Source organism: Microcebus murinus, chromosome 8 (genome assembly GCF_040939455.1).
Source record: "Microcebus murinus isolate Inina chromosome 8, M.murinus_Inina_mat1.0, whole genome shotgun sequence".
NCBI classification, from domain to species: domain Eukaryota; kingdom Metazoa; phylum Chordata; class Mammalia; order Primates; family Cheirogaleidae; genus Microcebus; species Microcebus murinus.
In genome coordinates, this window is record NC_134111.1 from 106,857,944 (window position 1) to 106,972,891 (window position 114,948).

Genomic DNA, 114,948 nt, shown 5'->3' on the forward strand with positions numbered 1-114,948 from the left:
AAGTGCCGCTTGAGTTTTTGAGACGCTTACTATGCTGTAAACTGTGGAAGAAAAAAACTCATATTACAATTCAGTTGGTTTGGAAAGGCACCGGGACAGGTGCTTTCCCACCTGATGCTCAGAGCTGGGAACTCACAGTGAAGAAGGCATGGGGCCTGAGCCGGCGGCACCAGCCCAGTCCTGGGGGAACCTGGGTAGGGACTGAGCAGCCAGGATGGTGCCCAGCGGGTTGGGTAGGAGCGGACAGGGTCCTGGGCAGCGCTGGCACGGTGGTGCGCTAGGCGGGAAGCCACTGCTGTCCCTGCCTGGGGCTGTGCGCAGGGCAGAACAATAAAATAGAAAAGTGATAGCGAACCACGTGGGAAAGTCTGTGTGGGAAAGCCTGCATGAGTGAGGAGGGTAAGACCCCACAGGAGGGTAAGATCCCGCAGCATCCTGTCCCGAAGGTCTTGAGCAGACAGTCTGGGGCCACCAGAGCCGCTCTGTCCCCAAGAGTAGCGGGCCAGGAGCCCCTAGGAGTGGACGTCCTCCTAGGACGGCCCTTGGCCGGAGACTGAGCAGAGCAGGAGCACACAGCTACATCAGGCAGGAAGACCCTTCTGAGGGCACCACGGGGTTGGGCTGAGCCCCCATGTTGATGCCACCGCAGGGCCTGCCAGGGCCACACCCTGCTGCCTCCTCTCTCCTTCCTGGTTTCCTCATCTCAGTCCTGGCACAGAACCAACGTCAGGGTCTGTGCAGGTGCAGTGAGATCTCTGGGAAGATGCCCCAGGCCCAGGCACGAGGCCCTGCTGGCCGTGACAGAGGGAACCGGCCTGCCAGGGACCCACCTGCTGTTCCAAGCACAGCGCAGGGAACAGTCGAGGCTCCCTGGGAGGGCCAGGCCTGCGGCTGCTGAGCGAGACTTTGGGGCTGAGAGGACGGCGCCAACCAGGACAAGGGTCCAGCCAGAGGGGTTTCAGCTGGCGGGAGACGGCCCCGGAGGACAGACCGCCGAGCTTGCAGTGCACCAGGGAGCCTTATGGAGGGCATGGCGTGCGGGGAGTGGGCTCCAGGGGACGGGCAGGGCCACACCCCGTCAAGAGGGGCCATGAGCTGGTGGGACATGCCCAAGGTCACACTCCAGGGAGTGGCAGAGCTGGCACTGCCACCTGGGTCTTCTGGTGTCCTGGACCCTGGTGAAACCCTGGCCCGCCACTCAACACATGCCACATAATAACTGCATGGAGCCTCAGTTTCCCTGCATCAAGATGGAGTTTGCTGGGCTTATCTGGCAAGGCTCCAGGCAGAGGTGACGCCTGGGGCTGTCCCTGCCGAATTCCTCCTCCTTCTTACCCTCTAAGGCAGCGGCAGTGACACCTCCAAGGCAATGGCAGTGACAGCGATGCTGCTGCTGAGATCTCTGAGCAAGCGAGGCACCGGGAGGAGGCACCTCTCCTGTAGCTCGGAGCCCCACACCCCTCTTCAGTCAAAGATCTGTTCCAGGAGCTGGGAGGCCTCGCCCTGCCCGCCAGCCATGGGGCCCCTCTCCTGCCTGCTTCGGCCGATTGCTGGGCACCACGAGTGCGTCCGAGGGGACAGGCCCCTCCCGCCCTCTGCCCACATGCCGGCCACAGGCAGAGACCAGGCTGGTGCCGAGAGCTGGCCGTGACCTCCGAGGCCTCTTCCGGAAGCCACTGTGCCAGGCCCACCGTGCTGCGTCGGCCACAGGGAGGGGGTGGGGAGACAGACTCCAGGGGGCTGAGCACACACCCCAGCCCCTCAGGCACCCCGATGCTCTGGGCCTCGGGGTGGCACCGTGGCATCTTCCTTAGGCCCTTGGGCAGCAGAAGGAACAGGTGCTCAGGGTGACTTTGGACAGGGCACCCCCAGCCCCAGGGAGCCTCTGTTTTCCCACCTGTCCAATGGCTCCACCAGAAGGAACAGGTCACTTTGGGGGCCTTGGTGGCCCGACCATCCTGTCACCATCCCCTCTGCAGAGAATGCTGGGAAGTGCCCGCTCCCCGCCTCGGGGACTGGGCAGGGGCAGGGCTGCGGGTGACTCACGACCCCTGGGGACCCACAGTCACGACCCGGGCCTGGCCCTGGATGACAGAGCCAAGCAGGGCCGGTGTCTGGGCTCACGGCTCTGCCTTTCCGGGCCTCGGTTTACAGGAAAAGGGGTCGGGCTAGAAAGCTGTCTCCCCTGCCTTCCCATGGCTCCCGCTTCACACCCTGCAGATGGGGAGGGGGTGCCCAGCTGCCCCCCTGAGAATCCAGCAGTGCTGCCCCCCAAACTCCACCTCCCTCCTGCCCAGGTCTCTCACTCTTTGCGCCATTTTGCCAGCCCGTGAGCGGGAACAGTGGCCTGTCCTCCCACAGAGACGGGGGTCGCCCGCAGGCAATGGGAGAATGGGGTGTCAGCACGCCAAGCCCCTCTCGGGGTGTCGGGGACCCAGGCGCCTCCCAGAGCAGCGGCTCCTGGACACACAGGCCCGGCCAGGCCTCCCGCCGGTGTTTCCTGCCAGGTTCTGATGCAGGTAAGTTACGGTCTTCTCAGAAACACCAGGTTACGCGTCTCTTCAGGTAGGTCTGGCAGGGTTTGCTCTGTGTCCTTAGGTTCTTCATCGCACAGCAGCTTGTGCTGTGACCTGCACATGGACACTCACTCTTCCCGCTTATTCTTTTTCCTTTTGATTCCTTGCCTGGCTTCTGGTGAACGGGTAAAAGCGTTTTGTATTTCTTTTTTTTCTCGTTCTGCTTATTTAGAACTGATGGCATATATTTCTATTATTTTAAGCGTTACCCTTACATTTTTTAAGCATGCATCCTTAACTAGCCATTCCGCTAACAAAGCCTGAAATGCATTTGTCTCCTTTCTGCATGCCTCACGAGGACATAGCGTACCACCTACTAAGCGCCAAGCACTCCATTTTCTTGTTACATGGAGTTTTAGTTTTACATAAAAACACACGGGCCAGGCTGACTTCGCCCAGGCGGGCAACATAAAAACACACGGGCCAGGCTGACTTCGCCCAGGCGGGCAGCGGGGTCCCCACCAGCTCCACACCCTCCCCCCCCCCCCCCCCCGCACCCTCCCCCCCCCAGCTGCTCCGCAGGCACAACGCACAGCTAGGACCCGCCCTGTGCCCGGCAGCCGCAGAGGTTTGCTGCTGGAGCCCATCAGACAACCCGAGCGGAGAGCGGGGGCTTCACCTGCTGCTTCACAAGGACAGTGTCCACCTGGACAGCCGCAGAGCCACAGGGCAGCTGCCACCGCGTGGGGACCGCAGAACAGGAGGCCGCCGGGGGCCACCACTGGCTCCTGCCTAACGTGACTTGGCCGCCAGGAGAACCACACCAAGGATGGGAGCTGCCGGGCCCCACGGGAGCCACGGCAACGAGAACACACGAGTCTCAGCCACTGCATCTGGTTGTGGGTTTTATTTCAGAGTCTATAAAATTCCAGCGCCACCCACAGTCACGAGCCTTTACACACGTTTGCATAGAATCTCCAGGTTCCAAAGTTAAGGCCAGGGGGCGTGCCATGGCTGTGGGGGACACTCAGCCCAGGAAAAGGACACACATGCCCCCTCCCCCCACCAGGGAGCCCCCGACGGCTCCACAGCTTCAGGGAGACAACCTGGCAGGGTCATTCCATAAACTTTATTAACAAAGAAAAATAGTGAGAGAGACCCATGCGGAGACCAGGGAGGAGCTGGCATCCGAGACGGTCAGCGTGGCGGGGAGATGTGCAGATGTCTGCCCAGAGCTCAGAACCTGCCTTTTCGGGGAGGGGGGCAGTCGCTGGAGGACACTAGGGAAGACGGGACAGACGCTGGTGGGAGCTGGGAGAAGGGGGGGCAAGGTGGCCAACAGGAAACGTCCCCTGACTCCTGCAGATGGGAGGGAGGGGACAGTCCTTTCCTGCCCCCCCAGGCTCTCCCCAGAAGGGAGGGGACATTTCCTGGGGAAGGCGAAGGCGTTTTCCTGCCCCCCAGGGCCGCCCCACCCGTGAGGCTGCAGGACACATTCTCTCCCGACCCGACCTCCCACTCCGGCACACAGAGGCTGCCCGGGCCACTGGGGCCTTCCCCAGGCTGCTGGCGGCACACGCGGGCCGAGTGATTCTGGGTCTACGCAGGAGCTCCGGAGCCTGAGGACGACACGGAGAGAGTGACACGGCAGCGGAGCCCCCGGCACCTGTCAGCTCTCTAGGACTCACATACCGGGGACAGGGCAACTCGCCAGTGGCCCTGTCACCCCTGGGGGACAGAGGCAGGGAGGAAGCAGGTGACTCAGAGACCCGGGCCCAGCCTTGGTCCTCCAAATGTGGCGCAGACGCCCGGGTGGGACCGCCTGGGACCACCCTCCTCTCGCAGCAGACCTTCAGCCACGCCCGCTGCGCCACCCCATCACGCCAAGGCCAGCGTCTGCCATGCGGGGTCCCTGCCGCACACGCAGGGCAGACGGGCCCTCGGCTGGGACGCGTGGGCTCTCAGCAACCAGCGTCCAGGTTTCACTCTGCGTCGCCTCCCGGTCCGACCAAGCCACATCCTCTCTCCACCCCAAGGCCAACCCAGGACCTGTCCCCTAGGCTGTGCCTAGCACCCAGGTGGCCTGGGGGAAAGTGCGCGCCCCCCTGGACTGGCCTGGGGGCGCAGGGCGGGCGGCAGCGGGACCCGGTGCAGGGCGCTCGCCTCCAGCTTACGGCAAACCCACAACCGCCGGAAGTGTCAATCAAGAGAAGTGCGGGCGGCGCCAACCACACAGCAGGCCACCCCCACGCAGGCTGAGGTAGAAAGAGGCGGCGGGACGCGGGGTCCAGGCAGGGCGCAGGGGGCAGAAACCCGCCTGGCTGCTGCTGGAGGCCATGCGCCCCTGTCCCCCGCGCGTCCCAGGTGACAGCAGGCACCGTGACACGGGACCAGATGACACAGGACAACCTGCACGACCTCACCCCCCAGGCCCCGCCCACCACACCTGGGCTGGGTGAGGCAGTGGGTTGGGGTGCAGACACCTGGCACTCCCAGAGCCCGAAGCAGGTGAGACCAGGACCATGCGAGAACCCCAGTCTCCCTTGCCTCGGGCCCCCTGCAGGACGGCGACGGCCCCCAGAGCCAGCCTCCTCCCGCAGGGTCTGCGGGCGGGCGACAGGCAGGGGTGGGAGAGGAGGTGGGAAAGGAAGAGGGTAAACGTTTTGGCTTTTACAAAGTCAAGGAAATTTATTTCCTGAGGTCATGACACAGGAAGTCGACTCCTAGCCACAGCGCGGAGCTCTCGCCGTGAAGTCAGAGTGTTGGCTGACATGCTGGGTGGACCGGAAGCTGGAGTCTGTGTTATCTCGTCACGAAACGCTCGGTTACCTTTGCTTAGTGTTAAAACGAGGAGGCCCGGAGCCGCGTGTCGGGGAGAGGCCCGAGCGGAGCCGCCGGCCGGGAAGCCGCGCCGGCCGCGCCGCGAGACCTCGGGGAGGGGAGAGTGTCGGCGACTTGCGGAGGGTCCAGCCGCTGGGTCGGTCGAGGCGAACCCCGCGTGGTCGGGTTCGGGTCAGCAGGCTGGAGGTTCTGCTTCTGGCCATTATCGCTTGGGGCCCCACGGGAGGGTCTTGGGGGCCACCTGCGCTCCAAAGCTGGGAAACTCCTCGGAGCTGCTCATGTCCGGAGCCTGCGGGGAGGACGCGGCTTCAGCGGGGGCCGCCCCCCGGGTCCCGGGGCAGCTGCCAGCCTCGCGCCTGAGCCCCCATCCGCCGCCCCCGTCTGCCGCCCCCCCCAGGCCACCCCCACGCCGCCTGACCTTGTCGCTGCCGCTGGCGGTCCAGGGGGCGTCGCGCACCACGAAGCCTTTGGACGGCGCCTTGGACTCCTCGTGCGCCGGGGGCTTCATGTAGACCTGCAGGGCCTCGCTGTCCACCACGTCCGCCAGCTGCGGGCAGGGGCTGGTCTCAGCGCGCCGGGGCCACGGCGGCGCCGCCCTCCCCCTCGCCCGCGCCCCCACTCACGTATTCCTCCTCCAGGTTGAGCACGTGGTCGATGGCCTCCTCCACGTTCTCGGGGAGCCCCGTCACAGTGACGCAGTTGGGGTCGGGGGCCCCGCTCTGCGGGAAGCGGATGTCCACCTGGAAGGCGCACAGACCGGCTGAGGGGCTCGGCGTGAGGGCTCTGGACCACAGAGCAGGCCCGCCCCGCTCCACTCCTCCAGCGTCAAGGCCCGCCCCGCCAGCACCCGGCCCCGCCCCACTCCTCCAGCGTCAAGGCCCGCCCCGCCAGCACCCGGCCCCGCCCCAGTCCTCCAGCATCAGGGCCTGGCCCCGCCCCACTCCTGCGTCAGGGCCCGCCCCGCCAGCACCCGGCCCCGCCCCAGTCCTCCAGCATCAGGGCCTGGCCCCGCCCCACTCCTCCTGCGTCAGGGCCCGCCCCGCCAGCACCCGGCCCCGCCCCAGTCCTCCAGCATCAGGGCCTGGCCCCGCCCCACTCCTCCTGCGTCAGGGCCCGCCCCGCCAGCACCCGGCCCCGCCCCAGTCCTCCAGCATCAGGGCCTGGCCCCGCCCCACTCCTCCTGCGTCAGGGCCTGGCCCCGCCCCTCCAGCTCCACCCTGGCCCCGCCCTCCAGGGCCAACACCCGGTCCCGCCCCTCCAGTGCCAAGACCCGGCCCCGCCCCCCAGCGCCAGCACCCGGCTCCGCCCCTCCAGGGCCAACACCCGGTCCCGCCCCTCCAGTGCCAGGACCCGGCCCCGCCCCCCAGCGCCAGCGTCCGGCCCCGCCCCCCAGCACCAGCGTCCGGCCCCGCCCCTCCAGCGCCAGCACCCGGCTCCGCCCCTCCAGGGCCAACACCCGGTCCCGCCCCTCCAGTGCCAGGACCCGGCCCCGCCCCCCAGCGCCAGCGTCCGGCCCCGCCCCTCCAGCGCCAGCACCCGGTCCCGCCCTCCAGTGCCAGGACCCGGCCCCGCCCCCCAGCGCCAGCGTCCGGCCCCGCCCCTCCAGCGCCAGCACCCGGCCCCGCCCTCCAGTGCCAGGACCCGGCCCCGCCCCCCAGCGCCAGCGTCCGGCCCCGCCCCTCCAGCGCCAGCACCCGGTCCCGCCCCTCCAGTGCCAGGACCCGGCCCCGCCCCCCAGCGCCAGCACCCGGCTCCGCCCCACCGTCTGCCCGGGGGCCAGCAGCCTGCGCAGGACGGCGGCAGGCCCGTCCAGGCTCACCTTGAACTCGTCCATGATCTTGCGGATGGCTTTGCCGCGGGCGCCGATGATGCGGGCGTGGACGCGGTGGTCCAGCGAGACGTCCTCAGAGACCATCTGCTCGAGCTCGCCCACGATTCTCAGGATGGCGTCCCGGGCGGCCTCCGTGTTCTTCTCGTACCCCGTGATGGTGATCTGGTCCTGGGGCTGAAAGAGGGGCGCAGTCAGAGAGACGGGGTGTCTCGTGGGGCTCAGGACGGGGGCCGGCGGCCAGCTGTGCACGCCGGTGCCCCTCGCAGCGCAGCGCGGGAGAGGGGAGGTGGAACACGGCGGCTGACTTAAAAAGACAGGGTGAGAGCACCCATTCAGCTCCCGCCCGTCCCTAACCCCGCCGACAAGACGGCCACTACAGGGCCAGAAAGGGACCTGCCCGGCAAGACGGGCCGCAGGCGGGTGAGCGCGGGCTCCAGGACGGTGGCGCAGGGTCCGGGCCACAGAGCAAAGGCCCCTCGGCCTCCCGCTTCTCCGCCCCGCGTGGCAGACCCACCAGCTGGCGTCCCGCCGCCCACAAGCCCCCACTCGCTCAGTGCCGCCGCGCCCCAGACGGACAGATTGACAGGGACAGGCTCCCCCACCAGACTAGGAGGGAGCAAACACAGCTCAGGGTGGACGGCGGGAAATGGGACAAGACAGCCGTGACTCAGAACCCCTGGGATGGGAGAGACCCATGCACCCACAACGCGAGAGCAGAAACCCGAGCAGAAACCCGAGACGGGACAAGGACAAACGCCTAGAGGAAACAGACGAGCAGAGAAGACCCCGGGAGCCTGCCTCGCAGACAGAAGCAAAGCGCACAGTGGGGTGGGGGCTCCACCGCAACCAGCCGGAGCAGAGCAGAGCCAAGACCTGCGAGGGCGGTCGCGGCCCGGCACCAAGCCTCACGGATGGAAGCACAGCTCACCCCGGAGAAAGCAAAGCTGCACGCGAAAATCTGCCTGCCCAGCTCTGCCAGGCCCGCGGGACACGGGCTGCGCTAGTGTAGACACCAGACCAGGGCCCGCGGGACACGGGCTGCGCTAGTGTAGACACCAGACCAGGGCCCGGGGGACACGGGCTGCGCTAGTGTAAACACCAGACCAGGGCCCGCGGGACACGGGCTGCGCTAGTGTAGACACCAGACCAGGGCCCGCGGGACACGGGCTGCGCTAGTGTAGACACCAGACCAGGGCCTGGGGGACACGGGCTGCGCTAGTGTAGACACCAGACCAGGGCCCGCGGGACACGGGCTGCGCTAGTGTAGACACCAGACCAGGGGCTGGGGGACACGGGCTGCGCTAGTGTAGACACCAGACCAGGGCCTGGGGGACACGGGCTGCGCTAGTGTAGACACCAGACCAGGGCCTGGGGGACACGGGCTGCGCTAGTGTAGACACCAGACCAGGGCCCGCGGGACACGGGCTGCGCTAGTGTAGACACCAGACCAGGGGCTGGGGGACACGGGCTGCGCTAGTGTAGACACCAGACCAGGGCCTGGGGGACACGGGCTGCGCTAGTGTAGACACCAGACCAGGGCCTGGGGGACACGGGCTGCGCTAGTGTAGACACCAGACCAGGGGCTGGGGGACACGGGCTGCGCTAGTGTAGACACCAGACCAGGGCCTGGGGGACACGGGCTGCGCTAGTGTAAACACCAGACCAGGGCCCGCGGGACACGGGCTGCGCTAGTGTAGACACCAGACCAGGGCCTGGGGGACACGGGCCAGGCGTGCAGGAGGCGTGGTGGGATGGAGGGACCGTGCTCTTTCCCAGGAGGCCGGAGAGACCGCGGCCACCAAGGCTCCCGGGCCCCTCCCCCATGCGAGGCCACAGCGGCTGGGCACAGTGAGCCAACCCTGGGCAGGGCAGCCAGAGCGGGGGAGGCTGTGCCCAGAGGGGCTGCGGGTCCCCACGACACGGGGGCCACCTTGGAGAGGCCACGCCTGCTGGAGGGAGCGCCGCGCACGCTTGGAGCCAGAGGGCAGGGCTGGGCAGGACGGGCCGTGCCAGGCCAGGCCAGGGAGGGCCCGTCACTGAGGGCAGGGCTGCCCTGCACCTCCACCCAGGGGTGCGGCCGAGCCCCGGTGGCGGGTGAGCGGACAACGCTCAGGAGGGGCCCGCCGCAGGACCTGCTCCTGCCAGGAGGCACAGGAGGAAACACCTGAGCCCCGGACGACGCGCGGTTGGGGACGCCGCTCCCACCTGCCAACGCCAGGACGCGGCCGGAGCTGACACCGGCTCTCCGGAGACCTGCTGCGGCCGTCCCCGCACCTGGCGCGTCACCAGAGCCCGCCTGGTCGCCGGTCCCCAGGCGGGCGAAGGCCAGCGGTGGCCCCACCCCGGCCCCACCGGGGGCCACTCTCACCTGGCTGCCGTCGTCCTTGTCAGGGAACTGGATGTTCACGTCATGCTCCAAGCGGATCTGGGTGATCACGGCCCCCTTCCTGCCAATGATCTTGGGATGGTATTTGGGGTCCACAGTGACGCTCAGCTTGAAACTCCGCAAAGCCTGCAAAGGAAACAGGCGGGGATGAGGCAGAGTGCCGGCCACGCCCCACGCCGGCCCGCAACGCAACTGCTACCCCCCAGAAACCGAGGGAGACGCCCGTTTTCCATGGAACTCTGTGCTCCAGAGCAGTGCCGGTTCTCTGGTCTGACCCACCACCCTGGACACCGCCAACAGCGAGAACCAGGGGACCGGCCCCTCCACACTAGGCACAGAAACCCCTAAATCAGGCTCTTGCCGGTCTCTGCTGGTAACTGAGGGGGGCCGGGCGTGAGTCCGCGGCTCGGGGACCTGCTCTGGCATCCGGGAAACAGAATCTGACCAGGAGCGTGAAACAACGTCCCGGGTCCTCTAGGGGCCTGTGGACAGGTGTGGCCCGGCCAGAGGACAGAACCCCAGGGCCACTGGTGTCAGCCTGAGGTCAGGTTTCCAAGCTCCGCCCCTCCCCCAACCACATGCTGACGGAAAGACACAAAGTTGTGCGCGTGGTGACGGCCACACCCGGCACTGGCACCGTCACCTCAGGTTCCCTGCCCAGAGCACAGAGCGGCCCCCATGCCCCGCGCAGCCCTTCCAGCACCAGTCGCACCCCAACTTCCTGGCCCCTCGGCCCGAGCCCGCCCCGTGCTGCCAGGGCCGCAGGGCCCCCCTCCGCTGCACCTCCACTTTCCGCTGGAGAGAGAGCGGCTCATGCCCTCAGCCCGGCCTCCCCCAGCCGCCCTCGTAGCCGGGGCACTGGCGGCAGGGCCGCGCCTCGCTCACCCGGTCCTCCTGCTCGGCCTGCAGCTCCCGCACGCGCTCCAGCAGCCCGGCCTTGGCGCGGTCCAGATTCGCCGCGAGGCCCGTGATGGCGATGACGTCGGACTGCAGCTCGGGCGCGGGCACGTGTATGTTCACCTGCGAGGGGGCGGAGCAGACCTGAGGCCGGGCGAGGGAGCCCACCCTGTGGAGGGAGCCGCCCCGCCAGGCAGACGGGAGGATCCGGCGCCGGCAGAGGACGGGACGAGAGCGCACCCACCTGGGCCGCGGCTGCCAGTGACCTGCCTACCTCAAACTCGTCCATCATCTTGCGGATGCCGCTCCCCTTCTGCCCGATGACGTACCGGTGGAGGTCAAAGGGCACTTCCACTTCGATGGTGACGGGAACCAAGGCCTGCAGGGGGACAGTCAGGGTCGGCTGGGGGAGTGGAGGACAGAGCCCCGCCAGCGGCGGACCAGGACCTTCGGCTCCAGGGTCGGCCACTTCGCCTCTGTGATCTAGCGTCGCGACGCAGGAGGGGCCTGCGTGTGGCCGTCTCCGCGCTGCCCCGCAGACCAGCCCCTGGTGCATGGGCGGCGCTCAGCACTCACTCCGCGAGCCTGAGCCAGGCCTGGTTACAGCCCCCTTTCACGGTGGCAAACCGAGGACGGAGACCACGTTGAGGGCACCACAAACGAGGCCTTGCCCCCGCCCCCGCCCCCCAGAGGGCTGCGCCCACGCCGCCGTCCCAGGAAGCGCCCAGCGGCCGAGCGCGGCCAGGTGACGCTCACGCCCGATGACCGAGACCCGCGCAGCCCCCCGTCCGTCCAGTCCCCCAGCCTGGCCACCCCCACCCGCTGCCGACGGCCCCCGGGGGGAGGGGCGCACACCTCCAGGGCCTCCTTGGCAGCCTCACACTTCTCCTTCCGGCCGGAGATGACGATGATGTCGCACCTCCTGGGCGAGCCAGGCTCGGCCTCCTTGGCCTCTCGCGCCTCCCCGGAGTCTTCCCCGTTCTCCTGGACGGCGGGCTCCGCGCTGTGGGCTGCGGACAGAGGGGGAGGCACAGCTGACGGCAGCCCCCAAACACCCTCGGTTTGCTCGGGGTGCGGGCGTTTGTCAAGCACCTACTGCGTGCCGGGAGAAGGGGAGGGGACCTGTCTGTCCTGTGCGGCCACACCCTGCACCTGCGTCCCCCTCTGAAAGCTGGGCCAGCAGCAACCACAGCAGAAACCCGGGTGCGACTGAACGAGTGATTCACACAGAAACGCACAGCAGGCCCGACCGCAGCGAGGGCACGCAAGTGAGCTGGCCCACGCCCGGCGGCGAGAGCGGGCTGGAGCTCTAACGGGCGGTGAGGGAGCCGCCACGAGAACCCACGCCGGCCCTCGAGCCACACGGGGAGACCAAAGGTATCAAATACACGTCCAAATCGCACCGACCACGGGGTGGCCCTGGGGCGGGGGCGGGGCTCTGAGGACGCTTTAAGAACCGGCAATGCGAACAGCGACTCCGGATTGGATGGTCGTATCATATGACGTTAGATCATCGTGATCCTCGTTCTTAGAAACTACAGCTGACAAAGGGACGCGTCTAGAAATTACAGGCGGAGGACTCGGAGAGAGTGTGCGTGCAGAGGGGGGGGTAGTGACTTTGGGTGACGGGCACACGGGCGGCTACTCCAAGCGACTTTCTTTACTGTGCGATTAGTACGAAGGAAAGTGTACAGTAACTATCGAGTGTGAGACATAAATAACTCGCAGTATGATTTTGTCAGCAGCAGTCTCCTCCTTAAAGGAGCCTGTGTTCTCGGGGACACACAGGGCTCAGCAGGCTGCGCGTGACAAAGCTCGCCGGTGTCACAACAAGGGACATCACGTGAGCTCAGCAGCTGCAGGGTCACCTGCTGGACCAGACAGACCGACTGGGACTCACACACAGAGGGAACACGCCTGTCACTCCACACGCATGAGGCTGGCAGGAGGGGGAGGGGCCGGCCCTGCACCCCACAGGTCAGGTCACCCACCACTGACATCTGTCTTCCCTGTCACACGCAGAACCGGGTCACAGGGGGTCACAGGGAGGGTATCGGTACTAACAGGCAGTTCTAGAAGAGCTGCCACCACCTAGACGGTGCCCTCCGGCCAGTCCAAGGTCACAGCTGCTGACCTCCCAGGGACACCCTGGCAGAGCGGAGCGAGCGTGGAGAGGAGCCGCCCTGGACGGGCTCGTGAGCCCCATCACACACTAGGTGCCAATGACGTCACTGGAACGGACCGTCGGGGCTCCCCGGGTGAGATACTTATGCTCTCTCCCTCATCTTGCCACTGTGTCTCTGGGACACACCAAGGGCACCTTGTCACCCCAAGTCACTGACTCGCCCCAACTTTCAGGGACCAGGGCAGGGACGCTGCCCTTGCAGGGCCATCCCGCCCCTGAGCACGCGGGCGGTGTTCACGCAGAGGGAGGCCAGAGCCCTGCCAGAGAGCACGGCCGCCCCTGGAGTGGGGCGGGACCACCCTCCACGGCGAGCTCAGGCCGGCGGGGACCCACCTGGGTTCTCCTCTCTGTCTGGGAACTTAATCTGAACATTGAAATCCCGGGTAATCTGCTGGATTCTGGAACCTTTGGGGCCCATGACAGACCGATGGAATTTCTGGGGTATAGCACACTCTACTGTCACCTGAGCTTCCTGGAGGGAGAGACGGGGAGAAAGAAACAAGCAAAGATTAAGCTCCTCCGCGTCAACCGGCCTCACGGCGTCTCCCAGTCGGCGCTCTGTGGCCACCGTCGGCAGGCGGGCACCCCTTCCTGCGTGGCCCAGAACTGCAGGTGCAGCTGGGGGGCCCGCGGGGAGGCTTTTTTCCTAAAGGTGTCCCAGGCGATGAGGCGCCGTCCCCGGAGGACGGCACGTCAGCCACGTGGGGGAGCGTCCAGCCACGAGGCAGGCGTGTGGGAGGCTTGGGCCGCTCTCTGGAGGGCTTCACCCTGGGCTGTGTCTCCACAGACCCACGCTGGCACCTGCGCCCCTCAGCCCCGCTCCCTCTCTCCACAGAGCGGGGGAGGAGCTGATCCCTGCGTGGGCCGCGCTGCCACCAAGGACGGTGCTTCTCCCTGACGCCCGGGCAGGCGCCGGGCAGGGGCCGGGGAGGACCGGGAGCCACGAGCCCCTCCCGACCCTGGCGGGCTGCGGGTGGCCGCTGGGGACGACGGCCCCACCCGAGCACCGGGCGCCTACCAGGTCCTCGATGATCTCCTGAATGCGCTTCTTGGCCGCCTCCACGCAGTCCTTGGCGCCCTTGAGGGTGACCTTGTCGCTCTGCGTGCCGGAGCGCGGGAAGCTGACCATCACCCCGCCGTACTCCTCCGCGATCTCCCGCAGGACCTGGCCTCTGCGGATGACGAAGTGGCGGTGGTGCCTGGGGTCCACCAGCATGGTGTCCTCGACCACGTTGTCCTGCGGGGCGGAGAGTGGTGAAGGCCAGGCCCCGCCCCTCGGCGGCTCCTCGCAGGGCACCAGGGCACCTGCCCGCCCGCCGCCCGCGGCCCTACCAGGTTCTGGATCAGCGCCTCCAGCTCCTTCTGTGCCTCCCGCACGGCGTCCTCCTTCCCCACGATGGTGATCAGGTCCTGGTCCTTGTCCTCGGCCGCTGGGAATATGATCCGGGCCCCGGTGCTGTCGCGCACCTTGCGGATTTTGCCGCCCCCTTTGCCGATGAGGAACTTGTGGTACTCGGGCTTGGCACGGATGTCCACGGTGAAGCTCTTGGTTTGCTGCGGAAACCGACCCCAAGCGCGTCAGCCCGACGCCGCCTGCCCGGACCGCGGCGCAGGTGGACGTCAGCCAGGAGGACAGCAGTGTGAGGGGGGTGTCCTCACATTTCACTGCACCCCCGGAACAGGGCTCCTCACACCTCACTAGTGCGATGGACACACGTGTGCCTTTTCTCCACAACCACCAAAAGTGCCAGTAGGGAGGAGCACACGTGCAGGACGAGGTGCCGGCAGCACTCACACCCTGAAGAGGAGAGTGGGCAAGGCAAGTCCAATCCAACAACGTAGTAAAAGACGACCTACAGAAACCCAGTGCCATTTACCCAAGGAATGCAAGGTGGCTAAACATTAAAACAAATTTTATTACAATCTAATTAAAACAGGATCATGTCAGCAGATATAGAAAAAACATCTGACAAAATCCTATACCCATTTCCCCCTGAAAATTTTCAAAAACTTGGCCAGGCGCGGTGGCTCACGCCTGTAATCCCAGCTCTCTGGGAGGCCGAGGCAGGCGGATTGCTCGAGGTCAGGAGTTCCAAACCAGACTGAGCAAGAGTGAGACCCCATCTCTACTATAAATAGAAAGAAATTAACTGGACAACTAAAAATATATAGAAAAAATTAGCCAGGCTTGGTGGCGCATGCCTGTAGTCCTAGCACTCTGGGAGGCTGAGGCAGGAGGAGCACTTGAGCTCAGGAGTCTGAGGTTGCTGTGAGCGAGGCTGATGCCAGGGTGCTCTAGCCCAGGCAACAGAGTGAGACTCTGTCTCAAAAAAAAATTTTTTTCCCACAAACTCAGAACAGAAGGGAATTTGACAGAGTGTCTACAGTAACCCGCAGCCAAGTGAACACTCTCCACCCACGGCCGCGCGGAAGCCGAGCCTGTCCTCCACCACGACCGTTGCATGCCGCAGAGTCTGAGCAACGACGAGATGATAAGCACGAGGCTCACAGAGCAGGAAGAAAAACGCAACTTCCTATTCAGACGATGGACTTTCACATGTAAAACAAGAACCTGCAAAACAGTCACTGGGACTAACAAGTGAGTTTTATTTGACAGTCTCATGAAGTGAGGCCAACACACAAAAATAAAGTGTGTTTGCACGCACTAACTGAAAAGGCATCACTAACAACAGCACTAAAGCAACACACACCAAGTTCTGTGCGCTGCAAACTACAAAACCCTCGGGAAGAGTCGGGACCTGGCACGGGAGGCCCAACTGGGAGACCCACAGCAGCCGCGTGGCGCCTCCTCTCGGCCGGCCCCAGGACACACAGAGAAAGCACAGGGCCCACAGCCAAGAGGGTTTCAGGGAGAGCGCTCGGCTCCAGACTCGCCGCGCCCTGCACCGTCCTGGAGCCCCCGAGCCCGGAAACCTCCGCAGGCAGTCTGAGCAACGCAGCACAGCGGGGTGTCATGGGTGATGGAAGTGACTTTGTGTGGCATGGTGGTCACACACCAAAGTCTGTGCCGGCTCAGGATTACATGCCAGGAACGGTGCGCGTCACTGTGAATCCTACTTACAGATAAAGCCTCCCAAGAAACCAGTGGGCCAAACAGCAAACTGTCTACATCACATACACGGGCGTCTGGACCTGAAAGGCCCGTCAGCGAGAGTAAAGCCAAAACAGCGTGGAGTCATGAAGACATGCTCTGACCCGGCGCACAGCAAGGAACGGCGTTTGGGGTTTCCCACGGTGGGCAGAGGGCCTGGCAAGGACCAGCATCCCGCCGGGACACACGGCGGCCCCCGCCCGAGAGGGGCTCACCTTCTCCTCTGCAAGGTGCAGGAGCTGCTTCTTGGCCTTCTCCACATCAGAGGAAGGGCCCCTGATGACAACAGTGTCGCTTCCAGAACCTTCTACGGGGAAGTGAATGTGGACGCCGCCGCACTCCTCCATGATGGAGCGGATCAGCCGGCCCTTGGTGCCGATGAGCGAGTTGTGCAGCTTGGCGGGGATGGAGACCTCCACCTCGGCGATGTTGGCCTGGAACCAAGCACACGGCGGACAAGGGAGTGGCGTTTCTGCGTGGCGAGCAAAGGCCGGGGGCGCAGAGCTGAGCCGCGGTCCGGGGGGTGCTCGGCACCGCGGGACCTTGTGAATCGCACTGCGCCAGGGAGGGATGGCCGAGGCGCACAGAGCGCAGGACAAAAGCCATGATTTCACACCGAACATGGCGTTTTGGCCAACGGCCCGGCTCCAGGTGGCAGAGTGGGAGGGACACGCCTGCGGAGAGACTCTCCCAGCAAAGCAGAGTCTGCTTCTAGCCAGGACGGAAGAGCGGGGCCGGAGTTCACAGCCTCACGGTGGCTTCCAGGACCCTGGAGACGGGAAGCAGCTGAGCTCTACGCCTGCCCCATTTGTCCCGCGCGCAGGAGAGAAGAAACGGGGCAGCCCAGGGGGCGAGGTAGCTGGAGTCTGAGGTCAGAGCCCCAGGGGAGCAGTGGCCAGAAAGAGCCCGAGAACTGGAGACCACACACACCCCGACAGGTAAGAAAACTGCTGCAGGCCGAGGAAGGAGCCCAGCAGGACTCAGGAGACAGCGCCGGCAGCTCACGGTCTGGGCCTGGTGTGTCCTCAGGAGCCGGACGGGAGAGTCTCACCTTTCTGGGACACCGGGTGTGACACTCAGAAGGATCCTACCTCCGCAGTGGGAAATATTTGGGGCAAACTAAACACTCCTCTGATCCCACCTAACAAACCTTAAAAGCAAGTCCTAAAAGGAGCAAATAGTTTCGGAGCCACTTCACAAAGCTAAAAAATATTCAAAGGAATACAAAAGCACCCAATTAAACAATACCAGGTTAGCCAGGCATGGTGGCCACACCTGTAGGCCCAGCTACTCGGGAGGCTGAGGTGGGAGGGTCACTGGAGCCCAGGGGCTTGAGGCTGCAGAGAACTATGATGACACCACTTCAGCCTGGGCAACTCTGTCTCTTAAACAAAATACACAAAACAAAAAACCAGACATGCAAAGAAACAGGAAAAACAAAAATAAAAACAATCTACAATGAGGAAAGAAAATAGAAAACTATCCACAAATGACACAGATGTTAGAATGCACTGGCCAAGGACACTGAAATATTCCATTGTCTACGATCAGAAGCCAAAGGAAAGACTGAACTTGTCAACCACTGAAAACACAGACGGTATCAACAAAAGATCAAACTGAACATGAAAACAACAATGTCTAAAATGAAAAACACACTAGATGGGATTATAGGCAGATGAGAGCTGTGTAGAACTAACAAACTTTTAAAAACACACAAAGAGAAACAATGTTGCCCCTTCCCAAAGAAGCCAAATGAACAAAGCACCTAGGACCTCAGTACCACTAATACCCAGGTGGCTGGAGTCCCCAAAGGGAGCAGAGCAAGGGTTTAAGAGAAAAAAAAATATTAAGAAATAGTGACCAAAACTTTTCCAGATTTGATGAAAACTCTAAACCCACACACCCAAAAGGGTCACTAAACACCAAGGAGACACAAAAAACTACACAAAGACACATCACAACTTGCACAGAGCTGGCGAGGAAATCTCAGAAGCAGCCGCAGGAAAAGACGCACTGTCCACACCAGGACTGAGCAAGGGCTGTCCGTTGGGTTTCCCACCAGAAACACATCCGGTGAAAGATCTGGCGCAGCCTTCCGTGTTGTAAGGAAAAACCCGCCAACTAGAACTCTATATCCAGTAGTAACATTTTTTAAAGCTGACAGAAGAACTTTAAAAATTTTGGACACACGAAAAGTGAAAGAATTCATCACAGCAGCAGATAAGGACATCCTTCAGACAGAAGGAAAATGAAAACATGGATCTACACAATGGAATAAAGAGCTCCAGAAATGCTAACAACATGGGTAAACATGTAAACTTTTTAATATTTAAACCTCTTAAAAAAATTGAGTGTTCAAACAAAAAGGTTAATGATGTAGTATGGGGTTTATGACATGTAAAAGGCATGACCACAGAGCAAGGCTGGGGCACGAGGGCGGAAACTCAAAGTGGCGTGAAGCCACTCGAAGGTGGACTCCAGGGAGCTGGGGATGTGCAGGAGCCAGCCCTAAAGCAACCACCACGATACAACGAAGAGTCAAAAAAAAAAAAAACAAGAAAGAAAGAAAAGCAATAACGGTAAATGTAATTTAACCCCATTTGCCAAATAGGTGACATGTAATATAAGTAACTACAAAAGTAATTAAAAGCAAACATCACAATTTAAAAGGCAGACACAAATTTAATTTTAAAAGCAACACCGTGAAAAGAAACCCACTTCAGCATCAGATAGAGCAGACTTCACAGCAGAGATGACCAAGGGGATGAAAGGTCGTGGCACGTGGCACATGTGGCACAATCATACGTCACGAACAAGAGGGGACATCAGCACAGACAGCGAAAGAGTGATACAGGCTAAGTCTAAAAAACTCACAGTGATACATCCTACAAATGGATAAAACAGAAAACTCCCAGAAGGCGCTAGTTACAAGCATACACACAGGACACGAATGACCCCCCACAAATAGCAAAGCGTCACCCTGCAACGAGAAGACAGCGAGACACAGGTGACACGACACACGCCAGAACACCACGCACAGCGAAAACAGACCGGCCCACTTAACCCGAAGTACAGAAATCCAAACTCATCCACTGTGGCCAAAAGACGAGGGCTGGCTGGGGTGGGGGTGGGGAAGGAGGGTGGGATGCGGGGGCTTGAGGGACTCAGGGGCACGGAACGTGGCGGCAATGGACATACGATCCTGGCTGTGAGGGGATTCCGAGGATGTGCACGTCCAATCTACGGAGCTGCACCCTGCAAATACGCCCAGTTTACTGCACGTTAATTTTTCAAAATGGGAAAGACTGCAAGCACCTTCAGATAGTAGTATGAAAACTAACAAAAAGGAAATGTCTAAGAAAACAGGAAACCAAGGCAAACGGGCCTGGTAAGCAAGCGCCACGGACGCACGGCAGAAAACTGCAGAGTAACCGAGGCGCACGGCCTAGGCGCCGGCCTGCCGCATCTGTGCCCGCACGCCGCCCCGGCACAACCCCCATTACCAGGTCCTTCTGGATGGACAGGATGCGGCTCCGCGCGGCCTCGCAGTTGGCGCGCTTGCCAGTGATGACGATGGTCTCCGAGTTGCTGTTCTCCGCGGGGAGGTCGATTTTGGTGTTGCTTTCTTCGCGGATCTACGGGAGAGACCGACACCAGGGGCTGACTCGCCTTCCCACGGCTGAGACGAGCCAGCGCGCAGGGCCGGGAAGCGGGATGGGGCCCTCCCGACTCGAGGCAGGGACGGCGCGGGGCCGAGGCGCAGGGCGGACTATCACCTTCTTGATGTTGGCGCCTCCTTTCCCGATGATGTTCTTGTGAAACTGCTTGAAGATCGGAACCGAAATCGAGTAGCTGTTTTCCACCTGGGAGACGGAAGAGATGGCACCACTCGCACCCAGGCCGGAGGGGAGCCTCGGACCCTGCAGCCCGTGGCGGCAGGACGCAGTCTTCACGCGCAGGGTCCACCCACACCCGACTCCCCCCCCTCCAAGGCAAAGGTCCCCAAGGCTAGGAGGGGACCCCGCGCTCTTGGGAATCGGCCGCCTGGTGGTGACGGCACCAGCACACGGTGTTGGGGTCCCAACCGCCCCCCTCAGCAGTCGGCTGCAGCCCCCCGGTGTCCTGAGCACGGGCCCCCCACCAGTCGCCCACTCTTCCACCTGCCAGACCTCTTCCCACGTCAGTGTTTGGGGACAGTAACTCCATGCGTGACTCCCTACGTCCCCCGTCTTACATCTCTCCTCTCACTGGACGGGAGTTTTCCACCCAGGTGTCTGGAGACAGTTCAAGGAAACCCGGCAACCAGGATGGGAAGAGGGGATCCTGTCACTTGCCTCCCACACACCCACGCCTTGACAGTTAACGGCCGGTCTGAGCGCCCAGGAGTTGACAGAGACGCCGTCCCGGCTCTGCCCCAAGTCCCAGGTATGGCCGCCAGCCCCGCGCTTGCGTGCACTCCCCAGATTGGGCTTCCGGGGCCCAGGGGCAGCTCTGATCCCGCGGCCCCACAGCAGCCACGGCCCGGCCCACAGCAAAGAACTAGAACATCCCCGCACCAGATCTGCCACCATCTTCTGCATGTACTTCGTGCATTTCTCCACCTCGTTCTTGGGCCCTCGGAGTTGGACGATGTCACTCTTTTGTGCTGGGTCTGGGAAGTTGATGATAACCTGGAACGAGTAACCAGGAGACCGAGTGCAGTTACTGGGAAGCACTGGGTTCCAAGTCGCCAAACGCTGCCACAGGGAACCAGGTCGCTCCCAGACAAAGGAAGAGCGTCTCTGCGAAACCCTTACCTCTGGAAATTTGTCACGGATTTCACGGATCCGTTCACCCTTCTGCCCAATGATTGTGCGATGAAATCTCTGCTCAATGATTAGATCCTTGGTTCGCTCATTCTCCTGAAAACACAGAGTCGACGATGTCCTCTGTCACCAAGGTGAGCAGGCTGGGCGCACCGAGCGGCACCAGGGAGCCTGGGACGGCCCGCTGTTGCCGAGGAGCAGGCGAGGGCGGAGCCCCGGCCCCTGGAGCCACCGAGTGCCCGCTGCCGCACGCTCAGCCGGGCCCGCACTGTGCACTGCCGCTGCGTTACTTTTGCCGAGCAGGTGCAGGTAAGGAAGTAATCGTAGGGCCCTTCAACCGCAAGTGCCATCGTGGCCGTGACAGTCACCAAAGCAACTCAGCCAGCCCCTGTTCTGACAAGGACTGGACATGAGCCCAGCTCTTCTTGGAGCCAGGGCTCCGCACACGGGCTCGCGCCCTCCGCACAGCACGGCAAGCCCTCCGCACACGGGCTCCCAACCTCCGCACAGCAGGGCAACCCCTCCGCACACGGGCTCGCGCCCCCCGCACAGCAGGGCAACCCCTCCGCACACGGGCTCGCCCCCCGCACAGCAGGGCAACCCCTCCGCACACGGGCTCGCGCCCCCCGCACAGCAGGGCAACCCCTCCCCACACGGGCTCGCGCCCTCCGCACAGCAGGGCAACCCCTCCGCACACGGGCTCGCGCCCCCCGCACAGCAGGGCAACCCCTCCCCACACGGGCTCGCGCCCTCCGCACAGCAGGGCAACCCCTCCCCACACGGGCTCGCGCCCTCCGCACAGCAGGGCAACCCCTCCGCACACGGGCTCGCGCCCCCCGCACAGCAGGGCAACCCCTCCGCACACGGGCTCGCGACCCCCGCACAGCAGGGCAACCCCTCCGCACACGGGCTCGCGCCCCCCGCACAGCAGGGCAACCCCTCTGCACATGGGTTCGCGCCCTCCGCACAGCAGGGCAACCCCTCCGCACACGGGCTCGCAAACTCCGCACAGCAGGGCAACCCCTCCGCACACGGGCTCCCAACCTCCGCACAGCAGGGCAACCCCTCCGCACACGGGCTCGCGCCCCCCGCACAGCAGGGCAACCCCTCCGCACACGGGCTCGCGCCCCCCGCACAGCAGGGCAACCCCTCCCCACACGGGCTCGCGCCCCCCGCACAGCAGGGCAACCCCTCCGCACACGGGCTCGCAAACTCCGCACAGCAGGGCAACCCCTCCGCACACGGGCTCGCTAACTCCGCACACGGGCTCGCCCCCCGCACAGCAGGGCAACCCCTCCCCACACGGGCTCGCGCCCTCCTCACAGCAGAGCAACCCCTCCGCACACGGGCTCGCAAACTCCGCACAGCAGGGCAACCCCTCCGCACACGGGCTCGCGCCCTCCGAACAGCAGGGCAACCCCTCCGCACACGGGCTCGCGCCCTCCGAACTGCAGGGCAACCCCTCCGCACACGGGCTCACGCCCTCCGAACAGCAGGGCAACCCCTCTGCACACGGGCTCGCGCCCTCCGAACAGCAGGGCAACCCCTCTGCATACGGGCTCACGCCCTCCGCGCGGCGACTAGGATGGCTCAACGCAGGGCACCAAGCACAAGCGGCTCCCGACCGCCTCTGCCCGCCCGATGCGACATTTTGAAGATTTCTGGGAGGTTCTGGGTCAGATTGGTCTCAGGCTGACAGAGAATTGAGGGGTCAGCAGTCAGTAGCTCAGTCTGGGCAGAAGACAGGCCAGGGCCAGCGACCCTGGAGGGAACGAGGAGAGCGCAGGGCACGGGGCTGGGGGACTGAGGGGCTGCATGGACAACAGCGGCGGGAAAGGACGGGGTCCTCCCACTTGAGAGCCCAGCGTGGGCACTCGGGGGCACGGGAACAGGGAATGCTGGGACACATGGGCGACAGGACGCCCCGGGCGTGTTCCCCACCCTGCCAGCCACAGGTGCTGCTGCATCCTCACGAAGCCTTGGTCCGGCCTGGACTCTCAGGGGCAGCCAAGGCTGAGAGCCGCTGCGTGTGGCCGTCTGCACATGACCCACGGGAGCCAGAGCACCTGCACCTCGAGGGAGCAGGTGCGCAAGGGCGAGAAGCCCAGGGCGGAGCAGCCCTCTCGCCCAGAGTACTGAGTGCCATCCCCAAACCCCAGGTCCTCGCACAAATGGTGCAGCGGCGACTCTCAAGTCCGGCTACACGCGAGAATCACCTGGGGTGCCTGCAAGAACTGGACTGTGAGCACACGTCCACCAGGCTCTCGAGCGGGCACCCAGGCACCCCCCGGGGCCGAGCCCCCACCCGCAGCCCTGGCGCTCCTCCAGCACGCACGCAGCCGCGGGGGACAAGACGGCTTGTCCCCGGAGTGAGACCCACACCCACCCCAAGGTGGGATCTGTCGGCTTCCGTCCTCCACTTCCGGGTTCTCACCAGCCCCACAGGCGCAGGGCCCCGCCCCGCCTCCGCCCACCCCCGCCCTCCCCCACCCCCAGGCTCACCATGCGCGACGCGAGCTCCAGCAGCTCCCGCTTGGCCTGCTGCACGCCCTGCGGGTCGCCCTCGATGCGGATCAGGTTGCTCTTCTCGCTGTCGGGAGGGATGCGCACGGACACCTTGTACTGGTCTTTGATTCTGTTTACTTGGAGACACAAGCGGGGCACGTCTTGGACACGGCACCGACAGTATTGCACCCGCGACTCCCGGCCAGACCGGACAGGGCTGAAGCCCCAAATGACTGCGTTGGTAATTCCATTCGCCACAAACAATGAGCAAACCCCAAAACGAGATCTTCCCTTGACTAAAATGGGAACCAGTTACGATCCTCGCCCGGGTCGCAAGCTGCTGGAGCCTGGCCCAGCCCCGTCCCGAGCTGACACTGCCCTGAGCCCTTTGAACGACAGGTGCCTGTGACTTCAGACGCAGCAGGCCTGGGGCACAGCTCCGGAGCGTTCAAATTCAGAGCATTCAAGTCATCCACGTTAACTGGAGACAAAAGCTCCCACCAACCCTCTAAGAACCACGGAGCGGCCGGCCGAGCGCTGCCTCGTGAGACTCCGTCTCTAGCTGAGACCCAGACCCAGCGCTTCCCTGTCTTTGCAAGACAGCTGTGGCTGCAGGGGCTCCTGCCGCCGCCTTCCCAGGAGAGGACCCAGGGTCCCCGGTGTCAGATCCAGGCCCCTCACTCTGGAGAAGCCACATCACCGAGACACGAGGCAGGTATCTGCCCACAGTGTAGCAAGGCCAAGCCAAGCTCGAGGGACGGGCCACCGCTCCCAACAGGCACGCGGCAGAGGCAGCAAGGCGGCCGTCTGTCACGGGCTCGCCCTGAGACGCAGACGCTCCCGGCAGTGCGACACAAGACAAGACGGGCGAAGGACACAGGCGCTGGGCTGCAGACTTTAGATTATGAAAGAGAATGAGTGTTAGGAAGTGGATCAAAAGAAAACAGGGCGGAGACAATCCTGTGACTACACTAAGCTAAGTGGTTCTGTAACTTTTAGGGAGCAGAACCAGACATGAACGTCAGAGTAACACTACTGGACCTCCTTGCATTCTTTGCCTAAGTAAACACAACCCTGAACCAAAGAAAAAGTAAAACCACAGAGGCCAGTTCGTGGCGTGCACGTGGCCCCGGCAACGTGCAGCAGGCGAGTGCTGAGTGAGGTCGCCGTGATGCAGATTCCCGGCCCCCGGAGTCGACACGCTCACGATCTCCACGGACACGGCGCACTGCGCCGGCGTCAGCCATGCTCTCACAGGTTGGTTCCCACTACCCAGGACAGGACCCCGTCCTCGGACAGTGCAGGAACGGGGCCAGCCCTCGCACCTGCCACCCGGGACCTCAAAGCAGGGAAGCACTGCGGCATGGGGCGGTCACACAGTCGGACTCGCCACTGAGTGCGCACGTAGCACGTTCTGACATCATCACACACGTGTGCTACCCCGACAGCCTGACACGGTAAGTCAGACACTGAACCCGGCTGACAACAGAACACCCCTGCCAGGCTGTTTTACTTAGGCATGAATCTAGAAGTTTCCCGGTCCTCAGTGAGCGCCAGCTCAGTAGTGAACACGAGAGTCCCACCAGCACTGCGGTCCGGCAGGAACACGCAGCTCGTGGGCCTGGGGCAACCGCAGACAGGTGCCCTGGCGTCACCCGGGGGCTACTCAGCGCCATTTCTGAAAGCAAGGACGGTTGACCGACAGCCCAAGACCTTTAAACCACATGCAGCCCCAAGGAGGAGAAGGAAGGTGTCCTCTTCCTGCAGGTAGAGGAGGGTGTGGGTAAGAGAGTGCCATAAGCGGGAGCTCGGCGGGGCTGCCTGCACCGATGTCCTCGTCCTCCCAGCTGACACCCGCTCGGGCCAGGTACCCGCGCCACGCCACCAGCCAGCCCTACTCACTGTTGGCTCCACTTTTCCCGATGAGGTGTCTGTGGAACTTGTGGTCGATGTTGATCTCCACGTAGTCCATCCGGTTTACCTGTGGGAGGGGCACAGAGACAAGTCAACAGAGACAAGCGCTCTGCTCCACGGACCCGCCTGGTGGTTCAGACAAGGAGCTAGCCCCCAAACCCTGAACCCATCAACTATCTCCTTTCCTTATACTTGAAGGGCAGGAATTGTTGCGAGATTGCTCCTCTGGCCCCCAAGCACGGCCCCTTCTTGAAACTAAGGTTTCCTCTGCCCACGTCTCTCCTAGGCTGTTGGCCAGCTTCTCGCTGCCCCAGGACCCGTGACTCTCCCATCGCGGCCAGCGTGCTGTCTCTGTGCCCAGCCACGTGACCTGCCTGACGAGACCACCACCCACCCCCACCGCCCAGAGCTTCCCCGGCACCAGCACACACGGGAGCACCCACCAGGTCTCTGACCATGCCTTCGATCTGCTCCTGGGCCACGTTGACGTCCTCGGTGGGGCCTTCCAGGGTGATCTTGTCCTCGCCTTCCGTGAACTCAATGTGGACCTGCCACGCCACACAGGGAAAGAGGAGCTGGGACTAAGCAGCACAGCTGGGGCCCCTCGGGTCACAGCGTGCAGTCGCTGATCCTCGGAGAGCCCACAGCTGCTCTCCACCCCAAACTGCTTCACATGACGAGGTGGTCAGACCCAGACACAGGCAAAGCTGAAAGGGGGCCACGTCACGGCACTAGCGCTGTGGCCCCACACCCTCCCCTCTACAGCACGGCTCGCACACCGTTTTCAGCGTTTAGGAGGCCTGCTCCCCTCCAGCTGCACACAGCACACGAGAGTGCAGAGGTGACATTTTAAGAGAAGTGCAGCTGACCCAAGGTGGCCGCACAACTGGCTCTACGTGGACGAGGACCATCCTGGTTTGCCACACTCAAGGTGAGGATTTCGGGAAGGGAGACAGAGCCCCACAGAGCCACTGTGTCTGTGTGCACCAGGAGTGCGACGCTGGAAAAAGTGAAATGACTAAAGTAAGTTGGGGGCCAGGCGTGGTGGCTCACGCCTGTAATCCCAGCACTCTGGGAGGCCGAGGCAGGAGGATTGTTTGAGCTCAGGAGTTCCAGACCAACCTGAGCAAGAGCGAGACCCCGTCTCTACTAAAAAAAATAGAAAGAAATTAATTGGCCAACTAAAAATACATAGAAAAAATTAGCTGGGCATGGTGGTGCATGCCTGTAGTCCCAGCTACTTAGGAGGCTGAGGCAGGAGGATTGCTTGAGCCCAGGAGTCTGAGGTTGCTGTGAGCTAGGCTGACACCACGGCACTCACTCTAGCCTGGGCAACAGAGTGAGACTCTGTCTCAAAAAGATAAATAAAGTAAGTTGGAAACTAAGCGTGAACACGACAGGGACAAAGCGTGACGACGGGGCTTACGCAACGTGGACACAGGCTTTGCTCTTCACACTAGTAGGCTGTCATGCCACAGTCACTGATGAGACTTATTTCTTACAACATCTACTCAGCCCAGGGGCACGCCCCTCCGCTCCGCTCCAGCGGCGCCTGTGCCGAGCAGGACACCTGGGCCTGGGAAACGCGCTGCAGTGCTCACAGACACCCCCGGGACAGATGGCGATAAACAGCACTGGAAACAGGGATGCGGTAAACAAGACGCATCCCACGTGACAGAGTAAAACGCCCCCTACCTTGGGCATCTGCTGAGTGATCTTGGCCAGGTTCTGCCCTTTCTTGCCAATGATGAACCGGTGCAGCCAGGAAGGGGCGGCCACGGAGGAGACCGTGAAGCTGTTGGCCTAGGAAAGACGAGAGGACAGCTGTGGATGTGCGGAGCTCGAGGTCCCATCGAGACAAAGCCAGGCCGCGGCACCTGTGGCTCGAGCGCCTGTGCACAGAGGCCCGGAGCTCGCCGAGGAGCCAGCAGACACCCTGCGCCCTGAGAGGCGGGTACCTTGGCATAGACTTCGGTCAGCGCCTGCCCCAGCTTCTCAGGCTCGCCCCGGAGGATCACGGTCTCGGAGACGCTGTCCGAGGGCGGGATCTCCACAGACACTCCCGTCCTCTCCAGGATCTCCTGAAGCGAGTTGCCCTTGGGCCCGATGACGTACTTGTGCTGCGACTTCTTCACCTCCACCGCGATGGTCGTGGTCTTCTTTTTCTAAGTGAGAGTAGGGCAGACGGAGAGAAAGGCCTGGAGGCGGGCGGGTGCGGGCGGAGCCTCACTGCCGAAAGAGCAGGCAGCGGCGGGCAGGGGGTCCCAGACTGCACACAATGATCCCGACAAGCCAAGACCACAACCAGGAGAACCCAGAACCCGAACTGCTCAAGGACCGATCTTCCCCTCAGCGTAGCCGCCCGAAACTGCTAACTCCACCCCAGAACTCCTGACAGCACCAAGTCTTTACCCCAAATTAAGGAATAAGTTTCAGACCACAAAGTTCCTCAACTGGAGCTGACAGCTTAATCAGAGAAGTGGATAACTCTGAGCCGCACACCCCGCCCTGGGGCAGCCCCAGGCAGGGACCCACGCACAGGGGACATGAGGACACCCTCCCGCAGGGGGAGGCCTGGGCACAACCTCTGCTGGACACTCGCATGGAGAGACAATCCATGCGCATCCCGTCCAAGGATAAAGGGCTACATACGGGGCAAGGCTGGGCCTAACCGAATCCCAGTCGCTGTTGCCGCCCTGCTCACCTTTTCCTCGTAGATCTTCTTGATGCGAGCCACCGCCTGCGCCAGCTGCTCCTTCTCGCCAGTGAAGACGATCTCGGTCCGGTTCACGCTAGGCGGGGGGATGTTGATGCGTGTCCCTGTCTCCTGCATGATCTCGCCAACGAGCCTGTTATAGGGCCCCGCGATGAAGGGGTGGAAAGCCTTCTCCACTTCCAGCCGCTCCACGGCACGCTTGTCCTGGGAAGGAAAGGACGGGCTGGTGAGCACGGGCCCCGCAGACGCCTGGGGCAGGCGGCTCTCCAGGGTCAGAGGTGAGCGCAGGCCGCAGGCTGCTCCCCTGGCTCCTACCTGCTCCGCGGAGATGAGCAGGACCTCGTGGCGAGCCTTCTCGATGCCCTCTTTGGTGCCGGTGATCTTGATCTGATTGCTGGGGTCATCTGGGCGTGGGATCTGGATTTTGGTTGCAGTTTTTAGCTCCAAGTCTTGAAGTTTTTCTCCGTTTTTGCCAATAACAAAGCGATGGTGTTCTTTGGGAATGGCAACAGTTGCCGAGGCCTATAGCAGGAAGAGAACAAAAAAAGAACCCCCCAAATATTTATAGGTTCTCAAAGAACATACTTTGCCACAGCAGTCTCTCCGGTCGGACGTCATACTTGCCTGTTGTCACCCACCAACCCCGACCCATCCACCGGAACCGCGTGAGCCTGGACGCCGCACATGGGAGGACAGGCCCTCGACGCAGGGCCAGGGCACGGTCACGCCTGACACCCCCAGGAGTACATCACACAAGGAGATAAGAGGAAATGAAATGGCCACGAACACTGGAGAGCAAGAAGCACATGACCCAGATCCCCTGAAAAAACTACTGCTTCATTAAATTCTCTTTACAAGAGGAGGATTAGAATCCAGAAGTCAACAGCCTTAACTTGCGCCAACAACAACCAGTTAGGAAACGTAATGAAAACCACAACATTTCACGCTGGGCACAGTGGTGGCACCTGTAGTCCCAGCTACTCAGCAGCCCAGGAGTTCACAAGCCTCTGTCTCAAAAATAAAAAGGAAATTAGAAGATACTACTTAAAGGATCTAAAAGGTTTAAATCATAAAGATGTCAATGATCAAGATTCATTTGAAAATATTAATGCAATTTCAAATAAAAAGTTAATCATTAAAGTTGCATGACAGAACAAACAAGAACACATAAGCCGGCTGTGAAAAAGAATGGCACGGGCTGGACACGGTAACAACTGTACTACACAGTAAGACACAAAACCACCACCATTAAAACAGGACCATATTCCTACACAGAGAGCCTGGGCCAACAGGTCAGAACCGGAAACCCAGAAATAGACCTAAGTTAATGTGAACATTTAGGATAAAAGCAACTCTCAAACTGCTGGGGGAAAACAGTGCCGACAACTCGACAGCCACACGGAAAAGGTGGAACTGGGTCAGGGCCTCCCTCACCCCACTCGCAACACGGTCCAAACAGATCAGGAACCGAAACGTAAGGACACCCTTACAGGCATCAGTAGAAAATATGGGCAAGCTTTCTTATGACTGAGAAGTAACAAAAAACTCCTTAACAATGACTCAAAGTAATAAAAAAGTAATGAGGGCCGGGCGCGGTGGCTCACGCCTGTAATCCTAGCTCTCTGGGAGTCCGAGGCGGGCGGACTGCTCAAGGTCAGGAGTTCAAAACCAGCCTGAGCAAGAGCCAGACCCCATCTCTACTATAAATAGAAAGAAATTAATTGGCCAACTGATATATATATATATAAAAAAAATTAGCCGGGCATGGTGGCACATGCCTGTAGTCCCAGCTACTCGGGAGGCTGAGGCAGAAGGATCGCTCGAGCCCAGGAGTTTGAGGTTGCTGTAAGCTAGGCTGACACCACGGCACTCACTCCAGCCTGGACAACAAAGCGAGACTCTGTCTCAAAAAAAAAAAAAAAAAGTAATGAATCTTACTATGTAAGAATAAAACTTTCACACAGCAAAACACATCAAGATAAAAAAGAAATGACAAACCGGAGAACATTATTTTTAACTTTTATTACTGATGAAGGGGTTTAAAAAGCCCTAGTACACTGAGCTACTGAAAACTGAGCAAGACGAATAACTGGGTGGAAAAATGGGCAAAAGAACAGACATTTCACAGAAAAAAACACAAATTAAAAGCATATTCAGCTACCTCGTAGACTGGCAAAAACCCAAGCGTCTGACAAGCCTGGCTCCCATACGCTGCCGATGGAAGAACAAAACGCACGATTCCCGAGGAAGGGGAATCCAGCTGCAGATGGCCAAGTCACACCCGCAGGCACCTCTCGACCTGGCATCTCACTTCCAGGAATCTACCTCAAGATGCACTGGGTCAAACAGGAACCAGCACGGGCACATGTTTTCTACTGCGACGTAACTCATAACCCCAGGAGGCAGGAAAGCACCCAGATGCCCATCGTGGGTGCCTGCATAAATCACAGCACTCCCACAGAACGCCACCCGGCTGCAAAAGCAAGGAGGAAATCACTGCTTACTGACACGCAGACACCTCCAACAGCCGGTAAGCAGAAACGCAAGATGCAGAACAGGGTTCACGGCAAGCTGTATTTTGCTTCTATTCTCAAAGACAAGCAACGAGGTAAAAACCAAGGGTCAGGATTGGTCACCCCCGAGAGAAGGGAGGAGCAGGGTGAAGATGACAGGCTGGAGAGACGTCTCTAAACAGACCTTACTATAGAGCTTTGACTTGCAAACATGCAGAATGCTGAAATAGCTTCTAAAAATTGAAAATAAACAGAAGGAAACAACTGCACTGAACTACGGAGCAAGACGACAGGATGACCCAGGAAAAAGACTTAGTTGTAGTGACTCTAAAACTCTCCCATATTTTATCTTAGCCAGAAAAATATTAAACTTGTGGCTTCGTTTTTTTAGAAGAAAGCTCCACTTTCCCAGCTCTGTCCTCCCAAGAGGACGAGGAGCTCTGCCAGCCCCGCCGTGACGGGCACCGGCTGCACCTAGCGCGGCGTCTCCCACTGCAGCTTCCTACTCAGAAGGGCTGGAGTTCGTGGAGCAACAGCTGAGTCAAGGTCTGCAGAAAGAAATACACGAGATTAGCCTGAGGCATCTTTCTGTGTTAGAAACTGCGAAGTGATGGAGACCGGCAGGCCGTGACACCGAGCCGCAGGGACAAACCCAGGGTTCCTCCGGCGGAAGATGCGGCAATTTCGGTATCGAGAACGACCATGACAAACACGTCAAGAATTCCCAAGTTCATGATGACACTGCAAAGACTCTCTGATCAACACTGAAGATGCCAGACTGTCGATTTAGTCTAGAAACTGATAAGGGGGAAAAGATCAATCATTCAGCTGGCAAACTCAACTGTTAATGAAGCAAAGTTCTTTACGGAAATATCAACTCATGCCGGGCGCGGTGGCTCACGCCTGTGATCCTAGCACTCTGGGAGGCCGAGGCGGGCAGATCGTTCGAGCTCAGGAGTTTGAGACCAGCCTGCGCAAGAGCAAGGCCCCGTCTCTACTAAAAAAATAGAAAGAAATTACTTGGCCAACTAAAAATATATAGAAAAATTTAGCCGGGCATGGTGGCACATGCCTGTAATCCCAGCTACTTGGGAGGCTGAGGCAAGAGGATTGCTTGAGCCCAGGAGTTTGAGGCTGCTGTGAGCTAGGCTGACGCCACGGCACTCTAGCCCAGGGAACAGAGACTCTGTCTCAAAAACAAAACAAACAAACAAACAAAAAACAAATCAACTCAGGCAAGAGCAAGGACAGAATCAGAAAACCATCATCTGCAACCCTTCGTGAATGCAGGCGGTGATCACCAATGGGTGACAAAACTATCAATCGAAAGACCGATAGGGAACTTAATGCAGGACAGGCGAGCTGAAGACACTTTACTGCCGATCACTCGCCGACCAGAACACGCACAACAAGCAGCTGTACCTCCACACACACAGCACCACCTTCAACGTTCTCTTGCCAAACAAGTCCAGCGCGGAAGTAACCAAGCCCCTAGAGATCTAACAGAAATAGCAGAACAAATCAGACAACCACTTTCCCCAACACACCAATGGCATTAAGAAAGGGGGCAGGGGTCCTGTTAAAGAACGACAGACGTGAGACTGTACAATCAAACGCAGACCTTGCTTGGACGCTGATTTGAACAGACCGCATGGAAAAAACAAGTTAGAGAAAACAGGAAAAGTCTAAACACAGTATCAAAGTCGGATATGCTACTAAGAAACCATTACCAATTTAAGCGAGCTAAGGGCACAATGGTAACAGACATGCACACATAAGGAAGAGAGGCCACGCTGCAGCATCTACAGGCAAATAACGTGCCCGAGATGTGCTTTAAAATCAGAACGTGGGCCGAGACAAAGGCCGTCCAGGGGTCCCTGCAGCCCGTGGAGACTCTCTGCCCCACAGCGCCCATGCACACGGAGCTCGGGTGTCCACGGGCGACAGATAGCAGCCGCAGTTCAGAGCCCACACACGCCAGCCACAACACGCAAGTTACGAGTACCATCTTCACAACAACTATCCACACGAAACCAGCTGGGTCCTGGGACTGTCCTGCCCTGCCACGTGGCCGAGTCGGGTCAGAGTGCGCCTGCGCCCGGCGGCGCTCCTCCCCCTGCCGCGCCCTGGGGTCCCGCACCAGGACCCCTCTCCGAGCAGGCTCCCCCCAACCGCCCACCAGAGCAAGCTCCCACCACGGCCGGCAGAGACTCAGTGCAGTGGGAAGAATCCCCATTTCTAAAGGGACCCGTCTAGCATGATGCTGTCCTGCCACACTTGAGTAAGATTTTCTACTTTTCTTGGTCTTTAAGTGCTGCCACTTAGGGAGAAATCCACCATAGACTCACTTATCCATTATAGCAGCTCTCAAAGTCCAAGTACTGGCATCAGACTGCCAAGGGCTAGGGAACTGGTTTAAAACAAAACTTTGTCTTATCCTAAGCTTGAGGCCTAGAAACGCGTATTTAACAAATGCTCCAGCAAAGCATTAGGGACGCCACCCAACAAGCCCAGTTCTGTCAAGTGTCTCAAACTCTGGGACAAGACTCGTTTCCAGTTCAGTCCTGGCTACTCAAGAGACTGAGGCAGGAGGGCCGCTTGAGGCCAGGAGTTTGGTGCCAGCCTGGGCAACGTGGCGAGACCCGTCTCCAAAACAAACAAAAAATAATTTCAGTTCATTCACACGAATGGCAAAAACAGCAGGTGTACCAGTTCTATTATTTAGTGGTTTTCCCCTAAAAATGCCAAGAGGCTCTGCATGTTGCTGTCCCACTGATAGGAAGAGTCCAGCGAAATTCTACCCCCGGTCAAGAACTGAGGACACAGCGCCAGCGCCCTAAGTCAGGAGAGTGAGGCCGGGGACGCCCACCTGTGTCTGCAGTCTGGCGACAATGTCCTTCCGGGCCTTCATGACAGCGTCCAGCTTCCCCGAGACCATGATGGAAAGACCCTGGTCTTTGGCCAGGGACAGCTCCAGGTGAGCGCCGGTCCTCTGCATGATCTCAAGGCAAATTTTCGCTTGTTCGCCTTCTCCAAACTGGTTCATGTCCTTGTATCTTCTCTCCTCCAGGGGTACGTGGAAAACCTGCTCAGAGAGCAAAGCAGACACAGTCACGAGGTCAAAGAACAGACGGAAGGTCAACGGGCCCTGCCCTCACTAGCGGCCCCCACCTTGCCCAGGCACTGATCCGAGCCCTGGGACAAAGCGGTCAAGGGCAAGGAGAAAGCTTCTTGGCGGGAGGCTGCCGCTCCAGCGGGAGAGCCACACCCGCTGCACAGAGCAGGGCTGGAGAGCAGCAGGGAGAGCTGGTCTGGCGGGAGAGACCTTGCGCTAGGGCGTGTAGGCAGCGTGCCAGCGAGTCGGGGGAAGAGCCCGGGTCTGCAGGCAGGAAAGGCAGGGAGGCAGCAGGTGGGGGTGGAGTCTGGACCCCACACCAGGGACCCCCCTCCCCCGGTGGTGGAAGTCAGCGAAGGGTTCTGAGCAGGACACTTTCTGCCAGCGGCTCAGGGTCCTCCAGCTGCTCTTTGGAGAACGGATGGAGGACGGGCAAGGTGGGAGGAGGAATCTGCTACCCTGGTCTGGGGCCTGAACCACCAAGCAGACAGTGGCACGTTTAACAAGACCATCGACGGGACCAGGCTAAAGGGGAAGGATGGGGTGCGGCTGGCTATGAGTCTAGAGCTGGTGGAGGAAGACCTGCTGGCATGCGGGCGGCACTCGCACAGAAGCTCTGACGTCTGTCAGCATCTCAAATTCAGGTGGCAGACAGAAGGACTAACGAAGTCAAAGAAAAACAAGAAGCTGGTTAACTGCTTTAAGCAAGTGGGATGCGGGGTAGAGGCACACCAGTTCTCAATGGGTTTGCTGACACAGAAAGAGCAGCCTCAGCAATGGGACAGGGAGGGACTGCAGGGAGGGGACAGCAGACAGGACCACGGCTTGGGCAAACGCTGCCAGAGCCGGCCGTGGGCAGCCCTCTGGGTGCTCGGGGAGCAGGGTGTGCACGGCTGAAGCTCTGCCCCAACGAGAGCCTGGGGGAGATCAAATCCGAAGGCCTCCTCCCATCACCAACCTGAAGAGTTCTCATTTTGCATGTGCCAAAACCCTTCCATCAGATCCCACTTGGAGGGACAGGTTGAAGAGGGGTGGCGTTTCTACCTGAGTGATGACAGAGGCCTTGATGGGCCGGATCTTGTTACTCCAGGCTCCCGCAGGCTCCTGGGCACTTTCCAAGCACGCTGCTTTCTCAGGAAGTGGAGGGAAGGCATCTTTGTAGGTTGGAGGGTCGCTCTCCTCTTCTGAATTTAGAGTAGCAACTGGGCCATACATAAGAGGACACACACCACCTTCAATATTGTATGAAAAAACACTTCCCGGACACCAATCGCTCCAGGGACCCCCCACCTGAGACCCCTCGCCACAACCCTCCTCGTTCACAGCAACAGGAAGGGCCTGGGGACCAGGCCCAGCACCCTACGCAGGTGTGACCCGGAGGCGGCCAGGGACTCCCTGTCTCCCTTCTGTCTCCCAGGGACAACCTCTCCCTTCTGCGCCTTCTCCCTCCTCTGTGCACAGGCAGCTCAGACCCCCCCTCCTGCCCTCCTGTGGGTCCCGAGAAGGCACCCCGTCCCAGAGCCATTTTTAAGTCCTCAAGACTCTTCTAATATCGTAGTAAAAAAGATCACAACTCTGACAATGACAGGCACGGAGCAGGCTCTAACATCCGTGAGACAAGACCCAGGTGCTGCCCCCGCCCGCCCCGAGAACCACTGTGGAGGCAAAACGGCCCCAGGGAAGTGCAGGCTCCGCCCCCAGCCCAAGGCAGGGAACAGAGGGACTTGGGGAAACCAGGCTCCCTGACTATTATTCACTTCCATCTTCCATAGTACCCTAATCGTGCCTGTTTCTGTCCCAGAAACACAGTCTCCACGAAAGCAAGGCCGTGACAGCTGGACAGCCCCAGTCCCCAGGGCTGCGCGGCACCTGGCGACAGCACCGGCCAGTGAAGAGCGCCGAGGAGGATTCGTGGAGAACGGGGGATGACCCCTGGGGTCAGACAGCCCAGGCCCGAGGCCAGCGCCCCCACTCCCTGGCTGCACAGCCACGCTGCCCTGACAGCGCAGGCGTGGCAGTTGGCCGGACTCTCTAAGGAAGGGCGACAGCACAGACTTCAGGCGGCAGCTGATCCGGCAGGAAGATCCCAGGGCCCCGCATAGAACAAAGCAACCGCCGGGGCTGCTGACGGCCCCAAGGCCACGCAAGCAGCCGCCAGAAAGGAGTCTTGAAGCGTGGCTGGTGCGACTGAGGAACTGAAATCTACATCTTAGTCAATTCTAATTTAACAGCTGATAACTCAGTTACTGGAAAGCTTCTAAGTATGTCTGGAACAACTTGAAATAGAACAATCTACTCTTTCAAATGAAATCTTTATGAACTCTAAATACAGATCGAGGATTAGCATTCAGATTGAAATGATCTGTAGTTGTAAATATACACCACATTTTGAAGAAAAAAAGAACATGAAATCAGTGTTTTGATTTTCTTTTTTTACATTAAAGAGATGTTAAAAGAACAATGTTTTACATTGGGACTAAGTAAAATACATTGAAATTAATTTCACCTGTTCCTTTTCACTTAAGGCAGCACCAGAACCCGGAAGTGCACGTGTGGCCAGCGCTGTCCCCTACGGCAGCTGCCGCCGGGAGCTCAGGCACCAGGGCCCAGCCGCCCCCTCACGGAGGGCTCAGCAACGCTCTGGACACGCTGCAGCCCGAGTGAAATTTCCTTCACCACGGCCGGGAAACAGCGGTTTTCAGAAGGATCACGTTAATCACCAATGGTCAAATGCATCACCTTTCCAGAAGCCTGCCCACATTCTGGATCTCACCGTATCTGATTCACGCCCGGCCAGTGCCCCCATACGCAGCAGTGCAGGGCGGGGTGTACACCGGCCCGGCAGGGGCGGCCTGAGGTCCTTCCAGGAAAGGCACGAGATACGGCCAGAGCGCGGGGTAGCAGGGCCCCAGAAGTTAACCGGAAGACACACAAAGGAGCCGTCACCTTTGATCTGTTGCGGAACCAGCCCACTTCGATGTTCGGCAAAACTCTCTTGGGTCAAAACTGCGACGGAGCTCATGGTTGGTCTCACGCCTGCACACGACCCGGGGAAGCCACTGAAACAGAAGAGAATGAGGCAACACAACAAAAAGTCAAAGCATCGTCCAAGTACAGCTCTTAATTATCTACAGATTGTTGAGTTTCACCAGCAAACTATACCTTTTTATTCCCCGCTCAACCTGTGATGTAAGCTGACACCCGAACCCCAGTGCGGGAGGCCCCAGCGGAGATGGCCGACTGTGCTCTGGAGAGCGGCCTCGGGCAAGGGGGCAGGGAAGTGCCTCCTCACGATCACGGGCGGCTAAGCGACCAGCGCCGGATGCTCAGGGGACACACCCTGCACCCCCCATTCCCCCCAGTGGCCCCGACACAGCATGCACCCCACCACCACCGTGTGGACCCCTAGAACCGGCCCAGGCGCAGATGAGCACCAGGATCCCTCCTAACAGCCGTCTCAGTTCACGTGTCCACCACACGCCTCTGGATGCTTACAACACGCAGCGCGACAGCTGCCACAGCAGCCAACCGCCTCCACACGGTGCTCACCTGGGCTCCCAACCCCGACTTCAGCAGGAGGCAGGTGTGTATGTGAGGGGAGCAGCCTCACGGCGCCGAGCTGTGCGACCCAGCAGGCCGCCCGAACGTGCCAACTGCCTCGGGCACAGGCTGACCGGCCACTCCCCCCCACGGTCCCCCAGGTGCGGGAGGGACACAGCAGGGGAAACCGACCCCAGGACAGAGTGCCACCGTGTGGGATGAGCGGGTGTGGGCTCTGAAAGCCACGCCCCCTGATGTGGGAACGGGGCGCACCAGGCACTCGGGGTACGAGTGTTGGCTCCCCCCACCCCCGCTGCCCAGCTCCGGCAGTGGGCGGCCCACGCTGCCATCTCCCACACAGTCACGCACCAAGTGTCCCACCTGTACCACGTGGACAAAGAAGGTAAGAGGGCCAAGTGATGTCGTAAAGAGTGGACTTGATGTAATTTTATAACGTAATAAGGCCTCTTCCCAAGTTTGAGAAAATTAATAAGCTCTGCCTTCTTTTTTTTGAGACAGAGTCTTACTCTGTTGTCCGGACTAGAGTGCTATAGCGTCAGCCTAGCTCACAGCAACCTCAAACTCCTGGGCTCAGGCAATCCTCCTGCCTCAGCCTCCCGAGTAGCTGGGACTACAAGCACACGCCACCATGCCAGGCTAATTTTTTTTTCTATGTATTTTTAGTTGGCCAATTAATTTCTTTCTATTTTTAGTAGAGACGGGGTGTCTTGCTTTTGCTCAGGCTGGTTTTCGAACTCCTGACCTCGAGCGATCCACCTGCCTCGGCCTCCCAGAGTGCTAGGATTACAGGCGTGAGCCACCGTGCCCGGCCTGATCTGGCTTCTTAAAGAGAAGCAAGACCCAAATTCAAATAATCCTGAATAAACATAATTCACATGTAAGGAAAAAGATTAAAACAGGCGGAACACAGACGACAGACAGACGACGACCGGAGGGCACAGGTCTGCGACTGCTCGCGGGGAGGTCCCAGAGCCGTCTCTGAAGAACCCCGAGGAACGTGGGGACGCAACGTGGAGAAAGGAGGACACACGGACTGGGGGTGCGGCCAGGCCAGCCGGACACTTACCAGCAAAACGGTCAGTAGCCAGAAAGTCCGTCCTGGTCCTGGGGCCACCTGTCAGCCGCCAGCTTTTGCTAGGGAGGGAAGGGAAGGGACGGGGAGGAGAAACCAGGAGCGAAGTTACTTATCTACGTTTCACAGCCCAGGTCTTTTTACCTCCCAACCAGCACAAGCACATGGGAAAGTCTCTTGTGGAGGGGAGGAGGAATCTCTGCTCTTAAAACACATTACAATAGCCCTGAGCCAGCCACAACTTTCAGAGGACGGCCTTTTCAGGGACCTGAGGGAGTGAGCCTTGAGTGCCAGAACTTTTACATTTAATCATTTGATGTAAAATTCCCCCTAAACTGATGCTATTCTCTCACATGGCTGAATCAGCTCCCCTGTACCCCATGTACCTTCTGGACTGCTTGGCCAGAGGATGGATTGTGAAGCTGGGCTCTGGGGGTTCTTGAGCTTTTCAGGGTGACCAGGAGCTACTGTCTTTAAGGGCCCTCTGTAATTTTAAGGTTACGCTGTTCGTCTTGCTGTTATCCTGTGAAAGTCCTTCAGTTCTTTCTAATCCACTGGGGATTTAGAAACCAGGTCATAAAATCACAGGACTGGAAGGAACCTTCAAAGGCTGTCCGGGGAGGACCAAGAGCTACTCTGTACAGTAAGTGGGTGTGAGTCTCTTTTGCCTTGGGGGACTTCTAGGTAGGTGAGGCCACCAGGCAGGCTACCTGCCACTGTACGCAGCCACATGTGCTCTTAGACTAGGAAAGGCGGACTGGCGGGGTGAGGCCTAGCAGCAGCACCAGGAACGTCCTACCCACTGGAGAACTACTTCCAGCAGTCTTGCCTGTGAGACATGGGGGCAGGGCTGAGAGGGCAGCTCAAGGCAGTGGGGGTGCACCACATCATAAGGGTCTCATCCCCCCAGCAGAGGACACGAGCCAGTGGCAGTTCAGGGTTGCAAACCCGATCAAATTTTTTGAAGACTCTAAATACAGGGCTGAGTCATAGAGGAAACCCGCTCCAAGCCAGAGGCCAGAGCCACTCTGGGGCCCCAGACACACAGATGTACCCCAAAACTGAATGGTGGGGAGGAAGGTAGGACAAACTGATCTAAAATATTCTATCTAAGAAAACGTCTCTATTAAATCAAAGTGTCACAGCAGTACATTCACAAATTGGTAAATGCTCCTTGAAATTCCAAGTGTCTGCCCAGTCTGGGAGCAAGACGGGGGGCCCCAGGCTGAGATGCCCCCACACGCACTTGCCTCTGGATCCCTGTACCCCCTCTTCCCTCCCTCGGCTCCCCACTTTGGCTGCCAGCCCTCCGGCTTGGCTCCATCCCCCATCTGAGGTGGTCCCGGCTCCAGTGTCATTTCCCAAACCCCAGACACCTTCCCCATCATCAAGCCAAGGTTATCCACACGAGCTCAACCACACCCATGTCTCTGCCCTCCACTGACCGGTCCCCCGGCTTCCCAGGACAGGGAAACCTTCAGTGCCCACGGACGGCCACAGCACAAGCCTGAGAAATGCAGCCACTGCCCACACCAGCTCCCACTGACTGCAGGACAGAGCCGTGACGTGCCGATCCCCACTCCGCACCGAGCCTCAGCCTCTTCTGAGACACCCACTAACCCCCCTCAGATGTCAGTTCCAACCAGCCCTCATGTGGAAAGAAGCCTCAGCATAAATGAACCCACTACCACAGGGCAGAGCGGGGCCTCTAGTGCTCCCCAATGTGCACGGGCCCTCGGGCAGCCGGCAGGGGCAGAGAGTGGACCTCCAGAAAGCTCCAGACTGGTCTGACAGGATATACTGGGTCCTCGGCCTCCAGTTGCAGATGGATCACGGCCTCCAGTTGCAGATGGATCACAACGAGACACATTTGACCGTCCAGGGTTTTGGTGTATCAGACAAGACTGTGTTTCTCCTAAACAACTCAAAACCTGTCTTTAAAGAAATCTACTTGAAACACGTACTTCATGACCCACAGGTAAACTCTGACCTAACACCCACCTGAGACTCTGGGGTGAGATAAAAGGCTAGTCTCACCCCTTTCTGTGCCCCCAGTCCAGCGATGTCCAGCCCAGCCGCCCAGCCGCCTGTGGCTTAACAAGGCAGCACCTATGAAGCTGTCCCCAAAGCTCCAAGTCCACCCAAAGCCCCTGGCGCTGCCTTCACAGACAACACCCACGAGGTCCTGGTCCCTCCAGCTCCCTCAACAACCGCACAGCAGCGGTCAGGGCTGTGTGCTCCCCGCCCGGCTCCTGCAGACGCTGCCCCAAGTTCCCAGGAGACTGTAGGCAGGCCCAGTTATCAAAGAACAGAGGCCGCACATGTGGTTTCTCAGAATCTGGCTCCAATAATATTGCTCAAGTCAGGATTGAAAGGGGTCCTTAGACATTACTCTAATTCAGTTTTTGGATACCACCAGGGACAGGAAATTCGTGGCCTCCTGAGGGAGCCCAGGTCCACCTCTGCATGGCTATGAATGTTCTGCCTCAAGCTATGACGAAATCTCCAACTTCTTTTCCCCTTCTGGCCTCAGAGAACATGACCCCTCTCCTACAAGCCTCCTTGGGGCAGGTGCAGTCCTTTCTCTAGCTCCCTCTGCCCACCCCCTCGGCCCCCAGTCCCTTCAACATTTTGGTTGCCCCCAACCACCTTTCCCACTGGAAACTGGATCAATCAGTATTCAGGTCCACCCAATGCAAACCTCCAGCCATTCTGAACCTAAATTTCAGATTTTATTTCCAAGAGTATAAACGTCCACAGCAAAAAAGTCACATCTCAAAACATAACTCTGCAGCAAACAAAACTAGAACTAAAAGTAAAGGAAGAAGGTAGAAGCCCAGACCCTCTTCCACCCCAAGAGGCTGGAGCTCCCGGGACCCACAGGAGGAGACGGACGTCCGACACCTGCGCCCTGCGCCTGAAACCCGCTAACAAGCAGGCAGCAAAGAAAAGGCTTTAAATAAGAGATTCGACTTTCCTGCTTCGAAGCAAGGCAGCACAAGTGGAGTCCCTGGTGGTAAGTTTTGCCAGCCGCCCATGCAGAGGGCCACAGTGCGCGAACAGGGCGCGTGGACAAACTCCAGAGCTCTATTTCGCCGGCGCCGGGGACCCCAAGCGCTTTCCCTGCTAGACAGGCCGGTGCCAGGGTGCCAAAAGGCTCCAGCTGGAATCAGGACTTCTCCTCCCCAAAACTAAAGTCGCTTACTTTCATGCCCAGGGAAGGCCTCGCGAGGGATTTCATCCAAGTCGCTCAAGACCACAAACCAAACTTGAGAGCAGAACCCGGGAGCCCGACGTGCCCGCGGCCTGCGCCCAGCCGAGCCGGACGTCCCGCACGGCCAGATGCCACCTCAGCAGGCCTCCCCTCCCCCGCACGGCCGCGGGCGGGACCGGCTTAAAGGGACAGGGCCGCTCGGCCTGCCGCGCACCGACGCCGGTATTTTCCGTAATGCGGTTGGTTCCCGCGGCCGCGCTCCGGCGCCGGCCCTCCGCGTCCCCTCGGAGCGGAGCGGGCAGGGAGGTGGCGGCGCTGCGTGGCGCCCGCCCGCCCGCCCGCGTGGGCAGACCCCGGCCCGCCGGCCCGGGCGCACCCCCAGCCCCCACCCCGCGGCCGGGCCTCCGCGCTGGGGGAGGGGCGCCCTGGGGGAGGGGCGGCCCCGCCAGCGCCACGACCCGGCCGGCGCCCCTCCCCCACCGCCACGGGGCCGGAGCGGCGACCCGCCCCGCCCGGCGGGAAGCGGCGCCCGCACTCGGGACTCGGGAAAGTTTCTGCACTTCTGGGGCCGGCGCGGCCCATGCGCAGTGGTGACACGTAGCCTCCCCTCCCCCGCGGGACCGGCCGCGCCGGCCCACCCGCCACCGGCCGGCGGGGAGGGGTGCCCGCCCGCAGCCCGCGCGCCCGCCCGCCCCGGTCCCCGCTCACTCGTGGCCGCCGCGCGGGAGGAGACGGACGGCGGAGCGGAGCGGAGGGAGGAGACGCCGCGCGGCCGCCCGGCCTATATAGGGCGGCGGCTCCAATCCCGCCGGGACACGTCAGCCGCCCCGCCCCGGCCCGGCGCGGCCAGCCCGGCCTGCGCCCGCTCGCTCGCTCGCTCCGTGGGGCGGGCTCCGTGGGGCGGGCTCCGTGGGCGCCCGCCGCGGGAAGTCGCACACCCCGCGCCCACCCGACGGCACGGGCCACCGGGACAGCCCGCCCAGGTGTGGCCCGCCCAGGTGTGGCCCCCCAGGGCGGAGCGGAACGGAGCCCCAAAGAACCCGCACCACGCTGCTGGAGGGGCCAGGCAGGAGGCGACCTGCCCTTGCTCCCGGGAGGGGCCGCAGCCGGACGGGACGGTGCGCTCCCTGGCGACACCGAGCGGAGAGCGGAGGCCGACTGGCCGCTCAGCGCACGGCGGCAGTGGTGGGGTGCGCACTGGACAAAAGCAGGCGGAGGATGCCTGGAGGCAGCACCAGGTGCTCCTTGCCAGCTGGAGGACGGGTGACAGGCCCGAAGGGCACAGAGGCTCCTGCCTGCCCCTCACAGACGAGGGGCATTAAGGGAAGACCCACGTGTGCACGCAAGGCCCGGGAGGCCCCCAGCCTTGGGACATCCACGGAAGGCAGAGGACACGTGCGCCTGAAGCAGAGAAGGAGCCAAGGGCCTTGTCGTCCAAGCAGCGCTCTAAGTCGCCGGGACACAACTGCGCAGGTGGGACCTCCTGAGGCTGGGAAGAGCCTCTTGAAGCACCAGGACTCTTCAGAACCCACTTCTGTGTTCCCTGCACTTTGCAGGTAGTCTTTCCGTGGGAACTGGCCAACCAGCAACCACAATAGTGTTTTTTTGCTGTTTTGTTTGCCAGGGTTCAGCACTGAGAGGAAGATGAGAGGAGGGTTTGGGGATTCAGTACTCCCAACAGGCCGACTGTCAAGGACCTGCCCGTGACACTAGGAAGTCAACACAGTTAGGAAGTTGGCACCGTGCCTGGTGCACTGGAGACCCTACAGAGATGGTTAGAAAACATAGTTAGCGAAAAGTACTTATAAAATCGAACGTTAAGTTTGTGCTACAAACCATTCCACAATGTTTCTGTGCTGACAATCATCAGCTGTCCTTTCCAACAAACTTTCGGACTTCCATGACCGGATGACATGTGAGCTCTACAGCTGCCTGCCTCAAAAGGGGAGCATCAGTCTGTGGCATTTAGGTTTTCAGCCCTTGAGGGGACAGGGAGTAGTTATAGTTCAGGCCTGCTCAAGGTAAAAGGTTAGACTAGAGATACCCTCCCACCCTACAAAGTCATGATCCCCAAAAGGGCTATACCCCCAAGAGAAGGTAGGTATCCCCACCACAAAACAAAAGCCCCAACAAAGAAAAGCCCACCAGCATAAAGAGACTACAGGATGCTTTCCCTGACTGCCCCCAGCTGGGCAGGAGGAGGTGGGAGCATCTCTTGACAATGGACTAGTCCCCTACACAAAGGGCTGGGCTCAAATCTCTACAATGCCATTTGTCCAGAAACCCATGGCTGAAGCTGAGAAATTAACAAAACAGAAAGCAAACCCATTCAGGAAAGAATAAATCTCATACCAGGCTAACATGGATACACACAGATCAATCTGCACTGCAGAGGCTAAAAGTCTAAAGTTCAAAAAGACTGAAATAGGAGCAGACTCAAGAACCTCAGATAACACAACTATAACGCTGAGACTAAAAAGCATAATTAATTGGATATAAGATATAAAGGTGGTATAAAAAAATGAAGAGATGGAACAAATGAAAGAGGGTTAAGAACCATGGATCAGAGGATGAGAAATTCCAATATATGTCTCACAGGAGTTCTAAAAAAAGAAAACATAAAGCATAGAAGAAATACTGGAAAAATAGCTGAGAAAATTCTAGGATTTAAAGATACAACATCCCTTACTCTCCATAAAAAGAACAAGTGACTAGCAGGATAATTTTAATTCATCCACAACACACACACTTCAGTAAATCTCAGAACACCAAAGACAAGAGTAGACCTCAAAGGCAACTAGAGAAGAAAGTAAGGTTACCCATAAAGAATACCATGCGACTGAGGGCAGACTGCTTACCAACAATACGCCGGAGGACAGTGGGTTAATACCTATAAATTATGCTGTAGGAAATATCTGTCAATCTAGACCCAGACAGAGCTAAAGCGACTACACTCAATAGGTCACTGCTGAAAGACAGAGGCCTGAAAGAAGGAATATTGATAAAGAAACTAATAATTGAGATAAAGTGAAGCAAGCATTGACCCTATACTAATAACAACAACAAAATTTGGAGGGAATGAAAACATAAGAATTAAAATGCTAGGCGGCAATAATATAAGGCAGGAGGGAGATTAAAGTTACAATATTCCAGGATCTTTATTACGTGGGGAGTGGCCAGAGGTAATTAACTTCAGCCCTTGTTGAAAATGAATAAAAATATAAAGTTTTTAACTTTCAAGCCAAACTCTCATTCAAATGGAAATTACTGGCAATGTTCTAGATCTTAGATTGGGTGATATATTAGGAGGTACTCATTACAATATATATTGTTACTTACTGGTTACGTTATATTGTATTACTAATTACTAAAGAAAAGAGAGGAAATAAGAAAACAGAATAGGAGACATGAGAAATAAAAGCAAAGCAATGAAAAAGGAAAATAAAACACAAAATACAATGAGAGAAATAAATTCAAATGTCTCAGTACTCTAAATAAGTGTTAAGAGACTAAAGTGGCCAATTATGAAATCAGCTACAGGCTACCTAACAGTCCTAAACCACGCAGGTTGGAAATAAAGGGACAGAGAAGTACCCCAGGTAAACGCTAACCACGTGTAAGCCGGCTGGCAGCGTTACTTTCAGGCACCACAGCCTGTATGAGAAGAACCCTAAAAACAAAGGAGGTCAAGAATAAAACATTCCATCAACTCTGATTACACATATCTAATAACACAGCTAAAAAATGTAAAGTAAAAACTGAAGGTTATTAGGAGAAGCTGATAAATATATGTCAAGACTAAAGGGAGAGACCTTTGCAGGACTGAGTCTGAGAGGTAAGAATAAAAAACAAAAATAAAAAATGAAGGGGGCAACCGACCCTTGGCAACACACGCTATGACCCGCCGGGCACAGCAGTGCGCACCTGTGACCCAGCTACTGGGAGGATCACTGGAGACCAGGCTGGCCAAGATAGTAAGACCACATTTAAAAACAAAAAGGACAGGCCGGGCGCGGTGGCTCACCCCTGTAATCCTAGCACTCTGGGAGGCCAAGTCGAGAGGATCGCTCAAGATCCAGGAGTTCCAAATCAGCCTGAGTAAGAGCGAGACCCTGTCTCTACTGAAAATAGAAAGAAATTAATTGGCCAACTAAAAATATATAGAAAAAATTAGCTGGGCATGGTGGTGCATGCCTGTAGTCCCAGGTACTCGGGAGGCTGCGGCAGGAGGATCGCTTGAGCCCAGGAGTTTGAGGTTGCTGTGAGCTAGGCTGACGCCACGGCACTCAAGCCTGGATAACAGTGACACTGTGTCTAAAAAAAAAAAAAAAACAACAAAAAGGACAGATGATTCAAAGAACATAATAAACCCACTTTATTGATTGACATTCTTTTCCCCAACCATACATTTAAAAAACTGACCAGGCCAGGTGCAGTGGCTCACGCCTGTAATCCTAGCACTCTGGGAGGCCGAGATGGGAGGATTGCTCGAGGTCAGGAGTTTGAGACCAGCCTAAGCGAGAGCGAGACCCCATCTCTACTATAAATAGAAAGAAATTAATTGGTTAACTAATATATATATTATTTATTTATTTATATAAATATAAATTTATATATATTTATTTATATATAAATAAATGAATAAATATATAAATAAATAAATTAGCCAGGCATGGTGGCGCATGCCTGTAGTCCCAACTACTAGAGAGGCTGAGGCAGGAAGATCGCTTGAGCCCAGGAGTTTGAGATTGCTGTGAGCTAAGCTAATGCCTCTAGCCCAGGCAACAGAAGTGAGACTCTGTCTCAAAAAATAAAAATAAAAATAAAAAACTGACCAGGAGCTAAGTAAAAAAATAAATAAATAAAAAATAAAAAACACACCTCAATCAATAGTAAAGAATAAAATCATAACAATATTCTCTGACCACAACTCAATTTTAAAATGTGCTTCTAAGGCCGGGCGCTGTGGCTCACGCCTGTAATCCTAGCTCTTGGGAGGCCGAGGCGGGCGGATTGCTCAAGGTCAGGAGTTCAAAACCAGCCTGAGCGAGACCCCGTCTCTACTATAAATAGAAAGAAATTAATTGGCCAACTGATATATATATATATAAAAAATTAGCCGGGCATGGTGGCACATGCCTGTAGTCCCAGCTACCCGGGAGGCTGAGGCAAAAGGATCACTCGAGCCCAGGAGTTTGAGGTTGCTGTGAGCTAGGCTGACGCCACGGCACTCACTCTAGCCCGGGCAACAAAGTGAGACTCTGTCTCAAAAAAAAATAAAAAATAAAAAATAAAAAATAAAAAAAAAAAAATAAAATGTGCTTCTAAATAACTCATGGGACAAAGAAGAAAATTGAAAATATTCAGAACTGAGCAATAAAGCAGTTATATATTTAAACTTATGGAATGAAGCCAGAGTGTATTCGTTAAGAGGAAAAAGTGAAAGTTAATAAGCCAATTATATATTGCTGAAACTAGAAAAACAATAGAATATACCTTTAAAAAACTAGAAGGAAATAAAGAAAGGAAATTAATGACATAAAAGACATGTACTAGAAAGGATAAATAAAACCTACAGCCAAATCTTTAAAAAGACCAGTTAGGTCTCTGGCAACCATGATCAATGAAAAACAGAGAAAAGGTATAACAAGACAATACTAAGAATTAAAAGGGGGTCAAAAACTACACCTACAAGACACTTGGAAAAATATACAATTTCTACTAAGAAAAGTACTGTTGAAAAATTGATAACAGATAAAACGGGCAACTTCTAGAAAAATAAGTTACCCAAATTGAGTTAGAAATGCAAAGTTCAAATAATCAATCCTCTCCAATCTTAAAAAAAAAATGTGTGTGTGTGTGTGTGTGTGTGTGTGTATCACAACAAAAAGGAAAAAGGCAGGCCCACATGCTTCTGTAAGGAAGTCTAGAGACTATCTCCAACACACAAAGCTAGGAAACTTTGACACACTCCAGACAAGGCAAACACAGAAGAAAGGAATGTGTGAATCTTACCTAGGAACATAAAAGCAAACCAATTCAGAAATATACACATAAATATCACGATAAAGTCAAGTTTATGTCAGCCCTATGAGGTGGCACAACATGGGGAAAATAAATAGAAGTAACTTGCCACATCATCAACACCAAGGGCAAAACTAATTTACTCATCTCAAAAGATTCAAATAAAGAATCAGATATAGTTAAGCTATCCCCGACAACTAGGGATTCTAGGACAGTTCCCTGATGATGGGTGCCAACCAGAAACCCTCGGCGGGACATCCCCACGAGAGTTGTGGAGAAGGGGTGGCCCCCTGTGCTGCATCTGCCCGAGCTCACACAAAGAGACCCGAGCCAGGACAGTACAGCAGAAGAAGGTCTAAGGACTGGAAATGAAGCGAAACTGCCAGTTTCACAGCCAACACACCCGTGCAGGTAGAAAACCCACGAGCATCTGCGGACGCACTATTAAAACTGATTACAAAGTTCAGTAAGTTTCCGGGAAACGAGAACAACACAAAAATAATCACGTTCCAAAACACCAGCAGCAAACTGAGAAATAAATCCAAAAAGGAAAAGAATGTGATTTATAGAGAATATTACAAAACCCTCTTGTCAAAATACAGAAATGGCCTAAAAAAATGGAGACAGGCCATGTTCATCTAAAGGAAGACAACCATAAAGGCCGATTCTCCCCTAGACTAGAAATCAAGGTAAATGCAACTTAAATCCCAAAAGGTGTGTGCATGTTAATTTGACAGCCAGATTTTATGCAATTTTTATTCATACAAGATTTCTATGTATTGTAAAACACTGACTTGTAAAACAATATTTATATACACAATTTTTAGAATATTTACATATATAATTATATTTATACAACGAAATTTATATGAAGGATCAAGGATGAAGAACAGCCAAGACAACACTGAGGACAAGACACAGTTGCAAAGATGTGGAATCAACCCCTCTGTCAATTCGTGAGTGCGTCAACAAAGTGCTGTGTGGGTGTATGTGTGTGTGTGCGTGCACACATTGTGGAATACTACTCAATCACGAAGAAGCATGAAGTAATAAGGCCTTTTGCAACGATCTGGATGGAACTGGAGACTACTACCCTAAGTGAAGTATCTAAGGACTGGGAAAACACAACATATACTTGCTGTTAAATCGGAACGAACCATGAGCACACATGTGCACAGAGGGAAGTAAACTCAGTGGAAATCAAGTAGCGGGGAGGGGAGGAGAGGTTGGGCAAAACCTACCTGACAGGTACAATGAACACTATCTGGGTGATGGGCACACTTATAACCCTGACTCAAGCATAACAAAAGTGATTCATGTAACCAAAAACATTTGTACCCCTGTAACATTTTGAAATAAAAACAATCTATAAAATAAATTCAAATATCTTAAAAAAATAAATAAATAAACAAAAACAAAAACCACGGTGGAGGAGGACTTGCCCTCCGTATTGTCAAGATTTTACAGCCCCAGTAATTCAGACAGTGTGGTGCTGGGACAGACATGGAAAACAAGGGGACAGAAAAGAGGGTCCCATGTGGACATCAAGCTACACACATCACCTGCAGAGACAGGGCCTCGAGGACCTGCAGGGAGAGACAGACTATGCAATCAGTGGCTTTGGGAAAACTGGTTATCTACAGAAGAGAAAAACAAGGTCCCCTCTTCATACCACTCACGAGGCCTATTTTTTTTCATTATTATTATTATTTCAGAATATCACAGGGATACAAACGTTTTGGTTATATGATCTGCCTTTGTGCAGTTTGAGTCAAAGTTATATATGTGCCCATCACGAAGATACTGTACCCATTAGGTGCGAATTCACCCATCCTCTCCTCCCCACTACCGTATCACAGGGTCTGTTAAACCTTAAGATGCAAATATTCCATGAGAGACAATCTCAATTCTAGATATACACTTTAGGAAAAATCTCTCCCATGTGAGCAAAACAAAACAGGTACCAGAATGTTTCATGCATCACAATGTTGCTAATAATACCCAACAACAACATAATTGTCAACCGTCAAACCTGGATAACCGAGGTGTACGATTCATGCTACCTAACCTCCCTCTGCGTTAACAGATTACTTGCCAGGAACTCGCTGGTGTGAGGCCATGCTGCCCGGTCAGGAGACGCAGTGTACCAGAGGCCCCACACCTGCTCGGCGCAAGGCAATCCTATAGGAAGTCAGCACTCAGGGACGGAGAACTGAGCACAGTTTGTTCTCCCACACTGAGTGTGGTGGTCAGGTCAGGCCAAAGAAATGTTTTTGTCCCTCTTGATGGCTGAAAATCTTAAATTACATAATATATGTGGCTCATGTTATATTTTTCTAAGTATAACCCCTTTTTAAAATTAAGCTTATTTATACTTGGCCTTGTAGCATATTCTAATAACAAATGTAGCAAAACTAGGTTCTTTTCTTTGGCTCGGATATAATATTTATTACTGTATGCACACTCAACTTGGAGGCCTGAAATAAAGTGGCACAAACTGAGATTGAGAGAGAAACAAATGGCTGCAGCCCAGGGCTTCCTGCATGTTGCCTTGTTCTGTCTCTACTAACTATTTCTGTCAGTTTCACTTCTTTTCAGGAAGTTACAGGAAGGGTAAATTAGTATTTTCTTCAATGACACTGTTACTCTGGCCTATTCCTTAGATTCATGTACTTCTAGGTAATGTGAAAATATGTAACTTATGTTTTAGCTAAGTCATTACAGAGATCTGTAATGACAATAAACTGTATAAAGAATACAAAACTTGTTGCCAGGAAATCTGTGATCAGAATATTGCTTGAAAAAAAAAAATTAAATAAAAAAAAAAAAAAAGAATTGCTTGATACAATTTCAGTCGCCTTGGTTAGTTGTTTAAGCTCTCAACTTTTACATTTCACATTTATAAACTTTGGGGGCCTTTTCCTTAAGTTGTTAAAAAGATAAGGAAGGCCGGGCACGGTGGCTCACGTCTGTAATCCTAGCACTCTGGGAGGCCGAGGCGGGCGGATTGCTCAAGGTCAGGAGTTCCAGACCAGCCTGAGCAAGAGCGAGACCCCGTCTCTACTATAAATAGAAAGAAACTAATTGGCCAACTAATATATATAGAAAAAATTAGCTGGGCATGGTGGCACATGCCTGTAGTCCCAGATACTTGGGAGGCTGAGGCAGCAGGATTGCTTGAGCCCAGGAGTTTGAGGTTGCTGTGAGAGAGGCTGACGCAACGGCACTCACTCTAGCCTGGGCAGCAAAGCAAGACTCTGTCTCAAAAAAAAAAAAGATAAGGAAGAAAACACCTGCCCTATAGTAGGTACCTCACTAGGGACGCTGGCACTAAGTGAACCCATTGAATGGAGTTCTCTATTACATTAAATTTATAAATACTGAAATAATCAACACATATTTATATAGCTGAGTAAAGAATAGTACTTAAAGCCTAGTTCAAGAACATGAGACAAGCCGGGCACAGTGGCTCACACCTGTAATCCTAGCACTCTGGAAGGCCAAGGCAGGAGGATCGCTCAAGGTCAGGAGTCAGAAACCAGCCGGAGCAAGAGCGAGACCCCGTCTCTACTAAAAATAGATAGAAAGTAATTGGCCATCTAAAAATATATAGAAAAAGTTAGCCAGGCATGGTGGCGCATGCCTGTAGTCCCAGCTACTTGGGAGGCTGAGGCAGGAGGAGGATCGCTTGAGCCCAGGGGTTGGAGGTTGCAGTGAGCTAGGCTGACACCACGGAACTCTAGCGGGGGCAACAGAGAGAAGAAAAAAAAAAAGAACATGAGTCAGATGAATATACCATAAAATTTTTTTTAAAAGAGGATGAGCAGCCAGGCACCCCCATAATTCCAGCACTTTAGGAGGCCAAGGCAGGAAAGATGACTTGAGCCCAGGAGTTCAAGGCTGCAGGTAGCTGTGATCATGATACTGCACTCCAGCCTGGGTGGTACAATGAGTGAGACCCTATCTCTTTAAAAAAAAAAAAAAAAAAGGGACAAATGTTAGGTTCAAAAAAGTAAGTGAATGCATTTCCGCAGAAATGAAACAGACAGCACCCTCTTTCAAACTGTGCTGGCCAGTCTGCACTGGCCACATGTAGCTAGTTTGAATTGGTATGTGCAGTAAGTCTAAAACACACACCAGATTTTGAAGACTCAGTACAAAAAAACACAATGTAAAATACCTTAGCAGTATTTTTATACTGATTACATGAGTAAGATGATAACATTTTAGATTGGGCAAAACAAAATATAGTATTAAAATTAATTTTGTTTTTCTTTTTCTATATTGAGGTAGATATTAGAAAATTTTATATCATATATGTGGTTTATATTTTTATGGACTAGCAGTTCTACAAAGTGACCATATTTTCAAACCAAAACTGAACTATAACCTGACAAAGGACTTTTTTCCTTATTAGTAAACTTTATATAGTAGTATTTCTTCTGGGTTTTTTTTTTTTTTTTTTTTGAGACAGAGTCTCACTCTGTTGCCTGGGCTAGAGTGCCGTGGCGTCAGCCTAGCTCACAGCAACCTCAAACTCTTGGGCTCAAGCAATCCTTCTGCCTTAGCCTCCCAAGTAGCTAGGACTACAGGCCACCATGCCTGGCTAATTTTTTTCTACATATTTTTAGCTGGCCAATTAATTTCTTTCTATTTTTAGTAGAGACGAGGTCTCACTCTTGCTCAGACTGGTTTTGAACTCCTGACCATGAGTGATCCTCCCGCCTAGGCCTCCCAGAGTGCTAGGATTACAGGCGTGAGCCACCATGCCCGGCCTATATAGTAGTCTTAAAGGGGAAAAAAAAAATCTCAAAAGCTTTATTACAAATCTTTTATGTATAATCAATAAACTTAGGGGGAAAATACAAAATGGGTATTCATCTCTGTCATGAAAGCCCCTCCTCGACCACAACAAGCACGAGGGTGGCCAGCTCACAGCCCCTGGGAAGAAGGGAGCAAGCTGAGTTTACACTATATTTCATCCATGGACTCTCACCCATCAAAAAAAAAAAAACAAAAAAAAAAATGGGCCAAAGATACAAACATATCTTTCATATAGCAAGGCGGGAAATGTTTATTTAATTTATATAAAAAAATGCAAAAGAAAAGTAGGATGAGATTTTACATTTCTCTCAGTTTGGCAAAAATGAAGTTTGCTGACTGTCAGAAGAGGTGTGGGAAAACTGGTCTGGCTGCAGGAATTGGTGTGATCTCTTTAGAGAACGTATGTATTTGATTACATATTGAAATTTAAAATATATTCTTTGACCTAGCACTTCCTACTGCTAACAATTTCACACATATGTGCCCCAAAAAACAAGCATATGTTGTTTTATTGTGCTTTGCTTTACCACGTTCCACAGATATGGTTTTTTGTTGTTGTTGTTGTTTTTTACATGCTAGAGGTTTTTGACAATCCTGTGTCAAGCAAGGCTACTGGCACCATTTTTCCCACAGTACGTATTCACTTTGTGTGTCTGTGTCACAAAAATGGTGCCAATTTTGGTAATTCCTGCAATCTTTCAACTTTTCATTATTATACCTACTCTGGTGATCTGAGATGAGTGATCTTCAATGTTACTGTTGTTAACTGTCGTGGGGGTGCCCAGCCTGCGTCCACGTAAGACAGAGAGCTCAGTCTACAGAGACCGTGTGTGTCCGGCTGTTCCACCCACCGGCTCTTCCCCATCTCCCTGGCCTCCCTACTCCCCAAGACACAACAACGTAGAAATTAGGCCAATTAATAACCCTACAGTGGCCTCTAAGTACTCAAGTGAAAGGAAGAGTCCCACGTCTCTCACTTTAAATCAAAAGCTAGAAACGATTAAACTTAGTGAGGAAGGCATATGATAAAAGCTGAGACAGGCCGAAAGCTAGGCTTCTTGTGCCAAACGGTTAGCCAAGCTGTGAATGCAAAGGAAAAGTTCTTGGAGGAAATTAAAAGTGCTACTCCAGCGAACACACAAATGATAAGAGAGCAAAACAGCCTTTTTGCTGATGTGGAGAAAGTTTCAGTGGTCTGGATAAAAGATCAAACTAGTTGCAACACTCCCGTAAGCCAAAGCTCAATCCAGAGCCAGGAGGCTCTAACTGTTCAATTCTATGAAGGCTGAGAGACAGAAGGAAGCTGCAGAAGAAACGCTGGAAGCCAGCACAGGTTGGTGCATGAGGTCTAAGGAAAGAAGTCGGCTCCGTAGCACGAAAGTACAGGGTGAGGCAGCCAGTGCGGGTGGAGGAGCTGCAACAGGTTTTCCAGAAGATCTAGCTGAGACCACGGATGAAGGTGGCTATCATGAAAAACATGTTTTCAATGTAGACAAAACAGCCTTCTATTGGAAGAAGATGCCATCTAGGACTTTCACAGCTACAGAGAAGTCCATGGCCTTAAAGCTCCAAAGGAAAGGCTGACTCTTGTTAGAGGCTAATGCAGCTGGGGGACCTTAAGTTGAAGGCAATGCTCATGTACCATTCTGAAAATCCTAGGGCCCGCGATGAATTATGCTCAATTGACTCTGCCTGTGCTCTACACATGGAACAAAGCCTGGATGACAGCATGGGTTAATCAATATTTTAAGCCCACTGATGAGACCTATTGCTCTGGAAGAAAGATTCCTTTCAAAATATTGCTGCTCATTAACAATGTATCCGGTCACCCAAGAGCTCTGATGGAGATGTACAAGGAGATTAATGTTTGTGTTCATGCTAACGCAAGGATCAAGGAATAATTCTCTCAAGTCTTATTTAAGAAATACATACTGTAAAGTTATAGCTGCCTATATACACAGGGATCCCTCTGATGCATCTGAGCAAAGTAAATTAAAAATCTTCTAAAAAGGAGTCACCATTCTAGGTACCATTAAGAACATGACTCACGGGAGGAGGTCCAAACAGCAACATTGACAGGAGTTTGGAAGAAGGTGATTCCAACGCTCGTGGATGACTTTGAGAGGTGCAGCACTGCAATGGAGGAAGTACTAATTAACTGCAGATGTGGTGGAAATACCGAGAACTAGGAGTAGAAGTGGCCCCTTAAAATGGAAACTCAAAGTACTGTAAAAAAGAGTTCTTTTTTTTTTCTTTTTCTTTTTTTTGAGACAGAGTCTTGCTTTGTTGCCCAGGCTAGAGTGAGTGCCGTGGCGTCAGCCTAGCTCACAGTAACCTCAAACTCCTGGGCTGAAGCAATCCTGAAGCAATCCCGAGCAGCTAGGACTACCGGCATGCGCCACCATGCCCGGCTAATTTTTTCTATATATATTTTAGTTGGCCAATTAATTTCTTTCTATTTATAGTAGAGACGGGGTCTCGCTCTTGCTCAGGCTGGTTTCGAACTCCTTATCTCGAGCAATCCGCCCGCCTCGGCCTCCCAGAGTGCTAGGGTTACAGACGTGAGCCACTGCGCCTGGCCAAAAGTTCTTTTTTAATTTAAAAAAATTAAACAAAAAAGTGGATCCTGAAGATGTGACTGAATTGCTGCAATCAAAGATCAAGCTTTAATGGATAAGTAAAGACGGTGATTTCTCGAGATACAGATGACTCCAGGTGAAGATGCTGTAAGATTTAAATGTCACATCAACTGAGCTGACAAACAGTGGCAGGGTCTGCGAGGACTGACTCCAATTGTGAAAGAAGTTCCACGGTGGGCAAAGCTCTATTAGAGAGCACTGCTTGTGGTTTACAGAGAAATCTTTCATTAAAGGAAGAGTCGATCGATGCACCGAACTTCGCTGTTATCTTCAGAAATTGCCACAGCCACCCCAACCTTCAGCAGCCATCAACACCAAGCAAGACCAAGCAAGACCGTTCACCAGCAAAGAGATTACAACTGGCCAAAGGGTCGGATGATTGTCAGCATTTTTTGCTAAAGTATTTTTCAATTAAGACGCACGCATTGTATTTTTTTTAGACCTAATGCTACTGCACATTTAATAGACCACAAGTATAGTGTAGCCATAACTTTTATATGCACTGGCAAACCAAAAATATATTTGCTTTATTCACTTTAATGTAGTGGCATGGTAAACCTACAATATCTCTGAGGTATGCCTGTATATGTATTGCAGCATTTCTGTAGACCCAAAAAATTAACCGTGTGTGGGTTCCAACAGTGGGGGGACTGGGTAAACAAATGATGTCAGAGCACAAAGTGTCATAATCGACCTCCAAAAATGACCTGCGGAACGACCAAACCCCCACCCCCACAGTCAACAGTGATGCCCTGAGTAGACTGAACCCCGGCACCTGCTACCGACACTATATGCTCAGTAAGACCCAGCTTGACTTGCTCTCAAACTTGTGTATGCCAGTTCTGCTTGTTAATGTAACTACATTTAAGAATAACACAAAATAATGAAAGATGAGTAAAGAGAAATGGTTTCTATGAATGTTAAGTTTACCACATTGAAATTCCTAAGAAAATTGGCTGCTTTAAAAAAAATTATGTCAATTAGGGGGAAAAAAAATCTTAAAAATCCTACATTCTAATTGCTTTATAAGTTTCTTAAATTCTTGATCCACTTAAAAGAAAGAGATGATGAAAATCTTTGAAGTATTATGAACTTGGCTTATGTAAGAAGAGAACATGTAGAATTTAATCAGCAGACCCACTTCAAATAGGAGGTCTTAACCCTGTATTGGCTGGCCAGTGAATGAACAAATCCCCGTGCCTCAATACAGGCCAGTTAAGAGAAGTTCAACCAAACTGAGTGTCACCAAACAAGAACGGGGCAGCTCTGTGTTGTACTGATATGCAACAGTGGTGCTCAAGGAAGAGGGATACATGTTTGTATGTGCACAAGATCTCTCTAGAAGGACACCAAGAACAGAAGGAGGAGGATGGGGGCCCAGAACCTAAACAATACCAACAAGAACTACTGGAGGGGCGGATGGTAACCCCGAAAGACAGCAATACAGCTTGGGCAGTGGCTCTCGCCTGTAACCCCAGCACTCTGGGAGGCCAAGGCAAGAGTATCACTTGAGGCCAGGAGTTCTAGCCAAGTCTGGGCAACATAGTTGAGACCTCGTCTCTACAAAAAAATGAGAAAAATTAGCTGGGCCTGGTGGCATGTGCCTGTAGTTCCAGTTACTTGGGAGACTGAGGCAGGAGGATCGCTTGAGCCCAGGAGGTCAAGACTGCAGCGAGCTATGAGCATGCCACTGCACTACAGCCTGGGCAACAGAGTGAGACCCAGTACCCTAAAAAAAAAGAAAGAAAAAAAAAGAAAAAGACAGCAATTCTACTGTTAAGCTACAGAATGTGACATTGGGAGGGAACACATGAACAAACAGCACATTCACATACCACTCACCTCCTAATGGCGTGCTTAACAGGTGCTGAGTGTTCGTGGACGTTAGGTGCGAGAGAGGGAAAAGCACTTTGTTATGTGTTACTCTTCATTTTTTCAACAAAGATGTTTTCATCTGGGGGGAGGGTTAGGCTTACGTAGCACCGGCCACTGCAAAGCAGTGTAAAGCAGAGTCACAAAAACTACTTTCTTTGATGTTTTATTAAAGCGTATTTTCAACAAAAGCCTGAAGTAGGACTTTTTAGCTGTTAATTTCTTTGTGAGGGACTGGTGATTACTAAAAGGATGAGATTCTACATTAACCCATTATAACCTTTGGGAACTGGGAGACAGGTCAGATAAATACCTGAAGAGCAGTGCAGCATGCACAACCAAGAGCAGCTGAGAACAATCTGCCAAGATGCCTCTCACCTGGACAGGCAGAGAAGGGGGCCTGAGCCTGAGCTTGCTCCCCGAACTTGCCCCCAGGGACAAATGGCAGAGCCTGTTCCCCACTGTGCAGTTCCCTCTACCAGGTGACTCACTGATCAGCTGACAGGACTCCTCAGGGTCTTCTCCAACTCAAAACTCTGTGGTCGGCTCACTAACCAATGCTTCCAGGTGAAAACACACCCGTGTGACCCTTGAGTTACTAATGACTACGAATGCCATGGCAACAGGCGCCCGCCACCTCGTGTCTCGCAGCAGCTCTTGTACACACGCCCCTCCCCACAGGCCTGGAGGCCCCGCTGGGGGTCCCTGCCCCAGCTGTGATGGTGTTTCTGGGAAGAGCAGGCCAAGGGCAAGAAGGGAACGGGATGGCTAAAGGGGAGGGCTCTCCTCCTAGTTCTGTAATTTAAAAAATACTTTTAATCTCCCTACTATAAATCCCACTAAACTTCAAGAAACAAAATAATTTGGAATTTGACCAAGGGCAACAATTTAAACTTGAGAAGATTTTTTCCTTCCAACAATTTACATAGAAAAGTTTCATGAGCTAGAATTAACTTAGTTCATGTTTATAAAAAACGTTCTTATGGATACAAAGCCAGCTAACGCCATGGGTGGAAATACTCAAGAATTTGAAAGACTGATCTTGGGACCAGTCTTTATCCAAATAGGAATGTAACGCTTGTCTGCAAAGGAGGAAAAAACATCAAAAGCGCCAAGTCTTCAGGTTCTCTCTTCTCCAGGGTGTAGAGCATGTGGCACTTAAAGGGTACTTACGTACCTGTTTGGTGACACTGAGCACGACACCCTCTTCACCTGGCCTCACCTGTCAGGTGGGGTGGGACTGCATTGTATCCACCAGCACTATCCTCCTATGCGTCTACTGGTAAGAGAGTAAACCTCACTTTCGGATTTAAAGACGTCGCGAAACTCTTCACAATACAGCTGTCTCTGCAGAGAGCTACTGCAACATTAAACTGCACCAATGCAAGGAAAACATCCAGACCAGAGCAGAGGTATCTCCTCTATCCAGAGTTAGACAACAGAGGCACTGGACTCAGATCAGGACGCCACCGTGGAGGAGAAAAACAGACACACATCTGGGCAGCAGGGACTTAGGTGTCTCATCTGTCAAGAGAACAAACTGCGCAGGGCAGGAACAAACTATCGATCCTGCTATTGGAAAACACACATCGCACTGAGGAGGGCAGGAAGATAAAACTTCCCAGTGGCTCCAAAGGGAGCCAAGGACAGAAGCAGGGTGGCACAGAGTGAAGATCAGCAGAGAGGGGAGCAGCATCAGAACGGCTGGTGCCAGAAGTGGGGGGCACCCTGTAACACAAACTTCACCCACACACTGAGCATCCACTGGGGATGAGTCTGGTGGCAGGAAACTCAAGCATTACCCCAGGGGTCCTCAAACTTTTTAAACAGGGGGCCAGTTCACTGTCCCTCAGACCGTTGGAGAGTCTGCACTGTGGGCCCGGGACGAGTCGGCTGCTAAGCAGACAGGCAGCCACGGCAAAAACACCCAGAGGGCCGGATAAATGGGCTAGGTGGCACGTATGTGGCCCGCGGGCCGCAGTTTGAGGACACCTGCATTACAGAAAGGTAACTCTAACTCCTGTGTGAAGAATGGATTTTAGAAGGGCAAGAGCAGGGACAATGAGAATCAAAAGCTAAAAAAAAATCTGGAAACAAACACAACTTTAATAAGCAGACAGGCTGAATAAACCATGCTCCATCCAAACAGCAAACAGCAAACAGCATAAACACAGGAGGAAGCCCGTACGCTATCACGCACAGTCTTTAGGGTACACGTGGTTAATGAGAAGATCAGCGGGCAAGAGCAGGTATAGGGGATGCCGCCTTTCTGTAAGAAAGAGTCAGAAATACAAACATACACATGACTGTTTACATTTTCAAAATGGAACAACAGGAGACAATGGGGAAGGAAAGGATGGAGGGGTGAAACCTAAGCTCATCTGAATATGATTCAAAGCTTTCCTTTTGGAAGCAGGTCAGAAAAGAACTACAAAAATAAATTTAAAAATACATCTTGCTTCTTAATGCTGGTTATGAGACTGGGTTCAGTTAGTGAAAATTCATTGAGCCATATACGTTAAGGATTTGCATAGTTCTCTGAATATTTATTATACTTCAATAAAAAGTTTACTAAAAAAAATGGAAAGAAATGAATCTAACAATGTCACATTGGTGGCATAATCAGAGAGTACTTTAAAACACAATAATCAGACAGTGTATTCCATATTCCAAGTGGAATAGATCCTAATGATGCTAACATTGTTACTCTAGAAACACTGTAAAGTGAGTAGGTAATTAAGTTAATGTCGTTAGGAAGCAAGATTTTCAGCATAAGAAAAACATATTTGTTGGAGTAGAAACCCTGTATGTAATTTATTATTTGAATTGGAAACACCTAAGCTCATGTCTCTTTTTTTTCTTCAAAAAAAAAAGAAAAGAAAAGGCCCTGGCCAGGGCTGTCTGCTGTGGGGAGTGAGGGGGAGGCAGTGAGTGGCCCTGCCACGCAGACGTGGAGCCCAAACACCACCCCTGCTGCACGAACAGGGCTCCGCGGGGACTCAGCTGACTGTGAGCCTGCGCGGGACGCGCTGAGACGGGACATCCTGCTGGGGAACACGGACACACAGACACGGCACAAGACGTCACATGCAAAGAGCCCACAGGCCAACCTGGGTGAAATGACAAGGGCACCAAAAATGGCTCCAGGGGGTTCACATACAATTATTAATATATAAATATTCACAAGTCTATAATACTAGGTGGAAAAAAAGCTACAAAAACGTATTTTGCCCTTGGAAGTTGCTAGTCCCAATGCATTCTAAACACTGATAAAGAAATCATTCATTTCTCCTCTCTTCCCAGTAGGAACTGCATTTCAGGACAACCAAAACTGATAAGAGAAACCTTCTTTAAATAAAAATGCCAACTAATAAATGTAGAAACAGAATAAGAAAAATCTTCACTTTGTAATTGCCGATTGTAGGCTGAACAATGGCCCCCAAAGATATTCAAATCCTAACTTCTGGACTGGGGTAAGTTAAGAATCTCGAGATAGGGAGATTATCTTGGATTATATGGGTGGGACCTAGCTATACTCACAATGTCCTTTAGATCATGTGGTTCAAAATGGATGAAAGGGCCACCAACCAAAACGTGGCCTCTGAAAGTTGGAAGGGCAGACGTTCCCCCCAGGCCTCCAGGAACCAGTCCTGCTGAGCCAGACTCTTGCCCGGCCACTGATCTCAGCCACACTGTGGCCATTTGTTACAGCAGCGACAGGAAACTGATACACCAGTGAAAGAGCAGATACAAGCAAAGTGGCTGTTAAACCCATTAGATAAACAGAATGGAATCAGACCGTCCACACTGAACCCGCTGATCAATCCGGCCATCAGCATCGTGCCTCGTGGCGTAGCGCAGCATTCTTGACACCCCCCATCCCACCCCCACCAAAAAATAAACAAACCTGATTAATTAATCATCCAGACCTAGCTGCCAGTTCACAGGAAATATGAGGATTAGAGAAACACATTAAATAGAGCCACAGACAACGGAATCAACCAAACCCAGGAAGTGGGACACTCCACAGCATAAACAGCCTCACCTTCACAAATATACAGCGTTAAAGACAAAACCAAAAGGGGAAAAGGACTGTCACAGATTTCCTGAGACCTAAGGGGCTTAAACTAAATGCAGTGTGGAGACTTTCTTTGCATTTTGATTCAAACAAACTAAGCGTAAAGATAATTTTTATGACCTTTGGAGAAGACTGAAAACACAACAGATGTCAGATGACATTTAAAAAGCACAGTTAATTTTGTTAGGTATGATAACGGTTATAATTTTTTAAGCCCACATCTAAAAATGCATGGTAAAGTGATTAGAGGTGACATAAAATTCTGACATCTGCTTTAAAATACTCAAACCAAAAATAAAAAATATGAGGGGTGAGCAGAAATAGGTGAAACAAAAATGGTAAAATGCTGACAACTGTTAAAGCGGTAGGTATATGAGGTAGGTATATGAGATATTATTCTCTTCTACTTTGTGTAGGTTTCAAAATCTTCCTAACAAAAAGCTTTAATACAGAAAAAGAGCAAAGAGTACTGCTTATCAAAGCCTGCAGGGATGCTGCCAAAGCTGTGCTCAGAGGATGAATCAAACTTGTAAGTGAACTACGCATTCAAGTCGACATGGAAAGAAAAAATCAAAGAAAGTAAAAGGAACTAATAAACAAAAGAAGAATTGGAGAAATAAAAACAAAAACAAACAAAAAAACCCAGCTGCCTTGGGTCAATCAAAATCAAAATCAGTTTCTCTGAAAATAGTAATTAAAGAACAATTAACTCTCTGGTCTATTCTAAGGGAAAACTCCAGGGTCAAGTCACAGAATTTTTATTTCTTTCTTTCTTTTTTTTTTTTTTTTTTGAGACAGAGTCTCACTCTGTTGCCCAGGCTAGAGTGAGTGCAGTGGCGTCAGCCTAGCTCACAGCAACCTCGAACTCCTGGGGTCAGGCGATCCTCCTGCCTCAGCCTCCCAAGTAGCTGGGACTACAGGCATGTGCCACCATGCCCGGCTAATTTTTTCTATATATATTAGTTGGCCAATTAATTTATTTCTATTGATAGTAGAGACAGGGTCTGGCTCTTGCTCAGGCTGGTTTCGAATTCCTGACCTCGAGCAATCCGCCCGCCTCGGCCTCCCAGAGTGCTAGGATTACAGGCGTGAGCCACCTCGCCCGGCCAGATTTTTTATTTCTTAAAATACCTTGTGAGTCACTTTAAAATATTAAATCATATATTGTGATATTTTACATGAATTTTAAGTGTACTTCATTGATCTCCAGATCTTTGAAAGGTATTTATTTGTTATATGAATAGTACAAGATTGCTTTCCCAATTAACCATACTGTTTATGGAACTGTAGATATGGATTTGATTTCACTGTCTTTACTCTTTATAAATAAAACATTACAGAGTTTTCAGGAGGAAAAAAAAAAGACACACACACACAAGATCACAATGATACAGTATTATCTTTGCCTGAAAATAAGGCAAATTTTGAAATAAGAAGTGTTACAAATGGTAGCAATTAAATCTTCCCATAGCTCCCAAGGAAATTAGAGCTTCTCTGTCCCATGGGGAACCCACACAGTATTTTTATATCTCACTGACATCAATTGGGTTCTGAGCCCATTAAGGGACCAATAACTGCAGTCAAGGGGCCGAGGGGATGTGCTAGGTGCCATTAGCCACAGCCAGCAGGGTCCACCCCTGCAGCTGAGCCACTCTGTCCAAAGCGCTTGGCTATGCACGGCAGAAAGGGTGGTGTGGGTGCTGCACAGAAGAGATTATCAATTACAAATCATTTTACAAACACATAAAGTTTTAAACGAAACACTAGCCCAATAAATCTATCACTAAATATAGAGGACAAGACACCATGACTAAGTAGGGTCTGTTCTAGGGCCTACTTAGATGATTTAATATTAGGAAATGTGGAGTTACAGCTCAAAGGAGGACGCACAAACATACATACGTAACTGTCAGATGATCATTTCAAAGATGCCCAAAAGACTGATGAGATTCAGCATCTATTCCTTGCTTCCTATGGAAATTTAACATTAGCAAATGGCTATGTGAACAATATTTCCCAGAAGTAACACGTCATATTTACTGAAAAGCTAAAATTATCATATTAAAAGCTATAATTATCAATATTAAAATATAATTAAAATTATCATATTAAAATTAAAGCTAACATTATCATATGTCATTTTCCTGAAAAGCTAAAACTATCATGTAGCTAAATTATAAAGATGTTACTACTGTCGAAGACTGTCAAACACGCAATCTGAGGAGACACAATTAAGCAAGGAGACAAACACCACTGTTTGCAGATAGTCCTCTGTCTAGAAGACCCCTCTATTAGCACGGAGCCCTGGCGACACTGAAGGAAAGTTCCGGGAGTGGGCAACACAGAAATTTCCTACACATGCATGAGGAGCACAACTCATGGAGATGACACCAAATCTCAGCCAGGAGACTAGTCACGAAAGGTGTTTGTTCTCCTCCAGGTTCACCCACATTCTCAAGGAAATCCCAAAAAACATTTGCAACAGGCTGAAAAACAGCCACCCAAAGATACCGAGTCCTAATCCCTGAAACTTGAAAATGTTACTTTATTTCGAAAAAGGATCTTTTCAGATGTGATTAAGTGAAAGATAGTGAGATGTAGGAGATGACCCTGGATTACCTGGGTGGGTTCTAACTGCCGTCACAAGCATCCCTACAACAGAGAGGCAAAGAGCCGTAACAGACACGCGGGGACAAAGCCACAGGAAGATGGAAGCGTGATGTGGCTACAATCCAAGGAATTCGGGGACAGTCACTGGAAGATGGTAGCAAACGTCTCTCCTTAAACCCCCAGAGGGAGTGTGGCCCTGCCGGATCATGGATTTCAAGCCTGCAGAACTGTGGGAGAATAAATCTATGCTGTTGTGAGCTACAAAGTTTGTGCTAATTTGTTATGGCAGTGCTAGGAAACTAATGCAATATACCAGTAGGATTTTTTTTTAACTGTAAAAGGATTCTTGAATTCACCTAAAAATAAAACCAGCCTAAGAAATTTTCCAAAAAAAAAAAAAAAAAGAAGAAGACTGGGATTGACCTATAATTAGCAAAGCATACTGCAAAGCAATGGTAATTAGTGCTTGGTGTTACTGGCTAAGAAAGAGGCAACTGATGAATGAAACAGACTTGTTATGCATCTATGAGTTCATTTGATACAACTGCCATTTCAAACCAGCAAGGAAGGATGCCACTAAAGGAATTGGGACAATTTGCTATCCACTTTTAAAAAATATATAACGTTTGATCCCTACCTCACAACATACTCCAAGATAAATTTCAGCTGAATTAGACATCTGGATGTAAACAATCAAGCCTTGATGAGCTGGAAGATTGAGGAGGAAAACCTGCGACTTGGGGTGCAAAAATCCTACAATAATACACACTGCAGTGATTAGAAAAACGAGAAACCTTAACTTTGAAATAAACACATTAATGAGGAAAAAGAAGTGGCAAATAGCATTGACCATTCAAGTTCAAAGTCAAAACCCAAATTTTGATTATGTTTAATCATGTATTCAACTACTAAGAGATCAATACACATTTCACCCACCTTTTATGTAGCATAAAGCTATTGTTATACTAAAGATATTGTGATGATACTGAAGTCTTTCGCTCAATCATGTCTTCAAAGTTCACGAAAGCAGATTTTTGAACCATCAGAAAATGTCAGGGAAGCTACTGACAGCACAACCTAGACATGCACAGCAGCTGATCCCAAACAACGTGGTGGAGGTCCACATGGGGAACCCTGCCCACACTGACTCCCCCTGCAGGAGGCAGGAGTCCTGCTAGAGCCCTGAGTGCTGCATGAGAAGCTCTGGAAGGGAAAGGCGTAGGTTATCTGCTCTGTATCTCAGCCACTCTCGTTGCAGAGCCCCAATCACAGACTGCCCTAAAAGACTAGCAAGAGGCGAAACTCAGACACACTAGCAGACGGAGCAGCCGGCACACGAGAGGGCAGCAATACTTGCGCAGGGTGAGAAGGGAATGCCCGCATCCATCCACAGTGATGGCTTACGAGAGGAAAATACATAGGCACGCACCCGCACGCTCCCACAATTCCAGGACTGGGGAGCCAAACAATAAGACAAGCAAAAGTACATATGGAAACGAAAACATTCTCAGGAGAAAAGACCCCAACACCACCACCCCCGTCTTTCCCATGCCAGGTCCTCCTCCAAGATTCAGCCCCAAAACTAACAGCAAAGCCTGAAACCCAAAGGCCTTCACTGGGAAGACATCAAGGAGCATGGGTGTGTGTTCCGTGGGTCTCTCTCCGGCTCAGCAGCACCCTGGGCAGTTAAGGAGACTCTTGGCCCCAGCTAACCAGTCCCCGAAGGCGGCGCCGCCATGACGGAGTCCACACGCCGCACACGCTGCTCCGAAAGCAACAGCATCTTTCGCAAGGCCAAAGGAAAACCACACCACAACCTAAGAAATTAACTGTTGACTCTCCCCAGTAACACAGCCTTTTTTGTCTGTGTTTGCCCAAACTTTCGGAAAAGAACTGCACTTACCAATCTCACAGGGACACGATGGTGATCACCTTGGACACCTGTGTCCACTAAGAACAGACTGCAACAGGGCACCCTGGCTGTGGCCGGCTCTCACCGGGACGTCCCAGAGACTGCAGGGCTGAGGCTGGGAAGCCGCAGAGGGAGCCCTGCGTCCAAGCAGCCTGGCGGCCCGCCGAGCTCACTGTGCAGGCCACAGCGGCAACGCAGAACTTTGGTCTCAGGGGCTGGTGAGTCAGCTCCATGCGTGAGCACATGTATCAAAATAGAAGCCTCATTTCAAAAGAAAAAAAACTGCAGTGTCCAAATTGATCTCTCACACACACCAATTTAATAAGCCAATGCTGCAAGACCACCTAATTTTCTACTTATCAGAAAAGGTCAAAAAAATAAACATAATCCAGTAGTATCGTTTGAAACACTTATAAGTGAGCTAAGTATTAATAAAATTAGAAGGCATATCATGTAAGAGTGAAATTAAGAGCAACATATACATGCTGCAAAACAAAACACCCGAGGATAAGGCAGTACGTTGCCTTCACTCCCGCCAGCCAGCAAAGGGGGAGATGGACAGCACGCGTGTGCAGTCACCCGGGAAGACGCGCTCAGGAGTCAGCACGCTCTCCCCAACACAGAGAACACAAAGTGAAGGAAAAACAAGTTTAAAAGCTCTACTCACACACACTTCAGGGTCTTCTACTGATAAGCTACAAAGACACCATCAAGTCACAAGGTTCCTAACTGTCAACTAGTTGCACAAGATAGGCAGAAAGATCACACATGGCCATTCTTTCCTTTTTTATTTTTTTTAATTTTTAAAGAAAAAGTTTCCCATTCTACACAACAAGGAGTCCGAAATCATAAATTTTACACTGAAAAGGGAACCCTGAGGGGCAGAACCACTTCTCAGCAAGACACTCACCTCAACCTCAAAGTCAAACATGGGAAGAGTGCCAAATGACCCCCTTTCAAAAATTATTTCTCCAAATCCTACCCTGGTGTTGTTGCTTTCTCTCTCCTCCTTACCTGTTCCTCCCACAGGTCTAGCCCTTTCGGGATAAGAGCCTTTCCCTCCAATCTCCCCATTTCCCTTAAGGCTGTCTGTTGTGGCAACCTCCTCAGAAGTGCAGCTCTCTCCAGAGCCTCGCCTGCAAATCTAACCCGCTGGAAGCAGTTGCTATGCAGGGAGCTGCGAGCAGGGTGCCCACGAGAAGACTGCTCTCCCTCCCCCAGGAACGCGCACACCCAGAGGTCTGAAGGATGGCCACAGCACGGGCGGGCTCAGCCACCATGTCCTTGTGTGCCTGGTCCTAGGTGACAGACCTTTGCTAACAGCGCCCAAACAATACCCAGCTGCCCAGGCCAAGTGCGGAGCAGGCCTGACACACTGCAAAACCACCAAGTGCACGCCACAGAAGCTCCCTAGAAGGGGACTTAGAACAACTTCTGCACATGATGACACACACTGACTGCACCTGGTAGAAGTTATTCTCCCCCTCCAGAAGGAAACCAGAAGTAGCACCTGGTCCAGCCAGACTAGCTGCCATAGGAAAGTCAGCCTGCATTGTGCTCAGAGGCCAGCATACTATACAGGCGGGAAGACGATGTGTCCAAACCTCTGGACAAAGCTGTTCCCCAGAGCCACACACAAAGGCCACAAATTCAACAGTGGCCCAAGAGCACAAGAGCAACATGTACAGAACCAGACCCCAGAGACAAATTACTTCTACATGGAGCATATCCCTTAGAGCCTAAAAAGCCAATCTGGATTCTGGTAGCATGGTATTATTTGCCAAAAAGTCAGTGAAGGACAAGAGTTCAGAAAATGGTGAGCAATCAACACTATCCCCCTATCTGTGCATGCCCCCAAAACACGTGAGGGCACCTGCCACATCGGGTTACTCTGCTAAGCTACGGGGTCCAAAACAGGTAAAAGCATTATCAGTGCAGCAATATCCTGTCAATGGCTTATCCTATGATCCAGACTGGGGGTGAAAGCAGGCAAATGAAGAGGGGAGCTATTTGACGAGACCTGTGTATTCATCAGATGAAGTCAGGGAGGCGGCCAGAGGCTTTAGGGCTGGATCGCTGACAGAATGATGGAAACACTAACCCGGCAGGAGTCTGGACTAGAAAATTGTTCCCCCAAAGGCAGATGCAGATGGACTTACTTGGTCCCAGTGCTAACAGGCAGGTTGCTGCAAAAATGGGCCCTACATGCACGAATGGCTTTAGGACTGGGACTTGAATTTGTTCACTTCTTACTCAAAACCCACTTATGGATGTGTATTTAATATGTGGTAAAAAATAAATGCCAACCAAGTCCATCAGAGATACTCAAAATTCTAGGGTCGCGGAACCACCACAGTGTGTATTTAGGGTAGAATATCTCTCTTGCTGCGAAGGCCTGGCTGGCCCCGCTCCCGGACTAGAAAGAGTTGCGTGGACAGGTATCCCCCCCTTCCTGATTCCGAGCATTAGAGAAGCGCGCAGACACTGAAACACTAGGTAAATCCACAAAGGCTGAATGCTTAGGCGTGGTAACTTCTAAAAGCAAGGTCTAAGATAAAGAAAAAATAATTACAAACCTTGACGCCTCTGGGCCTGCCTCCTTTCCTGCAGAAAGGAGCTGGTATCGACACCCATCTCATGTTACTTGTGAGGACGGAGCTTACGTGCAGAGTCCTTAACCCAAGCCTGGCACACAGTAAACGAGAGTGTGGATTTTCTATCACTGTTATCACCCATGTGGATACCAGTGTGGTAGACAGCACAGCCCTAACTCAGCCACTCCTGCAAGTGGCTTCTCTCCACCGGGCTCTACTCTCCCCAACCAAAACATGGGGCCTGTGACAGCTACATCCTAGAGCCCTTTCAAGGACTGAACCTTTAAAAAAGGGCTTTTTCAACCCGAGCACTGCTGACACTGAATGAGATAACTCTGTGTTGTGGGGGCTGTCCTGTACACCACGGGGCGCCGAGCGTCTCTGGCCTTAAATCACTAGATGCCACAGCACCGTAAGTCATGCAACCCAGGACATCTCCAGACACTGCCAGTTGTCTGCAAATCCTCCCAGCTGAGACCACTGCTGGAAACAAAGGGCATGATGACTGGTATAACAGGAAGCGATGAATAAAGTTTTAACAGGTGAGTCTTTTCTATCACTGGTGCATTCTTGAAATGGCTCACAAAATCAGATGTTGTATGAGTGACTGTCACCTCTGAGTGTTATCCTTCTAAATTTGAAAGCTAAATTTCTGATAAACTGAGTTGACCAAGGGTTCTGGGCTATCAGAGCTATTTAAAAAGAAAACAAAAACATCAAAACCACAACGATTCAGCTTCTTTAACTTAAAAAAAAAAAAGAGCTAAAGCCATGTGGGTCAAGAAGCACCCAAAGTCAAAGGCTGATTACAAACAGGTCAAAACTGAAGGGCAGGTCTCCTGACCTGCATCCAATCAAAGACTACCATCCTCACCTAGATAAACATCCCAAATTTTTGTCCAGTGTGGGAGACAGAACCAATGCCCAGCAGTCGGTACCTATGACAGCAAATACTGTTGCAAGGTCTGCCTCTAGGAATATCTGGGAATATCAATATCAAGACACCGAAATAAAAGGCAAACCCGAGAGGGTATTAGGAAAATGCTTATTTGGGAAAAATTCACAGTGCTTGCTCACTGCTCCCTGCTAACTTCCGGCTTCTGTGTCAGGGTCTCTCTAGGGTCTCTCTACCACTCCTTGCCCAGAGGAGGCCTGCTGCCACAGCACCGGGGTTTTCGGGATACAGCTGAGCCTCCTGGGAGGATCCTTCACCCATGGCAGAGTCTAGAATGGGATGGGTGGGGGCTAAATTAATACTGGTTTAATTAATACTGGTGGTATTAATATGTTAAGACCACAGCAGCTTGCTGTAGTGATGGTCTACCAATGAATGTAATTTTCAGTTTCAAAATATTGTAAAACACACTTCAACAAAAAAAGTAAAAATTGGCAATCCCCCATGACTCTTCCCCAAGAAATATCTCCAAAAGTATAATTTTATCTTTGCCAGATCTTTTTTTGTGCACATATTAATACATGGTTTAGATAAAAATAGGATCTCATCATATGCACTCTATCACCACTAGCTATACCTATTTCCATTTAAAAAGACATCATGGGCCGGCGCGGTGGCTCACGCTTGTAATCCTAGCACTCTGGGAGGCCGAGGTGGGCGGATTGCTCAAGGTCAGGAGTTCAAAACCAGCCTGAGCAAGAGTGAGACCTCCTCTCTACTATAAATAAAAAAGAAATTAATTGGCCAACTAATATACATAGAAAAAATTAGCCAGGCATGGTGGCGCATGCCTGGAGTTCCAGCTACTCGGGAGACTGAGGCAGGAGAATCACTTGAGCCCAGGAGTTTGAGGTTGCTGTGAGCTAGGCTGACGCCACGGCACTCACTCTAGCCTGGGCAACAAAGTGAGACTCTGTCTCAAAAAAATAAACAAACAAAAATAAAAAGACATCACGGCCTCCTTTCTAAGTTTTACATAAAATTTACTGCGTGCTGAAAGGAGTAAACATAATAAATCCCCTACTGATGAGTCTTTCAATTAACTGCTTTTTAAAAAATTCTGCAATTATATACAATGCTGAAAAGAATATCCTCTGCTTACTTGGGCCCATACCTCCACAGGATGAATTCCTAGGAATAGAATTATATTACAGGTAATGCACTCATAGGTATTGTCAAGGTAAAATTATCCTTCCAACGAGCTTAACTATTTATACTCACAACATCTGATCACAGTGTGCCTGTCCTCCTCACCCGACAACACCTAAAATGGCCATGTCTGTTTCTTCCCAGTCTGATGCAGGGGAAATATGACTGTCAGTGAAATTGACAATTCTGTCAGTGAAAATGAAATTGTGCATAGCTCACTGGCCATTCGAATTTCTCGACTGTGAAGATTGAACTATTGACAACCTCTGATCACCTTTCTACCAGAGTGTTTGAGCACTTTTTTTTTTTTTTGAGACAGAGTCTCACTCTGTCACCCCAGCTAGAGTGCAGTAGCATGATCACAGCTCCTGGGCTCAAACAATCCTCCTGCCTCAGCCTCCCAAGCAGCTGGGACTACAGGTGAGTGCCACCATGCCGAGCTAATTTTTCTATTTTTTTGTAGAGATGGGGTCTCACTCTTGCTGGTGCTAGTATTGAACTCTTGGCCTCAAGCAGTCCTCCCGCCTCAGCCTCCCAGAGTCCTAAGATTACAGGCGTGAGCCACCGCGGCCAGCCTCAGCAAACATTTTTAAGACAAAGCAAGATCCACAGCTGTGCAATAGAACAGTAGGAATGAACAGAAAGAACTAAGAATTTAAGTGAAACTCAAGTTGTAAGCTAAAGATAATTGCTAAAGGGCACCCAAGCAAAACTGCTGAGAAAATACAATGAAAAAGGACATCTTTTGCCTCCGCCATTCACACAATAGACCACAATGCAGGCTGATGATCTAAGACACCTAAGCCCACCAAATTCCACTTTATCCACACATATTAACCTACCCCACTTTAAGGGAAGGGCTCCCAGAAGGCAATTTTGATTGCAGAAGAGTGACAACGTACACACTGAGCTTTGGGGGGTGCACAGACTTCTGGGTGGAGGGTAGCCTGAGGCTGGCAGTGAGGCAGAAAGAGCCAACCACAAGGCCAGAACCCTGGCTCTGCTCTAACTCCAGTCTTGGCCTCAGTAGCCACCTTCTCCAGTAGACGGGAAAAAGGAAAATGCCTTGGATGGTCTGGCCCATGGTCACCTCACTTGTGATTCGCCCCCATCAGTGCTGAGCCACCGCTCCAACTACGCAAAGCAGCCACCGAGGGCCGCAAGAGCCGATGCCCCGCCTCCTCCCATAACCACCTCCTCTTTGGCACCCCCTCACTCTGCTCCACACGAGTCTTCCAGAAGCTGCCGCCCCATTCCTCTAACATGCTAAGCACATGCCTGCCCCACACTCTGGCACTGCCTGTTCATTCCCTTTATAACGCTCCTTCCCAGAGAGCTGTCCATAGCTTGCCCGCTCCTGGTAGGTCTGAATCAGCTGTCACTCCAAGGCCACAGCAAGGCCTCCCCAACTAGCCTGTGCCACACAAGCACAACAGAACATAACTGTTTCGCTCCTTATTGTACCCCACCTCCTACAACAGTGTCTAGCATGTGGCAGTTGTCAAATCAATACATTTAGTCTCATACCTTCCTAAAGCACCACTAAAATGATAGTAAACAACTATTTTTTAAAGGCACAAACCACATAAGCAAAGAACAGGAACAGAGATGAGAGGCCAGAAACTGGAAACAGACCTGAAAGGGCCGAGTCCTACATCAGCGACAGGAAAGGTGGCCAGCGACCCGAATGGACTGGAGAAATGGGTTAGAAACAGAAATGGTGCAAAAGTTAGGCAGCAGGAAAACCTCCAGATTCACCCCACAACTCTGCATGGCAAAGCAGCTGTCCCTCGCCTGCCCTGGCCGAAGGCTGTAGTTTTTTCTCTGGAAAGGGAAATAGAGGATCTTTGAACAGGGGACACCAGCTACAATGCAAGCATCCTGAAAACAGGGCAAGTGCCTCTCACATAGATACTGCTGAGACCCCAGGCCTTGCCCCTCACCTGGCCCCTGAACACAGGCAGCCAGGTCAGAGGCTAGAGGATATTTCTCTGGGGAATCAGAAGAGATCCAAAAGGCTGAGAGGGGAGCTGTAAGGAAATGGCTCAGCCAGGAGCCCCTGCAGTGAATGCTGCAGACAGCAGCCACACGCTCTCCGACACAGGAGCAAGCACAAAACCATCAACACTGGACAGCCCAGGAAAGGCTCTGATACAAAAGCCAAAACCCCCAAACAAAAAGCAGACTGAAGAGTGACTAGAAGAAAAAGAAAACTTAAAATAAAAAACACTGGGTGTAGTGGCTCATGCCTGAAATCCCAGCACTGTAGGAGGCCAAAGTGAGAGGATCACATGAGGCCAGGTGTTCAAGACCAGCCTGGGCAAAAGCAAGACCCCATCTCTACAGGTGTGCTCCTGTTACCCCAGCAACTCAGGAGGCTGAGGCAGGAGGATGGCTTGAGACCAGGAGTCTGAAATTGCCATGAGCTATGATTGCACTATTACACTATAGCCTGGGCGACAGGGTTGAGACTCTATTTAAAGATACAGGCCATGGGGCGGTGGCTCACGCCTGTAATCCTAGCACTCTGGGAGGCCGAGGTGGGCGGATTGCTCAAGGTCAGGAGTTCAAAACCAGCCTGAGCAAGAGCGAGACCCCATCTCTACTATAAATAGAAAGAAATTAATTGGCCAACTAATATATATAGAAAAAATTAGCCGGGCATGGTGGCGCATGCCTGTAGTCCCAGCTACTCGAGAGGCTCAGGCAGCAGGATCGCTTGAGCCCAGGAGTTTGAGGTTGCTGAAAGATAGGCTGATGCCATGGCACTTACTCAAGCCTGGGCAACAAAGTGAGACTCTGTCTCAAAAAAAAAAAAAAAAAAAAAAAAAGATATATATACACACATATCTCCTCAGAGATAAGAGAAGTTATTACATCCATGAAACAAAAATAGGAGGTCATAAAACAGGAATAGAGAGAACAAGAGAAAGCTGTTTGAAATAGAGGAAAACTCAAGAGAAGGGCCAGAAGGGTACAAAGCCTCAGTTAGATAAGAGAAATATGGCTTTTTGAGATATACTGCGCAGCACGTTGAGTGTACTAAATAAGGTATTGTGCATTTCAAAATCATTAAGAAAGTAAACCTCAAATACGCTTGCTCACCACAAAAAATAACTATTTGAGGTGATAGATATGTTAATTAGCTTGATTTTATTATACCACATTGTTTTCATAAATCATAACATCACCCCATAAATATATACAACTATAATTTGCCAATTTACAACTAAAAAATTAGAGTTAAAAACCTTTGGGGTAAAAAAAGAAAATAGAAGACCTAAGAAAATTAAGACTCCAACCCATAAGGTACATCAGTAGAGACCTAGAGAGAGAGAGAGAAAATGAATGGGAAGAAATCAAAGCAAAAAATCAAGAAAAATGCCCAGCATTGACGAAAATCAGTTTCCAAGTAAAGGAGACCAAAGAGTAGGCAAGACATTGGATGAAAACAGACTCCAAAGGTCTGTTCTGGGTGTTTTGAATTTCACAGAAAGACAAGCCTTCAAGCTTTCACCAAGGAAAACGCAGTCACATACAAATATTATGTATCAATAACTAAAAAGAACCAAAAGGATTAAGACTTCAGCACTGGAAGCTGGAAGGCAGAGGAGCAAAACAATGCCCAGACTTTCACTCGGGTGTAAGGGCAGAATAAAGCACTTGCAGATATCCAGGTTCTCAAAACTTTATCTCCCATCACTTTTTCTCAGGCAACTAGTAGTGAAGGATGTGCGCCATCACAATAATAGTAGACCCATAAAGAGGACGTGGGTTCCAGAAAACCGAGGGTCCCACACTAGAGGGACTGATGAGATGTGCAGGAAGACTGCTGGCAGTCAAGGCTGCAGCAGGTCGAACACTTTGGAAGAGATTTACTCAAGATGAAATGAACAGAGTGCCAAATTTCATCCGATAGAAAGGCCAGAATTTCTTGACAAGAGATTTAGACAACTGGTACAGAATTGGGGGTTGAATTTTAGCGATAAATATATAGAAAACCAGGCAAACAGCAAGGAAATAAAAACAAGGCACGTATTAACATCAGAGAAAACAAAAAGTTATCTATGAAAGGAAAAGTAATCCTAGTACCCCACTCAGCTTAGCTGTGAGTGGCACTATGTAGTCATACTATAAACACTGAACTAACCAAATTATGGATATTCCTATTTTGAGCAGCCACAGGTATGTGCAGAGAAGGCAGAGGGTGAAGGAAAGCTAGAACCTTCATATTGACTCTCAGTGTCCAGTGAAGAGAATACATGAAACAGGGTGAAGCAAGCCATGCCAACGGGCCCTTCAGGGCTGGAAGTGAAGACCAAGGGACTCAACTGAGGCTAAAGCCAACCCTCCCCAGGGAAGACACACAGTCAGGGAAAGGACACCAGCACTTTTTCCTTATAAGCGTTTCTAGAATTAGACCCTTTAAATTACATGAAGTCCTAACCTTGATTTGAAACAAAATTAATTTCAATTTTAAAATCCATATGAATGCCAATAAAAAGCAGTCAGGGAGAATGTGCATGGTCAGTGCATTGTTACCAAGTTAACAGCAAGCATAACGGGATGACGAACACAAGGACATGATGCCCAGACATGTCTCAGAACACAAGTCTAGTTCACCTTTTAAAGGTATTCGAGGAACTTCAGCATGCCTGGTAAAACTACAGCCTACCAGGAATTTCACTTGTAAAATTTCTCTGATTCTAGAAATACAAAAATTTTAAAAATTAAAAAAGACAAAAAAAACCTTGCTTTAACACAAAATGATGTGATCAATTTTTAAAACGTTACACACATGACAAAAGTTTCTTTTCATTATTTTCTTGGTTTCAAAATGTTGGCCGGGCGTGGTGGCTCTCGCCTGTAATCCTAGCACTCTGGGACGCCAGGGTGGGAGGATTGCTCAAGGTTAGGAGTTCGAAACCAGCCTGAGCAAGAGTGAGACCCCCGTCTCTACTAAAAATAGAAAGAAATTAATGGGCTAAAAAATACAAAAATAAAAATGTTGAATGTTGTAGTTCTTACAATTTAAGGGAAAAAGCACTCTGATACATATACTGGTTGGGGTTCTCTGGCTGCTTTTCTACTTGGTCAAAAGCCTTTAGATGCATCTTTGACTTTGTGCCACCATAACTTGGCAACTGAAAGCTCAGCTGTGTGCTATCCTTCCTCCAGAACTTGGTTACTGCGTAACAGAAAAGGGAAAAGTTTTCCTATGACCACTTGCCCATGGGATGGATGCACATTGAAGGGGCCAGGCCAAAGAGAAACACCACTTGTTACTCCAAAAAGCATGTTCTCCACTCAAGCCCTTTTCGGTAAATAATTTTCAGTTGGGAAGCACTAATGGAGAATCTATCTGACCCGTGAAACATCACAAGTCATCCCAGTGGACACAGTGTAATCACCTAAAATCCTGTCCGAGTCAGAGTAGAGTATCTTAGGACCGACTGAAGAGCATGAGGCCTTTCACAGCACGGCCTCAGCAAAGCCCTCTAACATTCCCAATGTCAGCAACACACCAAATTCTCAACTGCTGCCCACACATGCCACCAAATATAAGTGTCATTCCTCATCTTTCCTAGTCTTCCTGTCTAGAACACCCTGTCCTGCCAACTCCACCTGGAAAAATTCTTATTCACCTCTAAACCCCAGTTCCAGTACATGTTTTTTTTTTCTTTTTTTTGAGACAGAGTCGTGCTCTGTCACTTGGGCTAGAGTGCCATGGCCTCAGCAACCTTAAACTCCTGGGCTTAAGCAATCCTCCTGCCTCAGCCTCCCGAGTAGCGGGACTACAGGCACACACCACCACATCCGGCTAATTTTTTCTATTTTTAGTAGAGACAGAGTCTCACTATTGCTCAGGCTGGTCTCGAACTCCTGAGCTCAAGCGATCCTCCCAGAGTGCTGGGATTACAGGCGTGAGCCATTGTGCCAGCCAAGGACCCATTCTTTACAAAGACTTTCCAACTAATACTCCCTGCCTCCCATTTCTTATTCCCACACCTTGTACATATTTCTGTTACTGCACTTACCATACTGCAGTGTAATTCACTCTTTCACAAGTGCTTCGCCCACACTACACCACAGCTGCTTTACCTTTGCACCCACAGAACCCTTAACAGCAGCTGGTACACAACTTCCAGTAAATAAGTTTTGAATTGAATTGCTGTACAAGTGCACCTGAAAGTAAGACAGTTGGAAGACCAAGACAAGAAAGCCAAAGGAAAAATACTTAATGATTCAAGAAGAAATTCTCCCATAAGTCCTCTGAGAAGTCAGCTTTCTCCCACCTGGAGAGGGCACTGGCCCAGGCAGCCACCTCAGCAAGGAGGCATGGAGAGACAACTGCATCCTACAGGTGCTCTCCTTACATCCCTGCACTTTTACCTGAGTGACATTAATTTGACTCAAGGAGAGATGAGGTAAACCCTTAAACAGTGCTTAGCACATAGCAGAACTAACAGTAGTAACAGGAAAGTTTAATCCTCACTGTAAATTATTTAACTGGCTTTCAAATGCTGTCCCTGAGACTAGAGGAAGTATGCTCCATTTTCTCCAAGCCTAAAACTCTCAGGTTGATTGATGGGTGATGTTTCAGACACAGAGATATGGGAATTCAAATAATGGAAGCAATTCTTTTTTTTGAGACAGAGTCTCACTTTGTTACCCAGGCTAGAGTGAGTGCCATGGCGTCAGTTTAGCTCACAGCAACCTCAAACTCCTGGGCCCAAGGGATAGTACTGCCTCAGCCTCCTAAGTAGCTGGGACTACAGGCATGCGCCACCATGCCCGGCTAATTTTTTCTATATATTTTTAGTTGGCCAATTAGTTTCTTTCAAATTTAGTAGAGTCGGGGGTCTCACTCTTGCTCAGGCTGTTTTCGAACTCCTGACCTTGAGTGATCCGCTTGCCTCAAACTGCAAGCTCCCAGTGCTAGGATTACAGGCGTGAGCCACCACGCCTGGGCCCATTCTTAACCAAATACCTTTTCAACTACTTCAAAACACTGCTTCCAAGTATCTTAATATCAAATGCACTGAGTGGATGCAGCCTGCATGCACTCACAGCATTCAAAATGATCAAAATATAAACCAAGGCACTAGGTTTCATCCAATGTTTCAGTATCCGAGGTTTGCTTCCATAAATGAACATTAAGCTTATCCTGTAGTGAAGCACTACCAGCAGCCTCATAAAAAATATCTTGTGATTTACCCAATCTTAATAAGGTTTTCACAAGGTTACCTGCTAAGAAAGTGGCTGATTATCCCTAAGCAGACACCAGAAAAATGTGAAGTCACTGCCTGATGGCTTGGGGTAGCTATGAATATAAAACTCAAAACTGAAGGGCGGATTTTCGTTGTTACTAAACATTACGACTCATCCCATCCCTCCAGACGTTTCATTTGACCATGAACACTGTTTAATAACCGAAACTCAAGTTGATTTCTCCTTTGGTTTTACATGGTATCCAAACACCATATGAAGTCTGACCCCCTCATTTTCTAAGTTCAATGGGGGAGTATACACAGCAGCGAGCCCGGAGCACTCAACCGCTGTGCTAGGGAACTACCCACGAAGACACTGTCACAACATGTCATGGTGTCAGACAGGTCAGGTTCCCAACACCATGCTGGTCACCCCTTTGGGACTCAAAAAGTGTTTCCTTTCAGCCGGGGTAATCTTGGAAGGCTTCCTGTACGAGGGGTATTTGCGCCGGGCCTGGACCTGAGTCTCGGACAGGTTCTGGGCGTCCAGGCCACGCGGGAGAGATAAAGGGGAGCCCCAGGCCGAGGGCACACACCGCGGGCCGGAGCCGCGCACACCGTACCGGGCAGGCCGCAGCCGGGCGCAGCCCCCTCCCGTCCCCGAGCCACGTCGCTGCGAGCTGGCCCGCGGAGCGCTCCCCAGGTCTCACCTCGGGACCCGCACCCGGAGGAAGCTAGGGGCCGCGCCGGCTCCGCCCTCCCCCGCGGGGCGGCGGGCCCCAGCTCGCGCGCAGGAAGGCCACGTCCCCGGGCGGGACGCCCAACTCGATGGTCTGCGCGGGGGCCCGAGCCCCACGTGACCCGCGCGCAGCCAATCCCAGGGAGGCTCCGTACCAACGAGACGACGGCAGCCAGAGGGTAGACCAGCTCCGCGCGACGACTGGCCGCCCCCCGCCCGGCCCCGCTCCGGGGCCCCCAGCTCGGTGCTGCCGCCATCTTCCTGGAGGAGAGGAGCGGAGGCTAAGGCTTCCCTCCCTGGGATCGCTCCGCACTCATGCCACCGCCTGCCCTCCCCCGACCGCCTCTTCTCCTCAGTGCTCACCTAGCTCCTTCTAAAGAAGCGCCCTCCCCCCCACTCTAGTTACCCACCACAAGGCGGAGATTCTCATTACCTGTTCCACTCTTATTAGCGTAAGAAAACCAGGCTCATAAGGTAGGAACTGTGGCGAAACAGGGACAAGCCGCCATCTTGGTAAAGGAGAAGAGGCTACGCTTGACCTCCCCCCCACCCCCAGCCTCTATATGGCCAACCGCCGTGGGAGGGGCACGGCGCCTGCGCAGAGGCGGACAACGAGGCCGAGTCTGGGCCTGCGCACTCGGAGGCCGGCCGCATGGGGGAGGGGAGAAAGGCCGGGGCGCCCTGGGCCAGGAAGGAGTTGGCAAAGGGGTGGAGCAGTTCGATGACGCGATCCGTCTGCGCGCGGGGCGGGGCGCGAGGCGACCGCGGGCGCTGGGCGGGTCCGCGGCAGGGTCAGTCGGCGCCAGTTCTCCGGCTGCTCGGCGGGTGAGTGTCTCCCCAGTGGTTCTGGACGGCTGTTCCCGCCGCCGCGTAGGCGCGAGCTGTGGGCTGACTGTCCCGAGGAGGTGCGGGACGCGACGCCCAGTTTCCCCGTCCCCTCGGGCGGTGGTCGGCCAGCTCCAGGGGGCGCGCGGGTGGGGCGTGGTGGGGGAGGGGTGGCCAGGCCCGGGCTCCGCGGCCCCCGCCCCGGGCTCCCCCCACGGCGGACGCTTCCCGGGGAGCGGGCGGGGCCGGGCGCGGACGCCGGGTCGGGTGTCCGGTGACCCCGTGCTGACCCCGTGGGAACCGCACCTCACAGCCTGAGCACCGGAGTGGGGGCGTAGAGTGCCGTCGAGGTCGGGGAAGTCTGGGCGGGCGTGGAGGGATGATGCGGGTTCGGGTCCGTCGCGCTCTGGTGGGTGTGTGGCCATCTTGTCTGTGTAACGGTGGCATTTCGTCCCCGGGGTGTGGAGGACGCGCCGCCTCCCCCGCCCGCCCGAGGTCCTGCGCTGGCCGCAGAGCGATAAGGGGGCAGAGCGAGGAGGCGCTGTCTGTGCAGGGAGCCTCCTGCAGGAGAGGCGACAAAGGGCTGCACCAGCAGGGAGAAAGGCGGAAAGCCCGGGGTAGGGGACAGTGGGAAGGCCTCAGACCAGGGCTGCGGAAGAGAAGCAAACCTGTGGCCACTGTGGTCTCAGTAAAGTCCTAACTCTGGGGTAGCCCACAGGCCCAGACAGCCACTTTTTTTTTTAAACTTTTATCTTTCTGGCGTCATTTCTTGTCAACACCACCCTAACCCTGTCTGTCCACACACACACACAAACATGACCCAACCACGCTGAGCTTCTTTTAGTTCAAACTGCTGTGGTCTTTTAAAAACCTTTGGCCTTCACAGAAACTTTCCTTCTGTCGGAAACGTAGTTATTATTACCCCACCGTCTCTGCCTTCTGCTTGTCTAGTCCCTGCTCTCTGCTTGGGGATTCAGCCGTGATTAGATTTGCTCCAGGCTGGTTTTGGTGTTCCCCTAATGTTCTAGATAGCAGTTGTCCACTAAACCACTAGTCCTGTGAAGGGCAGGGCATGTGCTAATCATGTCACCCTTACCCATTACCTAGGTTGGTGACCAGCACATGGTAGGCTCTCAAGTTTTTTTTGGCCAGATGTGGTGGCTCACCTGTAATCCCAGCACTTTGAGAGGCCCAAGCAGAAGGATTGCTTGAGGCCAGGCATTGAAGACCAGCCTGGGTAACATAGCAGGACCCGTCTCCACAAAAAATAGAAAAATGAGTTGGGCGTGGTGGCACCTGTAGTCCTAGCTACTTGGGATGCCGAAGCAGGAGAATCACTTGAGCACAGGAGTTCAAGTGATGATCCATAGTGGAGCCATTGCACTCCAACCTGGGGGACAGGGAGACACTGTATCAAAAAAAAAAAGTATTTCTTGAAAGACTCAAATCATTATAATACCTCCAGATACGTTTAAGGTTCCAAAGTAGCCTTGCCATCATAAGGAAAAATATGGTGGTGTAGGGGTTATGAAAGCTGTTTCCCGATGCTTCTAACTTGAGATTCGTTGTTTTCACTGGCTATTTTTGGTAGCTCTCTTTAGAGATTCTTTGCACCACTCAGCAGCCTAACTCAAAATGTGTATCATTACATGTAATCTTGACATTGATCTCCTTCTTGTCTGTAAAAGTAGTCCTGATTTCTTTTCCATTGTCCACCTTGATCTCTCACCAGTGCCACAGCCTACAGTAAAGAACAAGAGCTTTTTAATCAGATCGCATTTTACATTCTGACTGGCTATTGAACTGGCAGGGTAACTTAGGGAAAAGGGGGTGTGGCTTTCCTCTGTCATCATTCATAAATGTGATTCAGGTCCCTTTTTATTCCCAATTCCAAAATAGAGAAACTGCTGTAAAAGAAAAAGTTGTGGGCCAGGCTCGATGGCTCACGCCTATAATCGTAGCACTCTGGGGGAGGCCTAGGCAGGCTGATTGCTAGAGATCAGGAGTTCGAAACCAGCCTGAGCAAGAGCGAGACCCCATCTCTACTATAAATAGAAAGAAATTAGTTAGCCAACTAATATATATAGAAAAAATTAGCCAGGCATGGTGGCGCATGCCTGTAGTCCCAACTACCCTGGAGGCTGAGGCAGAAGGATTGCTTGAGCCCAGGAGTTTGAGGTTGCTGTGAGCTTGGCTGATGACACGGCACTCACTCTAGCCTGGACAACACAGCAAGACTCTGTCTCAGAAAAAAAAAAGAAAAAGTTATGAGTTTTTTTCTGGTGGAAAGGAGACACCAAAACTCATTTGGCAGCAGAATCAAGTTGAGGCCATGTATATAGTCTGTATTTATCCCACTTTTGTGCTAATGGTCATGCATGTCACTGTAGAAAGTTCATTTGATTGTGGGGGTACTATCCGAGACCCTGTTGAAAGTGTTATGTGGTATAGTGTTCATGTACCTTCCTCACATCCAAAGAATCTGAATGCCAAAACCTTCTAAAAACTTTGGATAAGAGATTATGGACCTTCAGGGACTTACTTTACAGGGTCATTTTGTGGATTTGGGATAATGTATATATAAATTTAAGAATAATATATGCTAACAAGTGATAATTCTTGTTTATAAGTATTCCGCTAATACAAATGCCAATAACAAAATATGTTACCAAGAATTGAGTTTTATCCATCTGTTCTTCATCTCTCATCTTTTGTTTTGGGAAAATTGGTGAATTGGGATGGGAATATTGCTCTGTGGAAAAAGGAAGCTGTGAATCAAGAATAAAGAACTTTCAAACAACTTACTTCTGGCATCTGGAATAAGCCTAATCTGAAGGAATAAAATTTTCATTTGACCATATTTTGGAGATTTGGGGGATCTAATTGTGCACCCGAGGTTTAAATTAATCACAGTGCTTACTAGTCTGTTGCTGCACAGGGCATTCTCACTGAAAACCAGTGGTTCAATCATTTTGTATTAGTTAATAGCAAGAGAAAATCCAAATGTGGATCTAAATTATGTTTCAGAGAAAAACTGAATGTGGCAAGTACTCACTAGATGGCAAGAGAAACTTGGTAAAATTAAAGCAAAGTTGAAATGTCAATTTAAGACAAATGATTTCTTCATTTTCCTATACTTGTGCATCAAAATAAAGTCTTGAGTGGGAAGGAACTGATAGGGAAGAGTGAAAGTCACTTTCCTTTCCAGTGGAGTACCCTCAGCTGAACCAAACAGAGGAAAGGGACTGTGGGCAGGCACAAAGTATAGCACTTTCAGGGTGCTCATGTGCAGGTGGTCAGAGCAGACACAGGGTCCTTTTAGTGGTCGGAGCGGCCCAAGGCTCAGTGGGGCTGAGAGGTTCTGTGGCAGTGCAGGAGCAGTGCTCCATGATATTTCTGTGTCACACTGTATTGATTTGGCATCAGACACGTGTAGTAGCTGGTAAGGCAACTGCCCACTCCTTCCCATCAGGCATTTATCCTTCTGTGTGAACTTGCATGTCATTTTATCCAATACTTTAAGGAAAAAAGCCACACCATTAGGGATTTCAGCTAGAATTGGACCAAATTACGGACTAATTTGGAGAAAATAATAATGATTTGATTGATGTAGGACCTGCTTTCTCTCTCCTAAATTTCTTCCTACATGATTGGAGGGTTTTTGTTTTGTTTTGTTTTGTTTTTTAACTATGGTGAATGGCATTTCACCCTCACTTCCATTCCTTGGTAGTCATTGCTAGTACAGAAAGAAATGTTTGACTTATTTGATATCTATCTTATATTCAGTCACCTTACTAAATTATCTTATTCTAGAATTCTTTAACCAAAGTGTTTTCTGTGTATTCCTACCAGCAGAAAAGTTTTGGTTTGTCTTGTTTTCATTTACTTGTTTCAATGTGTTCACTAAACTCGCCAAGGTAACATAAAATAATCATGGTGAAATTTTAATATCTAGGTCTTATTTAGATCCTGATTCAGTTGAAAAAAATGAGAAAGTTGAAAAATGTGAATACTGATTGGATATTCGATTACATTAAAGGATTAGGTACAGATAATGATTTGTCTTATTTAGGAGCCCTTATTTTTAAACATGCATACGGATGTATAAATGAAATGTTACACCTGGTATGTGCTTCATAGTAATCCAGGGGCAGTGTTGGAGGATGTGGGGATAGATGAAATAGTATTGGCCTTGAATTGCTGGATAGTGGATGTTTCATGGGGGTTTTGTAGTTTTGCTTTTGTATATGTTTGAAATTTTTCATGTAAGTGTTTTAAAATAATTATGATAATGGATATTCTGCCTAATTATTGATTGTAATTTAAATAGATGTAGCATTCCATTGTTTAAAGAAAGGAATTTGCCATTGGTTTTCAGAAATTTCCTGAAATTATGTTTAAGCAGTTTCCTCATTTAGTGTTTTCATCAGGGTTAGTTGCCAGATTGTACAGTACGCCTCATCAGCGTCTGCACAAGTGGCCTTTTCCCTTTCATTTGTTGTTGAAATGGCTGATATTGATATATGCTTTTGATACATTTGTGGAATCTAATTGCTAGCAAATATTAAGATTTTTTGTGTTTATATTTATGAGTGAGATTGAACTATGGTATTCATTAGTTCTTTTTACGTCTCCATTTGGGTTTTTTATTAAAATTGCTATCATGACAAAATAAATTGGAATGTTCCCCTTTAGGCTTGGAAGAGGTAAATGACACTGGCATTTTCTGTTCAGGATTAGATGGGATTCATCTCTAATTCCATCAGGTCTTGGTCCTTTTTGTTGATGTGTCTTTAATCAATTGCTTAGTGGTATTGTTCCAGGAAGGTTTTCCAGTTTGGGGGATTTAAAAAAAATTGTTTACAGAGGGGGGTCTCACTCTGTTGTCCAGGCTGGAGTGCAGTGGTGTGATCATAGCTCACTGCAGCTGAAATCCTGGCTCAAGCAATCCGTGCCCGGCCTCAAGTTATTTTTTATCTTTTTCCCTCCTAGTTTAAACAGATTGTGATTCGAAAACATTGACACAAAATGTCTCTTTGAAAATTTGTTTAGACTTTTTTGTAGATATATGACTTTTAAAAATGTTTTTTTAATTTCTTCTCTTTATTGATTCACGGTTCTCTGTTAAATTTATTGGCTGTAATACTCAATTCTTCTCTGCCCTTGCGCATATTATGTTTATGCAGTCCAATTCTAAGAGAAATATTTAAAGTTTCCCACTTGAATTGTATTTTTCTTAAGTTAAGCTTGTATTTTTCCTGAGTATTTACCTGCAATAATTATTTAAATATACAGGCTTATGAATGTTATATCTTCCTTATAAGTTGTTCCTTTTACCATCTTCATTTAATGTGCCTGTTCTTCTGATTAGTTATTTTTACTTTAAGTCCTGCCTTGGATTTAATAATGTGTCTCCTACTCTGTTTGCACAAGGTAGTATTTTCATTCTGTCCCTTTTTTTTTTTTTTTTGAGACAGAGTCTCGCTTTGTTGCCTAGGCTAGAGTGAGTGCCATGGCGTCAGCCTAGCTCACAGCAACCTCAAACTCCTGGGCTCAAGCAATCCTGCTGCCTCAGCCTCCCAAGTAGCTGGGACTACAGGCATGCGCCACCATGCCCGGCTAATTTTTTCTATATATATTAGTTGGCCAATTAATTTCTTTCTATTTATAGTAGAGACGGGGTCTCATTCTTGCTCAGGCTGGTTTTGAACTCCTGACCTCGAGCAATTCGCCCGCCTCAGCCTCCCAGAGCACTAGGATTACAGGCGTGAGCCACCACGCCCGGCCTCTGTCCCTTTTTTTGAGACTTTCTTTGTTACTTTGTTTTAAGCATGTTCTTCTACATAGCTAAGAGCGGGGCTGGGTTTTTGGTTGTTCTGTTGTTAGCCTAATCTATCTCTTTTTTTTTTCTTTCTTTCTTAGAGACAGGGTCTCGCTCTATTGCCCAGGCTGGGGTCAGTGGTGTGATCATAGCTCACCAAAACCTCTAACTCTGGGGTCAAGTGATCCTCCTCCCTCGGCCTCCCAAGTAGCTGGGACTACAGGTGTGTGCCACAGTGCCCAGCTAAGTTTTAAATTCTCTGTAGAGACAAGGTCTCATTGTGTTGCTCAGACTGTTCTCTAACTCCTGGGCTCCAGGGATTCTCCCTCCTCAGCCTCCCAACATGTTGGGATTACAGGCGTGAGCCAACGAGCTAGGCCCTGTCTCCTCTTTTAAGAGGAGAATTTGTTTCTTTCACATTTATACTGATGACTGATATACTTAAATTTTATCCCTTGTGCCTTGATTTTAGGGTTACTATTGATTTTGTTTCCTGTTGTTCCTTTTCCATATTTTTGCTGGTTTGATCAACTTGCTGTTCCATATTTTTTTCCTAATTTGGAAGTTCGACTGTAATTTTTCTTTAATGATTACCTTTCATAATCAGATACTTATCTCTTTATTTGAAGACAAGATGCCAACTCATTCTCCTGCCAAAACTGTCTATACTCTATCCTACCCTTTCCCTTAAGGTGGTTTTAATTCTGTTCTTTCACCCTTGCCCCCAACTTTTAGGTTTTGCTGAGGTAGTTTAATATTTTTAATTCTAGACTATAACAGGGATTTTCCTGGGGTGTTCTTTCTAGTCAAGTGACCTTAATTTAGTACTGTCTTACACACAGTCCCAGAGAGTTAGTTAATGTATAGACGCTGGTCTTTGGTTTTCTCAGGAACATTTTTTTCTTCATTATTTCTTTATTTTCCTCTATATATCCCTTTTTCTCCTGTGGGAACTCTTATTGTTAACGAGGTAGGTAAGGCCAGTAAAAGGAGAACCAGGACAATGACCTAAATGTTCTATGCGATTCCATACTGCAGAGTTAAAGGCTCATGAATCCCATTGCTGTCTTACCTTCCTAAATCAAGGCAGGGATTGGAAGGCCCTCACATTGGGAGTGGGGGGACCTCATTTCTTTAAAGGTAGTTGGAAACATTTCCATTCAAATGAACGGTGTACAGTATTCACAATGTTAAGGTTTGGAGAGAAAAATAGGGAGACAAGATAGTGTATGAAGGTTTCTGATAAGTTTCTAACCTCCAGAGGGAATAAAGTTTGACTATAGTCGTCTCTCTTGATGTTGTTACTGAAAGTTGGCCAATCGACTCCATGTTTCCCAAAGCTTCAGGGTTTATAAAATTTGTATAAAAATCCTGCATATCTCTAAAACCATTGTCACACTTCTGAAATGCTCAGATGCCTTCGGTCCTTTATCCTTTATTTATAAATGTAGTTCACATTGCTCCCTGTGGCCCACAGTCAAAATCTAGTTCTCATGTAGCTCTGGGAATCTCCAACAGATGGTAAACGTGTTCAGGTTATGGCATCCGAGGTAAGGGCATCCCTTCCTCATTGAAACGTTTAAGAGAGAGAAGGGAAATTACCGTAATTCCAGAGGTGAGGGGAGTTTGTCTTTTTCATCCATTGTGTCCCTAGTGCCTGGCATGTACTGAGTACTGAAAAAGTTTGAATATTGGTTAAAATATGGAATGTTCACATATATGTATATGTGTACATATGTGTACCGGTTGCTTTCATCAACTTCTAATTTTTAAAATCTGATGTATCTTTATAATGAGAGAGAATTGTTTCATCATTCATGGGGAATTATTTGAGGTAATCCAGAAGCCAAGTGAAACAGAAGCCATTGATTCCTATGTGTCAGTCTTTTAACAGCTCAAGTCATACAGTTAAATATGTGTGTGTGGTTTTTTTCTTAACAGATAAACGAAACTTCACAAAAGATGTCTAAGGTAAGATCACACTTCAATTTATAGTATAAAGAGAAAGTGCTTTATGTTTTTAGACCTTTTATAGTCAAGATTTATATGATTCATTGTTTTCTTTTTTCTGTTTTTGTTTGTTTGGTTGGTTTTTTAGACAAAGTGTCACTCTGTTGCCCAGGCTAGAGTGCCATGGCATCAGCCTAGCTCATAGCAACCTCAAACTCCTGGGCTCAAGCAATCCTGCTGCCTCAGCCTCCCGAGTAGCTGAGACTACAGGCATGCGCCACCATGCCCGGCTAATTTTTTTCTATATATTTTTAGTTGGCCAATTAATTTCTTTCTATTTTTTTAGTAGAGACAGGGTCTCGCTCTTGCTCAGGCTGGTTTCTAACACCTGACCTTGAGCGATCCTCCCGCCTCAGCCTCCCAGAGTGCTAGGATTACAGGTGTGAGCCACCACACCCAGCCAATTCATTATTTTTGATACAACTAATATATTTGATTCATTAAGATGAAGGGGTCTAATTGTCATCCTAAAAGCTTTGAGCTTTCTGTTTTTTCAGGCTTCTATTCTCTTTTTTCTAAATACATCAATTACAGTCCATTTATCCTCCTTAGATCATTCCCATCAGACCAAATAATAATTTAAAATTCTAATAATTTATTAGGATGGAATTGATGGGGCTCTCAGATTTGATAGATTGGTTTGGAACAGCCCTTGCAAGTTAGCCCAGAGCCCTGAGATAAATTCGTCTAAAAGACATACACTGAGAAAAGTGGAGCTTATGGTTAAAATTACAAGATTATTATTTCTATTTGCCTTTCATTTTTGAGTCTGTGGGTGTTCTTTACCACCCCGTGTAATCATATTGATTTTTGCTTTATATATAACTACTAGTGTGGAACACAGATAAGCAATAAAGGAGATAAAAATTAGCCATTATTCTCCCAGCCAGAAATAGCCATTGTTAACATTTCATGTAAATCCTTTTTATACCTGTACTGTCAGTTTTCTGACAGAATTAAGACTTTTTGTACCTGTTGATTTATCTGTATGTATATATTTTTAATTTGTGAGAGTGGCTGATACTTTTTGTCACATGTTTAACTGATATGTCTTAAAAGCAACTATGGTCTTAAAAGCTGATATGTCTGATATGTCTTAAAAGACTTAAAAACTGATATGTCTTAAAAGCAACTAAGTCTTTTTTTTATTTTAATCCTGTTTTAGCAACAACCAACTCAGTTTATAAATCCAGAAACTCCTGGCTATGTTGGATTTGCAAATCTTCCCAATCAAGTACACCGAAAATCAGTGAAAAAAGGTTTTGAGTTCACACTGATGGTGGTCGGTAAGAAATTAATTTATATTCTCAAACTTATTAAACAGATATCTCCTTTTCCCAACCTATGGAGTATAATAGCATGACCTATAAAGTAAGAGGAAAATTTCTTTGTTGGCAGAATCAAATATTCTGGGAATTTAAAAATATATATATTTTTTAGAAAATTTTACTCAGAAGTAAAATTATAATTTTTCTATTACTTCCTTATTTATGCGTATGAAAAGGTTTTACTGTTTTTGTGGCTGCTGGCCTCCAGTGACCCTTGCCTCGTGGTATTCACAACCTTCCTAGACCCTCCCACATTGGATAGAGTTTACCTCTGTAACCAGCAGGGCCTGTGGAGATGAAGATGTGAGACTTCCTGAGACTAGGTCATAAAAAACATTGTGGCTCCCACCTTGCCTTCTCTTGAATTAGTCACTCTGGGGGAAACCAGCTGCCATGTTGAGAGGACACTCAAACAGCCTTATAAGAAAGTCCTCCTTGCCAATAACTGAAGCCTGCCAATGGTATGTAAATAACCCATTTCAGGAACATCTTCCAGCCCCCATTAAGCCTTCTGAGGAATAACTGGCATTCAAGCTGACACACTGACTACAACCTTATGACAGACCCCAAGCCAGAACCACGCAATTTTAGACATTCCCAAATTCCTCACCCAAAACGTCTGCAAGATAATGTTTATGGATGTTATAGGCCTCTAAGTTTTGTAGTAATTGTTACATATTAGCAGACAACTAATATAATCATATTTAATTAGAATTATGTTTGTTTAATTACCATTTAAAAAATTAATAACTCCTAAAATTTCAGTGGTGGACTTCCCAGCCTCTAGAACTATATGAAATAAATTTATTTTCCTTTTTAATTACCTAATCTGTGATATTCTGTTGTAGCAACACAAAACAGACTAAGAGAAGCCCTCCTAACATGAATAACTAGAAGATTGGACAAAATATATGAAACAGCTCCTTTAACATATTGGACCACAGGCAATGCAGGATTTTGATCCTTAAGTGAAAGAAAGCAAATTATATGACTATAAAGTCACTCTGGCTTTCTGCCATTTACCTGCGCTGCCATGGGGAAAGTAAATCAGGAGCACAGCGGTCTCACAGGGCTGAGGTGACAGATCACAGCTCAGGGACACTGACATGACTGGGACCTGTGATATTGGGGCAGAGTTCCATAAAAGATAAAGAACTCCAGAAATATGCACTAGCGATCCTATTGAAACCTTGGCTGAACAAACAGCATATGAGTGGGGGTAAGATTCCATGAAGCTGGATCATATATAACCAGGAGACTGTAAACCGAACTGGAGACTGCTCAGGATCAGAGAGCTCATGTGGCAGGGAAATGTTTGTGCTTCAGTCATCCAAACGAGAAATTTTACTAAATGCGCAGGCTATTTAGTAGAAATTCCAGAAAATTTTGGCCTGGGAGTAGGCTCAGCTAGACATAAAGGCTGTTCTAAAGCCTCCCAGACAATGCTCATAAATAAGCCTCGAAAGGATCAAGTTCATTGGCAAATAGTTAACTACTTGCTAGGGCAGAGTGATAACATTAAACTCAGACATCAAAATCCAAGCATTTACAGTGTAACATTTATAATATCTAACATCTAATAAATTCTGTGGTGTCAAAGAAGCAAAAAAAATGTACATAATCAGGAGAAATATCAGATAATAGAAACAGATCCAGAGATGATAGAATTGGCAAACAAGAACTCTTACTATTTTAAATGTGCTCCTGTATTTAAAGGAAAACATGAATGTAATGAGATAAATGGAAAATACAAAAAAAAATCAAGTTGAACTTCTAAAGATTAAAATACAACATCTGAAATGAAAAATTTTCAGGATAGGCCTAACGGCAGATTACACAGTACAGAGAAAAAGGGCAAACGAAGGTATCTAAACTAAAGTACAAAAGCCAGGCGCAGTGGCTCATGCTTGTAATGCCAGCAATTCAGAAACTGAGGCAGGAAGATCACTTGAGGCCAGGAATTTGAGGCTAGCCTGGACAACATAGTCAGACCTGTCTCTACAAAAAATTTTTTAAAAAGTTAGCTGAGTGTGGTAGCACGTACCTATAGTCCTAGCTATTTGGGAGGCCAAGGCAGAGAATTGCTAGAACCTAGATATTGGATGTTACAGTGAGATATGATCATACCACTGTGTTCCAGCCTGGGCAACAGAGTGATACCCTGTCTGAAAAATAAATAAGTAAACAGACTATAAAGCGCAGAAAAGGAAAAGCTGGAAAAAGAACAAGAACTTGAATAAGACTTCAGTGGCCTCTAGTACACTATAAGCAGTCCTAATAGATAATTATATTCACAGAGAAGAAAGAGGGGCAAAAAATTTATCAAAAAATGAGGCCCAGAAATTGTCCAAAGCTGGTGAAGATTGTAAATGCATAAATCCAAGAAGCTCAACAAATACGAGGCCACGTAAATATGAATGTAAAGAAAACTGCACCAAGACACATTATAACAATTTGCCAGAAACTACTGGTGAAACGCTAAGTATACTAAACCTAAAGAAAAGCTAAGCAGATGAAGAGAAAAGTCTGAGAAGTAACTAGAACAAAGAGAGGAAACATTACTTACAGAGAATCAAGGTTAGAATGACCACTGACTTATCAGAAACAATACTTTATAAATGAAGCAATCCTCTATAAGGGAATGACATTTTTAAAGTACTGAAGGAATAAAACCATCAGACTAGAATTCTGTGTTCATCACAAATATCCTTTAAAAATGAAGATGAAATAAAGATACTTTCAGGCAGATAAGCTAAGAGGATCTGTCACTGTCAGACCTGCACTGCAAGAAAGATGAAATGAAGTTCTTCTGGTTAAAAGGATTCCAGATGGAAATTCGATCTATGTTAAGGAATGGAGAGCACTGTAAATGGCAAATATGTTGATAAATACAAAAGATTTTTCTGGCATTTTAATTTCTTTCAAAGATAGTTGACTGTTTAGAACAAAAATAACATCTGGAAATAAAATTAATAAGGATAGCACAGAGGACAGGAAGAAGAATAGAAAGAAGTGTACTGTTGTAAACATCACGTTTGATGTGAAGTGATGGAATGTCATTTAAATGAAGACTGCTGTGTTAATGGTGAATGTCGTAAACTCCAAAGCAACCACTAAAAAACCAAGCATTGGGCTAAAAGCCAATAGCATTGATAAACTAGAATACAGAATTAAGTACTCAGTCCACAAGAAGGCAGGAAAAGGAAAGAAAAGAGATGAGACTAATAGAAAAAAGATGGCAAATTCATAGACCTGGCACAGCCATGTCAACAGTTGTATGTAAATAGACTAAAACACCCCAAGTAAAAAGCAGAGATAATCAGAATGGGTAATGACCTTATATTGTCTACAAAAAACCATTTTCAATGTACAAACAAAATAAGTTAAAAAATAAAATAGTGAAAAGCTATACAAACCCCAATCATAAGAAAGCTGAAGCGGCTGTGTTAATACAGGCAGAATAGGCTTCCAGTCTGCTCTTGAAATGTTACCAAAGATAAAGAAGTGTGCATCATAATGGTAAAGGGATCAATCAGCTCAGCAAAACACACAGAGCTCCAAAACACATGATGCAAAATCTGATAGAAGAAAGAGAAATCTAGGCCGGGCGCGGTGGCTCACGCCTGTAATCCTAGCACTCTGGGAGGCCGAGGCGGGCGGATTGCTCAAGGTCAGGAGTTCAAAACCAGCCTGAGCGAGACCCCGTCTCTACCATAAAAATAGAAAGAAATTAATTGGCCAACTAATATATATAATATAAAAATCAGCCGGGCATGGTGGCTCGTGCCTGTAGTCTCAGCTACTCGGGAGGCTGAGGCAGGAGGATCGCTTGAGCCCAGGAGTTTGAGGTTGCTGTGAGCTAGGATGACGCCACGGCACTCACTCTAGCCTGGGCAAGAAAGCGAGACTCTGTCTCAAAAAAAAAAAAAAAAAAAAAAAAAAAAAAAAAAGAAAGAGAAATCTAAACAGGAATTTTAAACATGCCTATCTTGTAGTATATAAAACAGAAAATCAGTGAGGTTATAGAATTTTTTTCTTTACCTGGTGACAAGGTCTCATTCTGTTTCCCAGGCTAGAGTGCAGTTGTGTCATCATAGCTCACTATAACCTCAATTTCTGGGCTCAAATGATCCTCCTGCCTCAGCCTCCCAAAGTGCTGGTCTAATTAGCCACACCCAGCTAATTTTAAAATTTACCTTCTTAATAGTTATGACCCTTCGGTCCCACTCATAGATATTTACCCAAGAGAAATGAAAATGTCAACAGATTCTACTCTGTGTTAGACCAGAAAATTAAAAAAAAAAAAAATGAAAGGCTGGGTGCGGTGGCTCACACTTGTTATCCTAGCACTTTGGGAGGCCAAGGCAGAAGAATTGCTTGAGGCCAGGAAGTTGAGGTTGTAGAAACCAGCCTGACCCACATAGCAAGACCCTGTTTCTACAAAAAATTTAAAAGTTAGCCAGACATGGTGGTACACTCCTGTAGTCCCAGCTATGTGGGAAGTTGAGACAGGAGGATCACTTGAGTCCAGGAGTTGTAGGTTACAGTGAGCTCTGATGACACCACTTTACTCTAGCCCAAGTGACAGAGAGAGACCCTGTCTCTAAAGCAAAACAAAAATAAACAAAAGGAAAATGTCCACAGAGACTTGAATATGAATGTTCATGCCACTTTTCTCAAAGTAACCCCAAACCGGAACAGCACTGATGTCTAACAGCAGGAGAGTGGGTTAACAAATGGTGGTGTGTCCACACAGTGGAATATTGCTCAGCAGTACAAAGAAGCCTCGGATACAATACCATGGATTAATCTCAGAGGTATGCTGAGCAGAGACAGCCAGGCACGAAACAGACCATGTGTTTGACACCATTTATGTGAAGTGTTAGAATAAGCAAAGCCAATCTGTAGTGAAAGAAAGCAGATTGGTGTTTGTCTGCAGTGGGGCTGGAGTGGGTGAAATTGACTAAGTTATACATTGGAATTTTTTTTTTGAAGCAGGGTAGGTGTTTAATGAATTCAGGTTTAGTACAGAGGCTGCCATTGGAATACATTGGGATTCTTTAGGGTCATGGAAATACTCTTATCATGAGTGGAGTTGGGTTACCTTGAAGCATGTACTTTTGTCAAAACTAATTAAACACTGCAGTTCAAATGGGTATATTTTAATACATGTAAATTATACCTCAATAAAGTCGATTTAAAAGAAAGCAGGTAAGGAGTTGAGAGTTAGATAGGTTGTGAAAAACAGAGCTAGAACATTAACCACAAAAACCCACAACTTTTAAATTGTACTATTAGCTCAAGCAAAGTGGTATTTCAGGAAAACATCAGTGTATATAACTGATAAATGAGAAATTATTGAAGAGGAAAGCCATAGTTTTTTAGATTGTGACAGACTTCTAAACAAACAGGCAAGTTCACAAAATGCCTGATCAATGCAAACAAATTACAAATGTTTGGGCAACAGTCTTCAAGGGGTTCTATAACCACAGATGACTGGTTTAGAGACGTGAGTGAAGGAAGCCCAGTGGGAGATTGTCCGTGAGAGAACTTGGTGACCGTGTTGCTGAAGATTCTTGTCAAATGGTGACCACTTGTATTAAATTGTTATCTCAGTCACATTTATGTTGGATGACGGCTTAATTTATTAATATAAGAAAAGCAAGATTAAAAATACGCAGCTTATTGTCAGATGTATTACCTGACAGAAAGTTAATAGGTTGTTAGTATGATCAAATTCTCGAGAAGATCACAGAACAAGCACCTGAGAACTAAGCTAAGAAAATGAAAATTGGCCTTTAAGCCAAAATATGCTGGTGTCAGTGTGGCTGTGAGCATGTGTGTGATGTGGGTATTCCGTCCTAAGGGCATACAAGCCTGGGGTGGCAGTGGGACCTTGGTGGGGCCTGTGTGACCTCACTTGCTCTCAGCGCCTCCCTGCCATTGTGTCCAGCTCTGAGAGGAGTTGTTTGGATGAGTAAAAAAGCTGACCACTTAGACTTCTACTGGTCTGGGGCCTCCTGAAAAAGGCCCTCGTTGCATGTTTGAGAAAGCAGTTTCATGATCTCTTGTTGCACGAAAATCGAAAAAATTAATGTGAAGAGAGATTTCCCCAGATCCAGAAGCTTTTTTTTTTCTCCTTAGCATTGCTGGCTTAGCCTAAATTTTGCCATTTTATTTTTTAGCCTAGGTTTTAAAAACTCGAAACTTCAGATTCAAATCTAAAACTGAATGTGACAATTTGCCTGATGGCATTTAACTTTTTCTTACCCTGTGTATATTTTTTATTGTGATACCACTGTGCCTAATACTGTTGTATTTCTTTGTAATCAAGAAACTATGGGCCATTTTGTAAACTCTGAATACTTCCCATCTTTGCTATCACAAGTTTTATTTATTTATTTATTTATTTAATTTTTTTTGAGACAGAGTCTCACTTTGTTGCCCAGGCTAGAGTGAGTGCCGTGGTGTCAGCCTAGCTCACAGCAACCTCAAACTCCTGGGCTCAAGCAATCCTGCTGCCTCAGCCTCCCAAGTAGCTGGGACTACAGGCATGCGCCACCATGTCCGGTTAATTTTTTGTATATATATTAGCTGGGACTATAGGCATGCACCACCATGCCCAGCTAATTTTTTCTATATATATATTAGTTGGCCAAGTAATTTCTATTTATAGTAGAGACTGGGCCTCACTCTTGTTCAGGCTGGTTTCAAACTCCTGACCTCGAGCAATCCACCCGCCTCAGCCTCCCAGAGCGCTAGGATTACAGGCGTGAGCCACCACGCCCAGCCAGCTATCACAAGTTTTAAAGGATAACTACATTAATTCTGGCACTTAAAAATTTTTTTTGTTACGATTGTAGACTAAAACACACCCCATTGTGTTTTGGATGGTGCTGGATTTATACCAACCCAAATCTCTCCTCCTGTGTCTTGTTCCCCCAGTTATTGACACCCATTTGCAAGATCCCTGGCCAGGACGGAGTCACTAGTGAAGGTGGAGCAGGGCTGGGCACTCTCAGGAATTCAGCCCAAGAGGTGCATCATGTTCTGAGTTCACAAGCAAATCATGTATACCCTTAAAATTAAGATTTATGACTTGGAAGTAGCCAGTGAGAGATTACGACTGCTTTTTTAAAAGAAGCTGTCGCAGATGCCTTTGCTCACCTGTCTTCTGTGGACAGCGTCCTTCTCAGCTGTTGCCTGCAGCTGTCGCCACTCTGGGTGATGAGAGGGCGTGCGCTGGTTTGCCTGTCCTCTCCCTGCTAGCTGCCAGGCTCTGTGGGAGCAAGGACTTTCTGTTCCATGTCACATCCCAGTGCCTAGCCCTGTGCCAGGCACACAGAAAATACTTGGCAAATATTTGCAGAATCCCCTTTAAATGGAGTAAAAATGTAAAGGAGCATTGCTGGACAGTTTATTAAAAGGATAACTCGATGGTGGGATAGTAGGAATTTTCTGTTTTCACATTCAACACACAATTCTAGTTTTGTCCTTTTCATCTATGAAAATTGCAATCTAAAGTGCAGGCCTAATTTTGTATATCTCTACACGTTTCATACTCACTTATTCTTGATTTTCCCAGAAATAGACTTTTTGTTATACCCTCTAAAGATTCAAAACCAGTTGTCGATTTTTGCTTTGTTTTGCTTTGTTTTGCTTTGTTTTTTAAGAAATGGGATCTCACTATGTTTCCCAGGGTGGTCTCAAACTCCCAGGCTGGAGCGATCCTCCCACCTCAAGCCTCCTGAGTAGCTGGGGCTGTTGCACTACTGTTCGCAGAAACATTGATTTTAAAAACAGATACATACTTACGCTGTACAGGATTTAGCAGAGGGAGGATCAAACTGAGATGTCCAGGGGACAGTCCAGTGCCAAATGCTACCTAGTACTAAGGTCAGAAGTACCTCTCCATGCAAAATTAACCCTTAGATGATAACTTACAGTGAAGCAATAGAATTTGTTTATGCTTCCTTCAAATGTAAAGTTTATTTTGGTATTTTGCATCTTCTTTGAAGTTAAATTTCAAATATGCAGAATATATAGTTAGAATAGTTGAATAGGTACACTTAACTTGTTAAATGGATGGATATGTGTTGCCTGAATTGGTCATGTTATACTCAGTGGTGTGAGCAGGGAGGTTGCCTGATATGTGACAGTTGCCAATGATGGGAAACGGCAGTGTGTAAAACAGGAAAAGACAGGGTGGCAGCATGTTAGAAGGGGAAGGTTGCAGAGTAAATGTGTGCAGGTAAGTCCACCAGACAACAGGCTCTGTCCTTACTCTTTACCACAGCTCTGAGAGCAGAAGCACTGTTGACATGGTTGGATAGGTATGTTTGGTTTTCTGGAAATATGATAGGCTTAATGATGAGCAGAACTTAAAATTGAAAACCTGCTTTGCATTCTATTTGTCATAAAATAAAGACCAAACTCTAAAGTTCATTCCACACATTTGTGAAGAGATGAAATTGTGTTTCTGATAGTACGTCGTACAGTTCTGGAGTTCCACACACCCAAGCTCAAATTGCGACCCTGCTCTGGTTAGCTCTCTGATCTTGGGCAGCTTATGGAGCTTTGAGCGTCCATTTCTCCTCTGTGAAACAGGGATGGTAGGGGTAGTACCTAATTCATAGTCATCGGATGGAGTACAGAGAATGATGTTTGTGAGGTTCTTAACCTGATACCAGGCATTTCGTAAACACTCAGCATATTTAACTGTCACATAGATAAGGTCATGACAGAGTTTTCATTTTCTTTTAAAGGAGAATCAGGTCTAGGAAAATCGACTCTTATAAATAGCCTCTTCTTGACTGATCTCTACCCAGAAAGAATCATACCTGGAGCTGCAGGTAAAAAAAAATTCCTAAGTTACTGTAAGTGTGATTCTACTTGCAGTTGCTAAAGTGTGCATGGTTAATGTTTTATGCCTTAGCTCTGTGTTCTGTTTGTTCTTGTTCAGCTTTGACTACAAGGAAAATATCACTTAGGTGGGGAAATATACTGCACCCGAGGTCTTTGGAGCTTGGTTGTAGATTTTCTCTGACACACATTCATGGATCCATCCTCTCTGAGTGTTTTTCTTTGCCTGAAAAATATACTTTCTGGTTGTGTTACACATTTGATGGCAGGATCAAATGAGATTGTTCTATGTCATTAGAAAGGCCATATACATAGAAGATTGCTGTATTAATAGATGGTATCTGACTGGTTCATCTCCTGTTGAGTGTTCCAGTGCAGGACACCAGCATCTGTAAGTGCTCGTTGAGTGAATTAAACACACAAAGTCAGAGCCTAGCAGATGGGCTGCCACAAGAAGACAGGTACCCCTTTCACAGATATTTTTTAGTTCAATTTTTAAATGAATTCATAAACTGTTTTCTTTATCCTAAGAACAGAAGTTATGATTTTTTTATTTTTATTTTTATTTTTGAGACAGAGCCTCGCTTTGTTGCCCAGGCTAGAGTGAGTACCGTAGCATCAGCCTAGCTCACAGCAACCTCAAACTCCTGGGCTCAAGCGATCCTGCTGCCTCAGCCTCCCAAGTAGCTGGGACTACAGGCATGTACCACCATGCCCGGCTAATTTTTTTTCAATATCTATTAGTTGGCCAATTAACTTCTTTCTATTTATAGTAGAGACGGGGTCTCACTCTTGCTCAGGCTGGTTTTGAACTCCTGACCTCGAGCAGTCCGCCCGCCTTGGCCTCCCAGAGTGCTAGGATTATAGGCGTGAGCCACCGCGCCCAACCAGAAGTTATAATTTTTAATATTGGCATTTCTTACTTTCCCAAGCAGCACATTAATCTTAGCTTTGACATTTCCCTTTCTGACTCTGGGATCATTTTTTATACAATCCTTATGTTATTTTCTGAGAAGCTACCTCCACAGAGATGTAGTAAACTTCTAAGTCATTTGTTGTAAGAATATTAATAATAGGTAATTTTTCTTCTTTGCGTACTGTTTAGCAGTGTTCTCTATTAAGTTTATTTCTTCTCTAGAAAAAATAGAAAGAACTGTCCAAATTGAAGCTTCAACAGTTGAGATTGAAGAGCGGGGGGTCAAGCTGCGACTGACGGTGGTGGATACCCCTGGCTATGGCGACGCCATTAACTGCAGGGATTGGTGCGTGCACAGACATTTGTTTACGTTTATTTGTTCTGATTTGTTAAATTTATAGATAGTGTTAATCAGTGATTATTAGGTTTGGGGTACAGTTTATAGTAAAACAGTGATACAATTTAAAGCACATTAAATGTAGACTTTTTAAATAAGGAACTTTATAGAAAATGAGTAGTAAAGTGTTTTTTCTGTAAGAACAATCTAATGAGATCTGAGATCCCAAAGCCTAACATCCATAGATTGCTAGTAAAATTGAAACACATTAATTTGAACTGTGGCCAGTGGACAAGATATTATTATAATATATCCTTATGGGTGGGAGTCATTCAAGACACAATGCCTGTCAGTGACTGCTCCTTGGTATCCTTTTCACAAGTAAGGAAATGAAGAAGTAGAAGATAGAGCAGTCTGTCACTTGTACTGTGCAGAAAATACCCTTTTTGTTGTACAGACTCTCTCCTGGTTCTACTCCCATAAAGCATCAGTGTTTTAACACTGGGTGAGAAAAGGGAAGCAAGGGGAAAGATCCTTCTTCTGTCTTCCTCCTGCATCAGGAATTTCTCTTCTTTCCATCATGTTTCACATCTCAAGTGACCTTGCTCCTGACCCATGTCCACTGCCACCACCCTTCCCCTCTGCCCCTTCCTAGTCACACTCCTTGAAAGCATTGGTAGCTCTCTGTCGTCACTGGCTGTCGGGTGCTTCGTAACCTGTTCCATCCAGGCGTTTGACTCCTAGCACTAAGGGAAAGTTACGCTTGGCACAGTTTCCAGAAACCTCCACTTTGCCAAATCTAGGAGTCTCATCTTAAAAATGGATTGTTAAATTATATATGTTTGGTCGGAGGTGTGGAGGAGGGAAAAGAGTTGTTTTCCTTTGCAATTAGGGACACCTGTCTTTTGTATCCCATAATCGATGTTTGTGTTTCTCTCAGTTTTAAGACAATTATCTCCTACATTGACGAGCAGTTTGAACGGTACCTGCACGATGAGAGTGGCTTGAACAGGCGGCACATCATTGACAACAGGGTGCACTGTTGCTTTTACTTCCTTTCGCCTTTTGGGCATGGGTAAGCAGTTGCTTACTGTGGACACCTCTGCACTACCTCGGGTTGCAAGTTGCCCCCAAACTGTATACTTTAAGAATTAAGATAATTTTGCAAGAGAAAAAATTTTTGCGTGACCTCATTTTTCCCCTAAATATGTGACACTTCTAAAATTATTTTTAGACTTAAACCTTTAGATGTGGCGTTTATGAAGGCAATACACAATAAGGTGAATATCGTGCCTGTCATTGCAAAAGCCGACACTCTCACTCTGAAGGAGCGAGAGCGACTGAAGAAAAGGGTGAGTACAAGGCCAGCCTCCTGTCCTCCCTTGGGGCGACTGGGAGCCAGCTACCCGGGAGGGGAGGGGAGGAGTATATCCACAGATGCCATCAGTCTGCTCAGGCACGGAGAGGCATTGGTCCTGCATTTTGGTGGTGTTTTTTTAGGACCACCTAACAGTTATTTTTTAATATTTTGCTTTCGTGAAGGTACCAAATTTCTGTTCTTTAAATTCTTAGATAAAAATACTCTCAATGAGTAAGTAGCCAAGTGCAAAGTGATTCCATGATGTGTTAGGTAAATGACACAAATATGGAAGTATGATCTCTCCAGGAAGTTTTATTATTTTACCTAAATACTTGACTGGAAAAGATCCACTGAACCATATATCCCTGTGTCGTATCTGCGAAGGTGCCACACTGCAGCTGCCGGCCGGTTGATGCGCCTCGCAGCCCCCACACTGACCTGTCCTCTCCGGTGCCCCTGTTTTAGTGCTGTCTTCTGTGTGTCTGTAAAGCCTCTTTGTTGACTTTCTGCTATGTATTTTCTTAATTATTTTCTGATTGCTCCTTAAGAAAGTCCAAACAGTTTATATATGCTAAACTCTGAAAATAAGAATTCCTAGCTAGGCACAGTGGCTCACACCTGCAATCCCAGCTGGAGGCTGAGGTAGGAGGATCACTTGAGCCCAGAGGTTTGAAGTCAGCCTGGGAAACAAAGCAAGACCCCCATCCCTAACCTGTAATTATCCACAGAAACAGCATCTGTTAACAGTTAAACATATATCCTTCCAGAACATAGTCTATTTATGTTTTTATTTTCATAGAATAGAATCCTACTGTAATACTACTCTGCCGTTTGACTATTCAATTAAAAAAAATATATTTAAACCTCATGATCTATATCTCTGCTATAATTCCGGTAGATTCACAGTATTCCACTGTATGAATACACAGCAGTTTGGCCAATTCCTTATTGATGGTTTTTTGGCTTGTTTGCTCTGGCTCCTTTTAATCTCTGAACACATTTTCTGTCACCTTGCTGTTCCTCAGACCAGATGCATTCCTATCTTAGAACCTTTTTGCTGTGACACTCTCTGCCTGGACAGTTCTCCCAGATGTCTGGGTGGGTAATGCCCTCTCATTGCCTGCCCCTGGGTTCTGAGATCAGGAATTTTGGCCTTGGTCACTCATGTACTGCAAGAGTTCAGAATAGTACCTAGCATATAGTAGACCTTCAGTAACATGTGTTGAGTAATTATTGTTATGAACATTGGTACACATCTGTCTTCTCGCGATTGTGTGAGTCAGATGAATTCTTAGGAAGTAAATGCACATTTAAATTTTTGAAAGATGGCTAAATTTCCCCCAGAATAAATTTGTAATAATTTACATTCCCGAAACATACTCTTCTCTCCACCCCCTGTAACTATCCTGGATATGTGACCAGTTCTTGTAAAGTGTTTGTCATGTGAGAAATTGTATCCCATTTTTAATTTGTAGTTTCTTCCTTGCTGGCGTGAGTCTGTCCTGGTATTTAATACTGGTTGGAGTGTTCTCTCATGTTGTAGGGCTTTGGCTATTTTTTTTTTATCACTTTTTATTGCTTCTTTAATCGATTTAACAGATATTCTTTAATTTTTTTAAAGAATTAAAAAAAATTAATTCTCTTTGCACTGTCTCTTCACTTTTCACTCTCTCTTTGCAAATGATTTCTCCTAGTTTGACTTCTGTGTTTTCACATATTTCTTGTGTCTTTTGCTATGGCAGAGTTTTTAATGTAATTTGTCAGCTTTTTCCTTTATTAGCTCAAGTTCTGCCAGTTTTTTAGGAAGTATTCAGGGCCTTGGAAGAGTCCCTGAAAGCTTAGACATTTTTATGCTTGACAGTATTTTTGCAGTTCCTAATTAAGGAAACTTCACCTTTTATATGCTTACATTAAATTTCATTAAGGTAGAGGAAGGGGGGATTCAGGGTTAGAATACTCTAATTTTAATCCCTAATCCTATATCCAAAACCTTCAGTGCTCAGTTAGAAAGTCTGAGATGAATTAAAATACTTAGAGCATTTATTCCTTCTTTCACAGTCTCTTTTATCACTCTATGATTTCTTCCTATATGTCCATGGGTTTTTTTCATTCTGCCTCATCCAGAAGAACCTCTTGCCTCCTACCAGCCTCTCCTATTTTAGTCAGACATGTCCTAGTTGTTAAATACCTTCTCCAGGATCCTTTCACTCTGGTTTCCGGACACCCAGCTTATAGGTGTCCTACCCTGGGCTTGGCCAGCAGTTTGTCCTCACGGGTGGGCCTTCCCTGTGGAGAGTGCCACGATTGGCCAGTTCTGCTCCTGAAGCTTCCCCTCCTTGGCTGCTATGCCCTGTGTGTATTTTGCTGTCTGCCTGTTTTTCCACCTTCCTGATCCCTAACAGTCAGCATTCCTTGGTCACATTATATCCGTGTCTTTTGCGTTTCCCTTCCAAGTATCTTATTTCTTTATGTGAACTATGTGTACAAACAGGAATCCTCTTTTCCTCTCTGATGAACTCTTGTCCTTCTAAGTTCCCTGTCCCTTTAATTGGTCCCATAATTCTTGCAATCACCCAGACTGAGAAATGTGTAAGTTTTTTTTTTTGATTCATCTTTCTTTCTCCTCTCTTCCAATCTTAAAGAGTCTGCTTACTAAATGTTTCTCATATCTCTTCTCCATAGTCAAGGCTCTGTCTTTATGAATTCAGCTTAAGACAAAATACAGGGTCAGAAGGGATGGACAATAGACCAGGAAAGGGGCCATGGAATGCAGGCCGGAGAGCAAGTTCCTGCCCACTGCTCAGTCTTCTCAAGAGTGAGCTGGCTTCTCCTATTTAGGGGTAAGGATTTATAAGACTGAAGGTTAGGTTACAAAGTAAAGGATGTAGTGGAGGGGAAGGGTCTTTTCTGAAGTTCTGAATTAGTGCAGGCATTGTATGGAGACCAAGGTCCTTGACCGTGCAAGGCCCAAGAGACTACATTAAGGATTTTCATTCTCAGAACCAAAGGACAAATACAGTACAGAGTTTGAGGTGGGAGAGTTTTCCACTCACTTTGCTCTTATTCTCTTCCTTTAATGGCCTAAGTCCTGGAGTGAGAGCAAGCAGAGCCCCAGCTTGCCTGGTGCGTAATAGAGCGTCCAGCGTGGTGGGCATTTAGGGACTAGGTTTTTATTTGCTTTTTTTTTGTTTGTTTGTTTGTTTGTTTTTAATTAATATTCTTCTACATTGTCTTATTTTATTTTATTTTATTTGGAGACAGAGTCTCACTCTTTTGCCTGGTCCAGAGTGCCGTGGCATCAGCCTAGCTCACAGCAACCTCAAACTCCTGGGCTCAAGCAATCCTTCTGCCTCAGCCTCCCAAGTAGCTGGGACTACAGGCATGCGGCACCATGCCCGGCTAATTTTTTCTGTTTTTAGTTGTTTGGCTAATTTCTTTCTATTTTTAGTAGAGACGAGTTCTTGCTCTTCCACAGGCTGGTCTCGAACTCCTGAGCTCAAGCAGTCCTCCCGCCTCAGCCTCCCAGAGTGCTAGGGTTGAGCCACTGTGCCTGGCTAGGACTGGATTTTTAATTGTTTGACTTATTTATGACTTCTTATTTCAGCGCCAGCCCAGTTTTTCCTCCTCTCTGCCACCCCACACTCCCTCGGCATTCTACTGCCTGGTTGATAGATCAGATTGTGCTATTTCACTGCTGGGTGCTTTGCTGCCTTTTGAATAAAATCCAGACCTCTGGGTCCCTAGCCTGGTGGTCAGGAAACTCACCTTAATTTTTTTTTTCCCTTATGCAACAAGATATCTTAGATTCCGACCTTTTGAATTTCTTGTTATTTCCAGAACACATGTCATGTGTCATCTCCTGTGCCTTTGCCAATTTATTTTTTCCATCTGGGGTGCCTCTCCCCTCTGCTGTTCTCTAGAACTTCTCGTGCCTATAGTTTCTCCTGTGGTATCTGCCCTTCTTGAGGCTGACTGTGGTGTGACCATGGGGCTGTCATTTGTCTTCCTTCTCCTTTGTACATTGAAGGTGACGTGTCTTATTCCTAACGTTACTGTTTATTCTGGATAGAGGATCCCTCAAAATTCAAGCAGAAACGCCTTTATAAAAAAGAAAAAAAAAAAAAAGGAACGGGTCTCTCTTATCTGTGTCACTCAGGCTGGACTGAAATGGCACGATCATAGCTCACTGCAGCCTTGAATTCCTTGCCTCTAGTGATCCTCCTGCCCCAGCCTCCCAAGTTGCTGGGACTACAGGCTCGCACCACTACACCTGGCTAACATCTTAGAAATTTTTTAGAGACGGGGTCTTGCTATTTTGCCCAGGCTTATAAATACCTTTTTAGCAGTTTATAAAATCATTTGAAAATAGCTTCAGTAAGCTGTTTGATTCTTTTGTTGACATTTCTGTGATTCTGATATATTCCCTTTTATTTTAATCTCTTCAAATTCCCTTTATCAGATTCTGATATATTTCTAATAAGAGGAGTTAGACTTGAATAATATGCAGCTTGCTAAAGTTGATCTTGGTTTTGTCATTCTTTCAGATTCTGGATGAAATTGAAGAGCATAACATCAAAATCTATCACTTACCTGATGCAGAATCAGATGAAGATGAAGATTTTAAAGAGCAGACTAGACTCCTCAAGGTAAAAGCTGGCTTCACATACACAGTGTAAATAGCTCCTGTTTCCTGTTGTCTGTGCATTTAAAATGAAAGAGCAGGCAAAGGACCAAATATCCTAGAAGGCTTGGCCTCTGAAAGATCAGCTGGGTAGATTTGATTACAATGGTATTTTTGCTTAAGCTATATCTTTTTTTTTTTTTTTTTTTGAGACAGAGTCTCGCTTTGTTGTCCAGGCTAGAGTGAGTGCCGTGGCGTCAGCCTAGCTCACAGCAACCTCAAACTCCTGGGCTCGAGTGATCCTTCTGCCTCAGCCTCCCGAGTAGCTGGGACTACAGGCATGCGCCACCATGCCCGGCTAATTTTTTTTTATATATATATCAGTTGGCCAATTAATTTCTTTCTGTTTTTATAGTAGAGACGGGGTCTCGCTCTTGCTCAGGCTGGTTTTGAACTCCTGACCTTGAGCAATCCGCCCGCCTCGGCCTCCCAAGAGCTAGGATTACAGGCGTGAGCCACAGCGCCCGGCCTTAAGCTATATCTTGACATAGCTATTTTCTAAGCCCTAGAAATTTTATTGCAGGTTTAATTTGTTTCCATATAATTTGTCCCATGTGGAAAACATCCCACCCATCCCTTGAAAATGTTGCATGCCCCAGCTTTACAGTTACATTTCATAGTGAACAGCAGTGTGCCAAATCTGTGCAAATTGACTTGTTTGCAGCGAGCACTGGGGTTCTCTGTGTAAAGACTACCCTGTGTGTCTCTTTCTAGGCCAGTATCCCATTCTCTGTGGTTGGATCCAATCAATTGATTGAAGCCAAAGGGAAGAAGGTCAGAGGCCGCCTCTACCCCTGGGGTGTTGTAGAGGTCGAGAACCCCGAGCATAACGACTTCCTGAAGCTGAGGACAATGCTCATGTGAGTTGTCCCGTGCACTCCCTCTGCAGGGCCTGGCGTGGGGCGTGTGTGCGTGTCCTCCACGCAGTGCAGCAGCAGCTTCACGGTGCATCTGCAGGGCTTTCTTGCAGTGCTGCGGTGGCCTGGGGACTGCCAACGCTCAGTGCCAAGGACCCTCACCTGGGGCTCTCTGTAATAGTACTGAACTAGCCTCTTTCTCCTGTGTCCTGTAGCTTAGCACCTCTGCTCCCTGCTCTCTAAGATGTCACATCTTTGAAGCAAACAGGAGTCTAGACCCACAATGTGGTCTGGGAGAGCCCCTGCTCTGGTGAGGAAACGGTCAGGGTCCTGCAGGGCACCGAGCAGCTGCTCCAGTCCTGCCGACAGGCAGTGCCCAGGCTCATCAGCCTGGGCCTCCCAGGGCGACCCTGGTCAGCCTTGAGAGTCTTCCATTTATTTTTAGCAGCTACAGCAGACCTGACTACAAAAATAGACCTTTTTTCCTTACAGAATAAATTTTACATATAGAAACATGCATGCATTTCTGTTATTCTTGATTAAAGAGGCTGAAAGAGTGTTGCTTAAAATAAATACCTCTTTGATCAGAAGAGTTCAGAGAGTGATTGATGTATATTTTGATTAGCTGAAAATTGCTGTACATGCCATATCTGACTTAGTTTAGCAATTTTTAGTGAATTAAAATCTGTAAGATGTTACCATCCAAGCTTTAGCAAACATAACAATAGTTGTATAAGAAATGAAAGTGCACTCAGCCCCTCGAGGACTGAACCCGTGACTGTTCAGTCCCTTTCGTTGAGAGGGGTGTGGAGGCTAAAGACACAGTTTGGGAACTTGCACTTTAGTGTTTCTCAAAATGAGGGAGTATGAACCGCCCCTTTGCCATCTCTCAATGTGTTGCCCTGCATCCTGAGTAAATAGGAGTGTATTGTAATGCTCACCCATTCTTGATTGCTTAAGTATTTGAATGAGCTGGGCAGTTTTAAAAAGCATGAATGTTTCATAAGATGAAGAGAAGGGTCAAGGTTCTGTGTCTCTTAGATCCAGAGTATTAGTCCGTATCTTTATAGTCTTCTCCATAGCATTAACTAATCAGCTATTTCTGATGTGGAGTAATATATACATTTTAAGCTTAAGAAGTCATGAATACATGAATTGCGTATTTCCGTACATTTTTAGCGAAGTGTTTGTTTCAGACGTGGTCTGTTAGCCTCCCTGCAGTGGTGGTGGCCCCTGCGGGGACAAGAGGTGCCTGTGGCAGGGTCCAGTGGGAAAGACTTACTCAGTGCAGACCTGCTGAGGGTATGTGTGTTGTTGACTGTGGTATCGAGGGAGAGCTACACCTCACCATGTGTTTGCAAAGCCATGCTCTTCATCCTGAAATCCCAGTAACTCTGTGGACAATTTACTAAGTAATTTTTAGTTGTGTTTTCCCATGAAAATGCCATCTGCATGTGGCCATTTTGATACGTTTCTCTTCTCTTTCAGCACCCACATGCAGGATCTCCAGGAGGTGACCCAGGACCTCCACTATGAAAACTTCCGTTCCGAGAGGCTCAAGAGAGGCGGCAGGTTGTCACATTGTCCCCCTCTGTATTGTGTCACCCCAAGTCACGTTGTTCCCCACTCTTCTATGTGTCCAGCTCAGCCTTCTTGACCACTGAGCAACATGGTTTGGTTCTCTACTCAAAAGACATTACAAAAGAGTTGCTGCTAATTTCATCAAAGTATGGCAGTTTAGCCTTATAAAGAGAAGATAGATTAAATAATGTGCACGTAACGACAGCTTTAGATGGAAAAGCCCAGAGGTTTGTGCTGGGTGCTTCTTCAGAAGCAGCACTCTGTAATGAGGTCAGATTTATTTGCCACTAGGAAACTACAGTGCCCTATTAGGTTGAGCCTAGGGCGTGGGACTTCCCCACGGCTGTCATAGCAGCGGCTCTGCTCCCTGCGAACTCCTACAGCCACCCTCACTCACCTTTCCTTCTTTCCCATCCTGATGTGTTTTTATATCAAGTCTCCATTTTGTGACCTGATTTATGATCTGTGTCTAATAAAACCACATCTCTGCTTAGAGTAGAGCTTAATGAACATATAAACATCATTTATTAAAAATTTTCTTTATCAGAGATCTTAAAATATTCACATTTTAATAATTTGTTGGGTTTGTGTATACCTGTGAGGTACACATGGACGTCTAGTTTATTGTGTTATCAATTTGGGAAGCAGACATTAAGAAAGGTCTTTTGAGGCAGCAAGAAAATTCCACTCTCAGGAAGCCACACAGGTCTGGCCAAGACCAGGACCCGGCATGCACTGAGGCGCCGTGTGGCCAGCTGCGCATGCGTAGTTTGCCCCGGCCCCCGCTCCACTGCACTCTCTTACCTGATCCTCCTCTTTTTTTTTTTTTTTTTTTTTTTTTTTGAGACAGAGTCTCGCTTTGTTGCCCAGGCTAGAGTGAGTGCCGTGGCGTCAGCCTAGCTCACAGCAACCTCAAACTCCTGGGCTCCAGTGATCCTTCTGCCTCAGCCTCCCGGGTAGCTGGGACTACAGGCATGCGCCACCATGCCCGGCTAATTTTTTTTTATATATATATATCAGTTGGCCAATTAATTTCTTTCTATTTATAGTAGAGACGGGGTCTCGCTCTTGCTCAGGCTGGTTTTGAACTCCTGACCTTGAGCAATCCGCCCGCCTCGGCCTCCCAAGAGCTAGGATTACAGGCGTGAGCCACAGCGCCCGGCCTGATCCTCCTCTTAAATGTAATGATTACCTCTGTGTTCACAAAGAGTAACTTACCTCAAAGGTATTCTTCCAGCAATACTTACTGTTTTTTAAGTGGGTAAAGATGAAAGTTTTGTCACCTCAGCTTAGAGTAAGAAGTCTCTTCGTTTTTCCATTTCATGTTTAGTCCTTTTTTCATCATTCTCTTCCCTTTTTATTTATGTCTTTAATCAGAAAAATAACTACATATAGACTTTTCTTTTGGGTGTCTGTAATCAGAAATAACTACTGTATTTGTTGCAGTATTATAACTGTAATTTCTTTCAACTCTTAGGAAAGTGGAGAGCGAGGACATGAATAAAGACCAGATCTTGCTGGAAAAGGAAGCTGAAGTGAGTACAGCAGCACTGTTCTTAGGACTGAAGCTGTTTACTTCCCATCCAATCATGTTAATTATAATTAGCTGATTATAGTTTTCCTTCCTTAATTTTTTGAGGGGGATTATATTACATATAGCTAATCTATTTCATTACTATATATGCACCTACACATAGTGATATATACACATATATGTATATCATACATACTGCTTTACATGTTTAGCTAGACTTAGAAACAGAGCTTAGTCATGTGACTTATCTTTGTAAAATGGTCAAAAATTAGTTTCCCCATATATAGACAATAACCAGTTGGAAAATATAATGGAACTGCCATTCACAACCATTTAAAAAAATTTAAAAAGAAATATGTAGCATTTATATGGGGGAAGAAATTAGAAAACTTCTAAAAACATTTTTAACAATTATAATAGACACAAAACTTTGTGTGTAGGAAGACTTAGTACAAGGATCACAGTTCTCTAAATTGAGCGCAATCCAGAAATCACAGCAGAGTTGTATATGTTTGCTGAGTTTTCTCTTTTAGAGGAGAGCTTGATAAAATAATGCTTATTTTGAAGAATAAGCATGAGAAACAGGAATTATTGAGAAGAGGCTTACATTACTGGTCACGAAAACATCAGAGAGCATCGGTCATCCGCACTGTGCATAAGGCCTGATAGGCTGATCAGCTAGGTATCTAGCAGTACATTAGAAATATGGAAACGGCTCTGTCTTAAAGGTGCTGTTCAGACCTTCTAGAGTGGTGGCATGCAGACAGATTCCTTGGTGAATTACATGAGCATCATGTGCCAGCCTTCTGGAAACAAAAAAAAAAAAAACCACTTCTTTGGTCAGATTAATTGAACACAGATCAAATATTTAAATGTTAAAAACATAACCACAAATTAACTGATGAAAAATTGGAGGCATTTCTGAACAAACCGAAGTGATAATAGTTTGGTGTGGGTGAAGATGGAGAAAGGCTCGCTGGTTCCGTGGTCAGAACCTCGCTGCCTCCAGAGGCCGAATCGCTCCCGTTCACCTTTCCTTTGCACTCCCCATCCAGCGTTGTCATTCCTCTCCCACATTCTCAGTTAAAAAATGTCTCATTTTCTTTGCCTTGATTATTGCTTCTATTTTCTGAGAATTTTTTTCCTACTTGAAATGCATATTCTTGTTTACTTGGCTTCCTATGGAGTTATTGATTCTTTTATTGATTTGTAAAAATTCCTTGTATATTAACTCTTTGTCTTGTCTTAGGAAACCATAAAAGTTAAGGTTTTAGGAATTATAGAACACCCATAAGTAATGTTCAAAGACAGCAAACCGTGAAAACCAATAACGTGTCCACCGTGTCCTGTGTTGTAGCTCCGCCGCATGCAAGAGATGATTGCGAGGATGCAGGCGCAGATGCAGATGCAGATGCAGGGCGGAGACGGCGACAGCGGGGCGCTTGGGCACCACGTGTGAGGTGATGTGCACATGTTAGTAAGTCAGGGAGGCAGGCCCTGGTGTCCACCACCTGGACACCAAGCAGGTGTTCCTAACGCCTGTTAGTATCATGTCAACTTGAATACAGTGGCAGGCTCTTCTTCCTCCCTAAGTCTTACTAATGTTTTGCATTTTTGAAGCTGTCATTAACTAACATCGCTGGCCTTAGAGAAGGGATCACTCCTAAAACACAGAAGCCACTGCTTTGCCACCTTCTTTCTAATAAAGGTTTTCATATTTTCTAAGATTACAAACATGATTAACATTAGAAGGAAAATTACACATTAAAATACTTTTGTTTTACAATTGGAAATTTGTTAATGCTGAGAACATCTCTTCAAAGAGAATAAAAAAGTATTATTTAAATAGCTTATGCAGATAAAATAAAGACGCCATGAAGGGGAAGAACGATGCCGTAGGTAAGCAAGGGTTCTCTTGATGGAGACGGTCGGCTTCCAGCTCCTCAGGACAGTGCTGCGCTGTCTAGCCTGGTGTGCGCTGGCCGCCCTGCTTGATAAGTATCTGCAGACACCAGGACTCAGGGCAGATGTCTGCTGTCCTGCATCCTGTGGAAGGGTAGGTGTTCAGAGCTGTCCAGGTGGCTACTCCCGTCACCTCCCAGAGGAAGAGTGAAAGGTAAAGGTCAGAGACCTAAGAGTCCCAAGGAGAGAACAGTCACATGGTGCTGGGATGAAGGCAAACAAATCTCATGCAGGAGATACGATTAGAGCTTGGAGGAGAGTGTGAGTCAGCAGTGATCTGGGGAGGAAAAGCTGGGTACTAGGTAGATGGTCCCCACTGCAATTTAGGGACCTCATTCTGGGAGAATGAGAGTGTCCATGAAAATGGGGAGGAGACTTGAGGTAGCTGACACATGTGACAGGGCAGATTAGACAGAAGGCAAGGAGTCCAGCAGCCTCCAGGACAGATGGTTAATGCAGGACCAAGAGTGACATCCTGGGACATTGGTCACCAAACTCTTGCATAGCTGTATTGGGAAAGGTGTTCATTGTAAAATATAGTGTGTATCTGGAAAGACACAAAAATACGTGTGTACAGTTTAGTAAGTCCTCGTAAGGGAACATCTGTATCACCACCACCTGGGCCCACGTTGGTTGCTTTACTTTCATCATCACGTTGAAACTTCAGAATAGTCCTGAGGGCGTGTGCTGAGTCCAGACGCTGCTCGAGAGTTGAACACTGTTTGCCTGCAGTCACATCACTAGACAAGTGGCAGCTTCCTAACTGTAGCGCTGATTCTGCATGACCAGGTGTTGGTGTCTGAGCAGAGAAATGGCGGCACAGTGGGAACAATCAGGGACCCTCTCGCATGGGGCTTCCTGAGGCGGGGGGAGTGATGTTTACCCACTTTTCTCTGGTCTTGTTTCCTTTTAAAATTATGAAAATTTTACTCTAGATACATACAATTAATTTTTATTTCTGTATACTTTTTAGTTTTGTGGTACTTCCAATTTCCAAGAGTCTCATAAATGGCGTTTTGATTTAATGTTGTGATCACATAAACCCAACCTTTGTTCAGCTTATGCCCTCTGTTAAGGAGAAAAGTAATACTGCTGATGATCAGAGAAGCAAACATTGTGTTACCCATTTAAATGTGTTTTCGTTTGTTTTTCTAGAAAACACTTTCCTGGATAAAAAGAAAACATTCCAGATGGTAATATAGCTGCGCGTTTTCATGAGATCGTTGGAAGGCTACCCATCCACATTTTGCAGAACCTGTGCCTGAAAATTTAATTTTGTTTTAAACTTTTGATGTGTTGTTTCTTTTTTTTTTTTGTATCTAGTGCTTTTAGCATTTGCATTTCATTGCTGTTATACTTTATTTTTGTGAGATAAACTTTCATTTTTATTTTCTTCTTCCTTAACCCTAATGTTAGAACTGATTTTTAAGAATCAGCATGTATAGTTAATACTGAATTTCTTTATTTAGCTGATCTAACTGACTAATCATTGGTAAGCACTCTTGATTTATATCTGAAACACTGAGATTTACCCAGAATGTTCCTGAGTGGTGGAGACATGTGCCTAGAGCTAGAGAAAGATGTGCTGACGAGGTGCAAGGCTGTTTGCTCACCACGGCACACACTGGAGACCTAACTTCCTTGCTTTTATGTTTGTGCACAACACCTAAAACCAGTTCTGCTGCTATAATTCAATACTGTTGATAACATTTATCCGTTAACCAAGTAAAACAGAATAGAATTATCTAATGAGATGTATGTTAATACTTAAATAGCTTCTTTAAAACAGGCTTTTAGAGGTGAATTTTAAGAACTGTCTGGATTCTGATGCTAGGTCATTTTTGAGACCACTGTGCAGAGAACTCACCACAAGCCACTTTTTTGTAGTGTCTCCACTAATATTGGTTATACTGTGTTACAGAGAAAAATCAAAATAGCTGTGAGCTCTAGTTTTCATACTGCAACTAAAATTCTTACCTACACAATGAGAGTCAGGAAACTATTTTTACTCAACTAAATTTTTAAAATATTTTTAAGGAAAATTAGCAATTGACCTGTTCTGAAACCAACTTTTTTATATTTTATACTGCACTTTAGTGTATTTTCTGTAACTGTGGGTGTAGAAGATCTGCCTCAGCTATGGAGATTGGGGTCCTTTGGCTGACGGGCCCTTCAACCCCCCCAGCTTGTCATTGAGCAGTGTTTCTGCACTAACTCAGCTCCATGAAGCCCAGAGGCCGACCAGGTTTTCTTGATTTAGGTTTCTTTTAACTATTCACTTTTTGAATGTTTTTCTGATGGGAGGTAAAATAGCAGTGATCACTTTTTTATGTGCAGACTGTCTCATTTATTTTTCAAGTACTGTCACTTCCTCTATTTTATGTAATACAGATTTCTCCATGTGCCATGTAGAAGTGAAAGGTACGTCAAATCTGTAGTGTAGGCTGGTCAGCAGGTGTACACAATTGAAGCCACACCTGGTGTTTTCTGTGCACTCTGGCCTTGGCCCTCACCTTTCCTTCCTGTGTCTCCTGTGGTACACTTTTATCATTTATATTCACACTGGGAAAGTTGAAAGCCCGAAAGTGATATATGAAAGGACACAACGGTTATGGAGGGAGCGTAACTGGGTCAGTATTTTCATTTTATAATAGGAGGAATTGAGATTGAAAAAATCTTAATCTGAGGATGAGATGGGGTTTTTGTTTTGGCCTGGAAAAAATGGTCAAATAATCTTAGTTATGAAGGTGTACTACAGAAAATAATCTGGTGGTCTTGCTTACTTTGCCTCACTGTTGCATAATTATGAATGATCAAAAGCTGTATGCTGAGGTTCACTGAGGTTTTTCCCAAGAAAAAGTATTGCATGATTTCAGAGTACATCCATGCTCAATTATTAGGTTTTTTGACATTTAATGACTTTGCTAGAAAAAGTTGTAAAAACAAAAAAACATCTTGAGGTGATTGATGTGTGTCCTGCATATGTTTGAGTAAAAGTGCTGTTTAGGACAAGGTGCCACCTAATGCTGGTCACGCAGGGTGGGAGGGCACGCACTGTTACACTTCTAAGTCCCCTTTTGTTTTGCTACTCAAATATACGCTTTTGCTAACAGAAAATTGCTTTTACGAAGAGATAATCTCTACCTATAGAAATGTATTTTGAAAACACTTATTTTACACAGCAATTTTGTATCCATTTAAACTAACCTTTTATCAATAAAGCACTATTGTTTAGATATTAAATGAGTAATTCTCTTATTGGTTCTTTTTTTTTTTTTTTTTTTTTTTTTCTTGAGACAGAGTCTCGCTTTGTTGTCCAGGCTAGAGTGAGTGCCGTGGCGTCAGCCTAGCTCACAGCAACCTCAAACTCCTGGGCTCCAGTGATCCTTCTGCCTCAGCCTCCCGAGTAGCTGGGACTACAGGCATGCACCACTATGCCCGGCTAATTTTTTTTTATATATATATCAGTTGGCCAATTAATTTCTTTCTATTTATAGTAGAGACGGGGTCTCGTTCTTGCTCAGGCTGGTTTTGAACTCCTGACCTTGAGCAATCTGCCCGCCTCGGCCTCCCAAGAGCTAGGATTACAGGCGTGAGCCACAGCGTCCGGCCTCTCTTATTGGTTCTTTACAAGAGAAAACTGTGAGGTTTTCTGGGGAAGATTCATAACCCTGACAATATCTGTGTATAAAATCACAAAGAGGCTGGGTGCAGTGGCTCACACCTGTAATCCCATCACTTTGGGAGGCTTGAGGCCAGGAGTTCTAGACCAGCCTGGGCAACATAGCAAGACTGTTTCTCTACAAAAAATTTAAAAATTAGCCAGGTATGGTGGCCCACACCTATAGTCCCAGCTACTTGGGAGGCTGTGGCAGGAGGATTGCTTGAGCCATGATCACACCACAGCACTCCAGCCTGGGTAACAGAGCAAGACCCTGTTTCAAAAAATAAAATATAAAATCAGAATTATTTCTATCAATAGCATCAGTACTGAACACCTTCGTACTTATTAGAGATCCCAGCCCAATTGAATGAGAGAAAGATTAGAAAGGAATTATTTACAGGTGATCAGATCATTTACTTAGAAAGTACAAGACCATCTGGTAAAAAATAGCACTAATGAGAGGTCAGTGACATCTACTTACTAATTAGAAAATGTGGGTAAAGATCTCATTCACAGTAGCAACTATGAAAAACCTGAAAATATATATGAATAACTCAAATATATCTAAGAAGTTTCTAATTATTCAAAAATATTTCTAAGAAGATGGCCAAGCACGGTGGCTCACGCCTATAATCCTAGCACTCTGGGAGGCCGAGGCCGGCGGATCACTCGAGGTCAGGAGTTCGAAACCAGCCTGAGCAAGAGTGAGACCCCCATCTCTACCATAAAGAGAAAGAAATTAATTGGCCAACAAATATATATAGAAAAAATTAGCCGGGCATGGTGGCACATGTCAAAGCTAAGATTAATGTGGTGCTTGGGAAAGTAAGAAATGCCAATATTAAAAATTATAACTTCTGGCTGGGCGTGGTGGCTCACGCCTGTAATCCTAGCACTCTGGGAGGCCAAGGCGGGCGGACTGCTCGAGGTCAGGAGTTCAAAACCAACCTGAGCAAGAGCGAGACCCTGTCTCTACTATAAATAGAAAGAAATTAATTGGACAACCAATATATATAGAAAGAAAATTAGCCGGGCATGGTGGCACACGCCTGTAGTCCCAGCTACCCAGGAGGCTGAGGCAGGAGGATTGCTTGAGCCCAGGAGTTTAAGGTTGCTGTGAGCTAGGCTGATGCCACGGCACTCACTCTAGCCCGGGCAACAGAGTGAGACTCTGTCTCAAAAAAACCCAAAAATTTCTAAGAAGACATAGGTTAGGAAAGCCCTACAGCTTTATAAAGGGAAACTGAAAACCTGGCCTTTAAGCCTGATCTGGCTGGACACCTCCACCCCAAAGCCTCTGGCCCTGGCCTGCACTCTCTGCCCTATGCCTGCCTGCCAAACTGCCCACCTCCTCAGGTGACCAGCGTACACCCTGCAGCCTTCACGGGGTCAGTACCGGCCACTCTGGCCAGGTTCGCCC

General features: G+C 49.3%; 2 protein-coding genes across 13 annotated transcripts; one reads left to right on the plus strand and one right to left on the minus strand.

The window, feature by feature from the left end:
* Nucleotides 1–5,177: 5,177 nt before the first annotated feature.
* HDLBP (high density lipoprotein binding protein) lies at nt 5,178–78,382 on the minus strand. 9 transcript variants are annotated; one of them, XM_012755614.2, is made up of 30 exons: nt 78,224–78,382; nt 54,081–54,164; nt 37,964–38,031; nt 36,283–36,395; nt 34,381–34,538; nt 33,919–33,996; nt 33,091–33,306; nt 28,024–28,230; nt 27,697–27,912; nt 26,951–27,157; nt 26,688–26,795; nt 25,436–25,540; nt 24,981–25,059; nt 23,076–23,215; nt 20,565–20,669; nt 20,325–20,438; nt 19,545–19,631; nt 19,272–19,403; nt 15,984–16,202; nt 13,989–14,210; nt 13,675–13,893; nt 12,990–13,128; nt 11,327–11,481; nt 10,746–10,850; nt 10,460–10,594; nt 9,557–9,700; nt 7,177–7,362; nt 5,981–6,097; nt 5,776–5,904; nt 5,178–5,646 (listed from the first exon to the last, which is right to left on the minus strand). In XM_012755614.2, the coding sequence occupies exons 4-30, from the start codon at nt 36,356–36,358 to the stop codon at nt 5,560–5,562; spliced, it is 3,885 nt and encodes a 1,294-aa protein (XP_012611068.2). In that variant the 5' UTR covers nt 36,359–36,395; nt 37,964–38,031; nt 54,081–54,164; nt 78,224–78,382; the 3' UTR covers nt 5,178–5,559. The 9 variants fall into 9 exon arrangements, with proteins under 9 accessions (XP_012611068.2, XP_012611066.2, XP_012611067.2 ...); XM_012755612.2 differs by lacking the exon at nt 54,081–54,164; XM_012755613.3 differs by lacking the exons at nt 54,081–54,164; nt 78,224–78,382 and adding an exon at nt 77,762–77,897.
* SEPTIN2 (septin 2) lies at nt 78,032–113,107 on the plus strand. Of its 4 annotated transcripts, none has more exons than XM_020288088.2 (13): nt 78,032–78,264; nt 86,378–86,407; nt 87,612–87,732; nt 96,540–96,626; nt 97,775–97,898; nt 98,830–98,964; nt 99,124–99,241; nt 103,794–103,895; nt 104,645–104,790; nt 106,276–106,359; nt 107,846–107,903; nt 109,260–109,362; nt 111,020–113,107. In XM_020288088.2, the coding sequence occupies exons 2-12, from the start codon at nt 86,399–86,401 to the stop codon at nt 109,359–109,361; spliced, it is 1,086 nt and encodes a 361-aa protein (XP_020143677.1). In that variant the 5' UTR covers nt 78,032–78,264; nt 86,378–86,398; the 3' UTR covers nt 109,362; nt 111,020–113,107. The 4 variants fall into 4 exon arrangements, with proteins under 4 accessions (XP_020143677.1, XP_020143678.1, XP_020143676.1 ...); XM_020288089.2 differs by lacking the exon at nt 78,032–78,264 and adding an exon at nt 78,538–78,615 and having other exon boundaries at nt 109,260–109,375; XM_020288087.2 differs by lacking the exon at nt 78,032–78,264 and adding an exon at nt 78,538–78,615.
* Nucleotides 113,108–114,948: the final 1,841 nt, after the last annotated feature.

What these genes read in the sequence shown, in the direction of transcription:
- HDLBP (XM_012755612.2), bottom strand. Translation starts at nt 36,358, where the DNA reads ATGAGCTCCGTCGCAGTTTTGACCCAAGAGAGTTTTGCCGAACATCGA. An exon ending in AGGAGATCATCGAGGACCTG is followed by an intron (nt 13,129 to 13,674) that starts GTAGGCGCCCGG and finishes CTCTCCCTCCAG; the next exon opens with GAAGCTCAGGTGACAGTAGA. An exon ending in AGGCCGAGCAGGAGGACCGG is followed by an intron (nt 9,701 to 10,459) that starts GTGAGCGAGGCG and finishes TTTCCTTTGCAG; the next exon opens with GCTTTGCGGAGTTTCAAGCT.
- SEPTIN2 (XM_020288088.2), top strand. An exon ending in GTTCACACTGATGGTGGTCG is followed by an intron (nt 87,733 to 96,539) that starts GTAAGAAATTAA and finishes TTTCTTTTAAAG; the next exon opens with GAGAATCAGGTCTAGGAAAA. An exon ending in GCCATTAACTGCAGGGATTG is followed by an intron (nt 97,899 to 98,829) that starts GTGCGTGCACAG and finishes TGTTTCTCTCAG; the next exon opens with TTTTAAGACAATTATCTCCT.